Source organism: Thermobia domestica, chromosome 9 (assembly GCF_964235325.1).
Source record: "Thermobia domestica chromosome 9, izTheDome1.hap1.1, whole genome shotgun sequence".
Lineage (NCBI taxonomy): Eukaryota > Metazoa > Arthropoda > Insecta > Zygentoma > Lepismatidae > Thermobia > Thermobia domestica.
The window spans coordinates 261,101,868-261,246,046 of NC_137462.1; the positions used below are offsets into that span (position 1 = coordinate 261,101,868).

The 144,179-nt window shown below is 36.1% G+C and overlaps 3 protein-coding genes across 5 annotated transcripts; 1 reads left to right on the top strand and 2 right to left on the bottom strand.

Annotated features, from left to right (window-relative positions):
- Positions 1–22,664: 22,664 nt before the first annotated feature.
- Positions 22,665–40,871, bottom strand: LOC145660667 (KICSTOR complex protein ITFG2-like). The gene is made up of 3 exons (XM_081725989.1): positions 40,201–40,871; positions 31,181–31,372; positions 22,665–23,106 (listed from the first exon to the last, which is right to left on the bottom strand). Exons 1-3 carry the CDS (start codon positions 40,869–40,871, stop codon positions 22,683–22,685), a joined length of 1,287 nt encoding a protein of 428 aa, XP_081582115.1. The 3' UTR covers positions 22,665–22,682.
- A 14-nt stretch (positions 40,872–40,885) lies between these two features.
- Positions 40,886–51,386, bottom strand: LOC145660668 (mitochondrial inner membrane protease subunit 2). Of its 2 annotated transcripts, none has more exons than XM_081725990.1 (2): positions 51,176–51,386; positions 40,886–41,435 (listed from the first exon to the last, which is right to left on the bottom strand). In XM_081725990.1, the coding sequence occupies exon 2, from the start codon at positions 41,423–41,425 to the stop codon at positions 40,886–40,888; it is 540 nt and encodes a 179-aa protein (XP_081582116.1). In that variant the 5' UTR covers positions 41,426–41,435; positions 51,176–51,386. The 2 variants fall into 2 exon arrangements, with proteins under 2 accessions (XP_081582116.1, XP_081582117.1); XM_081725991.1 differs by having other exon boundaries at positions 40,886–41,432; positions 51,176–51,382.
- A 627-nt stretch (positions 51,387–52,013) lies between these two features.
- LOC145660669 (protein IMPACT-like) lies at positions 52,014–88,591 on the top strand. 2 transcript variants are annotated; one of them, XM_081725993.1, is made up of 5 exons: positions 52,014–52,219; positions 66,216–66,448; positions 69,755–69,991; positions 76,535–76,694; positions 88,371–88,591. In XM_081725993.1, exons 1-5 carry the CDS (start codon positions 52,196–52,198, stop codon positions 88,527–88,529), a joined length of 813 nt encoding a protein of 270 aa, XP_081582119.1. In that variant the 5' UTR covers positions 52,014–52,195; the 3' UTR covers positions 88,530–88,591. The 2 variants fall into 2 exon arrangements, with proteins under 2 accessions (XP_081582119.1, XP_081582118.1); XM_081725992.1 differs by having other exon boundaries at positions 52,015–52,219; positions 69,755–70,009.
- The last annotated feature ends 55,588 nt before the right edge of the window (positions 88,592–144,179 follow it).

Here is a 144,179-nt window from a genome sequence, read left to right on the forward strand (position 1 = left end):
CACGGGAGAACTCCAAGAAAACCCACGCACACGGTATTTGTTCACCACAAAGCCCACTTGGCGCGAGCTGTGATCGAGCCAGGGACCCCATGCACCACAGGTGAACGCTCTACCACTAAGTCACCGCGGCCCCTCAAGTGTCAAATTATATAATATAGTTCTCTGACAACCCAATACATGCATATGTATAACTCTCCATTTAATTTGAATTGATACTCCCGGAGATTATTGTTGAGAAAACTATTGATCAGGAATTTCATCCGAAATTAATGCTATTTGTTCAGGGTATCTATCAGTCACGAAATCAGAAAACGGTCATGAAAGTCAAGAAAAAGTCACGAAATTTAGTTTTTGGGTCACAATTTTTCTTACTTGTACAAATATAAGTAGAAACTGGAAAATATTGTTCTGTGAAAAGTCAAAATTCACAGCCAAAATGTCTATGGTCGGCTTCAGACGGTGTTAAATCGCAAGCAAAACACGCTTCTATCGCATCCATGAAAATTTGTTGAATTAGATAAAATTAAGGAAGGTTATTTATCATTGTGTGAAAAACCACATATTCAAGAAGTATGTAGGTAGTTGTATTTCTTATGAAAATTTTCAGTCATGATGAAAAACTTGTAGAATTTTGTGAAGGTATACTTAGTGTTCCATGGAAATAGTGCTGTAGATACAGAATTCTCTGTTAACAAAGAGTATTCAGTGAAGAACCTCTCTGAAGTTTCTTTGATTTTCCAACGTTCCGTATATTGTGCCGTATTATCATTCATTGGATGTTTACATAAGGTATCAGTAACAAAGTTGATGATCATGGATGTGAAAAATGCACGAATGGAAGCTTTAAGAAAGAAAGGGAAAAAAAAAGTGAGGAACACGAAAAACAAAACAAAAAATCAAGATGGAAACCAGAATACCGTAAAAAGCTGAAGGAGAAGAAAAGGAGATTGTTACAACAGACCGAAGAGGAAGCTCAAAAAAGGGTAAAACAATGTTAGCCAAGTTGAAAGAGAGAATCTATTAGTACAACTGTTTACAATCAGTATAACATTTTTAAACGATTGCTAAGGATTTGTCAATTTATGTATATTTAGATAGGTAATTTTAAGATTAGTTGATTTGTGAGTGTTTACTGTTGGTTAATTACCGAACAAAACAGACTATATACAGTGACTACACTGAAAGTGATGTGAGAAGACACCAAGTTTTTATCGCTCCAAAGAACAGCCTTTGAAAGTAGAGATTAAGATAAAGATAAGTGTTAAAGAATACTGTATAGTACTGTATAGTTTTTGAATGTTACGAAATTTTATGGTAAAGAAAAGGTCACGAAATTTCATTTTGGAATTTTAGTAGACACTCTGTTGTTCATTTTTACAATTGAATAGTGGTCGAAAGAACAATTGTAATCAACTTCTTCTAGAAAATACATATTACAGGTACTCAGCTGTTGTAATGTCATGGATTGTCTTTCTCTCAAAGTATATTTGCAGTACTATAGTTTGGTGTTTTGAGTGTGCCAAAGTATGAAAAATGAATGAAAGGTAATTTTTGTCTAACAGTTGAAACTTATCTCCAGTCTGACTTTATGAAGCAACATGAAAGATGAAATATCAGTCAGTTCATCATAATTACTACCAATTTTGAGATTAATGAACATTAACACAATATTGTGATATAAATATAATTATGTACAACTGCCAACCAATGTATTCTCTTCGCCATATATGTTATTTTGTTTGTAAGTAACTGTTGTAAGTGTTTTATGTCAGAAATTAGTGTTTAAAAAGAGAATTTTTATTATTTAATATGTTGGAAGGTTATAACAAGTTGAGTTTCAAAATGGTGTTTAAATAAATAAGAGAAGCCGTTGGGATATTAAATGTATGAGTAAAACAGAATGAAGTATTAAATTGTTGTCTTAACATCAAATAATATACCAGTGATTCTAGTATTTTGCTAAAGTAAGTTAGATAAGTTAAATATCGTAGTAGTGGAAGCCTTTGGCTCTACGTTACCCTTTGGTTTTATACTATAATGTTACTAAAATCGAAAGAACCTTTAATGATTAGTTTAACATGTAAAAAACTACAAATACAGTTTAATTTGAATACCGAGCCTGTAGTAGAGACAGAATCTTGCAGCCCTTTTCTGACAAATTGAGAAATGCGAGTGGTTCGCATATTGTCATTAAAGGCCAAAATTGAACGGAGGTATGCCTCAAACACAAAGTTTGATCATGACAATCGTTGCCCGAAGGAAACATTTGTAAAATCCCATTTTAGAATTACTGTTGAATGCTGTTATAGCAGGACCAATAAGAGATGGTCTCTGCCTTCCGTAGCACATGCGAAGGGACAATGCAGCCCCTGCTTCGATACTAGTGTTACCAACCACGGTCACTCTGTCTTACACCATTAATTAAATTGCCACTATAGATACATCGAAAAAAGCTTTGCCACGTGAGTCACTGCGAGCTGTCAGATGCCTTCTTTTGCTGCTCCTGTATAGTCTTGTGTGGGGATATACACTAATATCCAAAATGATTGTCGCATATCTATAACTGTCTTCTAAGAAGATAATTTGATAATGATTTTGCAGGGCGCTTTTAATACTGATACTATGTGTATAATGAGGAAATGTATATTTGTGGTAAATTTCATAGGAAAATAATTATAAAGGCGAAAATTAGAATGAGTAAAACAAAATGTTGCTAAATGGACAAGAAAGTTTTATTTTCTTTTATTGTTATTTACTGCTCTTTTGACATGAAATTTGCCACATACATGTCTTTGCCGATTATACACATACTAACATTATAAGAAATACCGGACGAATTAATTATCAAATTATAATCCTACAAAAACATATTTATAAACATGCGACAATAATTTTGGACATGAGTGTACGTATTTTAGGGTATCTTGAGAAGGTCAGATTGTAAGTTGAGTACATCTAAAGATGTCGGCATAAAAAACAATATATATTAGACACATCTACTGTTTAAAGTTCTTGCAATGCAACGCCCATATATACATTGCCTCGATTAGGGCAGTCCATTTTAAAGGGTCCAGGGTGGACTGCACGGCTGAGCCTATCATACGATCTAATAAGGACCAGACCCTGTTACAAATCACATCCCAACTGAATGAAGATTCCATCCGAAGTGTTTATTGCACAGACAATTCAACGTTCTCTGCATTGTCTTGGTTTCAGGAGCCGCAGACAAACGTGAATCTCCTTGCTCACAAACAACCGCCATCGGACTGAATGCCTTGCATGGACTCGAAGCCACAGGTATTGGACAATGGAACAGTAGAAATGAGTAGCTTGGAGCGATGAATCCCTATTCTGGTTGCATCGCGCAGATGGGAGAGTCCGAAGCTGGCGTCAACAGCATGAAACTACAGGTCCCGCATGTCAGATTGATACAGCGCAAGGTGGTGGGGCTCTGTTATGGTCTGGGGTGTCTTCAGTTGGGCTTCATTGGAACCGTTTCCTCGTGACTGGTTCATGGTAGTGAAACAGTAATTTCAAGCAAGACTATTGTCCATCCCATAGGCTCCGGATTGTTTAGACATAGTTGAGTGGTTCGAGAAACATTCTACTTACGTCCAGTTAATGCAGGCCTCCGCTTGCAGTGCAGGTTTGAGCCCAGCGGAACATATGTGGGATGTCTTGAAAGAACTATACGGAGCAGACAGCCCCAACCAGTGAACATGGACGAGCTGTGGGCCGCTGTGAAGACGTATGGCGTTCAATATCTTCAGACGACATTCAGAAGCTGGCGGAGTTGTTACTTCGCCTTCTCGCTGCAGTTCTTAAGGACAGAGGGGAGTTAGCACGGTACTAGATTGGTGTGCCTAATTCAGTGGCAGTTCAGTGTATGTATATATCCCTTCCGTTTAGTCAGTGTACACACACACACACACACACATATATATATATATATATATATATATATGAAGGGTCATGGGGAAGAACGCTTTCAGTCCATTTAATGAAATTTTTCGGGAGAGGAAAAAAACAAATTATTCATTAAATAACTATTGTAATTACATTGTTAGAAAAAATAGTTTTAAGTTTATATCATGGTAAATATTGTATATATGTAAAGAAAAACGCATTTTTACAGCAAATTAGAAAATTGGTGTTGCAGATATCGATTTTTTTGGACTGGAAGCGTTCTTCCCCCTGGCCCTTCATATATACAGGGTGTTTCAGATAAAACGTCCAGTGCTTATAAATCTGAAATGGCTGAGAATAAAAAGATAAAACAAAAACTGAGATAGGAAAATGTCATAGGGCGCATCACATGGTGTTGTTGTGGTGACTCCCAGGACCCTCCTTCAAGGGGGCCCAAGGGCCAACTTCAAATTTTCAAATGGGAACATGTATTGAATCATACCTCATTCAATAGTCCTTGAAATACGAAACAACTTTTGTAGGAAACAATTTTTGATTTGGGGCACCGTTTTCAAAATGCCCGCAAAAAGTCCTGTATCAGTTTGAAGTTGGCACCTAGGCCCCCTTCACTGAGGGTCACCACAACACCACCACTTGATATGCTTTATCATCGTTTCTATCTCAGTTTTTGTTTCATCTCTCTATTATCAGCCGTTTCTGATTTAGGCCTATAAGCACTGGACGTTTTATCTGATACAGAACCCACTTTTTGCGGCCATTTTGAAAACGGTGGCCCAAATCGAAAATGGTTTCCTACAAAAGTTGTTTCGTTTTTCAGGTACTATTGAATGAAGTATGATTCAATACGTGTTCCCATTTGAAAATTTGAAGTTGGCCCCTGGGCCCCCTTGAAGGAGGGCCCTGGGGGTCTCCACAACAACACCATGTGATGTGCCCTATGACATTTTCCTATCTCAGTTTTTCTGTCATCTTTTTATTCACAACCATTTCGGATTTATAAGCACTGGACGTTTTATCTGACATAGGACCCACTTTTTGCGGCCATTTAAAAACGGTGGCCCAAATCGAAAATTGTTTCCTACAAAAGTTGTTTCGTTTTTCAAGTACTATTGAATGAGGCATGAATCAATACATGTTCCTATTCGAAAATTTGAAGTTGGCCCCTGGGCCCCCTTGAAGGAGGGCCCTGGGAGTCACCACAACAACACCATGTGATGCGCCCTATGACATTTTCCTATCTCAGTTTTTGTTTCATCTTTTTATTCTCAGCCGTTTGGGATTTATAAGCACTGGACGTTTTATCTGAAACACCCTGGATAGATAGATAGATATCAACAACACACAAAGTTAATATTCCATACATCCAAATGGTCCAGAAAAAATTAATTGGTTGCTCGACCATTTTTGAAAATTATGAAACACTCAGCTGTTTGCTTCATGTTTTAAGACTTTAAAACTGTGTTTACAGTATGTTTATCTGAAGTGGTTTGCCAGTGGCGGCCATATTTGTTTCGTGGCGCGCGCCCACTTTCACGATTGTAAGGGTTAACAAAAACGTTCATTATGTAAACAATACTTGGTCTAGAAGGATAAAACAAAAATCATTTGAATGGTAATGGATTGAAGTAAAAACTAGGCCTATAGGTATTTACCTATGTTTCTCCTTTCTATGAGAAACTTACTAGTAAAAGTAAACATCAACATCGGTGAAATTTCACTTTTTGCAATGTTTTGTAAGTAGGAAGAAGCGGTATACACAGTTTGATTTTGTTTGTGATATGAAGAAATATGTCAATAGTTTTACCAGAAAAAATATCGATTGTGATATACTTACCCTTATGTTTTTATGGTTATGTTAAAATCACGGTTTTGTCGAAAAAAAAAAAAACGAAGTTTGGGTTCAAATAACTCTGATGGGGCTAGTGATAAAAATCTCAAATTAGCACAGGATGTAGTACTGTTGTGTATGTTTATGGCAAATAAAAATATTCTTGTGTATTTTACTACTACAAAAGTTATAGCCTCTCAGAAATGAAACACTCCGTTGTAGAGATACCGTTTTGGCACACTAAAGAAGGGCTATATAGGGGGTTACTTGTCTTCAGAGCACGTTGATATACTGTATACTTGTCCTATATGTTGTGTATTGTTTCAATATTGGCCACTGACAAACCGCTTCAGATAAACATATTGTAAACACAGTTTTAAAGTCTTAAAACATGAAGCAAACAGCTGTGTTTCATAATTTTCAAAAATGGTTGAGCAACCACCACTGGATCACTTCAGATAGATTGACCCAAATACAACTTCCATCTTTCGAAAGGCATATGACATTTCGTACTGTACGAAATCATATTAAGAAATTGATTTAAATTTTGTACGATTGAGCGCGTTGAAAAAAAAATGTATATTATTACTTCCATGGTAACGTTTAGAAGCAAAGTGTTTCCTTCCGTTCGGTACCTAGTACGGAAGACTTACTAAGAAAGTTGGATGAAACCGCTTAGTATGTTTTGTTGGGTCTTCTGCAGGCCTAATTTACAGGTGAAAAAATTAAGATATCAGAAATACAGTATGTATTTAGTAGCTAACAGGGCTGGTAGTTTACAGACAATAGTTTGTTTGCAAGACTGTTACGAAAGAGCAATTAAGGGGTAGAATGAGGGAATTTATTGAACACATACACTGTACATAGCGTTTTTTTTTTTTTTTTTTTGTTTTTTTGTTTTTTTTTTTTTATGCGTCAAGTATTTTGATTACAGCATAACTAAAGAAGAGATATCGCTAGCACAAGATAAATTGCAACCAATTTTAAGCGCTAAATCTTCACAAGTTCAGTCAGTCATAAGGATTATCACATTCATCTTCCGTCGTTATCACTGAACTATCCTTGTTATGTCCCTTGTGTAAGGTCAGTAGATGTGATTGGACACAGGTTCATCCGCAAGTGTGATATAGTGAAAGTACTTATTTTGCAGACAGAGGTATTACATAAATCTTGCGATATAATGTAAGCTGTCGTCTCTAATATAATTAGAGGGGAATTGTAGATTGTGTTGCGTGTCGGCTTCATAGTCAGTGGCAGAGAGAATGGTTCCCAATTCGAACGAACAGAATTGGCACTTCATTTTACGATACGAAAATTTAAGTTTCTATTTAGTAAAAATTGTAATTGATTCACAATCAGCCAAATGTACACCGTATCTTCGGAGTGAGGTCATTTCATACCTTGGATGTCACAATGGCTCCAAATAAATAAAATAAATAAATGTCCATTGGATGCCACAATGACTCTTCGTTAACTTTTGCCCACCTATGGCTACAAAATTATGTATACGAAACAGGTGCCAATTGCTAATATTTTATAACACTTTCTACTGGGTAGTAAAACAAATTAAGAATCAACTTCGCAGGATTGTGTTAGTGAGCGGTTTTCCACAGTGTTGTCAAAAGATGTCGAGAACCCAAGATTTGGTTTAGTAAGGTGGAAGATTAGTTGCTAGAAGGCTGACGAAATGTACTCATTTATTTATGTAACTTAAAATTAGTGAATGGAACTATTTTTCTGGAAAGCATGTTTAGTGCTTCCTTGTAAGCTAAGGCAGTTTTATTTACAGAGGGTGCATTTATTTATTTCCTTCTAATGGATCTTCATGTCGGTAACAGGGCATGGTCAGCAACATATGTAGGTACAGCAGATGATGCATAAGTGTAGTATTTGAAATACTGTAGCCAAAAATGTGTCCAAGACATGTTACAATACTTGGTAGAAATCTCACAAACTATGGCACAGAATTCATTTGGATTACTACTTGATATTTGATTTTTTCATATTTTTATTATTGTAGGCACTTACCTTTGGATCAGAGCTTGAAGAGTAATTCAACTAATTGCAACGAAACGTTAACAAACTATCAGTTGATTTCCGTAGGTAATAATCTGGACAATGTGCTACCCAAGCGAAGCCAAACATATAGCTCATTGTTTCTCATTGTCGTATTTCTCCATAAAACAATAAGAACACTAAAGGAATAATTGAGTTCGTAAATACCACTTAAAAAGTTATATTTAGATAATGGAGGTCATATACCTAGCAGCACTGAGATGAATGTTTACCTGAAATTACGCTGTTTCACACACATTAAGTATCATTATTTTCCGAGTTGTGTTTTTATTGTGTAGTTCATTGTGTTGCAAAGAAGATGTAGGGAAAGCTGTAATCGTCAAAAAGCAAGGTACAGACCCGATCCACTTAAAACTTGCTAGAGCAGTCCAGGGATTCTCTACGGGTAAAGAATTATGGTGTGTTAGTTCCCAAATTTATCAAGGGACCCTTAGTGAGAAAAATTGGCACTAACTTATTTGAGGTGGTTGTAAATTGAGTGGTGTATTGATATCGCAATCACATGAGATTTAAAGTTAACCAAAATATTAATACTAGCTATAGGAAAAGTATTTAACAATGAGTTAGATTCTTTGTGTGTTGATAGGTGGATACACCAATTAGATTCTATTCTGAGGGCAATAAGACAATTTTTGGATTACCATAAGAGAACAAAGATGATCGTAGACCAGTTGGGAAAAAAAAAGCAGCCTATTGATTTTGTGTGTTTATTTATTTCATAAGGGAGGACATGTTACTGCTATAAGTGTTTTTGTTTGTCACATGTCAACATTGGAAAAGAGAATATTAGTTTATTATAATATTATGTTGAAAGATTGTAACAATTTAATTCTCCAACGACAAAAGAAGGAAACAGTTCCAGGGATTTAAGGTATTCTCTCTACACACTTGCGCTATCTTGAAACGTTTTAACAACTTATATTTAATAGATTCGTATAGTTTGTTGAATATCATATTTTTTCTTCCAAGCATTGTGAACTTCAGAAAAGGAACTTTTCCATACCACAGGCTGTTAGCTTATTAATTCTGGAGACATGGTCCGCTTTTCAACATAACCACTCATTAGTAGCAATATGTCTCGTATTTTTACAAATGCCTCTGAAAGAACCGGTTACCGAGTAGGAGCTACAAGGTACTGGGTGTATCAAAAGTCCGCGGCCATAGGCCAACTTCGTTATGAAGAAAAATGAAATAATTCAGTGTAATGTCCCACGGTTATGGTCTTTAGGCGAAGAGAGACGGATGATTAAAACAAATGAATGATGCAAGAAACGAGAGTGCACCGAGGAAACCCACGGACACAATATTGTCCACCACAAACCAGGAATCGAACCAGGGATCCCATGCACCGGAGGTAAGCGCTTTACCACTGAGTCACTGTGCCTCTATTCCAACATTCCAGATTGAAAAGCACTTATTTCTAACAACTTTTCTCTCTTTCCATATTTTCGTATCTTTGTTCATAACGGGGGCCACGGTGGCTCATTGGTAGAGCGTTTACTGACTTATCTGGTTGCATCTACATGAAATTCCGCATTGACGGTGTAAAGGCTGTTTTTTGGAGTGAAGTATCCTATCGGTAGAAAATAAAAATAGAGAATCGATATTTTATGGAAATAATGCCTAGTAAACGTATTTAAAAAAAATCACTTTACAAATTGATGCTTTGTTCGAACTGATATGCTTGCCGGCAATTTATATGAAATACAATTTAACAGTCTTCCGGTGCAGCATGAGATATTGTAAGTTAAGCTATACCAGTAAGTGCTGACAAAATACGACAAATAAAATAAATTAAAAAAAAAAAGATTAGGGGTACGTTAATTTGTTGATTGCTCCGAGAAGGATTTGAGTTAAGATAGTTCTCTTGCAGTAAGAAAACTCAAAACCCCAATCCATTTACCAAGCGCGTTCCTTTATGGTATTTTTTTCTTTCCTTTTTTTTTTTTACCTTAGTATCTGACTTTCTTTTATCTACCACCAATATTATTTCTTCTTTTTACAATAATTTTTATATCATTGTGAGATTTCATTATCACGGCATGCCATTTGCATTTACAAATTACTTAGATGAGCCACGTTAGGTGATGGATAAGATTTCTCAGGAAGTATGAATGAAGTATTGTGTGTTGCCGTTAATTTCCTAATCACAGTAATTTATGTACCATCATATGGTTTCAAGCACTCTCCGATCTTTGGGAATCATGACAGAGATCCATTTCTAAATTCTACACTTTCCGAACGTGTCATCAATTGAAGATCATTAGTACTTGCTTGTTAATATCAGATGGCACAAAGAGCACCTAAAATCCAATTTTGATTCTTCGTTCATTTGTATTCTTGAAGGATATACTTTTGTCCTCTCGAGACATAGTTACATGTTCTCGGACGGTAGAAGAAATAGCTGCCTGCTTATCTCATTATTGGAGGGTATTCTGTCGCTTATCTGTGCAAGTCTACCTATCATGTATTTTTCCGCATATACCGACTGCTCTGAACAGTTCGCGATATATGAATGAATCAGATGGCTTCGAGTTTAATAAAACGAGCATCATTTCTAAAAACTTTATTATGGTTTTTCAAACTTTGTTCGGGATTCCTCACTATCTGTCATCAATAGTAGTAGTTGGCGGCGGCACTCGCGACACGTCGTACTGGACAGAACAATGAAGTGGACATGACAGGTACATTAGGTGGTCAAAATGGTGAATGGGTTGTGGACAACAGACTAATAGACACGGGACAGAGTATAAGAACTAACTGCTGGGGATTCAACGTCAATGACGCGGGATTCGTTGATAATCGAGATTCCCACGCTCACAGCACCGGTTTTCCCTCTACCCTCAGCTAGAATTAGCTCTTTTCCCCCTGGCTTGCAGCCAAAATTTTGTTACCCTGGTCGCCAGGTGGTGCCTTCTGATTGGCCGAGGGGATAGTATCACTATCACTTGAATCACTTGCATCTCAAAATCATGTTGTGTGTATTGCTCTCAGTGTGCATCAGTGAGCCTTTCTATACGCTACAACGATGTAACTGTTTCGATAGCTCAATAGCTCTGACAGTTAACTGTTTTTCAAAACGTAAATATAGAGGATTAAGAGTTAGAGAAAATGTGGATAAAAAGACCAAAAACCGTATTCATGTATAAAATTACCAATTTAATACTACTAAGCATTATGCAAAATATTTTTCAGAATAAAACACACTTATTTTGTTTTCGTTCAACTTATTCTAGGACAAAATAAACTATGTACGCATAGGTTCGTAAATTAATTTACGGGAATATAATCTATGATACAAAAATAAATTAAATAGGCCAAGTAATACGAAAATTAACATATTCGTAAACGTAGTTATGATAATTTAAAAAGGAAGTTTACTGTTTATATATTATATTTATAATACTCTTTGTATGTTAGTACAAAATCCTATTGATTACTCATATTAGAAAAACAGAGAAAAGAAAGAGTTGAGTTGAGTTTTAGTTTAGCGTCCCTTTCAGCAGCGAGGCTATATGAGGCGTGGACCTACTGATTAACGTGGAATCCGAACCACATGAGCTCCCGCCGGGAATCGAACCCGGGTCTCCCGCGCCAAAGGCGCAGAGAAAAGAAAAGACCATGATTGTACACATACAATCCCCATTGCCTTTTAATTTGTAAACAATTAAAATTGATTGCTATGTAGCTATTTCTCGCATAATTTCCTTTCAAAAGTGTTAAACTAACTTACTGGACTAATAACAATATCAAGGGATTTAATTAACATCTCCGATAAAGAAGATAGTAGTTTCATCTGAAACGACCACAAATAAAAAGGTAATTAGCAATGAATCGTTAGACTAATCAGTATCCAACAAAGCAATTTTCATGTTGGCAAGATCACAGTTAAAACTAGTTCGGGAAAAAGTGGAGAAAGAAACAATTAAAATAGTATCTCATCTCATAATATTCGCTACAAACTCAGGATATGAGTGAAAAACATTTATATCTACACCTCTTAAAAACAGGTGTAGAAGAAGTGTTAGCGAAAAATGCTTGCTGCCGTTCTGTTATCTCGCTTTCTCTACCTCAAGATATAACGAATGAAGAATCTAATGGAAAGACTTTGCTTCATTATTGTAGTAACTGCTGGCACTAAAATTCACTAAATTACAGGAAGATTAAGTGATCGACACCTTGGAACAAATCCTACTGCGAAAATATAGGTAGCGACGCACTGCTCAATATCTAAGAATGGAACATATGCACTGAATTTATTGTGAATCCATATAGAAATGCAACGAAGACACTGATTCAACTTTTTTTTTTTTTTTTTTTTTTTTTTTTTTTTTTTTTTTTTTTTTTTTTTTTTTTTTTTTTTTTTTAGGAAGTGTATATATTTCCATGGTTTAGGACACAATTGAAGCAACACCCAGGAAGATTCAATTGTGATAAAACAGGTTGAAAAATCCACCTCCATGAGAATCAATGTCCGACCATTCACGACCTTGCTTAAGAGTTTACAATTTATTGTGCAACACTTCAACGGTTTCTGCTTAGTGAATTCGATGCATTTCACTTTCAAAATGTGCATCTAGATCTGACAGCTGGTGGTCAAACTTAAAAGCTATCGCCCATTACTTAGCTTACTCTCCTGATTTGGCTCATTGCAACTTCTCCTTGCCAAAGTTAAAAGGAATCTGTTGTTCGTTTTCCATATCCATTGTGGAAATTGCCGCATGCCATGCACGCGATTCAAAGCAAGTGAAGATAATTAAATAGCATGTCCACTCAACTGTATCGAACTTGATATGGTGACTTCTCTCATTATCAACATACTGCATTGCGCCATTACGACTGAAATGTAGATGGCAACCCAGTGTACAAAATTCTGTACAGCGTCTAGTACATAATGGTAAAACATTTTTGGTTACTCAGTTTTGAAATAACACAAATCCTTACAATTGATAAATATATAATAACTTTCGCAATGCTGCTTACTTTTGAATTTACATTGGTTAATGGATCATCGCTATACAACGGGACTACGTTCTTAAACTTCCCAGTCTTCGGTGAGTTTCTTCAGATTTTTTCTTCCAGTAGTTCTAGAAAATGCGACGCACAACTAACCGCACTAACTAAACTAACTCTATGGCCTATGCAACCCGGAGGTTCAATGCCGCGTTCACAAAAGCTCTCCACTGACTTCTATCCTCAGCTAATTGGATCCAGTTTCTACTTTGTATTCCTATCTCTGCGAGATCCATCTCCCATCCGCGCCTAGGGATATATTGTCCTCCCATCTGCGCCTAGGTCTTCCTAATGGTCGTTTTCCGATGGGTCTTCCAGTCAAGACTTTGAAAGCGTTTCTACTTTCTTCCATTCTAGCTACATGACCTGCCCACCTAAGCCTCCTAGACTTGACGACCCTAACAATGTTGGGTAATTCGTATAAATTATGTAGTTCCTCGTTATGAAATTTCCGCCATTCCCCATTCCCGTTCCTCTTGGGTCCGAATATTCGTCTGAGGATCTTGTTCTCAAATACTTTCAGTCTATGTTCTTCCCACAGAGTAAGCGACCATATTTCGCAACCATACAGAACAACAGGCACGATTATCGTTTTACATATTTTAAGCTTCAAATTCTTCGACAGAATTCGCGACAACAAGAGATTTTGAACCGAATAGTATCCGACAACTAACCGCACTTCAAGTAATAATGTGTGAAGACTGAAACTACACTATTGCTTAAAACAGATCTCTCCATGTTTCCTTCTCTCTTCACTTTTACTTTTTTATTTTTATTTTTTGGTTTTTGATGGCGTGACGTACACCTAATCATGTGTGAATATAATTCTCACCAAGGAGTCTACTAAGCCAAAATCTCAAATTATGTAGAAGTGAGTGAGGTGGTGACAATTCAAAAATAACAATGTGTATTCAATGGAAACGCTACCCATTAAATCGCTGTTTCAAGTGAGAACTTGAAGAAGAAAAAAAAGCGCTGCGAAAGAACAGAAAACGGAGAACACAAACAATTTTTTTTTAAATTAATTTTTTGAATAAAGCGTTGTAAGTCTACACTTTCATTAGTGATACACTGCATTACGCTCTCTGAGCGTCAGGAGTTACAATGCAGTCATGGTTGCTTACCAGAGTCATGCCTTAGTTATATTTCATCTAACTCAATTAAAGGAAAGGAAAACTAAGTAATCACGAAAAGAAGAAAGAGCACAGTAGCTCAGTAATATAACGTTTCCCTGGTGAAGCGTTCTGCTTCAATTCTACACCATGAATGTAATCGGTACGTGGAATTTCTCAATGTGTTACAGTTTCCTTTATCTTCATTTACATTTACCACCACCACCTTCAGCTTAAAGAACACACTAACGAAATGCTTAAGATTTCATTATATTAAGGAGACGTTCAGAGCAAATAAATATGATGATGATGTGAACAAAATGGTGTTAGTGTAACATACAATGATGAGATCAAGAATGTCCGAATTGCGCCCATATTGCAGTGGTAGGTTGCGCAGATCCCATCCTCTTGATATTAAATACTTTTGACTTTGAAATTTACATTCAGAATGATTATAAAGTTTCGATCAATGTCTGTGAAAAACAGAAGAATCAAACCAATAATGATAATATAACACATAGCAACACAGAATCCATCCAAATTAATACAGATAACTTAAACCCTAATTAAAAGTAACATATAATCCATCAAAGTTTGCACGGAGTTTTCTTCTACATGGTTACCCCGTTTTCCACACACAATTCACAGAAACCGTGTGGAAGATAATTCTCCACTACAACTTCAAAAAATAAATAAATAAAATAAAATAAAATAAAAATAAATAAATAAAAAAGTCACACCAGCTTCAAATCTGACATAAGCTGGAAAGGAAGGACTAAGCTGGTCGCGAAGCAAGTACACCGTATTGGAAGGACTTCAAGGAAATAATGTGCTTAAGGTCATAATTGTACAAAGTCAAAATAATCTCCACTGACCATCTAAAGAAGCGTATGTAGTGCTCAGCATTACACATACAGTGCTAGAAAGGTGTTTGATGCAGCTGTATAACACTGGAAGTTCAGTAGAACTAGAGGATAGTAATTACATTGAGTAGAACTGGAGGACATTAATGTAGAATAAGGCTAAGTGGAAACTTGGATGGATTGCGTTACTTTGAGTTAGGGTTTATTTTATCTGTATTGGTTTGGGTGGATTCTGTGTTACTGTATTAAGAGTTACATTATAATTATTGGTTTGATTCTAACATATATCTTTCACAGAAATGGATCGAAACTTTATAATCACCCTGTATAAGCATCTGCAAATGGCGTCCCACATTCTCAGTAATTGTGTTATGCTGAGGAAACGTATTATTACGTCTGAAACGCTGCTCTATATTCTTTCTTTCTGTGTGTGGAATACAACAATACACAGATCCATTTGACTAACAACTACATTTTACTGTGAAAGGGGCAGGGCTTGAAAAATCCACTTCCCTGCTCGCCAGTAGTAAGTACTTTTTTACATTTGGCGAGTAAAGCCCAATCAATCAAAAACGTGTTTTATTCCACACAACCAATGAAAAAATGTAATATTGCAATACACCACCATCGTGAACCATCTTTTCTATTCGACTCTCAGCTTCTTTATACAGCTAAATGGATTCGTTGGTGCTCATAAATCTAAATGGATATCCCCTTGAACTATTTGACGCAAAGCAGTCTATCGATCACTGGTATTTCAAAAGCAGTGGCCGTCATACAGCTGGACATATCCACAAGAAATTCAAGAATAAAGAGCAGATGTCACTTTTTTTTTTAAGTTTGTGAGAGACATGCGAATAAACAAAATAAAATACTATTGATATGTTTATTATGTCACAAAGTGACTTTTGTTTATTTGTGTAAACACTGTGACTGCAAAATGGTCTGGCTAGTACTTCCAAGCAAGATTTTTCAACCCCTCGACAGGGGCTTCCCTATTATTCCGGAAGCGCTGTTTTCCATGTTACAAAATTGCCTTAATTTGTGTGGAATGCGATGATATGCATACGAATCTAATAGAATGAATCACTTTTTACGGAACAAGTTTATATCAATATTATAATGTTTTAGCATTTGTTTACTGGTTCCTATCATCTGACTCGCAAAATAAACATGTGCACGTAAAATACCACTACTAAACTGACAATCCAAATACCAAAGTAGAAATATTACTCGTCAATAGAATATTACGAAAATAATGTAATACTGTTCCGTGGACATATATTTTAATGACATTTTTGAAACATCACAGAATAGATTTTGTAAAGTTTCAGATTAAATTATTGATAAAAACTAAAATGTGCATGTTGAGATCTTTTTGGCAAACACCCTTTTAGCTATCGGTATATGCATGAGACATTCGCTTTAGATTATTTATTTTCTTTCTTTATTTAGAAGTCCCATTAAATAAGTAAATTATAGCGCCTCTTACCAGGAAAAATACGATATGCTTACCCTATGTGTTAATATTTATGTTTGTGGCCCCGCGCTAACGCTCTCGCATATGTTGCAAGCCGTCTCGGATTCGATTCCCGGTGGAGATACCTGATGGAAAAGTTGGGGATACTGCAAGTGTCACTTGGGTCACTTGCTGGATTATATTGTGTAAAATGTTAAAATAATATAATTGTGAGCTCATCCGTGGCTAAGCGGTTAGCGTACGCGCCTTTGGCGCGGGAGACCCGGGTTCGAATCCCGGCGGGAGCTCATGTGGTTCGGATTCCACGTTAATCAGTAGGTCCACGTCTCACATAGCCTCGCTGCTGAAAGGGACGCTAAACTGAAATTCAACTCAATATAATTGTATTACTATGTAAAATTTCTATATTATATAAGTGGGGGAAATTGGCCAGATCTAGTTAATATTATTTATTCTTAGTTTAATATTATATGTTAGGTGTATTTACAATTTGATTATTTATGTATTATTTGTGTAATATTATGTATCTAATGTAGCATATATCATATATTCTAAAAAACATTTTTTGCCTCTATAAAATTTCAGTTAAGTAGATGGAAACACTTACGTTAGCAAGTCTTTTTTTTAAAAAACTTCGTTTGGGAGTTCTTTGTCCCATAGTTTCTTTAACTTTTTTTAAAAATTCTCTCAACAGTATATAAGAGCGAGTGAATTTGGTTTGAGAGGGGAGTAATGCAGAGGTCTTTCTAGGACACATTAAGTTCTCCGGTTATAGGGGTTCCTCGGTAGAAGGCTGAGCCATATTAGGTTCTACCTTCTTGTAGGTTTTCAATTTTAAAGGGACTTCTTACTTGAACTAAAATGAGCTGCTGTGAGAAGAAGGGACTTAGAGAGTAATTCCTGTACAGATTCAAGAAATAAATTATGCTAGGGAATTAGGCCCTATAGAATAGGGACAGGATTTGATCCCTGAAGTGCTACATTCCATATTTAGGTGGATATGGCATTAGATTAGTAACTCCCTGATTTTAGGATATTAGAATACGTATTCAAAACTGAAGCTGTATACGGTTTTGGTCTGTTTTAAAAGTATTTTGTTCCTCTTGCATTAGGTTGCTATGAATACTCTAAACTCAGTTCCTGGGTTCGATCCCTTGATATATCCTGGGTTCGATCCCTTGATGTAAACTCGTGAGAGACTACTGATATGAGTTTTTACTTTTCTTTTCTTTTTTAATCACGTCTATTTAAGGGAGTATAGCTCTGATCTAACCTTCACCTGTCAGATTTATTTAAGGATGTTTCGCTAATTTAAGGCGAACTCTTTATTTCTTTCTTATCTATCCTTATAAATTATTTAGATAATTATCCTTCTAGTGCATCTCCTATTTAAAGGAGTACACGAAATAGGGTAACAGGCCAGAACTTTTGATGTAGTGAGACAATGTCCTTTATAAGTTAAGGTAAACAGAGAACGCTTTTAATGAGGTCTAACTCTTCTGTCAGTCACAGGCATATAATTAGAGAAAACCTCAGCTTAATAGAGAATTCTAAAACTAAAGAAGATTTTAGAGATTAGAGAAGAGAATACGCAACAGGTATCTCTCCATTACTTTTAACTAAGGAGAAATTCTTATTCATATCTTAATATTTATTGAATAAAATATATTAGAGGTGACTCGAGTGTTATGATTTCATATGTAGATAAGATCCTGAGATCTAAGGCTAGATTATTAATTAATTACCCTAGACATTACTTATTTTGTTTTAAGATACGAGCTTGAATATAAATTTACTATATTGTATTTTTTTTTTCTAAAAGTTTGTCGAAAACTTTGTCCATTGGGGACAGGAAGAGTCTTAGAGCACTGACAGACAGATGTCTGTATTACATACAATAATATAAGTAACGTTCTTTTTTTATTTTTCGACAAACAATATTTGGTGGCAGCTCCGATCCGATCATAAGATTATATGTCTCTAATCGTATAGACATATTTTTACAAATGAGAGGATCTATCCGCAACATAAGATGGCCTCTTAATATCAAAAAGCTCAATCAGATAAAAGCTTAACTTGAAAAGGAAAAAATTTGAAAATTGAAGCAAGCTAAAGGTCATTCATGGGCGTCCAAACCACCCAAAAAATTGCGTACTGTTCATAGTATTCTTCTTGAAACCCCGTTGAAGCATTTGGTAAGTTTTAGTTTCCGATTTTCCAAGTAGGAAGCAAAATTTCAAACACACTCTTTGCTCCTTTGAATCTGCCATAACCTTTTCGCGGATGGCAAACGAGAACAGTTGAGAAAAACAATAATACAATCAAATGTATATCTTTAACCTAAGCTCAGAAACAGGTGTATTTCCTGATGATTTTAAGACTGCTGTAATAAAACCTATATATAAAAAAGGATCAAAGGCTGATCCTAATAACTATAGACCTATATCAATCCTCAGTAACTGTGCTAAACTGTTAAAAAAATGTATGAAGAGAAGATTAGTTAATTTTCTTGAACAAAATAAATTCTTTTCTTCAAATCAATATGGATTTCAAAAAGGTAAAAGTACATCAGATGCAGTATACAATTTAACAGAGATTGTTTGTAAAAATGTTGATAAAGCTGAAAAAGTAATTGCAGTTTTCCTAGACCTAGCTAAAGCATTCGACACAATATCACACAAAATTCTCTTAAATAAACTAGAAAGATGTGGAATAAGGGGTATATCGCTATCTTGGTTTAACAGTTATTTTAAAGACAGAAAACAGGCCGTCCAAATAGGTAATTTTCAAAGCAATTATTTATATGTAAAACAAGGAGTCCCTCAAGGAACTGTATTAGGCCCAATATTATTTTTAATTTATATAAATGATTTGTGTAATTTAAAAATGGACGGGCATATACAATCATTTGCTGATGACACCTCACTTATATTTACTGGTAAAACATGGACAGATGTATTTTAAAAAACTGAAGCAGAAATGAAGAAAGTAAAACAATGGCTTGATAATAATCAGTTAGTATTAAATGCTGAAAAAACCAGGTATATAACTTTTTCACCAACTTTAACAGGACAGCCAGAAAACATGTCACTTAAATTGCATCATTGTCAAAATATTGAAAAATGTAACTGTAGTCCTCTTATTAGTGAAAATAAAGTCAAATACTTAGGTATATTTATTGACAAGCATCTAAAATGGTCTTCTCATATTACACATATCGCCACGATACTAAGAAAATTATTATATAAATTTGTTCAATTACGAAACATTGTAAGCATAAAAATATTACGAACTGTATATTATGCTCTTGTAAATAGTATACTTACATATGGTATATTAATTTGGGGAGCTGCTTACCCGACTCATTTAAAACCTCTGATTGTTCAGCAAAATAATATTGTAAGAATATGTTTAAAAAAGGGACTTGAGAGTAGACTAGATAGAATCTATGACCAATTCTCAGTATTACCACTTTCAAAATTATATTTGCAGAAGGTATTAATATATGTTAAAAAGAACAGAAACAATTGGGAAGTAATAAAACATGCGTATATAACCAGAAATGTGGCAAACAAAAATTTAGAAATTAGAGCAACGACTAAATCTATAACTCAACACCAAACATATTACAGAGCATCGAAGATCTATAATGAACTCCCACTCCGAATCAAAGAAGAAAGTAATTTCAAAACATATAAAAGGTTAATTTTACAATGGTTAAAAGAATTAAAAAGTGTTTAAAAAAACTATTGTTAGTTAAAAGTAAGAATAAACCTCATATGTTACGATAAGAAAATAAATAAAACACGAGAATCAGGCTCACACACAAGCATTTGCTTATGTGAGCCATTTTCTTTTTTATTCTTTGCATAAAAAATACAAAAAATAATCGCAATATTGAAATAAGTGCATTGAATTAAGTTATCCGACACTGTGAGATAGACATGACTTCTGGAAGTCCGAAGTCCTGTCATCTCTGAATACCGGGTACGTTAAACTCTACCAATAAAGGGAATCAGGAAGTCCGATTTCCTTTAGAGAAGTAATAGCACTTATAAGTAGAAAATTTACTTGTTAATTTCTGTAGCAGTTATTTTTCTTATTCTTTTATTTTATTTCATTAATATTTTGTATATTGTTATTTTATAATTTAATATGCTTATGTATTTTTTATGTATATTCTTTAATATATTGGATACATCCAATATATTAATTTTCTTCTTTAAATAAATAAATAAAAATAAATAAAAAAAAAATTAAAAAAATGTTAATCTCCTACGCAAACGCCGCTTGCACAACTCTCTACTAAATTGGGGAAACTCTCTACTAGACCCACCTAGCGGGAGAACTCTCTACTACGCCTAGGAACGGCGGTGCTCTGTCAATCCTTTTTTTTGGGGGGGAGGGGGTCCCTCGTATGTTTTTTGAATTTTTTTTTTTTGTTCGTTCAATATTTGATGCTTTTTATTGAATTTCTATTGTAAATTTTCAAAACCTGAATTTTTCAGGAAAAACTTAATGAAAACGTTGTCTTAGCCAAATGCCTCGTCATTTAATTAGTGACGCCCATGAATGAATTAAAGAGATTCCCATTGTATCTATGTACTAAATAGTGAAACCACACCCAAGGGAACTGGCTTGGAAAAATTAGCGGGGAAAGAAGACCCTTTTAAGCTTAACTCTAGTCTGATAGTGTTCACGCTATATAGCCCTGCCCATTGATCTAGCTGCTAGCGCATGTGCCTCTGATGAACATGATTCATGGTTCAATTTACATCATCACTTTCATTAATCCTACATCTTCTTTAGCTTAAAGGCCACAAACGTGGGAGGTTAAACTAAAAAAAAGAAATGTGTCATTTCTGAACACCTATATAGTCCATCAGTTTTTATGTCGGTGCTCAACCACTTAAGTCACAGTTCTTCACTTTTCGTACACAATTGAATTTACACGTATAGAGGAACTGATATAATACTTGCACAAAACCAGTTATTTCTTCCATTCATCGTATATATGATGACCTTATATTTTAAAAAAATAATACACCAGATACCTTAATGAAAACTGAATATCGTGAAGCATTTCCAAACACTTCTAAGATGGTATTGAATCAGACTGTCTAGCTTGCCACACTGTACGAGGTCAATTAAAAAAATAAAATAAAATAAAAAAAAAATCCAATATTACATTACGTTTCAACGTATTCACTATTCAAATTGAGGCACCTATCATTACGTTTCATAATAAGATTTGAAATTCCTTCTGCAAACAGATCTCCCGCCTTGGAACGAAGTAACCCGCTAACAGCATTGTTGAAGCGCAATGTCATTGTCGAAATGGTCCGACGCAAGGTACTGTTTCATGTACCTGAAGAGGTAGTTGCTCGGCGCCAAATCTGGGCTATAGGGAAGGTGATCAAAAACATCAGTGGAACTGCTTCAAAAGGTTTTGAGTACGTCCAGCGGTGCTTGCGAGACATTCACATGCGACACCTTCACTCATCACGTTTGGTCTGTAAATACAGCACAGTTCGCGATGAATCGCAGCTGCTAAAAGTTTTTTTCGCACTCACATTTAGCATGTTTTTCTATTGGAGCGTTTATTTTCAATTGTTATAGCGGACGTGTGAACTGTAACGCAACCTTCTTTTTCCACTGCTCACTGTCTACTGAAGTACTGCTCACCGTCGACTGACGTCGCTCTTCCCGGCCATTTCTCGCACATGCCCAAACGGAGTTTTTTTTTTTTTAAGTTCTTGAATTGCCCTCGTATGTACACATTCACTCTGCCTGTTTGCATCCCATAACCACTTTCTTCAGTGACTGAATAATCTTAAAGAACCCACAGCGTATCCGATCATCTTATAGGGCCCCTTAAAGGCTATAATGTATAGAAACCGTGCAGTAACGCTGATAGACTGCGCGAAATATTAAGAATTACATTAACATTACTGTTTACACACTTTAGCAACCATCGCAGAATATGGTGGGACCGGTTTTTGTTTTGTTTTGTTGTTCGTAAGTTTGTTGCAGCTTAGCGCCCCTCGGCGCCAAGGCTATATAAGATGTGATCTTCCAGTTTAAGCGGAATCCGGACCACTGTAATGCGTTCAAATTTTAGCCCTCTTCCGGCGGGAATAGAACCTTTGACCACGTGCTGCAAAGGCAGACGCGCTAGCCACAAGACCAGCAAGAAGAGTGAAGGTGGAAGACATTTCAACACTTGCTGTGACAAAATGATTTCTTCCACACTTACTATGTACTTCAGAAGCAACTGCACATGTTTGTCATGGTCTGTTTAAATGTTATATATGAACAAAATGGTAAAGGATTATCCTGTATATAAAGATACATTAATTACAGCATTTTTAGGAAACCATTTATTATACACTTGGAAATTTCTTCTCAAATTTACCATACAAGCACCAACTTGAAAACTGCTGGAATTGTTCTCTATTCATTTTACACACAGGGATGTTCTTCAGTTCATTCAGTTTTATGTGGTTTGAGATGCCCTTTTTAAAGCTTTTTGTATATAAACTTGGCAGTTGAACATCATAATATAGATAAATTTTGTTGGTAAATGTTGTATACACAAAACATGGTACACTGTTGGCAGGAGAAAGATTGTAATAACCTGAGCAAAATGATGCAACCGACTCTTCGAACTGGAATCTTACTGCTTGCTTTTCTAAGTTTAAAATGTATGTGTGTCCGTCCCACGAACAGGCGATAACTTCATCTCGGCCATCTCCCGTTACATCCAACTTTGTTAAGGAAAATAGCTGATGATCTACTTGAATTGACCTGAAAAAAGAACAAAATTTATACTTCATTTATCCATTCAAAGTTTATGCTGTAACTGTGATAGTTCTTTCACGCGAAAAGAGGTAGTTTTTTTTTTTATTTATTTTTTTTAATATGTAGAAATTCTAAAGTTCTTAACAAAATTAGGAAATATATATCTGTATAAAATATTTTTTCTTCTGATTATTCTTTACCATCAATAATACTTGTACTAATGCGAAGTTAGTTGCTGAAGTAAAAGATTTTTTTTTCCCCTGATATGCTAAAGAATTTCTAAACTTCAATATACAATATGTCCTAGAGCTTAATTTTAAATGTTAACGGTACGGAGAGGGGAGCTTGGACAAATGTTATCCTGACGCGAGAAAATGGCTTAAATCATGTAATTACTGACATTAATAAATTAAATATTAAGTGAACATTATATGTATTGAACACACGGAAGGTGACAAACAGAAGTAAGCAACCAATACCAAACATATTATTCACATCTCTTAAATGTTTGTCTTATTGAACATCTTCCGAACTTCATAATCAAATGGTACTAACCATTGCAAATCTTTACATATATCAAGTCAATTGAAAATAAGTAATAAATTTTATGTTGAATATTATGTACTTTTTATTATTATTACTCTTTTACATTCTTCTTTCTTATCTCAACTATAGGTTGGTGGGCAACATGGAAATCTAAGTTTTCTTTTCCTTGGGAGACCTGTTTTTTATTTGATAAGGTCTCTTCTTCATAACTGCATCTAGACATTCTATCCTTGGTCTTCCTCTTCCTGGTTTTCCTTCTGCCTTTTCCTCTATCAACACGGTGATCAATTGGAATGCCGAATAAGATGGCCAAGCATGTTGTTTCTTCTTTTTCATATTACCTTCATGATCTGTCGTCTTTCATTAGCTTCTTTTAGTGCGTCTTAGTTCCTTTCCCTTTCGGTCCATGATATGCGCAGCATTCTGCGCCAACACCACATTTCAAATGCTTTTCAGTTTGGATGTTTCAGCTTTTCCCAATGTCCACGTCTCCGATCCGTAAAGCACCACGCTCCATACCAGGGTCTTAATAAATTGTTTTCGAGCGTTCAACGACACATTTCTTGATGTTAGTAGTCCTCTTTTCTTATTGAATGCTCGTTTAGCCGTTCTTGAACTTCTTTAGCCTTCCGTCTTTTTCCCTTCTTCCGAGAATATTAGACTTTCTAAATAGAGGAACGTCTTAACGTCTTCGATTTTCTCTCCATTTAGCCATACATTTGCCCCTTCCTGCCCTGCTCTTGTGCACTTTATCACTTTGGTTTTCTTCTTATTTATCTTCATTTTTTTTTTTCAGTTTGTGGTTCAAGTTTGAAAGTACTTCCTGCACATCTCTTCGTTCTCCGCTATCAGCGTTATGTCATCAGCAAACCTTATTGTGCTGAAAACCTGGCCATTTACTTTTACGCTTTTTTCGTTTCTATGAAACAATTCTTTCATAGCCTCTTATATATAGAGGTTGAACAGGAAAGGTGAAAGTCCACATCCTTGCCTCACTCCTTTATTTATTCTTACTTCCTTCTGATCTCTTCCTATAACAACTGTCTGATTCCTATAAAGTTGGTATATTATTCTTCTGTCTCTGAAATCCACCTTCAGATTCTTCAACGCTCTGAACATGATATTCAATCTACGTTATCAAAAACTTTCTCTGTATCTACAAATGCTATCACAATTGGTTTGTTTATTCTGAAGTGCTGTTCCATGATCAACCGTAGACTCAGTATTGCTTCCCTTGTTCCCCTTTCTCTCCTGAATCCAAACTGACCTATCGACAGCCTCTCTTCGATTTTCCCTTCCATTCGTTATATGATAATTTTGCACAGTATTTTTGATGCATGGGAAAGCAAACTTAACGTTCTGTGTTCTTCGCATTTCCGTGCCTTTTCTCTTCGGGATAGGGACCAATATGCTTTTACATTATGTAATAAATTTCACTCACTTCTTTCAAAATGGTTATATAGTTATAAAAACAGTGAAACTGCCAAATAATAATAAACTCCAGTGCAGCAATAAAGTTGCCGGATTGAATTTTTTTGCAACCAGAAGAAGCGGTCAATCACAGGAACAACAGCAGCACTGCGAATGCACATGCCTGTAGAGTGTCTGGAGCAAGTTTCAACATGTCTCGACCTGCAGTCGAGCAACAGTTTAATATTGCTGCTCATAATGGAGTTCAACACAACTACTACATGTTGGCAGTAACTCGACGTGTTCTCAGTATGGGGCAGAGGACTGCAATCATGTTTTGTATAAACTGGGAAAAATCACTCATGGAAATCCATAGCTTTCTACAGAGTTCTCACGAGAATGAAGCATTAACTGGAACATCAATCTGAGTGGCACAAATCTTTCACGAGCATAGTAAGCCTCTCATGAGGACTAGAGAACAGGACAGCCAAACACACGAAAAGATGGCAAAACTGTAAACTCTGTGAAGAACCTTCTTGCTAACAACAATAATCTAAGCCTCAGAGAAATCAGAAGTATTTTCGACTTCAATAAAGATACCATTACGCGTATAATCCTTAAAGATTCGGGGAAAACGAAACTGTGCGCTTTGCACCCTGAAAGTTGAAAAGACGAGACACCTAGTGTCAAGTTGCAAAGCTTTCATCGTGACGGTAGATTTCCCGCTAGATTTCTTCAAAATCATTTTCACTGGAGAAGACATGATATTTCAAGTATGGTTCTATTACCGAACAACAATTGTGCGCTAGGCACAAGGCACGACTAACCCAAGTTTCTATGCTTAAGTCACGATTCAGTTCCCTTTTCTGATGGTAAAGGTTTCATTCAGCGTGAATTTGTTCCAGAAGACCAGACAATCAATGGCAGCTTTTGTTTAAAGGTCATGAAGAGAGTTCTCTACCGTATGACCCGCGTGTCCAGTCACAATTAACCAGTTCCGACAAACTGGAGACCTGTCCACGACAATGTCTTCTCACACAACTGTAACATTTTCAGGTGGTGTTCGGCCAAGAAACAGGCCTGTCATCGATTATCCACTGTACTTATCAGACTTAGCCCGACAAAAAAATAAGTTCCTGTTCCCGAAGTTGAAACTCTACCTGAAGAGCACCATACATGAGTTCATCAAGAAGGCAGTTACGAGGGAACCCAAGAGCATCGAAGAAGATGGCTTTTCCAAAAGCTTTTAGTCACTATGCTGAAGAGTTAAGTTGTGCATCCAGAGAGATTGCTACTTAGAAAGCTGACGGAACATTCCTTTTCTCCTGCAGGTAATATTTTCAATTTTATGAAATTATCCCAGGACTTTTATTGCCACAATATATATACAGGGTGTTAATGAACTATACCGACAAACTTTAAGAGGTGATTCCTTACATCAAAATAAGAGAAAAAGTTCATATGGACCTATGCCCAAAAGTGCATAGTTTCAGAGCTAGGGCTGTCCAAAATTGCGAAAAAGCCGAATTTTAAGAGGTCCAATTTTTGAATTCGAGAGACTTTTGATGGTGGTCCTTACCAGCATAAAAGAAATCACGCATACGCAATCCAAAAACGCATATTTCATTAATGTTTAATGGGTGTACAGATGTTTTCCTGCAGGGTGAAGTTCCCAGATATGCCATTTGAATACACTGAAAACAACGCAATGTTCGTACTTCATCATGTCAAATAGGTTCTCAACGTGACCTGTGACCTTGATCTGACAGTGACCTATGACCATGGCACTTGACTGACGCATATTTGGTCGGTTTGCGACATAGAATCGTACCATACAGCTTTTTCTTTGTTATAACTTCGATTTACGTTTTTTCAGACTCTTTCAGAATTTACCATTGCAATCCCATAAGGAAAAAAAAAAATAATCGAAATTTGATCTTTGACCCTATATCTCTTCAATCTTTAGTACAGCGGTGGACACTTCTAAATGGTACAGCTATATGGAGATTTACGGCTAAGGTGTACCATTTAGAAGTGTCCACCGCTGTACAAGTGACATGCTTCTATGCCGAAACAAAACTTATGTCCTTCGTCTAAAGTTACACCAAATTGCACGGCTTTACCTCATACTACTTTTGCACAGTGAACAAATGAAATTGACACACGAATTAATCAACCCTTTGTATATATATATTTATATGAGGCAGGGTTGGCTGGTTTAAACCAAGTTGATTTAAACCATGGTTTAAACCAGCTGGTTTTTTCAAAAAAACCAACTGGTTTAAACCAAAAAACGAGAAATGTTCGTAAAAGTGTAAGTGTTTGTAAAATCTTGATGAACACACATTTGTGGGTTATCACGTTTCACTCCCATATATTATTCGTATTATATTCAGACCTAAATTCACCATTCATTACTCAAAAAGATTATGCTACAAAAGCAACTTTTTTTTTTTTTTGTATTAGTTTATAAATGTTTGTTTTGTAATTTTTTTGTAGTTGTTATTATTGTTATGTAATTGCAATCAAAGAAAAATTCTAAACATTGTTTCGTTTCAATGTTTACTATTGATAAAATACATCGAAATGCCGTACTTTTTGTGTGTGTGTGGGAGGGGGGTCATACAGACCCCACGAGAGGCATTTAGTGAAATGAGAAGTATCTTTGGTATCTATTTTATGTATAAATGAGTCTGAGCCAAAGTGGACTCAAATAATTCGTATCTTTATTCACTTTTCTTACTGATATGCAAATTAAGTCGTTGTATTTCTCTAATTTGGACCAATAAAAGTCGTTGTTAACTAACTTGAACTAAATTAGTTCTTCTGTATAATGGTTTCACTTGTGCAACTGTTTATCTTTTTGTCCTTCTGAAATGACTCTTGACAGTTATATTAAGAAGCATGTAAAGATCAGTACAACGTATTTTTATCAGGATTCCTTCGTGAGTGAGTCGGCAGACATATCGCATTTGTAACCAATTAGTCCTGGTTCCGAGTTCAAATGGAGGACAATTTCTCTCGGATGTAACTCGAGAAGCAGTTTTTTATTCCGCTTTAAGCTTATGTGACCCCTTCCAGCATAGCCCGGCTGTTGCATAATAACATCAAGGCGAAACAAACTTATTTCTGTCCATATATGATATGAATATATAAAGCAAATTATTTAAACCAAATAAACCTGGTTTAAACCAAAAAAAACCTGGTTTAAACCAAAAAAACGGTTTTATTGGTATTTTTAATAAAAACCATGGTTTTTGCCAACCCTGATATGAGGCATTCCTGGTAGCTTCAACAAAAGTTACACAATCTGAACGCTCGGAAACTGCTCTGCGGAATGCGCTCTGCACGCATTACTATTTTAGATGTTCGAATAGTACTAGCAAACTGCTCTCTGGCAGCCAGTACTCGTGCCTATATGCATAGTAGTTGTGTTTTCTCTTATATGTGATTATAAAAGAGAACGTACAAATCCTTTGTTCCCTCATCACGCTAATACGGCTGAACCAATTTCTTTTATTTTTGGGGGGTTATTAGGATTTGGACCCTAGATGGTTTTTATCATATCACTTTAATTTTTAATTACCAGTGTCTTGAGATAATTGACCATTCAAGTGTCCATAACGTACAAATCCTTTGTTATTAGTTCATCATAGGTAAAAATAAACGTATTTATATGCAACCCGCATGACCGTGTCACTCGGCGGGTTAACATAAATGACAGGCGCTATAATGTTAACATTTACTGCAATTTGAAAGCGAAAAAGTAAAAATTATCTAAGTAACAAAGTTTATTGCGTTCCGGGGTGACCGCAGCGAAGCGGGGCGGGTTAACATAAATGACAGGCGATATAATGTTAACATTTACTGCAATCTACTATGGTTTTTATCATATCACTTGAAAGCGAAAAAGTAAAAATTATCTAAGTAACAAAGTTTATTGCGTTCCGGGGTGACCGCAGCGAAGCGGGGTGAACGCTGCTAGTATGTGATAATATACACATATCCCTAATGGAAATACTGGTACGAACTGTAAGAATCTATCATATACATCTTCCAACTGGAACTAAATTTATACTTGAGTTGATTTTCAGTTTAACGTCCTTTTCAGCAACGAGGCTATATGAGACGGGACCTACTGATTAACGTGGAATCCGAACCACATGAGCTCTCGCAGGGAATCGAACCCGGGTCTCTCACGCCAAAGGCGCGTACGCTAACCGCTTAGCTACGAAACAGCTCAAACTAAATTTATAGCACAGAACGTAATTCTCTAGAGTGAATGCTAGTCTTAGTTGAATATTCTCAGCCTACCGGTCACAGCAAAGGACAGGTTTATTGTAGTGCTTGTAGCTGACAATACTGCTAATTGTTTTAAGGTGACCGGATAATACAACAAATAGTAGCATGTAGAGCATTATCTGTATAAGCTATCAGAATGGTTCTATCGAAGAATGCCTATTGTACAACTGACATTGTGCAGGGTTCGTATAGTCACGCAAGTGTCAATAGTTCATCTTTGCTGTGTACAATTATAGGGGCAGTCTTCCTAAAGCACATGTGTCCGCCAGTCACTAACTTACAAGACAGCAACGTGCCATTGCAATAAGAGACACCGTGGTCCTTTATGAGCGCACCAACACTAAACACAAAAGAGCAACGTTCCCACGTTTCTCTTGCACGATTACTCCTAACACCTGCTCATCGGTAATGATTGGAGAGTCTGTAGTTGCGAGAGAATGGAGAGTGATGGTAATCGGCGATGGGAGTTGGTTCTGCTCGGAGAATGACACCTGTATGTGTTCATAGGCGTGCAAGTAGGAATAAATATATAGTGTGCGTTCGCATTCGCCATACTCACACGTGACATTCTGGTATGGCGGGCAATAAGCTACATTTTCCGCTCGCCTCTGTTGTTCGTTCAGGAAAGTGACTACTGTGTCGTACATTCATGATGTCGTTGAACTTGTGCTTCGTTCTTATCTAGAAGCTTTGTTGGAAATGAAAATGAAATGAAATCTTTGAGTTTTACGTCCCACGGTTATGCCGGTTAGGCTAAAGGAGACGGTGATGATGAGTAATGGATGAAATGGTGGAATGAAGAAAGTGGGAGGAAACGGGAGAACCCCGACCCACGCACACGGTGTTTGTCCACCACAAAGTTCACTTGGCGGGGGCTGGGATCGAACCCGGAACCCCAAGCACCAGAGGTGAACGCTCTAACACTGAGCCACCGCGGCCCCAAGCTTTGTTGGAATCCATCTTCCAGCAGGATAATACTTGTTTCCATACCATCAGGACAATCTAGCGTACTCTACTGATTACATGTTTTCTTTCTATCTTGGTCTTCTAGAACTCACTACCTAAACGTTATCAAAAACATGTGAGACATACTGGTCGCCAACTGAGATTCGTCAACTACTATTGTCCAGCTACGCTAAAATCTACAGCAAGTATGCAAATCTAAATGCAAAAAGACTTTAACATCTATACGACGGCTACGTGGTCGAACAGCTGCTTTTGCAGCCATTTGGGGCGCATACGTGGTATTAAGGCGAGTACTGAATAAATTCGAACACCCTATATAACATGTTCAAGATGTCTCACAAGCACCATGTTAGGACCTCCACCACCATCATCTTCCTTTTGAGTAGCAATTTTGGTCAGATTTTGAATTCCCATTGTGTGTTCTTAAATGCATTTGAAGCATGAATCGATTACCAGAAAAAGTGAAAACATCATTACACACAGTAAAAAACGTTGCTACATACCAAAGTGGGGGCGCTCACCTTGACACTTTAACAGATGCGTTTGTGTTCTTTGTTTCCTGGTTCTTCCCCTCACGCTCTAATGAAGTGATTAGAGAAAGAGCTTACAGCGTGCCTTTTCTCACTGTATATAATTATGTTTCCACGACTTTCTGTACTTCATTTTCAGGATTCGTTTGTTCCAAATATACATTCGGCCATCAGCGACTGAACTATCAGGCGTTAAATGCAATTGCAGTCCAATCCTTCAAAATAACTGTATTTACATTCTAGTTTAATATTAAAATAAATTTTCGAAAATCTAAAATAATACGATTCATAATTTATTAGGTTCTCTCATTATAAATAACCCTTACCAGAGAATCTCCTCTTCCTGAACTAGCATAAGAGTTCCATCTAAAGTGGCTACAGCATATGGACAAGCCTTCCCATCTTCTTTGCCTGGTCCTTGCTCGATGTCCCCCAGGATTTCAGTTGAGACATTAGGATTCCGCATTCGTGACGATGATAGTGGATGGTATTCAACTGACATTGTCGACAATAATTCACTGAAAAAAAAAAAAAAAAAAAAAAAAAAATTGAAGCGAATCGTAAATTATTTATTGTAGCTTTGGAAAATTCAAGATTACTAATAAAACTCCAACTGACCAAAGCAGTATATATTTTAAAATTATATATTTGTGTTATAGTTTCGGCTATGTAGCATAGCCTTCCTCAGACAAATTATGACAGACTCAGGCACATTATGTAACACAAATATATCATCTTAAAATATATATACTGCTTTGGTCAGTTGAAGTTTTATTAGTAAGCGAATCATACATACAATGTATACATATTTTGTACAACGATAACGTGCATTTACGTCGTTTATTTTCTATAATATTTAGGACCAGAAGTGCCTTAATGTAGGTACTAGCTACATAATAGAGGAAGAAATGTTACACTGAATGTCATGAATAATCTTGTTTTGTAAATCTTTATTTTTCAGTCGCTAGGTGGATATTTTTGTTTACTACTTATCATGACAGTGTTCCGGTTGCTAAAGTAACAGTTCCGTTGCCATGTACCTGTTTATTTATGATTATTAAGATATAATTCAATAAGACGCCATATAAAATGGAACTATTGCATTAAGAGATTGAAAAATAGTGTGTAACCATTGAATACTCATCATAGTACGGAACAACAAATTTTGTATATGAGTTATACTACGAGAAATCTAAACAACAATTCGAACTGAGGTGAGGTGTTGGCGTTCGTTATATTTGGTAGTTGTTAAGGTTCTCTCGAGGCTATGATTAGCTAATGCTCCTTAAGCATGGAAGGTCGGATTCGAATCCCGGTGTGAGCTCATATAGTTCCAATCCAGGTTCACTGCTGATTGTTCTGATGGTAGTATTCCCGGATTATTACGGTAATTTTCAAGTGTCATATATTGAAAGTAACTGATGCCTGTGAAAAGCACGTACTACACTAACTCCTGTACTTTACTAACAATCAAATATATATTAGTAATACTTGTATAACGGTTTCGGTGGTATAACATCGCTTCATCAGACACGTTATGCAACATATTTCTGAAACTGTGACACAAGTGTTATTAATATAATACTAGAGTACGTTTGTTTTATTTTGGCACACTTGCCCCCAGTGCACTTGGTTGGTCTTTAAAGTATTTTCTGCTAGCACTCACGTCACGAACGTTTTAATCCCATAGATGTCTTATTGGTTTTGTCATGTAGGTGACGTTAGTTGTCAGCCAATCTATCAAATGAAGTCATTGCTATTTGGCGGGTAGTTGAAGTGCTTAGTTGCCACACAAGTGTATTACAGTGATTTGTGAATAGTCTGGCGTTTTGCTGTGTTTCCTAGCGTATTTTAACTCTCGATTTAATTGTCGCATGGCAACAACGAGTAGCAGACAGATCCATCCTTTAGGCGGGAAGCGTGCCAAGAAAAAACAAATGTACTCTAATAACCACAAATTATCAATATATTTCATACATCATATTCTTGTACCCCACATTATGAAGGGGAAAGTAAAATAATTGAAGAAACATAACAAAAAAGATAAAAGGGAGTATGGTTGAGAGGATACTACACTTAATGTTATTAATGTCATTTTACATCTATGAATAAATGAATATAATGGTGTACTGAAATGAACACTACCTGCTTTAAAGTCTTTCCTTCGAATATAACGCTCAGTTTGCACAACCCGCATACCGTATTTATGCGTGTTTAATACGCATCTTGTTTTTGATAGGGAAATACGACAAAAGTTATGCCTCGCATACAAGAAGCATCATACTAAATTTAACGCAGATAGTCCAGGAATTTGAAAATAAGAATTACGTATAAATCCTGACTCAGAAAGAAAAATATCTCTAACCTAAATTGTCGTATTTACTCACAGATATTGCGAGTCTTATTAAAATACCATAAAATTCAGATTTCCGCAATGAGTACTTTGCTCCTACTGGGAGCTTCGTGTTATAAAAAGATATACAATCAATTCCACACAACTTTTCGTAATCAGTGAACTACATCTAGTGAATTAGCGCGTGTTATTATTTTTTACTGTGTTTGTTGTGCGGCTTAGTCTAATAAAGATACATTATGTACCTCTATTTGATAAGTTCTGACATCCTTTATTATTCAGTTATGTATTTAATTTACGATAAACCCCATTTTTTCGGTAATTTTGCTGAGACGCAGAAGTGGGAAATTACTGTGTATTTGCTTAGAATAGATAAATTACGAAGAAGCACTTATTATACTTACTGCTTCTATATTCGAACCATTTTGTCGCGAAATCTACAAAGTTGAGATTTAATGAAAACGTGCACGGTTTAATAAAGCTGTCGGAAATATTCTGTGTATACTCCGCACTCTATTTTTAGGTCTAACATTTTGAAGGAAAAAGGTGCGCATTTACACGCCTAGTACTGTATTATCAAGAGCCTTGGAATCAGTTTTCCAGAGGTATTTTGGTTTTAATAAAACAGTTCTAAAGCTTTCCTATGAACGTATTAGATCATAATACTGAATTAAATTTTATTTCTTCGTTTTCATGAAAATCTGAAAAGCTTTTTTTCGCTTTCATCAAGTCAATCACGGTTTTTGATAAGGTGTCTGACGAAAGTGTTACCAATTGTTTCTTTCAATTGCTGTGTTTTGTTCACTTTCATTTATCTAATTACAAATGCCAATCACAGTTAAAACGTCAATTTTCAACTTCAAATATGTGTACTACCCAATAAAAGATAAGTATATATTGGTCAAACCAATACATTATCAAAACCACTATATAGACAGCAGTTTTCAAGCCACGAACATCGCTTCGTCAGTGAAGAGAAGGAAGAAAAGAATGAATACTAGGACAAAGGATTTTAAAGCAATAGGTTCGGTCATATGTCACTGTACAAAAGTGAATATTTTGACGGAAAGTGAATAGATAGATATAAGTCGAGAAGGAATTTAATGGGAGAAAGAAAAACTAGGACGAGGTTAACTATACAAGAATCCAACAAAGTAACAGTTAAATGAGTTACGACATTATAGAAGTGTCAATCCATCTGAAGTGGTACAAAGATGGCGAAAATGGTTGCTCGACCATCTCTGAAAATTATAGAAATTGGATTGTGATGAACTTTGTGTATGACAAAGTCAAGAACATAATTCCCGTTGTCGTACGTACAAGTGTTCCTGAATGGCGGCCATCTTTGTTGTCGGTAGAGTGCCATGTTTTGCATTTGCAAGTGTTTACGAAAACTACGGTTGCTGAGAACGTACGAATCAGACGAACTCCAAACAAAAACGAATGTTTAGAGGAGAGACTGAGGTACATGGAGAATATATACTCTTACTTTTTAAATAAATATACAAGGTTGCAAACCAATACATGAAATCACTAGAAAAAGTACAGAAAATTACACTTTTAAAGGGGCTGTAATTTGGAATGGCATAAAGTGTGGGCTTCGTAAGTTTTGTGTGAATACTATTACATGTAAAGAGTCTGCGCAAATATCCATACTTATGATACTACTAGCACCTTAGATTTATGAGGGTCCGAAAGTTGAAGTTTGTGATTTTGATGCCATTTTTTGGGGCGTAATATCTCAGGAGGGCTAGGTGCTAAAAACTGCTGCTAAGGCCACAAAGTGGTTCTGTATGTGAATAAACTATTGCAAAAAAAAAAAAAAAAAAAAATCATGACTGATATTACATGGAGAAAAAAGTAAGGACATGATAAAAACGCGAAGAAAGCAGGTGCGTGACGATGGTCACATCCCGGAAAAATTTAAATGTTTTGATATGTTTCATGCTACATCTGAAACAATACGTATGATTCAGCAATTAGGCCCGCTTTTGTTTGTGTTCAGTTATGCAAAAGCTTTTGAGTAGCGTTTCTTCCGTCTTTCTAGCTCCATGATCATTGTCACGTCCATATGGTAAGGGGGTTAGCTCCCCCTTGCACTCACGGCACCCATCGTCGAACTGGACCGCGGTATTAAGGCACTTAATGTATCAGCATAGTATCATTGAAATCCAATCCCACTTATGGAAATTAAACTGTACACAAGGTTGCGTTACACTTGCTGAAAGTGGCGTATTTGTGGAAAATATGTAAAGTTATTGTTGTTTACCTTCTCCTCTATAGCATAACAGAAATAGCTTTTAGCATCTGTAATTACAACGAGCTTTCGCATTACACAATTTAAACAGTGTTGCAAACGGTTTATCATATCTCCGGAACGGTTTGAGATATCGAAGTGCTGTAAACGGCAAAATAATTTACACATCAATTACAAACCATACAAGAAACTAGATATGATACTTAACTAACCATTTTTTTCGAAATAAAGGTTTTTTAAAAAAATTAAAATTTTCAAGCCCTGGTAATTTCATTTGTATTCATTCGAAACAAGTCATACCATGATCATGGTATCCAACACTAAAGTACTTTCGATGTGCATTATCCTGTGCATCTCCGTTATGCTGTATTTGCATTAAAGGCTTTCGAACTTTGGATGTTTGTGATACTATAACGTCCTTAGCTTGCAACACTGAATAATAAAAGTGATATTTTAAGTTTACGTTTGAAACGTTGATTTGAAATATGTAACAATCTGATGTAAAACCATCTGAAAAATATAAGTTTATATTGGGTTGGCAACATTGTTTATTGGGTCTTTCTGTTTAATACATAAAATGATATTCCCCTCCTTACAATTGCTTCGTACAAAGTTTCGCTTTTCTCTCTCTTTTGGTTTGTCCGTTATAGCGGATGGTCATGATAAACTATCCACCCTGTAGACGTGGCAATGATCATGGCTAGAAAGATGGAACAAACCCCACTCGCAAGCTCTTGCACAACTGAACACAAACAAAAGCGGGCCTAATTGCTGAATCATACGTAGTTTTTGAGATCTAGCATGAAACATCAAAAAATTAAATTTTTTCCGGGTTACGACCATCCTCACGCACCTGCTTTCTTCGCGTTTTTACCTGCTTTCTTCGCGTTTTTACAATGTCCTTACTTTCTTCTCCATGTAATACATGATTTTTTTTTCAATAGTTTATTCCCATACAGAACTACTTTGTGGCCTAAGCAACAATTTTTAGCACCTTCCCTCCTGAGATATTACCCCCCCCCCCCCAAATATGACATCAAAATCACAAACTTCAACTTTCGGACCCCAATAAATCTATGGTGCCAGTGGTATAATAGGTGTAGATATTTCGGCAGACTCCATACATGCAATAGTATTCAGCACAAAACTTATGAACTCGCCACTTGATGCCATTTCAAAATACAGCCCCTTTGAAGTGTAATTTTCTGTACTTTTTCTAGTGATTTCATGTATTGGTTTGCAACCTTGTATATTTATTTAAAAGGTAGAGTATATGTACTCCACGTACCTCAGTCTCTCCTCTAAACATCTGTTTTTGTTTGGTGTTCGTCTGATACGTACGTCCTCAGCAACTGTAGTTTTCGTAAACGCTTGCAAATGCAAAAAATGCCACTCTACCGATAACAAAGATGTCCGTCATTCAGGAAAACTTGTACATACGACACCGTGAATAGTGTTATTGTCCTTCTCATATACAAGGGTCGTCACACTCAAATGTTTATATTTTTTGGAGATGGTCGAGCAATCACCTCTGGACCACTTCGTATGGATTGACCCAGAACTAATAAAAGGTATATAGGAAATTCCAAAACACCTGAGCCTTCTCTCACACCACTACCAAAAGGGCAACCCACCCCTTGTTAGGTCGATGGTTGGTGGTTATTGTCAGATGTCCGATGTCATTAGGTACAAGAAGAAACAAGAAAGAAAAAAGGAAGGAAAACAAGTGAAAAATAAAAACATATTATTACTTTTTGTGATAGATTTAACATAGCATTATTGTTGTAATTATTATTATTATTCAGGAATGTCCACAGGCTGGTTTTAGGTGATGGTTGTATCCATAAGATTATTAGTAGTAGTAGCAGTAGTATTATTGAAAGAAAATATTTCATTGAAAGTAGCACAGTCGGTTTAATTATACCTTAATCATGCCTTTAAGAACGTTACCTATAAAGGAGAACTTTTAAAATAATTAATTGCCATAGCCAAGAATGCATTCTCTTTTAATTGAAAGTGCAAAATTGTGGAGGGAGGCACAAGGAAATCTAGATTGATTTTGTATAGATAGAAATTAGCACTGGCTGCCACATTAAATAGCGACCTATTATTTGGGATATAAATTAGTATGGGTACTCTTATCCTTATGTTTCCTTTTTCTGGGGGTGGGGAATCCTCTACTACTTATTTTGGGTGTAATGGGAAATTTGGGGAATGATTGCGCCCAAGCACTTGAAGGATGGGTACCACTATTATTATTATTAGTATTAGTGGCTGAAAGTTACTACAAACTCCCTGAAGATACAGATTATGAATGTGTATGCCTAGCTAGCCAACTTTTAGTGGGTGATGTCAGTAGGTGACTTCCATCGCCTTTATTTCTGGATCTCTAGACCAGGCTCACTATCTTTTAATTTAAAAATAAAAGAAATTCACTTCACTTGTCTCAAAATGTGAAGTGAATAATGAAAATTGTGCCTGCAAAGTCAGAACCACGAATATGATAAGCGTGTGCAATAGCCATTTTACTGATGCTACTAATATGATTGTGATCAAAATGTAGTAAACTCTTACCTTTCTTGTTTATGAACTATCATCATCACTCTCATCTTCTGAAGAATCTGTTACTTGTACACAGACTTCAATCGTTTCATCAAAAATAGATTGAAAGTTTTCGTAACTTCTTTCAATGCTTTCTAAATGTTTGATATGATTTACCCACTTTTCGGGCGTCACATGAATGCACGACTCGTATTACTGGCCTCACTGGTCGTTTCCTTAAATTTTGAGACGAAACCCTACCCTTCAGTTCTGACCACACCATTTTGATGGGGCTGAGGACGCAATGGTAAGGTGGTAAACATAGTACAATATGCCCAAATTTTGCGGCTCTTTCGTCCACCGCATATTTCTTTTTCCTGTCGGTAACAGAAGTGTTCTCTTCTATAACTTCAAGGGGAACGGTAATTATAGGAACAGGATTACGAATGGGGATATTATACAAGGTCATATAGCTAAGAGTTTGACTTTTCTTCCAGGAAGAGGTTGATTTTGGGTTGAGAACACGACTGTGATACGGGGCATTGTCCATAACAATTACAGATGGTGTCTCAAGGCGTTTCAATAGTGTCTCCTCAAACCAATTCTCAAAGATACCTGCATTCATGCTACCATGGTAATCTGCTGGAGCATCAGCCATTGTTTTGTGAGTTATTAGAAGCGCATCGCCAATAAAACCTGAACACCCCCCGCAATGTAGAATAACAATTCTATCACCTTTATTCCCAGGACTCGTTACAGCACAATTGTCCGAATCGTCTGTCCAGTTCTTCATATGACAGGAGTTATTATCAAACCACTTTTCGTCGAAGTACACATTTGCATAACACTGAGCACGAAGATCATTGATACTATGCAGGTATCTATATCGCCATTCAATTACATGTGGTGTTTCACTACTAATACTTTTTTCACCGAGGTTTTATATTTCAAAGTCATACTTCGTAGCAGGCGATAAACTGTAGTGCGTTGGTATGGAAACTTGTATTCGGTATCAGCTGTCTTAAGTCTCATTGCTTCAATTAGCGCTTCCGGTGTGGGAGATTTGCCTTCCTTATAAAATTCAAAAACTGTGCGTCGCAATAAATCACGAGTGAAATCGTCAATTTTGTCGAATTGAAGCTTTTGTTTTACAACTTTCTTTTTTTCTTGGTGTCGAATAGTTTTTCATATCAATTTTCCCACAAATTCTTTTTATAGTACTAATGCTAACACCAGTCGCCTGCGTTAATAACTTATTTAAGTTTTTGGAAGTTAGGACACCACCATTATCGATGACACTTCGTATTATTTAAAAAAAAAAAAAAAAAAAAAAAAAAAACACTAACATCACCGTTTGCTTACGCAACTTAGCTCCCCTCCCAACTACAACATTATCTTCTTTCGTCGAAGTTCTTGGCGAAGAAGGCTCGGGCTCCGGAATTCCGTCCAAATATTGCTCGATACGAGTGTTATTGTTTAATGACCGAACACACTACCACAAAGAGTGATTCATGACTGAAAGAAATCTTGAGAAAAGGGGACATTTGGCAATCTCTTTTTCTGTTTCTAACCGAGGGTCGCTTCTTGTTTTCTTAAATTTATGGCCAGTTGACAAGGGTCAGAGCCATGTGGTGATCTGTGAATTCCTGCAACCAGGGTTCTCTTGGTATGAAATCATGTATAATGTAAAATATAATACAAAATTTAATATTGCAAAAGAGAATTACTATAAAAATACGTATTCGTCATTATGTACCGGTATTTCTCTGTTACTTACCACTGAAACTAATACTGAAAAGGTGCAGAAAAACAGAATATACGCTATAAGTAGTATTTAGTAGCCTCCAGTAAAGCAATGACAGTGAAAGTACTTTACTGGCATTGTTTTACTGGGGCTACTAGTATTCAACTTCGGTATAGCTCTAACTGTGGGACGTTAAACTGAAAGCTTTCATTTCTTTGATAATTTCTAAATCGGAGAATTTTTGGTATTACCAACGATTCTCTCAGTTAAAGATTGAATACTAACTACACTGAATCGTTGGATTTTTTAATTTATTCTCTTAAAAAAATCGAACAGTGAATTATAGTTGTGACATCAGCCCAATGATATACAGTTTCAGCATGAGTTCGATCTTTTTACGATTTTTTTTTTCCTAAACATGATCGTGCATGAAATAAAAAGAAATCCTTACCTCGTAGGAGTTCCCGCGCTCTCCTCTTTGTCTTCTTGATGGAATTTAATTCGAATGACAGTTCCACCTGGCTGTGCAACTAGAAGAGATGCAGAACCATCACCTAAGTGATTTATTGTCACTGTTCCAAGCTGGTTGGCACACTCCCATTTATTTATTCCAATAAGTTTTCCACAAGGTTCATCCTGTGTTCCTGCGCTACCCTGTTCCCATCGATACGAACGCACGACACGATCAGTTAACCCAAGCACAAGTTCAATAATGCCGTCATTATTTATGTCCCCGATCACTACTACTTTGGTATTTGCTGGAATTCGTTGAGCATGAATTGGCTGAATTTTTATTACATCAGAACTATCAGAATTTTGCACATCATTTGTGGGTTTTATATAAAATATATAGCACCACCCATCTCCACAAACTACAACCAAAGCTTTAGTTCCGTTATTGAAAATATCACCAATGGCAACAGCGGTGATCATACCAAGCTCACTGGCTTTTCGCCAAGGCTTAGATTCCGTGCCTTTAAACACGACTAACTCTCCTTCCATGTTGCCAACTACAAGTTCGTTTTCATTATCATTATTAACATCTCCTATAGTTATAGCATTTGGAAATATATTTCCACTAAAATCAAATTCTAGTCTTTTCACAAAACACACTGCACGCATTATTGTAAATTAATTTATTTCTCAGAATCTAAATTCTGATCCATTAAGTCTTTGGGTTCAATATTTACGGGCCACCTACTACATGGTAAATCACACTTGACTCTCTGCCATCGCTTCGGAGGCCATACGATGTGAGATGCTTTAGCTTGTACGAGGCCAAGTGACACAGGCCCAAAGGAGTTAGAGTCCATGGAATGTCCAGTGTGGTCACCTTCCACCCAGCAATGGCCTTCTGGAATTTTCACATACTGCCGTTTGTACCCCAACGTTTGTACGACGTCTCCCTCAAGCCCCACAACCCGCTTTATGATTTTCTGGTCGGGATCTTTAGGTGACACAAGTGAAATCACATCTCCTCGAGATATTTTGTACTGGCGAGTAGACCATCTATTTAGGTAGATGTAGTCGGGCGTCTCAGAGTCTGGGTTGAACGCAGGCTGCATAGATACTCCTTCCACCCTAGCGATGTACCCCACGGAGTCGAAGAAAGTGACTCCGATGGGGATTCCAACAAGCACAGACTTCAAAAGCACCGGCAGTTTCATATGAAACATTAAACATCTGCTGAAAAACAGAAAATTATATTAACATTGCTCACAATCAGCAGAAATTCTAGGTGTCGCTCTTTATTTCCACACATTTCGGTAAACAAATACCAGTAACGTTATTAACAATATTTTAGAGATATATACGGGGTTAACTATACAATTCCCCCTCCAGTTGGTATCCTTACGGAGAAACGAAATTACATTCAATTAATTTCAACAAAATTACTCCAAATTTTCCAATACTAAGCTAATCTGACTCTATCCTATCCTACTTATCCTACCTAACTCTACTCTACTATACCATTTTAAAGCGGCCCAACTTATCGATGCCCAGCTGCAGCGCGTATTGTACAGTTAACCCATATATAGAGATGCAAGGGCTCGGAAAAAACCGGCTTTTTTTAAAAAAAAAAAAAAAACTCGTTTTTTTTCTGCTTCGCTTTTTTGCTTAGGAAACTTTGATTTTTTCTTTTTTTTTTCAAAATTCTGCTTTAAATTGATACAGCAGACTCTCGCTTCTCTATAAACAAAAACTCATTTATTTAGTAGTTGATACAGATAATTATATAAAATCTCGAAAATAAACCATGAATTTTTTAACCTCTTATACACAAAAGTAAGAACCTCCTTTAAAAAAAACTAGCAAAATTGTATGTAGTATTTTTACTTTAAAATATTCCACACCCTCTTTTTGAAACAAAATTAAAATAAAATAAAACATAAGAGAAATACTTACATTTATATGATACGCTTAAAGGCTGCATATTTAGAGCTTTGTTTTGGGTGGTTCTGTATATTCTTAAAATTTTACAATTAAATTTTATATAACCACCACGACGGTTTACCCAGTCCTCAAGGTTTCTGAAGTTTTAACAAGAGGAATTCAACATATCATTGCGGAACTCCCCCCCTCCCCCAAAAAACTACAGAATACATTTAAGTCATGCACAACAAACATGACTGAGTGGTTAGTTTTTGCGCTTCCAGTGGGAAGTCCGCGGTTCAATCACGCATTCGACCATTCTGACAAAGTGTTTTTTTTTTTTTTTTTTTTTTTTTTTTTTTTTTTTTTTTTTTTTGCCATTTGTGAATGTAAAAATAGTGAGTGCACTGTGAGGCTTGGCCAACTTTCTTTCTTATTGTTTTTAAATCGTTGTTATTACTAATTGCCAGCAGTGACAGATTTGCGAAGAGGGTTAGGATAAGGAAGGGGGGGGGGGCTATTTCGGACTGAAGCCTGTTACCCGAAATTACGAAATGTCTAAAAATAACGAAATATTATTTATGCCTTTACTCAAACTTTAAATATAAACTTATTATTTGCTGAGCAAAACAATATATTTACTTTAAAAAACCTAAGTACTTGTAACAGTTTCGCTAACTTTTTGGCTTCATCAGACTCTATGATAGACAGGAGTAATGTACAATCTTTTCTTTCTTTCTTTAACCCAGAAGTAGGGTTTAGGTTTTATTTAGGCAGCTTCGAACTGTATTCCCTATTACACTTTATTAGCTTGCTTGGTATAAGTTATATATTCTGTCTTAAATAGTCCAAAATTTAAGTTAAAATTCTTTGTCAGTGCGTTCCGTATAATACTTGAAATCAAATTATTAGGTCTTCTATGAAATTGTTGATCTCTGTTGATATACATAAAATTACATTTTTAAAATTTTATCAGACTCGGATATAAAAATTATTATATTTTTTCCATTTGATTATACGGACTGGTCTTAAAAATAAATTTTAATTATAATCTTCTAAATATGCGTTTTCGCTAAATTACTTTATCAGATAATGTACTATCTTGTATACAAACAACCGCTGAGGCACCTTGCTTCTGATTGGCTCCTGGCATCAGTCAATCCCGTTCAAGGATACTGATTTTAAATTTCTATATGGAGGCTTTCTATTGTTGTCAACAACACAAAATGACAATCTTAACTATAATCTAAACTAACAATTAATTAATTTAAATAATTATCTATCTATCTATCTCCCTCTCTCTCTCTCTCTATACATATATATATATATATATATATATATATATATATATATATATATATATATAAATAAATGAATAAACATATATACACTTATACAACATGTACATCAATCAATACATATAAAACACAACCATAATAAATCTACATATTCAATTCTTATAATACTTTAAGCTTTTTTAATAATTTATTCCACTGTTGGTCGATGTTAAGTCCTGACTTCCAGTTCATTATTTTATTACCCTCCATTTCCATTTTCTGACTATGCTTCTATCATGTTGAACTAGAATTTTTACTTCATTCCATTTAACTGCATGTCCCGTGTCCCTTATGTGTTTGTAGACCGCACTTTTATATCTTTCTAACTTCACACACGTTTTCTTAGTCTCTCTCCAGTTTCTCCAACATAACACATGTCACACTCTCTGCACTGAATTTTGTAGATTACTCCGTTTCTCCTTCCAAACTTTCTATCCCCCACCACATTTTTCTGTGTTTTTTCTAATGTTCTCCTTCATCTCGCTGCTCTTCTCTTATTAAAAGAATGCTTAAGAAGATGGAAGACATATCAACATAAAGGAAAGGAAGCAAGAGACTATTGGAATTGATAAGGGAGAAAAGAAGAAAGAAGAGCAAGAAATATTGATTGAGAAAAAAGGGGTAAGGATAAATGATTTATATTTCAAGACTGTCATTGTCACAACTTGCAACAATTTTCTATTCACAGCTCTTTTGAAAAAAATGGGCGCCATTTTGACAGCTTAGATTGGATCGTCGAGAAAATCTATACACAAAATTTAGAATGTCTCTTAATTCTACCCTCAAAATTTCAAGTTAAAAGTCCGAAAGTTGTACCCTGTAGTGTGTGTAAGGTACAGACAGACAGACGAATAAATGTAGGTCGAGTAGTCCAATGAGCCTCAGTGACGTCCGCCAAATATGAATACCAAATATATTAATTTAAAACAAAGATACACCCAGTTTCTAAAAGAATATACGTATTACGAGGAATTATTTTGTCCAAACTATCGATCACTGCGCCTCGGCTCGGCTATTGGAGAAACGAATAAATAGTCTAGTTTATATTAACAGCCGCTAGATGTCAGTTGTCTTCTGTTTTGCTTGGTAACCCTCATATGCTTAAAATGGCTACTCCACAGCAGGTCATTTTGTGTTCCCCAATTTGCAAAGTGCAATTCCGTGATTACAGTGCAAAGACGTTTCAGGTTGAGGTACCAAATTGATCCTCCGAATGGGTGGAACATTCGCAGATGGTATCGACAGTTTGTAGATACAGGATGTGTATGTAAAGGAACAAGTCCTGGCCGCCCTCGTATTCCTGAAGAAAATGTTGCACGAATTCAAACTGCTTTTTAACGTAGTCCTTCAAAATCAACTCGTTGTGCCAGTCGGGAGTTACAAGTGCCGTCAACAACAATTTGGTGTGTTTTGAGACGTCAGTTGGTTATGAAGCCGTACAAGTTACAGCTGTTACAAGCTCTGCGTCCTGATGACAAACGCAAACGTGTGGCATTTTGTAACGAGATTCTGGATGCTATTGACAATGATAACACTTTTGCACAACGCATCGTGTTCAGTGGTGAAGCGACTTTCCGTGTTAGTGGTCAGGTAAACAAACAAAATGTTCGAATTTGGGGCCTACAGAATCCACATGCAGTCATTGAACATGTACGAAATTCACCCAAAGTCTATGTGTTTTGTGCAATATCCCGATCATCTGTTTACAACCCATTCTTCTTTAATGGAAACACGGTTAACAGTCAGCAGTATCTAGTTATGTTACAAAACTGGTTGTTTCCGAGGCTGCACGAAGACAACTTCATTTTTCAACAACACGGAGCACTCCCTCACTGGAGTCGCAAAGTGCGTGAACATCTTAATGAAACTCTACCGAACCGCTGGATTAGTCGTCAAGGAGCTGGCGAGTTAGCATGTCTCAGCTGGCCTCCACGGTCACCGGATTTGCCACCCTGTGACTTCTTCCTGTGGGGTTTCGTTAAAGACAACGTTTCCACCACTGTACCACCACTTCCACAGAACCTGGAAGAGTTGAAAAACCGGATCCGTACTGCCATAACATCAGTGACGCAGGACATGCTTGCCCGAATATGGGAGGAATTTAAGTATCGATTTGATATTGTTCGTGTCGCTGATGGAGGACATATTGAACATCTGTAATTTGAACTTTGAACTGTAATTTGAACTTGAGAGGTTTGTAAATACGTGTATAAAATTTCATATTCGTATGTCCTGAAGTTTAATAAATATATGAATTCGAAATACGTATATTCTTTTTGAAACAGGGTGTATAATTCATGTTTATAAAATAAATGTTTCAAAATGTCTTATATGAAATAAATATTTTCGAGTGTAAAATAAATGGTTTTATTGTTGAAGTTCACTTCCGATACACTGTGCATTCGATTACGGGAATTTCCCGGTCACTTGTTGCAAGACGGTACTCTCCCGGAAATTAATTTAAAATAATTAATGAAGATATAATTCGTATTTTGTAAAGCAAATATTTCAAAATATCTTAAATGAAATTAAATATCTTCCAGCATAAAATAAATAGTCTTATTGTTGAAGTATTCACTTCCGATGCTTTCTGCGTTCAATTACGGAAATTTCCCGAGCACTTCTTTCACGACTGCTTTTTCCGAAAATGTAGCTTTCTTTACTGTACATCGAACTTTCCACTAGTACACAAATTTGAATTCAGCACTTGAAATGGTAAGCGTTACGTAGTCTTCGGAACTCCGATCATTAAGCTTCTTAAAATTTGTCAAGAATTTTCACGCTATTGGTAGTGTTGATTCTACAGAATGCTTATTTGAAGAGTAGTAACAAAAGATTGAACTAAACTGCTGTTGTTGGAAAACAAAATTTTACTGAGGAATACTTGTCTTACCATCAAAGGTAAGTAATAATACTAATAGTTTTACTAATGTATTTACTGGTAGTATCGGAACCTATGGTCTTAAGTCATCAAACGTATGGTGGATAACATCCCTCGGCGTCGCCGAGCACATTATTCACGGGAAGTATTTTCTAAAATATAAAATTGCATATTTCACTTCAAATAAGCTATAAGCATAATCCATACATTAATTAGTTTTATAGTTATCTCAAGTTAAGTTTTTTATTCATTCAGTGCATTCAGAAATGTATAAAGGCCTTATGTTGAATGTTGCTGTATACCTTAACGTGAAAGTATCTAATTCGCACAAGGAAAGTCCGAAATCTCTTAAAAACCACCTTTAATGTGATCACCTTAGTTGTACCAATATTATACTAACAAAAGACTCAAAAATCCAGGTATTTTTTTTCTGGTGGGTCCAAACGGAAATATAACCGTGGAAGGATGAGACATCAGCAAAGGTGAATTGTTGGTGTGTGTAGGGAAAATGGTGAGATTTTTTTTTTTTTTAAGCGAATGTGAATATAATTCTCGATCTGCCGAAAGTTTATTTGAAATTATTTCTCTTTATGTGAATCTAGGATCCGTCGTACTCATCGATTGTTGGAAGGGTTATTCTTCTTTGGATAAAGAAAAATGGCAGCATTTAACAGTAATTCATTCGTTCAATTTAGATCCGAGTACTGGAGCTAATACACAATCAGTTGAAAATTTGTCGTCGCATTTAAAGCGTAATGTTGTATCTACTCATGGATCAGAAAACGTAATGTTACACTTCGCATGGTATTTATGGCGTCAGAGATTTTGTCATAGTTTGTCGATTCGAGATCAATATTTTTTTTATTTGTTCAGCATGCTGGTTTGCTGTATCATTAATGGTAAGTAATGTTTGATTATTTATTTATTTATTTTTTGTAATTTTTGGAGTGGTTACATCTAGCGGAGGATTTGGGGAGCGGCAGCCCCCGTAGATTAAAAATAATCGTAGAAAATGTATTATGAGTTACTTAATTTATTCTACTGACGTTTCTAGCGGGGGTTGGGGGTGCTGTACCCCTGTGTAAACTTGAAAATGATCGTCGTGGTTATTCTGTGTTTTTTGTTTAATTTTCCTAGTTAATAAATTAGATGTTATTGTGTAATATCGTGTGGATAGATTAAGTTTAGTTAGGTTATGTTTAGCTAGTTTAGAAGCTGCTTATTATTTTAACTGAAATGCCTGGGTTAACTGATTCATCTGTTATGATGATTAGTTTAGGAAGCCGCTCTTAAGTATGTTTTGATTCTTCGGAGTAGTCTGGCAGTAAGTTCCTTGTAACAGGTTATCTGTTTCGAGGAACTGGTTGCGAGAGTGCTCCAATGAATCGAATCGTCCTTGAGAACTGATTCATGAACTGTTCCGGAAGCCAGGTCAGACGAATCGTTTCCAGTCCCTGGTCGGCACAAAGTAAACCCTTGCCGTACAGTTTTATTATACGGATCCATAGTATAAGTAATAGTAGTAGTACAAGAGTAGGAGTAGCAGTAGTAGTACCAGGCACGTGTTAGAAGCTCCGCAGGGGTTCGTTAGGTTCTGTTCTCGACATAAAATGGGCAAATTAAAGACTTCTGCAAATTTTTCCGTACATTTTACAAACTGTGGATCCGTATAGTAAAACGGTACCTCATTATGGTCTAATCTGGGACCGCCATCTGCTCAAGATTACCTCTTGCAGCCACAATATAGTAGTTCGGGTACTACGAATCTCCACGAAAGAAGAGGAGAATTCACTTATTAATGGCTACTGAATTATGCAGTAACAGTGTATCCCAATATACACTAACCCCAGGGTGCGAAATCCCGGGGGGGACGGGAGGGATTTTCCCCCCACCAAATATTTATACTTGCGTTCCCCCCCACCACCAAAATGTGTAAGGGGGGACACCTTAATATGAAAATATAAGTAGATCTATAATGAAAATTTTCAAACAAACAATAAATTTAATGCATGCCTGTTTTTCAAAAACGTAGTTTAGTTGTAAAGGTATCAGGTGTTTAACTTTGTCGGCTGTTTCGTTGTGACGAGATGGAGACCTTTATTCTCTAGCGTACCAGTTGCGTGCAAAATTGGTAAAATTTCTTAAACAGTTGACGAATCTACAAACAGGTTTGCGGATAAGCACTTGCTTTTATATGTAACATATGTGGACGAAGAAAATAACCCTTGTTGTTGTTTTTATAAATTGTTGTTGTTGTTGTTTTTATCCACATCGAATGGATCTTGTATCTGAAAGAGTTTTTGATGTTGTGAATGCTGTTCACAACTTTGAATATTTGTTAGGTGAACTTCATACAGCTGCAAAACTTAAAAGTATCGTGACAGTCACAGATGCCGAAGGACTGCTAAAAATCAAAAGATTGTTTCACATACGTTGAATTTCAAATGAGGAGCATGTATTATTTGCAGTCTTTACATATTTTTCTTGTATAATGCAATTCCTACTTTTGGAGTATGAAAATGCTGACCATTTCAACAGAGATAGTTTTAAACTGAGTGGTATTTACACACACACACACACACACAAAAAAAAAAAAAAAAAAAAAAAAATGCTGGAGAAAAAGAACATTCTATTGCTCGGTTTTCTTCTGGATATTGCGTCCATTCTGTCTAATATTAGTAAAACGATGCAAAAGGAACCAGTTTCATACAATGAAATAGAGCAAGAATTGAATCTTTAATCCAAGCTTTGAGAGAAATGCGTATGAAAGATGATGTCTACCAAAGTCTTTGTATTAGTGCACTGCAGACAAGCGTCTGATACAGGGAGGGATGATAGTGAGTTTGATCAAATAAGGGGGCAGGTAATCCAGGGTTTAGTAGAAGAAGTGAAAAGAAGGTTAACTTCTAATGATGTCCTAAAGTGCTTTTCAGTGTTTGAAAATAAAGATCGTAATAACATGAGTGGTTTATACGGTAACGTAGACGTATATAAAGAAGCTCAACTGTTTGGATTAAATCCTGATACTGCAGTGTTAGAATGGCTTGGTTTGATTTAGTTTAACGTCCCACGATTATGCCTGCTAGGCTAAAGGAGACGTGGACCTACTGATTATAATGGAATTCGACCACTTTGGTCGTTCAACTGTACACCACCGGGAATCGAACCAGGGACCACGTTAACCGAAGTCAAGCGTGCTAGCCACTAGACCAAACGGGGGTTCTACAGTGTCAGAATGGAGAGAGTACAAGTCAAGTTCTAAGTCGGTAAATGATTTTCAAGTTCTTAAAGACTTAACGCGGAAAGTTCGTTCTGTGCCATTATCAACTGCTGCCTGTGAACGTGGATTCAGTGTTGTTCATGTCAAAAGTTTCGAAAGAACCCGTATGTTGGCGAGTACCTTTCAATCTTTATTAACAATTAAACTCAGTGGATCTCCTGTAAAATTATGGGATGCTGTTACTGTTGCTCATACGTGGGCTTCTTCTGGCCATCACATGTTCAACTCTCGTTACACACGGAAAGAAAGTGAAGTTTAATCTTAAATTTTTTCTCTATGGTAAGATACGTTATTGCAAACTATATTTTAGGTCTATAATTAAGTAACACAATCATTCAATACTCATATTATTGTGGCTCTCTTCGGTGGTCTACTGGCGCACCATCTTCGGTGCACGGGGTCCCGGGTTCGATTCCCGGTGGAAGCGCCTTACAAAAATTTGAACGATTACCGTGGTTCGGATTCCACCTTAAACTGTAAGTCCACATCTCATAGCTTCGCTGCTGAAAAGGGACACTAAATTTAAATAAGCAAATCAATCGTATTGTTGTATTTGTGTTTTCATTTTCTAAGGTTTAACGTCCTACGAATATTCAGTAAAACTTTGGATGACGGTCATGATGAGATAGATAATAATGGTGGATTAAGATAGTGGAAGGAGGCGGGAGCCAGGGATTCCACGCACCTGAGGTGAGCGCTCAACCACTGAGGCAGCACGGCTTTTTGTTGTCTATCAAGTATTTGTATTAAAATCATATTTGTTATTTATAATAATATATTCTTGCTAATAATACAATATAAATACATAGTATTATTTAGACTTACATAAGTGACCGGATATCTGAGCGACCAAACTGAAATACTAAATACTTAGCGAAGAAACGGGAATTTCATAAATAATAAAAACTATGCTCTGACTCTCTGCTCATGGGGATCTACGGTTGGCCAGGTGAAGCGCTTCCAGTTAGTAGTTCTAATGCTTGGTTAGGACATCGGTTCTCAGGGACTATTATTTCTGGCTCATAGATCTCTACCGCATTTTCGTGAATGCAGTCTTCAATATGATGGTAAACACAAGGGTACTGTGGTCCCACGGGACTCTAACCCTGGACCATACGCACCGAAGTGTATATTAAATGCAGTAGATATGTTATCAATTTTGGTTAAATGAATAAATAACATTAAAGTATTTTTAAATAATAATGTTGACTAGTTTGAACATTTATTATTATTATTAGTAGTAGTAGTAATAATAATAATAATAATCCATTAAAATCTCAACTTTTTGGAGGCTCCACGAAGCATTAGTGTGGATCGCTGAACTTCTTCCCCCCCCCCCCACCATTTTCAAATGATTTCGCACCCTGACTAACCCTGAACAAGAGCCTTCTCTTCTTACTTATAACACTATTATTCAAGACGAATTCCGGCCTTGTCTTTAGAGTTCTTAAGTGGAATTACTTCCAATTGGATGGTTAAATCATTACGTACTAACTTATAATTAAAATGTGTATCGATTACAAGATGATTAGACCCTGATTTTAAAATTATTTACCTTAAATTCTGTAAAACCTAAAACCAAACAAACTCACAACAGCTGATTCATAATGAACGATGTGGACCCATTGGTTTCAGCAACGTTGCCAGCGCAGACATTCACAATATCAGATTCAAGCACTCGAAAATTTCAGTAAAACATCAACGAAGCAACATAAACGCAACGCATATTCAGGCATTATTTGAGCTATTTAATTAAAGTAATTTGCATGATATTGTTTAAATCCACTTCACCCATTTATATTTTGTTCTAAGCAAGATCATTCATCTTTTCTCTTTGTCAGTGAATAATTAAGAGTTTAGAGTAAAATTTTCGGGATGATGGATTATCTTTTAAAAATTCATTTCACACCTTGCTCCCACTCATTACTATAGTCACCATTGTTGCCACTTGTTTAGCATACTTCTTCTCCCCTTTTCTACCTCAATGATATGCCGGTATATTGCAAGTTGTACTGTTTTAAAATTAAAATTTACTGGAAACGGAAAAATCTGCTTCTTACTGTACAGTAGTCCTAACGATGTATATATATTATATAGATAGATTCCACAAGCTCTTCTTTAAAATTAAAATAATAATAAATATTGCGACCAATGGCGTATTTAGGGGGGCTTCCGGGCTTAAGCCACCCCCCACCCCCGAAATCTTACTTACTAAATTAAAGTATATGAAATATCTTGCAGAATTTTCACATTTTCAGGCAAAGCCCCCCCCCCCCCCGAAAGTTAGCAAAGCCCTCCCCGAAACAAAATCGTAAATACGCCACTGATTGCGACCTCCAATGCTGTTAAAGAATTTTAAGTTGTTTCGCGGAAAGAAAAATCTAGTTGGCAACTCTAAACCTGTGAAAGAAGAAAATGAAAATAGTAAGAAAACTGTGGTTGTGCCGGGTTGTGCTAAGGAGAGAATATTAAAAGAGCCAAAATTTTGGAAGTAGGAGGATGGCCAGATGACGATTTAATTTAATGTTGATTTTAAAGGGAGAGCATTATTCCTAGTCTTTGAGAGATCACTAATATGGTAGATAACTTGTCAAGACAGGTGAGTTTAATTGTAACTTATTAGTGCAAGGATGAATTATTTAAAAAATATACTGTATCAACCAATAATACGTATTTTATGAGTAACTGAATTCACTGGGCAACAATTTGTGCCCAGTAAAGAGCAAATGTATTTCTGCACAACCCAAGTTTAATTGCGCGGACAGATATACTTATAAAATTTAAATTTAGTAGATTCTAACTTGCATTAAAAAGTTGACAACAAGAGCAAGTAGGTGAAGTTTAGTAAAGTATTCGGTCCATGTTCCGTTAAGGGGGTCCAAAACTAACCTAACCTAAAATAACGTTATATTATGTACTCAAACGAAAATCAGTGGAAAGAAGTGGAGAAATTGCAAATTTCGTGTGGAAGAAAAGTATAGGTAGGGAGGAAAGTGCAAGATTACGGAGAAATACACTGCAGTTGTCTTATAAACGTAGCGGCAAATTTTTATTTTGAGCCAAACAGTGACTTCAACCGATTCATGTGATCCGATTACGGATATAGTATACGTAAAGCCGCGTCAGTTCCCGAAGGAGCTGGACGCTCATACTTTTAGGGATTATTCATTGAGTATCTACGAACTTACCAAGGGGGTAACAAAGCGACTTTGATTTACTTATCGACTGATACGAAAATAAAAAAGAACGTACCTGTACTTTATATCTGCATGTGTAGTGCCCTTGTACTTTATCTATGACTATGTGTGTGTGGGGGGGGGTATTTAACGCATATCGCATGTCTTGTGCAGATGGATACTTCTTATTATTGCACTACGTAGAAAATTTATGGTATTTCATGTAGAAGTGGTAATAGAACACAGAAGAAACGCAGATCACGACGTTCTCATGTATACTATTACCCCGATTACAATTACTAACACAGTGAAAGTAATGTACGATGTTAAGAATTATACTATAAGTACAAGGGCCACAATGTTACTAAACATCAATTTAGGTGAAGCGGTGACTATGAATTTTCAGATCTAAATGGGGGCTACCGCCCCCCAAACCCCCCTCTCAAGTACCATAAAAACATCAAAAATAATAATAAATAATCACACCACTACTATAAAGCTAAGATAAGAAGGGAAAAATTAAAAAAAAAAACACTAGTCTCTAATCATAAATCAGTGCATGACAAAGAAAAAAAAAATACATCTCTACAAGACAATAGGACAAGCAGCAGCAAACCAAGTACTTTGCCTAATACTCAAATGCAAAACAAATCAAGAATAAAAATAATATGAATTAAAAAAAGAAAACACTCACCATTTCGCCATAGGAGAACACTCATGAATAATGAACTCATAACTGCTGATTCCATACACGAAAAAATAAGATACCAAGAACACATGCGCAATACTCAACATTACTGAAAAATGTTCCTTTCCGCACACGCGTCGTTTTATTAAACCGAGCACACTTGCTATTATTACAAACAAGAACCCAATAAACGTCCACTTTTACAATACGTCGAAAATATCTTCAGCTTTAGACCACAACTATGATACGTTTTGGTAAGTCTTTACTTTGACTCCAACTGTGACTTTAATCGGTTGTTATAGGTTCAGTTACTTCCTGGAACTGTTTGTGCGTGAGTCACTTGTTGGAACTGTTCGTGCCTTTGGTGTGACGTCTTAGTTCATATTTTTTTCCACTAGGTGTCTGTGTAGTCATGTCACATGTGGTGTTTGTTAGTGTGATGTCACATGTTCTGTGTGCATGTATGTGTGTGCTGCTGTTTGTGGCATGCGGGAAGCGCGTAATTGAATTGGTTGAATTGAGTTAGAGAAAACCTAGGCAATTATAGTTTGTAGCGCATGCAGTTCAATGTTCTGAATCACTCCTCGGATTACAAGTGGTTCAAGTAGGTAAAAAGTTACGTGAACATATCACAGTAATCGTGTCGCATGCCATTGTGTCTTATAAGTTGTAATACATATAGATCTATGAAACTAGTCATTTTATATAACAGAACAAAACTACAAACAAGTCCAGCAACCAGTGCAGAGCTCATACAGAGATACAGTGACTAGCAGAATTATTCGGACACTGTAGTGTTTGACAAAAGATGGAATTTATTTCAAAGGAAAAGCAAATGTAAATAATATGTTATTTTCTCTGACATTCAACAAACATAAACAATTTTATACTTCGAAAATAAAATAACTTAACGATGAATGTGTAGTAGTGAGATTAAAACAAACTCAATACAAATTCGGGTGTTGCCAAATTATTCGGACACCTGATCGGAAATCAGTTATCGAGTAAAAAATATAAAACTCAATATCTAGTAGGTAGTCCTTTCTGCTTAAGAACTGCGTGTAGTCTATGTGACATACCGTTCACAAGTTTTCGAGTGTATGCAACAATAATGTTGGCCCATTCTTGACGAACCACGTCCTTCAGATGCGCCTTTAAGGTTATGGATGTTTTTCGAATTTGTTTCTCTAGTTTATCCCACAAATGTTGAGTCGGGTTCATATCTGGAGACTGAAGAGGTGGATGGAATGTCTTTGGGCAAGTGTATAGTAACCACAGTTTTACAATATGAGCTGTGTTTCGGGTTGTTGTCTTCGTAGAATTTGAATATATCTAATATACCCATTTATGTGCGTTCTCCTTTAAATTATCTTTGAGAATTTGCAGGCAGAGGTGTTTGTTCATTGACTGTTCGATGAACACCAGCTCACCTACTCCAGACGCTGACATGCAGGCCCATAGCATGGACGCTTATTGACGGCTGCAGATTTTGTTCCTCTTCTCTGTATTGGGTCTTCTCCACACCATTATCTTCCCATCAGAACAAAAGATATTGAACTTGCTTTCATGAAAAAAATCACCCCAATACCAATTGGCACCCATATACTGGTATTATTTCGCAAAACTAGTCTTTTCCTCCGGTTTTTTCTTTTTTGATATGAGGCTTTCTGAATGCTACGTGGCCATGAAAATCAGTTCTTCTTAGGACTCTTCTAATTTATCAGGATTTACGTCGATCCCCATTTATTCTCCAACCTCGGCAGCGATTTTTGGAGCACTTATTCGTTGATCCATTTTTCCTTTCCGGACTATTGCGGATTTCCGTCTCTCCGAAAATGTATTTGGATGTCTCGTGCCAGGGGCAAGTGGTTCATCGGTACGGGCGAGTATTTAACATCATACCGAAGGTAAGTAAATGATTTGTATTGTGTGATATGGGCTAGTAGCCTTTTTCTTGGGTGAGTAAAATTTTGTTGCTTATTTGCATCCCTGAAATAAATGCTTTGTAATATAGTATTGGATAGTTGGGAAACGGTGGTAGAGCGCTCACTTTTGGTGCATGGGTTCATCCTTTTCTTTCCATTTTTTTCCTTTTACCATTATCACGCATCTCACCATCATCGTTTTCTTTAGCATCGGAGCATAAGCCTGGGACGTTAAACTTAAAAGAAGTAATAGATACTGTAGAAAGTAAAGAACTGATTTTTTAACACAAAAATTCATGTTCTATGTTTTTCACTTTCATTCTTTATAAGTTTTTGATTATATTAAAATGCTCGCAAACTTTCCTAAGTTGGATAAATTCTGTGATTTATTCCACTTCATCTTTACACAAAAGAGCATATTTTGAAAGATCTTTGTCTCTATTTTGTGCACATTTAGGGCACATCATCATTTGCATGAAAGAACAACTAACTCTGTACTTTGAAAATAATAATCTCATTAACTGTGCACAATATGGGTTTCGGAAAGGTATGTCCACAATTAAAGCCAGGGTGGAAAAAATCATGATTTTTTTAAAAAAAATCATTTTTGATAATTTTCTTGATTTAAATCGATTTTTTTGATTTAAATCAAATCTTTCTCCTCGTATAATACAAGTCGCGAACTGAAGAAAAAGCACAACGAATTAGCATTAAATGCCAATTATACCATTTAAGTGAAAGTATTGGAGTTGAATTTTGAATTAATCCCCAATCGTTAACCTGTATCAATCTTAAACAATGTTTCTTAACATTTTTTTTTTTTTTTTAATTATAGACTTTCAGTCAAGCATCATCCCTATTTACCCTAGGATCATGATTCATACCTCATTCTCTTCAGAATAGAACAGCTTTTAAAACGGTAACATTCACATTTTCCCTGTCATGTCCTTGATGCGGAAAATTTTGAGCGAAATCGGTATTTTTCTGATTTTTTTTCAAATTTTGATCCCCTCTGGACTCCCCTATGTTAACGCACAGATCTCAAAAACAACTGGGAAATACTAACAGTGTACTAAATGTGTGTACAAAATTTCAAGCTTCTATCTAGAATAGTAAGAGCGGGAAAAATATTTAACAATGAGCTAAGAACATCCCCGCAATACCCCAGATGACCAGGATGTAATATAAAAATTTCCTCAGACATCCCTATTTACCCTAAAATCATGATTTGTACATTATTCTCTTCAGAATAAAACAGAGTTTCAAACGGTACCATTTAAATGTCTCCATCGTGTAGGCCAGTGGTTCTCAAACTTGTTGTGACTAGGGATGGCCAAAAATTTTTGGATTCGGATATCCCGGATCCGGATCTTGCCGGATCCGGACCTAGATCCAGATCTCGGATTCGAACCTCAGATCTTGATTCGTATCCAAACCTACATCTGAAATTGCGATGATAAAATTGTATATCTAAAATTCATTAAAACTTTTTTAGGGTTTACTGATATAGTAGGTTGCTGTGCTTTTAAATTTTTCCACAACACGTTTGTGCTACCTTTTTCTTTATTTTATTTTAACCTTGCAATATTTACATGTTGCACTTTCTGTCGAAGTCTCTTTAGTAAAATGTTTCCAAGTTTGATTTCTTCCCATTTCAGAGTATAGTGAACTGTCTGAAAACTGATGTAAATGGTAAAAAATTCTTCTGTTTAGTTTCTCTTCGAAACTAAATGTTAGCTTCACATTGAAAATATTTATTTTATTCTTAGAAAATAAACTTTCTTCTTTTCTCATATACAAATGAAATATCTTTTAGCTAAGGCCCTTCTAATCGCAGGAATACTAGACAAAACAAACTCTTTATTAATAGTAGTTTCTGACTCACTAGAGTCCAACCATCAACAAGTGTAATAATGAATATCTTTCACTTCGAAGGTATATACAACAAAAAATATAGACTGGTTGGCGTGAGAATTTCAGGAGAGCGATATGGTTGTGTTCGTTGTATGACTTTATTACCTAACTTATGGCTTGCCCTTCTGAGGTCGGGAGTTTGTTGAAGGAGTAAATATAAAAGAGATTTCTATTATTTTTTCTTCACCCTCCAGGTTTCTTTAATCATACATTGCAGGACGTAATCAAAACATATCCATGCATCGTATCATTGAAGCGTTTTGTGTTTTGTATATTAAAGTGTTCAAAAATATTTAACATATTCGCATTTGTTCATGTAATCTCAGGTTCAATTCTCGGTGGGAACATACATGAGAAAAATGAAAGTTGAAACAATATGAAAATAGTATTTAAAAGTCAGGAAATAGATATTAAAACTTTAGCTATCTATTGGGACTGTAAGGCTGTAGTTAAATTAACCCACACGTTTCGTGAAGATATATTATGTCGTTATTGTTTATTTACTATAAGCTACCAGATACATCGTCAGAGGTCACTTTACACTGTAGTAATCAACAAATGAAAACAAACGGAAAAGGAATGGAGTAGAGATGCAAAAAAGCCGGCTTTTTTGAATCGATGGTTTTTTCCACATAAAAAGCCGGCTTTTTTGGGAAAAAAACGAGAATTTTGGAAATTTTGGCTTTTTTCAACTTCATGATTTTTCTATCTAAATAGCTTTCTTATAGTATATTTTATAGTTAGATAAAAATTCCATGACCTGAATGTGATATTTCGCTCTGAAATTCACCATCAAGATGGATGGAGCACATATTTTACGAATTAAAGCTAACATGAAGAATGTAGTATTTGAGGGTAATTTTAGAGGCTATTTAACTTTATTTTAACTTTTGAGTTATCGACATCTTTTTTCTTCTCTAGTTTGTCATCCGTGTTTCATTTCTAAGAGCTTTCAGTACTCTAGCTTCTAGCGCAAAAGTTAAACTTGCCCGTTTTTCTATTTATCCGTCAAAGCGTACGTTTTTCAATATATCCGTCAAACCGTACTTCCACATTTCTCTTATACTGTACCTGTGAAGTGATTTAGCAATAATTTTCCGGACACAACCTTGAATACCAATTTATACAAATAATCAGTAGCGGATTTAGAAAAGTACTTTAGGAGGTTTTTTTCTGATTGTTTCGTTTCCTAAAAAGTCCTAATTTTATTTGGGAAGTGCTTGAAGTTTATGAGTACAGGCATAAATAATATTTCGTTTCGTTTATATGTTTAGCAATAATCTTCCGGATACAACTTTAAAAAATCATTTTATACTGAGAATCAGTGGCGGATTTAGAAAAGTATTTTGGGAAGGGTTTCTTACTAATGTTTAGTTGTTTTTTTTTAACATTCGTAATTTTTATTTGACGGGAGCTTAAAGTTTATGAGTAAAGGCATAAATAATAGATATTTCGTTTGTTGCAGACATTCCGTAACTTTGGGGAACAGGCTTCAGTCCGAAAGACCGCTCCCCTAACCTTCGCAAAACCGTCACTGCTGGTAATTAGTAATAATAACGATTTAAAAACAATAAAAAAGGAAGTCGCCCAACTCACAGTACATGCACTATTTCTACATTCACAGATGGAATGAAGAAAAGCTTTGTCAGAATGGTCGAATGCTGGTTGAATCCCGGATTTCCCGATAGAAGCGCAAAAGCTAATCACTCAGTCATGTTTGTTGTGCAGTTGTATTTAGCTTAACTTAAATATATTCCGTAGTCTTTTTTTTTTTTTTTTTTTTTGGGGGGGGGGGTCCGTAATGATATGTTGAATCCCTCTTGTTAAAAATTCAGAAAACTTGAGGATTGGGTAAACTGTGATGGTGGTTCTATAAAACTTAACTGTAGAATTTCAAGAATATACAGAACCAAAAGCTCTAGATGTGCAGCCTTTAAGTGTATCATATAAATCTAAGTATTTCTCTTATGTTTTATTTTAATTTTATTTTGTTTCAAAAAGAGGGTATGGACTATTTTGAAGTAAAAATACTACATACTATTTTGCTAGTTATTTGTGTATTCTTTAAAAAGAAGTGTTTACTTTTAGGGTTGGCTGATTTACACAAACTTTCTTTTTAATAACTGGTTTAAACCACAAAAATAAAAAGAATGAAAAATGCGAATCGTGTGAACTTCATGGTAACGTTTCCAGATATCAAACCACCTGCAATAGTTTTATTTCCCTTTCACCTTTTAATCAAGGTGTCCCATGTTCAATTCTCGGTCGAACCACAATCCTTTTTTCATGCGTAACCCAAGTAGCGGTTCGGATGTCAGTTTAAGCGAAAGTCTTCTCCTTGATAACCTCGGTATTTCGTAAGGATGTTAAGCCTAAATATACGAAACAAACCAAATTGTATATTTCTACATGCCTAAATGCGTGTTGTTTTATAAAGAAGCCAATATTGCTTAAATATATTGATAGAAATTGGCAAAATTTATCGATTGCCTACGTAGCTTCCAACATTAGCTTGGATTGGACTTTCAATGATATCTACGTACCGGTACTAAATTTGTAATTTAATACCTCAGTTTTAGCGTACTGATTATGGTACGTTGACCTTTAAATTTTACATGCAAAGCAATAACAGGATTTTCCCGTTATTGTCTTACATTTCAAGTAATGACGGGATTTTCCCAGTAGCTAGGGCGGGAGATTCTCAACTTAAGAAATTTACTGACCGCACTTCTTTAAGCTTGTGGGAGTTCTTCCGGCATAACCCCGCTGTTGCATAATAACATCAAGGCGAAACAAACAGGCTATTTCTGTGAATATGTAATATAAATACATAAAGCAAAAATTCTAAGTCAAAAAAGCCTGGTTTAAACCAAAAAAGCCTGGTTTAAACATCCCCAAAAAAAACGGGTTTTTGGCATATTCAAAAACAACCACGGTTCTTGCCAACTCTGCTTACTTTTGTATATAGAAGTTTAAAAATTTCTTATTATATACATTGGTTAATCCTGTGGAATTCATAATGTAAATATGTTGAAGAAAAATTGTTTGAAATATTTTTTCGAAATTCATAGTTTATTTTCGATGTTTTATATTATTATCAGCATCAACCACTAATTAAATGATTTTTTGTGTTATAGAGAAGCGATACAAAGTCTGTTTTATCAATTTAAAGCAGTATTTTGAAAAAAGCCCAAAATTTCCGAAGCAAAAAAGCAAAGCAGAAAAAACCGAGTTTTTTTCCAAAAAAGCCGGTTTTTTTCCGAGCCCTTGCATCTCTAGAATGGAGGGAAGGTCTCCAGAGCCTTAAATCAAGGTACTAACCTAGCATTTGCCCAGTATAACCCTGGAAAATCCTCAGGCAGGATGGCTGGTCTCCGAATTCGAACCCGGTATTATCCAATTGCGAAGCAAGAATCCTAACAAGTAGCCTGAGCTCGCTCCGTATTATTATTATTATTATTATTATTATTATTATTATTATTATTATTATTATTATTATTATTATTTAATTAACGTAATGTTTTAAAATTAGTGCAAATTAAACCGTACTTTCTTTATTGTTGATGTTACAGTTAATAAGCCTACATGAGACATCAGTCCCCCATCAAGAAAGAATACTAGAACTGGAATTCAGGAAGCGGGGGTGAAGAGATTAATGAGGATGAGGAAACTATGTACGATGCAAAAACTGAGTAATGTTGACTTCATCACAGATATATTCACTTACATACATAAATTAACCCTTTGGGAAGCGCATGGTACAATTTGTACCACACGGGTGTTTCATGGTACATTGCGTTATAACTCTCCTATTTGAGCTTTTTCGTCCGTTTTTATTTTTTCCAAGTCCAGAGGCATTGTAGAAGACCTTACGTATGGTTTCACACCTTCCTGCATCGGAGGTGATGACATCATAATTCTAAATATATATTTTCATTTATTAAGCCTATGTTCATTATTTTTTGGCGGGCTTATTTTTGCACGGAGAAAATTGAAATTTTGCACAAACATTCAATCCACCGAGTAGTATTTACCAGATTTTTTTTCAGATTTCTGCGTTAAAACAGGGGGGATCCAGAGAGGTAAATAGTTGAAAAAAGGGATATTTTTACCCAAAAAACCCCTTTCTTCGGGATTTTCCCGCCTTAGATACATGATGGAGACACACGTGAGTCATACCGTCTGAAAGGCAGTTTTATTCTGAAAAGAATGATGGGCGAAACATGACCCTAGGGTAATTAGGGATGCCTCGGGGAATTTTTACAAAATATCCTTTTGTATACGGGAATTTGGTACATTGTCTTTATATGTATTTTTTTTGGCGGGCTTACTTTTGCACCTAGAAGATTGAAATTGTGCATAAACATTCACCCTACCTAGAAGTATTTATCATATTTTTTCAGATCTCTGCGTTAAAACAGGGGGGTCCAGAGGGGCTCAAAGTTGAAAAAGGGATATTTAGACCAAAAAATCCCTTTGTTCCGGATTTTCCCGCCTCAGATACATGATGGAGACACGTGAGTCATACCGTCTGAAAGGCAGTTCTATTCTGAAGAGAATGATTGGCGGATTATAGTCTTAGGGTAATTAGGGATGTGTCAGGGATTTTTTATCAAAATATACTTCTGTATAGGGGAATATGGGACATTGTCGGTATATATATATATTTTTGGCGGGGTTATTTTTGCACCTAGAAGATTGAAATTGTGCACAAACATTCAGTCCACCGAGTTGTATTTAACAGATTTTTTTTCAGATTTCTGCGTTAAAACAGGGGGGTCCAGAGGGGCTGAAAGTTGAAAAAAGGGATTTTTAGACCAAAAATTTCCCCCTTTTCGGGAATTTCTCGCCTTAAATACATGATGGAGACATGTGAATGGTACCGCCTGAAAGGCAATTCTATTCTGTAGAGAATGATTGGCGGATTATAGTTCTAGGGTAAATAGAGATGTGTCAGGAAATTTTTTACCTGAGATCATGGTGTTTTGCTGTAATTTTGGGCATTGTGGGAATTCTTGATAAAATTTCTCCCGCCCTTAGTATTCAAGATAGAAACTTGAAATTTTCATTTGTTCCCGAGTTATTGACAAAAGAAAATTTGTCAACTGTCAAATACTTTCTTTCCCATGTATACAACAAGGCAGGGCTCTGAGCAATCACTTACTCTTCACCTCATTAACAAACGCTTCGAATTTTCATTTCCTGAATGGTATTTACTTTATAACATATGTTTCTGAATCAAAATACAATTTTCATACTTAATTTCTCGCAACCCACAAAAGCACGGCCCGCGACCCACACTTTGAGAAACACGTGTAGGCTATTTGGGGCTGGAAAATCACGAAAAAAGGGATTTTCTGTTAAGAAATATCCCCTTTTTTACTTTTTACCCCTCTGTACCGCCTCTGTTTAAAGACAAAGATCTTAAACAAATCTGAAAGATACTAAGGGGTGCAGCGAATGAGTGTCCAAAATTTCAAACTTCTAGATGCAAAAGTAAGCCCACGAAAAATACTATACCCAAATACCCCAGATTCCCGTATAAAACAGGATCTCAGGTAACAGTTTCCTGAGACATCCTATTTATCCTGAGATCATGGTTCGTACAGAAAGAATAGAACAGCCTTTCAGATGGTACCATTCGTATGTCTCCATCTCAGGCGGGAAAATCGCGAAGAAAGCTATTTTTTGTTAAAAATATCCATTTTTTTAAATTTTTGCCCCTCTCGACCCTCCTGCTTTCACGCAGAGATCTGAGATCATCTGAAAAATACTAAGGGTGCACTGGTCGAGTGTGCAGAATTTCAGTCTACTGAATGCAAAATGTAGGCTCGCCAAAAAATAATAAAAATAGGCACAACAAAAAATATCTTTTTTTTTTTAATTTATGACGCCATCATATCCTATGTCTCGAGGCAGAGAGGCGTAAAAGCATATGTAACGTGCTCTACGATGCCTTCAGTTCTGAAAAAAAAACGAAGTAAAAAGCTTTATTGGTACTTTTTTTAATCGAATAATGAAGATAAGATTTTATCCTATCACCTAAAAATAGGTGATATAATTTAAAAGGTTAAGCGTTAAGGAAAAAGTACAGCAACGCTTATCACTTTTTTCCACAAAAATTACTGGTATTTGACAGGAGCATATTTTAAAGGAAATTGTTACTAGCTTGCGGCACGAAATAAATAAGTTTTGTTTAAAGTTATAAAATCTTAAAAAATCGGAGAGGGGATAGGACACTTCTAAATACGTCCTATTATCTGGGAACAAATGTATAGACGCGCACACAAAGGAATCTTCGTCTTAAATGTCGATGGTGATTTCCCCGTTGGAATAGTTAACGATTTACAATATAAGCCCTTTGTTACGAAGAGAAGAAAACAGGATTATCCTGTTACCCGTTCAAAACGGGATTTTCTCTAACCATCCTCTGCATGACACTTGTTTTCATGCTATGCTGTACATATTGTACATTTGAGTCTCATTGTATTATGATTATCATCTTCCATAATCGAAATAACAGAACAGAAACAGGACTTTACTTAGTATTTTCACTTTAAATTATTACGGAATTTGATTTAAATCAGCGATTTTTATTTTAAAAAATCAAATGATTTAAACCGTGATTTAAATCAGACTGATTTAAATCAATCCACCCTGATTAAAGCTGTTGAAAAAGTTGTATCTGAGATAATTGATGCCTTTGAAAACAGTTCATTCGCTTGCGCAACATTATTAGATTTAAGTAAGGCTTTTGATACTGTTTTGTAGAAAGACAAAAGCCATGGTGATTGGAACGAAGGGGTCTGTGTCAAATATAAAAGTAGGAGGGGAGAAAGTAGAACAAGTGAATAGTTTTCGATATCTGGGTAGTATTCTTAGTAATAACATGAAGTGCGAACGTGAAATAAAAGCAAGGATAGGAATGGCGAAAGAAGCCTTTAGGAGGAAGAAAAGTCTGTTTTGTGGGGCCTTGAATAAAGAGTTGAGAAAAAGACTCATAAAATGCTTCGTGTGGAGTGTTGTACTGTATGGGGCGAAACGTGGACATTACGTAAAGGTGACGAAAATTGGCTGGAAGCCTTCGAAATATGGGTGTGGAGAAGAATGGAAAGAATTAGTTGGGTCGAGCGAAAAACGAATGAGAGTATGTTAGAAATGGTGGGTGAGAAAAGAACACTTTTAGATTTTATTAGGAAGAGGAAGAGAAACTGGTTGGGACATTGCCTAAGAAGAGATTGTATCATGAGGGACGTCCTAGAGGGTATGGTGGCGGGAAAGAGAGGGGGGGGCGAAGGAGACTACAATTAATGGATGATATTAAAACAGAAAGATCATACGCGAAGACGAAGAAGTTAGCGGAGGACCGTGGAGCATTGAAGCTTCTCAGCTGCGGCAAGTGACCTGCCAATAAAGGCAGAATACTTATGATGATGATGATGATTTGATACTGTTTCACATGAAATATTGATTCAGAAATTACAGTATTATGGGATCAGAGGAACTGAGCTCATATTGATCAGGTCTTATCTAGAAAGTAGAAAACAAGTTGTGTGTGTACAAAATAAACAGTCAAACGTACTTGAAATATTGACAGGAGTGCCACAGGGAAGTGTCATTGGACCTTTTCTATTTCTGGTACATATTAACGATTTACCTGTCTACTTATTAGAAACCAATGTTATGTATGCCGATGACACTACATTTATAACGAAAGAAGATAATATCAACGCAATACACACGAAAAATAATAAAGCAATAGATAAATCTACTACTTGGCTGTTCCACAATAAATTACATTTGAATCATAATATAACAGAGAAGTTATACTTTCATCTCAGCAGCTCCACAACTGGTACAAAAGAATGCTCAGTTAATCTATTAGGGATATACTTAGATACGAAATTAAACTGGAATGTGCATACTATGCAATTGCAACTTTGTAAAAAATTAACAAGGGCAGTATGTGTGTTACGTAAATTAAAAATATTTGTAAGTAAAAGTCTATTAATCACTGAATATTATTGTTTCTTTCACTCTCATCTGTCGTATGGCATACTAATTATTATGGGGTAATTCTTCCGGGGCACAAACAGTATTTAAGTGGCAAAAAACGATAACAGGAATTCCAGAGAGAGAATCTTGTAGACATTTTTTCAAAGATTTTGAAATAATTACCATCCCGTCTTTATACATATTATCGTGCCTTATGTATATCAAAGAAAACTACAAATTATGTTACTCGAAGTAGCGTTCGCTCACACAATACAAGGCGCAAAAATGAAATAAATATTCCCCATGTGCGGCTTTGCAAAACTCAAAATAGTTATAAATATATAGGGATGAAATTGTATAATCTATTGCCACTTAGAGTGAGAGAAATGGAGATTAAAAATTTTAAATGGTTTTGTAAAAAGTGGCTCTTAGAAAAGTGTATATATAGTATTTCAGAATTTCAGGATTAGAATAGAAAAGTAGTACTAGGTAAAATATAAAATATTGTATTGATTAATTAAAATTGTAAATATTACATGTACGCAAACTTAAATTTTGACGTTGTCTATTACAACATCTTGTTGTTTAACGACAATAAATAATTCTTATTCTTATTCTTAATATAGATAAGTAAGTGCTTAAACGTATACCTACTTTTATTTCACAGTATTTCGAAATTTCAGTAATTCAGGATTTTAATCACAACCTCTGTATTGACGGTGCATTTAATACAAAAGACACTCGTTTTGCATAGAAATTATTATTTTTACTTTTCTTTAAGATAGTGATCTTAAAATTATCGAAATGTTCGAAACGAACTGATTTTATTATTATTCTAGTAGAAATAGATGTAATTGAAGAGTTTCGTGAATTTCAAATAATCAACGTATTTCGCAGGTGGAGGAAATTGAGGCACTTTCTTCTATCTACGGAAGTGATTGGAAAGTCGAAGATGAAACAACCAGATCTTACAGCATCAAAGTTAACGAAGGATCGTTGAGTATGACCCTCTATATTACACTTCCCTTAGAATATCCGTCAGAATCGCCTCCTATATATCAGTTGTCTGCTCCATGGTTGAAAGGGTTGGAAAAACAGGAAATCTGTGGCCAACTTGAAGAATTATATTTGTACGTATTATTTATTTTTAAATTGCATGCGTGTCGTCTTCTCGGTTTTTTTTTTTCAATAATAATAATAATAATAAGGCAACTGGGCATTTCTTTTGTTTCTAAAGGATCTATTCTCGCAATCACAGAGACGATAATTCAGTATTTTTGCTTGAAATAAAGGTCGTATCTTAACGTAAATATACTTTATTTTTTATATAACTTTGAAAGATTCCACTGATGTTGAAGCACAAAGCATGTGGAAATCTTACTACGTAAGTAATTTAAGCCGCATTGATGTAGCCTTGAAAAATATATATTCGCTAATAGTATCCGAAATATGTAAAATTATTTCAATCGATTAGGAATTCTAAATGAAGTTAGTAGTAGTACCATTTTTATCTTGTAAAATGTATTAGGTACATCCTATTAGTAATTAATTTTAATTTATTGAAATTATCTTGTAACCTTTTAAAAACAATCAAAGCTAGGGTGAAGTGTATGTTACTTTTTTGGCACAAAAATGCATACCACCTCCAAGTTAACTGCGAAATCGCGGTAAAGCATACCAAATCATGTGTTTTATTAATACGCTCTTTTAGACAATACTGAGCTCGATGGAACTGTGGTATTGCAGTTCGCCGCAGAACCAAAACTTATTTTCTGTTTTCACCGTGTTAAAAAAGCGGATTTTTTTTTAAATACTTCTATTCAACGGTGTAGACTCAAAAAACTCGAAAATCAAAACAAAGCAAGATGAGAATCGACCATTTTATCCTCTGGAGGGCAAGTTTTCATGGAATTTAAGTTTTAAACATATATTTTCACTGTCTTTTCACTGTGTCCAGATATGCTTATTGTGTTTTGGAATTATTCACGGCAAAGTACTAAAAGTAATAGAGCATTATGACAATTATTTTAAAATACATTAATGTTAGTTTAGAGGAGAAGAAAATAGAAAAAAAAAATCTTAATCATTAAAACCGTTTCCAGCCTTTAAACAGATGTCACTACTCTCTATCGAATGCCACTTTGTGTTTGAAGTATGCAGAAGACAACTTGCCATGCAGTTTAACTTATTTTGGGAGGTGTGAAACTGTTACATGTGGACCCATAATACAGTATGTCCTGATGAAAATATACCAATGGAGCCAATAGTGATAGAATCGTGAGACTCAACTCGCCCCTTTTGTTTCTCGGCAAATATCAAGGCGGTAGTCAACCTTCTTCCAGGTGGTGCACAACATTTGAAATGTCACGGGTCCAAAAGCATCGATAATTCGTTGTCTTAGATCTTCCAATTCTTGAACTTGGGTCTCGTACACCAAAGAATAACGTCCAGGGGTCAGTCGGGCGATCTTGGGCACCTTTCAATGGAACCTCCACCCACTGCCTTTCTTCTTCAACACAGAACCAGTTTCCAGCAATTTTTGTGCCATATAACAACGCAATGACGTTCTGGTGATTCCAGTCCGTATTATCTAAATCTTGTGTATACGGTTACAGGGGACTTGAATTCTGCGAACTGAAAACAGCACTCCACTTTTTGACGAACAGTAAAGGACACCACTTTGCTCACGAGTAATGCGCATCGCAATGACAGGTTGTGGTGAGTTATGAATCATTAGTCATTGGGACATAGAAAACATGGTAGAAGAAAGTAACTAAATTTGACTGCAAAATTTCCTTAAAACTGTACATAACGCATATGGTCAAGGAGTTGGACCACATACCGTGAGTCTGGCAATACTGCTTCTAATGAACATAGTTTAGTTCTTATATTTACTCCAATTGTATAAATAATTTTGTAAGTGGCGAGAGAAGACATCCTTAAAAAGAAAAAGGAATTTTTTTTCGACGATATTCTTAAGGATAATTGGGCACGAGAGGCGGCCAGAAAATTCGTACCCTCACCATGATAGAGATGTGTAAGTAATGTTAAAATTTGTGCGATGATAGATTGGCAACCTACTAATATGTGTGCTAATTTTTATCTTTACTGGTCCTTTTGAATAGAAAGACGTTAACAGGCAGAAAATTAGGCGGCTGCAGCATGTTGGATAATATCGAAAACCGAATTGTGATTAGATTCGTCTATCTTCAAGGAAAGTCAGCACAAACGATATATGAAGAGGTGGCAACTGCGTACGATGAGTAATGCCTATCTTATGACGCAATGGAACCCTGGAAGAGATAATTCAAATGTGGTCGCACAAGTCTACACATAGGGGGTCTCTTGGGGAATCCAAAGAAGGTCGTCCTTCATAAACTAAAAACCCATGCTTAGTGGCTAAAGTTAAACAGCTACTGCCTGAACAAGATCGTGTGACTATTAATGTTTAGCTAGAGAGGTGTCAACATTAATAGGAGGACATTCTTTGTATGGGTAAAGTGGCAGCAAGGTGGGTTCCCACATTGTAGCCAACTTTTCGGAAACAACGGGTTCAATATGAACAAAGTATTTTGGACCCATATTACAAGGACAGGTTGCTTTTGTAAACAGACAAAAGATTATGGATGAATGTTGGGTGTATCTATATTTGACCATGAAATCAAAATAATGAGTGAACCGTGGAAATATACATCGTCTCCCACTCTGAAAGGCTAAAGTGCAACTTTCATGTTCAGCAATTATCGTGTTGTTCTTGTTTGGGGAGGGGAGGTACTGTTGACAGGTTACTTCTGATTACTCAGAAGAAAGAGGCTCAATGACAGGAATTTATGACAGCAGTCTGTTTCAAAAGTTAGGAGGTGCTATCAAAACAAAAAGCCGTAGTTTATCTCATGCACCGGCACCCCGAGCAGAAAAAACTAACTTTTGTGACTGAAATGTGTCTGTTAACCTTTGTTCCATATACCATATTCACCCATCTGGCTCCGTCCGATTACTTCCGCTTCCCAAATGTGAAAAGATGTTTGCGGGATAGGCGTTTTTCGGATAATAAATAGGTCATTACTAATCCAATGGGAACCTGGTTTGCCTCTTAACACCTCAGATTTTTGTGCAGATGTTATTAACGGATTGATCCATGGCTGTAAGAAATGCAAGGCAGTACGAGGGGAATATGTATAGAAAGATGCGTCCGTGGACTAAATTGCAGATCCCTGGCTCATCTGTCATGGTAATGGTAAGAACGTCCTGTGGTCTCTCGTATTTTTTTAACGCATTAAATGTACAGTGTGTTTTTATCCCTAAGCTGTTGCAAGTATTTTTCTGTACAAAACATTTTTTTTATTTTTTAAAGTTTCTCCGCTGTACATGTCTAAGATTAAAATTCAGTTAATATATTTCTGTTATATGTATTGATTGTGATTTTATTATTTCAGACAGAACATTGGAGAAAATCTGATATTTCAGTGGGTAGAAAAGCTTCGTGAAATACTTCAAAATAGGTCGCCCAATGTTGAGCAAGAAACTGAACATAATGAAGACGAAGAAGAATTGTCTCCACTGCATTCTGCTGACGTTTCAACTAGTGAAGTTGATGAAATACCAGACATAATTCATGGCGAAGTAATATGTGACCGAAAGAGCTATTTTCAAGGTCATGCTGCTAAAGTTGTGTGCGTTCAACAAGTAAAGTAAGATTCTGTATCTTAGAGTTTACTAGTATACAGGGTGGCCCAAAAGTAGGTATACAGTCCCGTACTGATCGGTCATGACATTTTATATCATTTACTTATTGTTATCCATGCAGGTATTGACTTAGTTTCTTCCTTATCTATTTTTAATTTATTTTCACTTATGCCTTAAGCTCGGAACAAACCAAAGCAAATAAATTAATTATATTAGTAAATTAAAATGTCACATGATCGATGTTGATCTGTATACCTACTTTTGGGCCACCCTGTATGTGTACGGGTAAAGTGATTGAAGTATATGTTTTATTTTTGACAAGAAGGAAATCTTAAGTTCAGTAACCTAAATGAGACTGATTTGTTTCGTCAAGAATTAAATCTTAAGTTCTGTATCCTAAATGAAACTGATTTATTTTGTCAAGCAGGAAATCTTAAGTTCTGTAACCTAAATGAAACTGATTTATTTTGTCAAGAAGGAAATCTTAAGTTCTGTATCCTAAATGAAACTGATTTATTTTGTGAAGAAGGAAATCTTAAGTTCTATAGCCTAAATGAGACTGATTTATTTTGTTAAGAAGGAAATCTTAAGTTCTGTAACCTTAATGAGACTGTGATTAATGTTGCAAATATATAATGAAGATGGAATATTCAGTGAAATTGACTTTCCATAGGCTTCAATTTAAATGAAGTCGACCATTTCCAGGTCAAAGGTTGCTGACAAAATTTTATTTATTTTGTAATTTTTTACTGAAGATTATACCATATTCTTGGACTTGAAAACGCGTATTCATTTATTTTTTTAGCCGTGCAGGTTTGTTTGTAGCGGCCGTTTTGTGTAGGCGCGTGTGCGTATTTTGCACTTTTCAGAGGATTCCGTTAAACGCTGTAACTTTTTAGGTTTTAAAGATAATGAGTTCAAACCAAACCATATAAAAGATAATGGAATGGACATTTTATGTTCTGTGCAGATTGAGACCTACTTTAGTACGTCGTAATAAAAACTCTGAACATTGAGGTTGGAAACCTAGAAATAGCCATTTTGGAATGTACATTTTCAAACGAAATAAATGAGACTCACCTTCAATTTTTTGTCTACATAGAGACTAGATAGTAAACAACTTCCCAAACAAGTTTCAGATCTGAGAAACGTATACTTGATTTTTTGGAAATTTTTAAACATTGCAAATTTTCGAAAATTGAGCATTTTCATCATCAAATATCCCAGGAAGGACACAAGTAAAAAATCCCAAATTTACACAAAATAGACGATAGTTGTGCAATAACAAGTGGGTAAAATCATATCACTGGAACTTTAGTAGTTTCCCGTTTCATTAAAGTTGTTGCAATGATGTGAAATTTCGCGATTTTAACAGCTGAACAGATGTACAGGTTTTGTGTTGATAGTATATCAGGCATACAATTTATCTATGTTTCATCAGAAGTAGTGCAGTCAAACAGCAAGAAATTCGAGATTTGCTACTTGTAAAAGAATTATTAATACCAGATCATATCATAGATGTGTGCCTACTACGCAAACACAAATCAGATGTTATGAATACGCACAATCAGATGAATTTACTGATGGCAGTACTTCAGTACTTCCAGAACATATCATGTTGTCACTTGCACCTGATGATACCGTAGCCTGTATTTACAACGAGTAGTGAATTGTAGCTTTGAAGACATCAGTCAGGAAAAAAAAAAACGATCTTTTTGTTCCCTTTTTCCATCCCCATGGCCCGAAAACCTCTTTTAAGCCATCTACGAATAAGAAAGTGTGTGTGTCAATCAGTGAGGTTCTCCGGAAACTCACACTCACAGAGTTCATAACTCCTGTAGATCGTACTTTCAATATCCGTACCATACTCTGTACACAGAGTAGTCATCTATTTACCTCACTGCTGTCTTAACAGCAGCGCTATAGGCGCAAAAGAAATAACACGCATTTCGTTTTTTGTACAAGATATGATTCATAAATTATGCACACTTTACCCATTTAACATTACTGTCCTGTTATTTTGACTTTTGCTACAAAGTTTATATCCACTCCTCATGGCGCTTCATGATATTAAGTCCCAGTGAAGATAAAACTTATAACTCAGAAACTACTCAAGTCTCAGTGATGCAATTTTATCCACTTGTTAGTGCACAACTATTATCTATTATGTACAAATTTGAGATTTTTCAGTTGTGTCCTTCCTGAGATATTTGATAGTGAGAATACACGATTTTGAAAATTCGCATGTTTAAAAATTTCCCAAAAATCAAGTATATTGTTCTTAGATCTGAAACTTGTTTGGAACGTTGTCTGTTACCTAATATCTATGTAGACAAAAAATTGAAGGTGAGTCTCATTTATTTCGTTTGAAAATATACATTCCAAAATGGCCATTTCTAGGTTTCCAAGTTCAATGTTAACAGCTTTTTTTTCGACGTTCTAAAGTAGGTCTCAATGTGCACAGAACATAGAATGTTGTCCATTCCATTATCTTTTATATGGTTTGGTTTGAACTCATTATCTTTAAATCCTAAAAAGTTACAGCGTTTAACGGAATCACCTGAAAAGTTCAAAATACTCTCAGGCGCCTACACAAAATGGTCGCTACGACAAAACCTGCGTAACAAAAAAATAAATGAATACCCGTTTTTAACTCCCTGAATGTGGTACAAACTTAGGTAAAAAAATAATAAAAAACTAAATTTTGTCATAACCATCATTGGTTGATTTTATTTGGATTGCCCCATAGGCAAATTAATGTTGCTAATGAAGTATAAGACCAACTTGGTATAATTAGAAGTTGAGTCTGGTACCCTGCGCTTCAGCAGTTCTATTACTGAGCCTCTTCTTTCGAAAAGGTAAATGGCACGGAATAATCGAATCTGTTATTAGCAAAGTATCTAAAGTGCTGAAAACAAAATGTCAATCACCTTTTTCGTAAGGACTTGTTCATAGTCTTTCGGTGTGCGTTTATAAGTTAAAATCTTGTAAGCAGTATCACATTTCAGATAAAACCCCTAAATCAACAATCACCCATCATAGTTTTCTATTTACTTTTGTGCATGTTAACTTCAAAACTCTAATCGCAGTTCGTAATAATTTACTTAATACGAAAAGATATAATACTAACCGTTGTGCTTTCTTTGTTTGATAAATAAAGGATATTGTCTGGTTATAGCGTAGCGTTGGATAAGTATTTGATTTGGATAATTTTAGAAATTTTGTATGGTCTAGCGATATACTTTTCTATTTTTTTTTCTTTCTCCTTCTTTCTTGCTTTAGTGTTGTTCTCTACTCTTTCTAAAATGTACTCACATTGTTTGCTACAAATATTCATTAGTAGTTTGTATAATAAGCAGGGTTGGCAAAAACCATTTTCTTTGTTTTTTTGGCTTAAACCCTTTTTTTTGGGGGGGGGGGGATTAAATAATTTGTTCTGTGTATTTAAATTATATGTGGTCAAAAATAAGTTTGTTTCGCCTTTGTGTTATGCAACAACTGGGTTATGCTGGAAGGGGTCAATAAGCTTAACCCTTAACTGTGCTAGTAAAATAGTCTACTGGTGAGATATCAGATAACCCCACGTTAAAATTACACGATACATTTTGTAGTAATAGTTATATTGCACGCAATAGTTACAGATATGGTTACACATAAGCAGGACAAACGTACAAATGATGTTCCCTGTAAATACTTTCCTTGGAATTACATTGAAAAACAAATGTATCTGCCTACAACGAGAAAATGTACGTTGCTAAAGAGAGGTTGTGAGGCATTTAAATACCCCACCCGCAAAGTTACGGGTTAAAGCGGAATCCAAACCGCTTCTCGGCTTACGTCCCAGAGAAATTGTTCTCCTTTTGGACTTGGAACAACAGAACGGAAGTCCCACTCACTTCACTCGAACACCAATACTATATTCGCTTATTCGGAAAGCAGGACTATCCCGTTTCATTATAAAGTTGGGTGGTCCGGTCAGTAAATTTCTTAAATCGGGAAACTTCCACCTTAGTCACTGGGAAAATCCTCTTATTAATGTAAATGCAAAACAATAACGGGAAAATCCCGTTATTGCTTTGCATGTAAAATTTTACAGTCAACGTATCATAATCAATACGCTAAAACTAAGGTATTAATTTACAAATTTAGTATGTAAATATCATTGAATAAAATTAAAACTGGAAGTCCGATCCAAGCTAATGTTGGAAGCTACGTAGGCAGTCGATAAATTTTGCCAATTTCTATCGATATGTTTAAGCAACCTTGGCTTCTTTATAAAACAACAGGCATTCAGACAAACAAAAACAACAGCAATCAGATATACAATTTGGTTTAGTTTCGTATGTTTAGGCTTAACATCCTTATGTAATACCGAGGTTATCAAGGAGAAGACTTTTGCTTAAAGTGACATCCGAACCGCTACTTGCTTTACACTTGAAAGAAGGGTTGTGGTTCGACCGAGAATTGAACATGAGACGCCTTGATTAAAAGGTGAAAAGGAGGTAAACCTAATGGAGACGGTTTGATATGTGGGAACGTCTTCATGCAGGTCATACGATTTAAAGTTTTTTTTTTTTTTTTTTCAGCTGGTTTAAACCAGCCAACCGTGAGAGTAAGGAACTTCATTTTGTTGGTTAGGCATTGACGTTTTCATCTTACGTGCGGAGGACTCGGGTTCTCTTCTTGGTAAGATCTCATGTGATTCGAATCCTACTTAAGTTATAGGTCTCATCTCACATTTGATATTGGTTCTGAAAAATAACAGTAAATCCCGAAACACTCAACCAACCAGTAACTGATTTGCGCGGAACATCATTAAAAATAAATCTTTTCGCATTGAATCGCCTATTATTAAATTTATATATAGCTTGTGCATAATGCAAGTTCTGGTTCTTAGTTTGATGACGGTTTACGCCTCTCGGGAATTACTCTTCGGTAAAATGATGTGGTATGCAAAGTATTTATTCATTTGCTTAGTATAATGCTCTGCTTAATTAGACTTCCCTAATTGCGTCATCAGTTTTTAATATATTGGGAGTTTTCGAAGTGGAAATGTCAGCGAATTTATGTCATCATATTTATAGATTTAATCCTAAGGTTTGCGGTTTTATAGGGAAACATCAAACCAATCGAAGTTAGGCTTAGTGGCAATTTTGGAAAAACCAAGATTTAAAATAATAATAATAATAATAATCAAAGCAGGTACATCCTTGAATATTAGTAATCTTCTCTGAATCATTTCTGTTTTCTGAGAATATTTAAACACCGAGTATTCAATATTAGAAAAATGTATCTACGTCAGATCGAATCTGGAAATATACCGTACTTTTAGTAGGTCAATACTGTCAAATATTTTTCAATCCTGAATAAAAAGTGACGTCTATATATATTTATTGAGTTAAAAATTGAAAATCATTATTGCTCTTATTCTGAGTGAAGGAGATCGTTATACATTTATATGAACCCGAGACAGTATGCGCTGGGGCTATAAAACCCCAGGAAACTTTTACTAGACGGCACATGCGCTCCCGTGAAGGTAGAGCGTTATGCACTTATGACTTTTCATTTCTCTCTGAGTTGTTGGTGGCAGACACACTGGTTTATCGTCCGCCGGAGGACATGCTGGGATCTTGTAGATCCCACGCATACTATTTAGTCTTAAGATTTTTTTCTCTTTCTTTTTTTTCCCTCCATCTAGATTTAATCATTTTAAATTTTGGCTTTTTTAAAGGTAAATTATAGACCTTGTCAACCAGCATCATCCCTATTTATCCAAGGATCATGGTTCATACCTCATTCTCTTTAGAATAGAACAACCTTTTAAACGGTACCATTCACATATCTCCATCATGTATCTGAGGCGGGAAAATCGCAAAAAAAAGGGACTTTTTGTTTTTAAAAAAAGTCTTTACCTTTTTGCCTTTCTGAAGCCCCTGCGTTAACGCAAAGATCTGAAACAAATCTGAAAAGTAGTAACGGGTGGACTGAATGTGTGTGCAAAATTTCAGTCTTCTAGATGCAAAAGTAAGCCCACCAAAAGTAATAAAAATAGGCCTAACATTTTTTTTATTTATTTTTTTATTTTATTTATTTATTTATTTTAGTTATGAAATCGTCATCCCCTATGTCTCGACGCAGGAAGACGTGAAACCATACTTAACGTCTTCTACAATGCCTCCAGGCTTGAAAAAAACAGTAAACAGCTTTATGAATAATGGACTTTTTTAATATAATAATGAAGATACTACCCTCTCGATGTAATTTAAAAGAGTTAAATCATATTGGAGTTTCGTTCATATTCCTTTTGATTGACTTTGAAAATAGTTAAGACCAAACAATTAACTGCTTGATAATGTACGGTAGATTATTACATGTCACACAAATAAAAACATAACCCTATGTTCTTTAATTTAAGAGCTTGAAACCGTTGAATTCACAATGGCGTCTCAAGTAGGTGGCAACAAAGACAGAATATAAGATTTGTGAAGAGAAGCAAGGACGTTTTCTTGATATATACTTTCTCTTTACAGACAGGTGTTGCGCAGACTATATGAAAATAAGAAAATAGCAAATGCCACCCACAATATTTATGCCTATCGAATATTCAAAGAGGATACCAAAACATTCATTCAGGATTGTAATGACGATGGTGAGACGCATGCTGGAGGCAGAGTTCTTCATTTGTTGCAGGTAAGGATACATGAGTTAAGCATTTCTAATTGAAAACTGTAAGTAATAATTTTCTACACAAACAACTGGATTAAGTAACATCAGGGAACCGATAGAACAAATACTAGATAACACCAGTGATTAAAAGAAAGTGCTGAAAACTTGTACATGAAACATGTATTTACCTCTTAAAAGTTGTGTGTATTTACTTGCATAATCTCACTTGGCTCTAATACACTTCGTCCAACGAGGGAGGTCAATTGTCCTCCCTCCGTAAGTGTATGTATTTCAAACGTATTATATCTCTTGCATACGTCTTTCTCACATATATTTTTAACCAATTGTACACTTAATATATGTTAGCACAAACTTAAAGCTTTTATGTCGTTACGTAATCTTGCCCCTCTGAAGCCATCGTCCTTGTAGACGCCACACATATGTTCTTTGCAGCTTGATAATCAGAGGTTTCCATTATTTCGACTGGTGCTGTTTTATGTCTAGAGTGTAGTAGTGTTTCATCGTTGCTTATGAATTGATGCATAAAAGTAGCTGAATTTTTCCTAAAACGGGTTATGTTGTCCTTATGTATTGTGATTAATTTTTGATCTGATAAGAACGTCGCGGCACCCATCTTGTACATTGTTTCTTCATCCACAAGTCTTCAATCAAAATGTGAAATATTTCTCCGTCTGAAGTGCTTAAAGCTTTTGCAATATCATCCACATTTGATCAGTAATTCTGTAATACCATATTATGTGTTTCTGCAATGATTAGTATAGTGGCAAATTTTGGTCGTCTGTTTTACGAATCATCTTTCAGACTTCCACAACCACGTTTAATCAATCTCAAGTGTTGCTGAGTGAAGGATGCTTTCTTCTGAACAATATAACTACTTGAGTCAAATGTTTTTTGTTTTCCACGCTTTTAGCGATAGAGATTGCTACGCTTGTCCGAAATATTTAACGACAAGTGATCGAAGGTTTCTTCAAAGAAATAAAAATAATAAATTTCGAATATATATATATATATATATATATATATATATATATATATACAGCGTGATTCAAAATGATGTGAACGATTACAACTCGTTATAACTTTTTATTAATCATCCAAATAGCTTCAAATCTTACAGTTAAATGCTAAAACTCTCCACGTTTTTGTGATAAACAAATGAAAATAGTACATCACAAATGTTTTATGTGAGTCCCCTTTGTTACCCTGCATACATCTATTCGGTATTCCAATTCCGCCCAGACCCGTTTCAACATGTTTGCATCAACAGTTTGCACTGCAGCAGTGATGCGCTCTTTCAGTTCAGTCACATCTTGGAGTAGAGGGGGTTTGTAGACAACGTCATTTAGATGTCCCCACAGAAAAAAATCGCAGGGGTTTAAGTCCGGTGATCTTGGTGGCCAACGTAGAAGCTGATGATCATTTTTACCTGATCGCCCAATCCAGCGTTGTGGCAGTCTGTTGTTGAGGAAATTTCTGACATTATGATGACAGTGACATCGAGCTCCATCCAATTGATAGATGAAGTTTGCAATGTCATGGTCGAGCTGTGGCATAAGCCACGTAGTATGCATTTGTAGAAATGTTTGTCCAGTCACAGTTCCTTCGTCAAAGAAGTACGGACCATAAACTTTTGAAGATGAAATTGCACAAAACACATTCGTCTTTGGTGAATCACGCACAATTTTACAGATTTGGTGAGGCTTCTCAGTTCCCCAAATGCGAACATTTTGTTTATTCACTCTTCCCGTCACATGGAACGTAGCCTCATCAGTCATCACTGAAACAAAGTTTGCCCAAAAAATCATCATCAACACTGCAAAACTTGAAATGACTCTCAAAAAGTCTTGCGACACGTTTGATCATTAGGTGTTAAGTGTTATAACAACGGCACTCGATACGGATACATCTTTAAATGTTTACACACAACACGCCAAACAGTTGTGTGAGGCATTTGAAGCTCTTTGCTAACTCTCCTTGTTGACTTATGTAGGCTGCGTTCAAAACTGGTTCGAATCCTTTCGACATCTGTCTCAGAAGTGGATGGCCTACCGATCGATTTTTCTTTACAAATGCATCCCGTTGTGCTGAATTTGTCATACCACTTACGTATGGAGTTCTTTGAAGGTGGATCTTTATGAAATTTTGTGCGGAACTCGCGTTGAACAGTAACAACAGACCGACAAACGTGAAACTGTAAAACGCAAAATGCTGTGTCTACACCACAGGCAACCATCTTGGAACTAATCACTCTGCCACCTAGCGGATAAATTTTAAACTACTACGCTCGTTCCAAACAAAACTTGAGGATAATATTGAAAGTATTTCCATAGAGATTTCATTGTTGTTAGAGTATTATCACTTATAGAACGTTTCCTTATCGTTCGCATCATTTTGAATCACGTTATATATATATATATATATATATATATATACAGGATGGTAAGAAACTATTTGAACAAGCTTCGGGAGCTGATTGCTGACACCGAAACAAGCAAAAAAAAAGAAAATTCCTGTGCAACTTTGGTCAGTGAGGGATAGTTTCGGTGTAGTAGTTGGAGTAATAGTCTGAAGAAGGAAGTGATATACTTTCGAAACTGTAACATTTCTAGTTAATTTATAATAAAGATTATAGACAGCCTTGTAAGAAAGTGTGTTTAGTTTGTGTTTATAAGATGGACACAAGGCCTTTTTTATCATAATATCCAAGTTTTTCCATACGTTATTGGAATCAAAATGCCTATGTTATATATTCATTATCTCTTTTACTTGAACATTAATGGAAAATGTGTGACTGTAAGTGTATTCTAAGTTGAAGGAATGAAATGTGAATCACTCGGAACAAATTCAGAAGAGTACGGTGGATAAGGGAAAGATTCTCATACGATGTGCTTCAATTAGTTTATTGATTTCTTGGCCACGATATACATCAACGTCGGATCGAGATTGAATGGATATACAACTTTCCGTAAACAGTGCAAATTATTCAAACTTTTCTTTCTTTCTTTTTTTTCTGTGGTGGTTAATTCTTGCTTCGGAAAGATTATATACATATATAAAAGCACATTTCTCAATCAGACACACTGAAGAGTGTACCTCAATAACTGAACTCAGGGGAACAAGGTATCGCTGAAGCACAGCTCTTACAGTGTTGCTTCTTCGATATCGTTTTTTAGAGGAGACAAAACAAAAAGTTTATTGTATGAAGCTGATATGGTAAATGAACCCTTTTTAATTACCTTTTTTTTCCTTCCTTTTAAGTAAGGAAAGAAAGGTTCTACATTAGCCATTTCCAAATGGCCAATATGTAACGTAAGAGCATGTTCTTACGATTAGAGCAAAGACACAAGGTACTGGTTGAGCAAAGAAGAGGGAACAAGGGTGTAGTGGAAATAAAACAAATGTTGACAGTGTAGGGTTAGACATGAATCCATGATTAGTGCATCTGCAAAATCCCGACTAAGCCTGTTTTCCTGTTACTATTATCCTCTACCAACGCTAGGTTTGCTGTCGCTCTCTCTGTATGATTTAATGAGAACACGATCAACAAACTGTGACGTCACACAGCTCCTAGTTGAAAATGACTTGTCTACACAATGCTTTTGTTGTTGTTACATTCCTGTTTAAGGCGGCGATTATATTCTTTCGCTATTTGCTTTACGTTTAGGTTGGTCCAGATGAAATATCCGCTCTGAAGTCTGATGAAAAACCCACCTCAGCAGCCAACAGACTGATGGACTAAGGTCACAAACTCTATGCACGTCTGGCAAACAGGCCAGAGTACCCAGCGCGTTGTTGAACAGACTTGTGTGAAAGTGCACCATGTGGACAACACACAGCTATGAATTCAAACTTAGACATCCGCACATCAAGCCACAGACCAGGAGTGACAACTGAACGCACCATTTGATGTTTGTTAAATTTCGTTCCGGTGACACCATTTGAAAATGAGAAGGTGGGCACCAACTAATCTCATGTTCGGATGAACAGGAACACCGTGAAAGCAAACCCCTTGGAAAAGTGTTGGTGCCATTACAGGCAATAAAGGCATACATTCGGCAGCTCCGTGCAATCGATAGGGTGAAAAAGTTGGACGCATGGGTACCACGTGAGTTGACACTGTTCGAGAAGAATCTCATCTCTATGTGTGAAGTTCTTTGAGTATAAGGAATAAATGAGAGTGTTTGCTGCAATAGATTGTCATTCCAGATGAAATTGGGCCTGCTGTAACACTCGTAAAGGGTGAGGACAATGATTGGATGATGATTAACATCCAAGACTATTTCCTAAGCCACCCCTCCGCCCACAGTTGTTGTTGCGAGTATGGTGGTCTATGCTGGAAGCGATCCATCATGTGTTTTTCTTCAGATGAGGTGAAACCATCAATGCAGATGTTAGAGTGATGAATTCCGTGAAATGCACAGCAAACTTCTGTCGTGCTGTTCTTACTTTGTACGACAATGCTTCTCGTAAAATCAGTGCAGCCTCTCCATGAGCTACAGTATAAAACCCTTTTTCACCCACCGTGTTACTTTCATATCCTTTCACTGACTACCACCTCTTCTGGCATCTTGACTTCTTGGCATGATAAGGCGGTAAAAGTACGGTTGAAAACTCTGCGTTGCACACTTCAGACTCCTTTTGCCTGGAAATCCAATTGCTGGCTGGCCATCGCACACTTCAGACTACTTCCACCTCGAAATCCAAGTGCTGGCTAAGCTACGTATCGCAGACTTCAGACTTCTTTCGCTACAAAACCCAATTGCTGGCTGAACTTCGCATCACAGACTTCAGACTACTTCCGCCTCGAAATGAAAATGTTGGCTGAGCTTCGTATCAAATTTTAGCCTTATTTCGCCACGAAATCCAATTGCTGACTCAGCGATGACAAAAGTGCATGGTTGTAGACAACGACTATATTGATTACGTCAGTGTTGTAGTTTTCAATTTTCTAACCTTTGCAAATGATGCATGTGAAAAAAAAAATGAAATGAAATCTTTGAGTTTTACGTCCCACGGTTATGCCGGTTAGGCTAAAGGAGACGGTGATGATGAGTAATGAATAAAACGGTGGAATGAAGAAAGTGGGAGGAAACGGGCGAACCCCGAGAAAACCCACGCACACGGTGTTTGCCCACCACAAAGTTCACTTGGCGGGGGCTGGGATCGAACCCGGGACCCCAAGCACCAGAGGTGAACGCTCTACCACTGAGCCACCGCGGCCCCATGATGCATGTGGGACGGACATTTCGTTTACATCAACGTAATAGTGTGCATGATATATTTAGGTTTGTTTTTGGCCATCAAATGTGTACTAAACTAGATTTTTCTTGTCTGTCTGTCTTTTTTTCTTTTCTTTTCTTTTTTTTTAATTCAGTAAACAAATTTCATAAATTTTCAAGAGAAAAGATGAAGATCTAGTGGAACTCAATCTACGCGAGTTTTATCGTGTATTTAACGGCCGTACACTTACATGAGCTAGTCTTGAGCCCCCTCCCCCCGCAAAAAAAAGAAGGAAAAAGAAATTGTACTATATTATAGGAATTTTTAGTTCAGTTATGGGTATATGTATCAAATACATTTCTAATATTTTGTCTTAACGCTGACCATTTGATTCCTTGCAAATATCGAAGCTTATCGGGTATTGAAAAGCAGCTTGCAGGAGACAAGTTTGGATTTAATTACGGACATTATTTGAGACGTTATCAATAAATGTTTTCTCTGACACACGTAGCACAGGCTGTTGCCATGTAAGTTGTAATAATTTATTAGTACCTCTGTACATAGCTCCCACTCACACACTTCTCTCGCTCTTTTATGGAGCTATGAATACCTGTTTCGTGTTAATCTACTTGTGAGTGCAAGCGATTATCCTGATAGTTCCTTGTTTCAAGGATAATTTCCTAGAGGAAAAGAGATTAAAATTTGAGGACAATTTTTTATTTATTATTTATTTATTAAAAGAAAGAAAAAAAATTGTAATATACACACTATAAACTACAATAGTATATTGGAAACCCGATATGTAAAGTATATTTCCATACCGAATTAGACAGAATATTGTTTCTACTCGGTATTCCAAGGATGATAGAGCTTCGAATTGCAGAAGTCTTATCTTCCAGTCCCAGGCATTATAATCCGCCACACGTTGATTCCAATATTTGATTTCCTGTATGAAATAAGGCTTATATAAGCAAATGTTTGTGTGAACCAATTTCTGATAATGTTTCAGATGAATAGTTGTGAACAGAAGCATCTTACAAGACACGAACACCATTGGAAAGCATTCCATACTCTTTTTTGTTTTTTGTTTTTTTATTTTTATTTATTTTATCGCCTACAGTGATTCAATTAGTCATGAAGTATTATAGGTCTAGTTATTGTGACACATTTTCCAACTACGCTTAACTATGCTTTTCTGGTCCCCAAAGTAACTGAGAATCGCCTGGTCAACCATCTGTTGGACACATTTGGCCTTTGTAGTAAAGAGAAAGTGGAGTCATAGTGCTTACAGTGTTTAAGAGAGCTTTAATCTCTGGGTTTAAGGCGATAAACTCACTTTTCAAACTGTGTAATAAGTCTTATGTTAAACAAAGAAGGGAGAAGGAAGCATCTGGCTAGATATATAGGTGCAGGTACGTTGGTCCTTCTGAAAGATGAGAACAAATACGAAATTCACTGCATCTTGATTCCAACGTATGTAAAAATTATTGTTATACTTCGTGTTAAAAAGTCTTGTTTTATATTACAAATTGTGAAGAAATTTGCAAATTTTTAGTACGTATATTTTACCTATATAGTAAACTTTTAGTTTAGGTTGAGTCTGAAATTGTTAAAACTTGTCAACAACAGTACATCTTTATTTCATCTGGGGGTAGCCATACCCCGTGGTTACTTTTTACACTAGTTTATGTTTTACCTAATTGTTACTCGATTTCTTCTAATATGGTAAGCTACATATATCAGTACTCAATGGTATATCATTCCATTGTAGATAAATAACTGCAGCAACGATCAGCAGAACAATAAATACGCCGTCATTAAATATAAAGTAAACTTACCCTTTCTTGGCAATATTGTGAGCGAATAGAATGTGCCACTATCATGTAAATGGCATATATTTTATCTGGGCGAGTCGGTTAATGGGAAACAAAAGCAAGCTCAAGGGGAAAATATCGGCAGGTACTTTTGCCACCTGTTGTCACTAACCAGTGTAAAACCAACAGAAGAAACAAGCACATGAATGAAATTTATGCTGATCTAAATTTGTCTGGTAGAGAGAGTTTAATACATCTTGCTGCCGACATAAAATGCACATTGATACCCTCAACACGGAAATGCATCCATAGAGAAAGAATTCTCCATTAACTCTGAATGCATCATCGACAGTCGAAAAGCGAAGAGCTTATAGTTATCATGTAGATGTATGATGGGAATATAGTGTATGGATTGAATATTTGATAATATCGAAAATTGGATCATGCGGCTAGAAATACATCCACGTTAAGTTGGTCGTATGAAGAAAAGGGAAGCTGGATGGAAAGAAATAAGAACTTGTAGTACAAGGGCGATACCGAAAGTTAAATTATAATAAAAAATTTACATAAAATAATAAAATAAAGTTATATCTGAGGCAGAAAAGATAAAATCCTTTTTGGACGAAATAAAAACTAGGCAGGAGACAGATAAGACGACCCAACTTATTGTAAAGAAGTGACAGGGACGGTGGCTCAGTGGTAGAGCACCCTGGCCAAGTAAGTTTGTGGTGGACAACACCGTGTCTGTGAGTTTCCTCAGTGTACGCTTCCATATTGTCATTCCATCTTGCTTTGATCATCGTCTTCCTCACTCAAAAGGGCATAATCGTTGGACGTTAAACGGGAAGGTTTCATTCCATTTTTCATTGTTAAAAAAAAAAGAAAGAAAAACTTTATATAAGATAATTAAAACATGAGTTGCACCAAGAGAGAATCAGTAAACGTGCTTACTTATATATAAAAATTCAATTAGTTTTGTCATTTTAGAAAAAAAAAAGGTAAATATATGAAATGATTTGCTTATATGTCCGACCAATTTGCTAGCGCTGCTGTGTACTTGCGCCCGAAACATGAAACCGACGTCGTTATCAGTGTGATATCTCAGTTTGCAGTTCCCCGAGGGCCATTTTGTAGTCGAATGTGAACCGCTATTGGAAAGGGTAAATCATGGCTCTTTTTTCATGCATATTTTTTTTTGTAAAACCGAATAATAAAACAGTGTCGGGAAAATGTTTAGCTATAGGAGCGACGAGAACTAAAGATATCGTGACCCATGCAGAAACTTTCGCTAACAAAAGGGGCTGTTCAAGGCTACCAGCAAAAGTATCGCTTGAAGTGTTTCGTGGAACTCGCTTAGTGGCAGGCCAAGACAATCCATCACCGCGACGTGGACTAGAAATTAAATCGGGTGCAGTCCACTGTCAACCACGTCTTTACCTGCGTTGCATATATACGGTCCAGGTTTACAACTTCCTTTCGCATCACACTGATGAACGTAATGCAGAATAGCAGAGTACAAATGTCTCATGATGGTGTCAGTTCATAAGTCTGTCAATGTCACATCACAGGCATAAACCATTAAAAACACTTTCTGGTATGTAATTCACGTTGTTCTCAATGATAGGCAAGACTTATTACCCGATCTCTGCCTTCACCATTTTCTAAACAAAGTTTAATTATAAGGAATTAGGCTTATTGGCTTTACAATACTTTTAAACTTGACCGTATAATATTGCATAAGTCTATATATTACATGCCTCTGTGTGGAGTTTTCATTTAATTGTAGTATTTTTTATGATGTGTTGAATTGTAACATTTAATCTGTTAAGGTGTGCGTTTCTCCGATATTACTTGTATTAACACTCGTTCTTAATATTCCTGTAGAAACCCATTTGATATTCTTAAAAATAATGTACAAGGGTGATAGGAATATGTGCAACAATTTTGATTGTGTGGTAAAACTTGCATCCGCGAGCTGCTGCGAAATGCTGTATGTAAGGTGTTATTACAGAAAACTAAATGAAGTTCCTGTAGCAGTGAAATAACTTCAAAATCCAACCACTATTAGGAAGAGTATATAATGTTCCTTTCTCATGCATAGTTCAGCTATGAAAGAGTTACAAAGCAGTGTCTAGCGGTGGTTTCAGACGTATGTACCTAACGTCGTGACCCGTAAAACACTCAATTTCATTAAATACTTTCCTCGCAGACTTATTCTAAATAGAAATTAAAGTAATTAAATATGCGCTGCACATCGTTTGTTAGATGGTTAATTAGAATAATCCACTCATAATACAAATGATTATTAGAAAGGACAAAGTGGCTTGGTCGACTGTCAACACTGTCAATCGTCAACGTCTTTCAGACAATATGCACGTTACTAGACAATATGCACGTTACTATCGGAGCTTACCTGGCAGTAAGTTACACGACAAAGCCAACGTCCTTCTCATCACTCTCAGTGGTGTCCTGAAATAAGTACTTCCAAAGGCTAGGTAAAGTTAAGCTTTGTTTTCAGAATTAAAACTCAAGGTTAAATTTGGGAAAAGCGCGACAACTAACAGTTAGAGCTGTCAAAAGGAGTTATATGACTAAATCTTTTATTTTAAACAACTTTCTAAGATGAGAAGAGATAGTGTTACAAAAAGTCTGTTCTTTGCGTAGGAACAAATCAGAGTTAATCTTGATACAAATATCTCTGGTCAGAGGATTACTAGTCAAAATGTCAGTTTTTAATCTTTCCAGTCAGATATAGTCAATCTTGGGTGAAGATTACATTGATTTTTACTTAACGACACTGAAAGTTTGTAACCACTTGAATACGCAAAGCACTGACTTCCTATCTTGCTAAGTGTTAAAAAGCCCGTTCAAAAGGAATGATAATTACCTGAGAACTGTCGTCATCGTCTCTAGACTGCATTGATGAGACAGACTGACTACGGTCGTCTGGTCTGAATGCTCTTGGTTTGCATCTCTCTGTCGTCACTAATGTAGTATCCAGATAGCTGTCTTGCAAAACAGACGAAATAGAGATTTATGCAGCATCAAAACTACTACTCTCCATATTAGTTTGATAATAAAGATAAACTGTCCTATCAAAATAATTTGGAACGTCCGTGCAAACACAGTTTACACGAAGGTCTTCGAACGGTAATATTCAATTTGACGTAAAACATGGCCTGTCAAACAGTTTTGTTTGGCATCGATACCGTCGATTTAAAATCTCCAGATGTTCAAATCAGGCAATTAATGAGCGTTGCTATCCTAAACAAGCTTTCTCTTTCGATCGATGGAAAGGAATTGCCAATGGTTCTTTTTTAAAACAGCTGAAGTGGTATAAATCAAGTCAACATAATGGTTTCACTCTTGAGAACAAAGTTCGCGATGGTTAGCAGGTTGGTTTGTTACGTAGTTCATCTTTATTCTTTAATAAAGAAAGATTTAAAGTGAGAATTGAAATCGAAATCATTCATGGGAATTGTAAATAAAATTGTATAATTTGATTCAACAACGACTGAATAACTTTCTTTATATGAAAATAATAATCCTTAAAGATAATTAATAAAATTGAATACAATTTCCTTTTCAGAAAATCTCTTATATTCCAATAACGTTACGATGCAGTCATAAGGCCTGTCGACGTAGTCTTAAATAACGCAAATTAAAGTGCGAAAGATAAACTTCTAAATTTTATAAGCACTACCCATCAGGCGACAAGAGAAAATCTGTAGCGACAATGAATAAGGTAAAATTCAGGCCTGGTAGACTGACGATTAAATTCATTCCATTGTTTCGGCGATGCAAATGATGGGATTTTCTTTCGCACTTAATGGTGTTTCTGAAGGATGCAGATATAATTATGATGGAAATTGTCCACTTGTAGAGTTCCAACAAATTTAAAATAACGCATTATACTTCCAAACTAACATTATCTTCCATTTTTCTAAGAGGATATACCATATTTGTACAGACAAGACACCCTGTTCGTTTACATTTACATGAATAAGGGTTCGGCCACACAGTAAGATTATTCTTTAGTCAGGTTTGTTCACCAAATAGAATAGAAAATAGGGAACCGTGTTTATCGTTTCATAAATAACAGATTTTGTTCTGTGGGACTCTTTAAACTCCTTGTCAAACATTACCATGTATGAACTGAAACAGTGTCCAGAAAATTTTCAGAGAAATTGTGAGGGGATTCCCATGCCCCATCTCTTACTGATTCTTCTGTAATTGCCAAAAATGTACCTATTCTAATAGCACAAAACCGAAGATCTCGTCATGCATTTCTTGATGTATCACTTCACTCAATTTTTTTTTGCATATATCCCGATTAGCAATCTCTATTCATTGAACTATTACTTTTAACTTTGCTATATTATTAAATTTGTATAATGTGTCACGTAAAAGTAATTGATCAGTGTATGGAACTGTATTCGTCCTAATTGTAACTTCCTTCTAAATAACAAAATGTTTGTTTCTTATCTGAGACTTTTGATATAAATTAAGTCTACAATAATAGAATAAACTCAACGTACATACATTACCATGATATCTATTTTAAAGATGGTTAGGCAATCTTATAAGATTTACTCGATTGGAATATTCTGTTTGAATAATTGTTTTAATTTTCATTAATCCACAGATACTGAACGCCACAGATATACTGGTTGTAGTTTCTCGTTGGTATGGAGGAATTCTTCTGGGACCAGATCGATTTCGCTACATAAATAATGCTGCTCGTCAAGTGTTACTGCAGGGTGGTTTTGTGAGTACAGATACTTCACCGCGAAAGAAAAAATGATTGCTGCCAAATGTTACCAGTTTAAATTTGTATAAATAAATAAATAAATCTATTTTTATAAGGATCTGTGTTTTCATTTTAGATTATCATTGTAAATTTGAACTAGCTTCGAACTGATAAGTAAAATATGAATATGTAAAGAAAGACGCTATTTCTTTCAAGGCCTATTGGCATATCTCCTCCTAAAGTCAGTCCCACCTTTAAATTTACGCAGTGGTTTTGACCTTCAACCCCCCGCCTCCTTAGTCACGGCAGGGTGTTGATAATTTTTTTCCCTAGAAAACTTCGACAGTTTTTATACAAGTTTTTAAAGTTTCTAATTCGTTAAAATATTTCTACTAATTTTCTTCGATTCCGTGTGCGTCATTATATCTCTCTTTTTTCTGGGTATTCCTGCATAAAATTACAACTTTACTGGGCAAAGTCCAAAATCAATATTATAATACAAGTTCTTGCCGTTCCAGAGCAATGATAAACAAAAAGCAATGCAGTGAGCGGTACGTATCTTTTAGGTTTCGAAGTAATCTCCATCAGCATCCTACTCCTGCAGCTGCACAATACCTTGGTGATAAAACTCGACGGTCATGGATGCGGAGAAGTCCGTAAGTGCGCTCCGCAGGTTTCCCTTACTTGCGAAGAATCTCCCATGGAAGTGGTTGTCGACGGAATGAAACAAGTTGGCGCAATGTCCGGTGACTATGATGTCACAGTGTCTCCCAACCAGGTTACTGAAGGGTCTTTCAGGTCCTCTGTGCCACTTGTGGCTTAGCATTGTCCTGCAGGAACAGCAGGGTGTCGTGCAGCACACCCTTGCTATCCACCAATGCCTGTTCCAACCGCAATGCGTGGTGCACCCTTTGCAGTTGTTGAGAGTAGAGATCAGTAGTGATGGTCTGACCAGGTAGAAGGAGCTCGTAATGCACCATTTGTTAACAATTCCACCTTGCAGAAGTGATCTTGAGGTGTGAGAAACAGGGTCACGTGGCAACAACCATGTCTGGTACACTTGAGAGTGTTGTGGAGGACGCACTTGTCGTCACCAGTGAGCAAATGACCAAAGATGGGTGTGTTCAAGTGCCGTGTGAGCAAGGACAAACAAGCTGTGACACGTTGTTTCTTATTGGCTGCCGACAATGTGTTGGGGTACCCAATTGCTTAACTTGCATGTGTTCCCTATTCCATGCAGGTGCAGTCTGGTTGTTCACCGAAAATTTTCAGGACCTCGTTATCCAACATACGTGGTCGTCCACTGCGAGGTGTATGCGAAAGGCTCACATCCTCCGAACGGAATTTCTGGAACCAATGTCTGGTGGTGCATTCGTTCCCGGCATTTTCCTCAAATGCCTGGCATATGCGGCGACTTGGTGCTTCAGCTGACAGGCCCATTAAAGTCATACAACAAGACACACGTGATCAATGTGCTTTGATACCTCCATTTCTCTTCGACAATAAAGAGCTATGACTGCTGTATGTGCGCAATATGCCTGTATTAATGATCAGACTAACTCCCGATCGCTTGGCGGGCACGTGTGTCGTTTCGTTTCCTTTATGTGAGCGCATAATTAATGGGTCATCAAAACCGTCAAGAACTTTTTTAGTTACCTTGTATTAGTAGACACATTAAATGCGTTCCGAAATATTTAATGACAGATAAAACAATCTACTCCTGAAGTCCTTTGCAGTAATTTTGTATTTTTATACAAAAATGTCATGAGAGTTCATTTCTCCAATACATCTATTGTATTTTACCACATGCTTCATCATCAGTGGCAGGTTGTATTTTTGCTGGTGCGGCCATGATTAAAGTTGGTGATAACGAAAATGGATTGTTGCGATTTGTTGTAATAGGGGTTCGTTTATGCCATACTAAAAATATTACCACAGAAATACTAAAAAGATGGTACATGTTGTAAATATAGGTGTACTACTAAAGTAGTTAATAATAGACTACTAAAGTACTTAATAATAGAGACTAATACGAAAGTACTTGTAGTTAGTAATAGAGATACACAATTGGATGCACCAAATGGCAGGTTACTTACACAAGAGTTGAGCACGCCTATTCACACGGCAAACATTTGAATGACTGTTTTTGAAGTTGGAAATTTCACTAATTTCCTTCTTATGAATTGAACAAACAACCAGTGAATTTAGCCTGTTTTGACCCATACTATTCACGAGGAAAGTTTTAATTATTTTTCAAGTACTGAAACTTTAGAAAGACTGAAGTAGTCAGTGCAATTTGTAGAACTTCGTATACTTCAGAAAACTATTCTTCGAAGGAATGCTTCATGCAGAAAGTGAACAGATGACAAACTGAAGGAATATCTTTAAAGGTATCATTGAGATAAATCACAGTTCAGTTTTCAGTTTATCTAGAGAAATAATCGGATTATAAGTTGATAAAAGGAAAAAAAATGTATTGATTAAGTTGGCTGGGAAATTTTTCTGAACGAAGCAAACTTTATCGGGTCAGTAATTTCGAAACTAGTTAATAATTATATGAGTGTGTTTTGAACGTCCTTTCAGTTCGTTGACACTGTCACACACTTCTTTGGCATCTGCTATCAAAGTTATTTCAGAGCTATGTTTAGATCTTGAGGGAGCAGAACATTTATCTTCCTAAATTTGATACCTTCCAGTGTTCTCTCTTACTTCACAGACAGCTGACTCACACTAAATTGGCATTCTGTATCAGAATTGTGTTGTGCAAAATGTCAAGATGGTCCATAAGCGCAGAAAATATTTAGAAATGGTTCGATCCCTGGGCAAGTAAGTTTGTGGTGGACCGTCGTATCCGTGGGTTTTCTCGGTGTATTCCCGTTTCCTCCCACTCTCTCATTCCTCAATTATATCATTCAGTTGCTTTAATTGTCTCTCTCAGCCTCAAGTGCATAATCGTGGGACGTTAAAATGAAAGATTCCGTTTCATTTCAAAACTTAAAAAAAAAAAAAAACTATTCAGGACTTTTGAAAGCAGAAGACTCCATTATTGTTAGAGCATCTGAACTATCCTCTTCCTCGATCTTCACAAAACACTTCAATAAATGTGGTTTACTTTCATGAACACTACTGACAACCCCAGATTGAAAGTTCCATCATTGTTGAAGAAGCTGTAGGAATCGTCTTATTGCAGACTGATCGCAACAAATCACGTTGTTTAGGTTATGAAGAAAGAAAAACATGAATTCAGCAAAATTTGTGAAGAATAACTTTAGGTAATCAAGAGAGAAACATTGTGAATTAAACAATATTTGCGAAGAACAAGCTAACAGATTTTATGATTCACAACAAACATTTTATACAACCAAATTTAGTTGGTTCTAGTAACAGTAAACGTACTTGGCGTACGTTCATTTTTTATCATGGCAAGGAAATTTTCTTCAATTGATTGAAAACCAACGATTGATAAAGCTTAATAATTGGCGAACCCTTTCTCCATAGTTCCCGATAATCCTTCAGGACCGATTGTTGCTTTATTTAAATGCCCTAACACACTGGTTCCCAACCTTTTCTGACTGACAGCACACTTTGCTGAACATCCACAGCATAGTGATTACGCATGTTTGATATAATAGAGCTCTATAAATTAGTGACTTTTGTAGTACTGAACATTCTTGCTACTGCTAGAAGTGTTGATTGGTAAAGGTTGTCTCAAAGTTGATTGTCACTATTATTAAAGGCCTTATGCAGAGTCGTTCTGACGCGTGATTAGCGTCATACTAAAGAGTTCGACTAACATGTTTCATGCAGTAGTCAGGCTTTTAGTATGACGCTAATCAAACGTCAAAACGACTCTGCCCATAAGGCCCTAAATGTTTAATGATTTTAAAATTATGAGCATTTGCGACATACGTTATGGGACTATGTGACACACCAATAGGACTGTATGTTACCACTGCTCTAACATATCTCTTAGCTTAAGTTTGTTAGGAGTAAAGTTGTCATATCACCCATTACAAACTTCCAAATTCTTTCTGGAGTAAATAAATCACACTCCCAATATTTCCAGTATTCATAACAGTAGTCACATGTAATCACTATGGGCCTTATGCAGAGTCGTTTTGAGGTATGATTAGCGTCATACTAAAGGTCTGACTACTGCAGGAAACATATGTTAGTCGAACTCTTTAATTATGGCACTAATCACGCGTCAGAACGACTGTGCATACGGCCCTATATGTCTATGCTTTAATTAGTCGGAGAATCCCAGCTAGCTTCCGTGTCTGTGCTGTAGACGTTGGTGAAATGAATAGGTGCTGATTGCCACGGGTGCTGACTGCCACAGCCAATTATTGGTGCTGACTGCCACGACTGTCGCTGATTGCAAATATGAAGGTGCTGACTGCCACGAACCTGGGAGAAACTATATTTGGAAAGAGAGGAATTAATCCCTCATACTAAATTTATGATTATTAATTAATTTAGTAATCATCACAGCAAATCTATGTGGCATCCTATAAGTTACAAATAGTGCTCTCAAACGGGTCGGGTCAGGTCAACTCGGGTCGGGTCAGTTCGGGTCGGGTCGGGTTAGTCGGGTCAGTTCACTTTGGTCAACTGAGTTTATGTTGAGTTTAAACTCGGCTGGAGTCGAAAGCTGCTGTTTTTCACTAGCTGCCTAATTAAAAGTAGCAATTTTTAATTGATTTTATAGAAACCATAAATCTATTTTGAACACTTGCAGCTAGTGTTTTTATGATAAATGCTTATTTTTGTACTTGTGTGTACTTTAATTTTTAAATGTGGAAGATTGATTTTACCAATCGACTGTAATATTAATATCTACGCCAATATGGAGTCTGGATTTAGAAGAAAACTAGAAGTTGTTTAAGCAACGCCAAAAGAGATATTGGATATGGACGACCAAGCCCAAGCAGGGCCACGGTGGCTCAGTGGTAGAGAATTCATCTCTGGTGCATGATGTCCAGTAGCGTAGCTAGAGTTTTTTTCAGGGGGGGGGGCAATGAAGGGCCCAAGAGGATTTTGAGGGGGACATCTCCAATATATATATATATATATAAAGATATATATATATATATATATATATATATATATATATATATATATATATATATATATATATATATATATATATGTGTGTGTGTGTGTGTGTGTGTGTGTGTGTATTCAAGGTGAATGTTTCCATCTTTATTGTTCATGATTTTACTCTTTGGAAAACAGTGAAAATATAAGAATTTAGTACCTCAAACAACTAGGATTCATTAATGCAATTGATTTCTAATATAAGTAAATAGTTATTTAATCATGGCGTTTAAAATATGTGTAGCTGGTTGACTTAAGTGGAAGCAAATACACTTTTACAGGTAAAGAAAATAACATAGGTTCATGCCTCTACTTGAAGAGGATCTTTCTATTCGTGTGGGCAGCAGCAAACATATCCACAACTTGTTAAAGATCTAACGATTTAGCAATTTTTTTCTCAAAATAAAGTAACACTAAGTTTTTGAACCTATCATGAGTCATTGAATTGCGTATACAAGTCTTTAATCTTTTCAAAGAAGAGAATGACCTTTCACATGTAGCACTAGAAACTGATATAGTCACAGAGATGATACCTAGCTTGTAGGTTTCTAGGAATGCGTTTTTGTAGACACAAAGAAGATCAACGAAATTCGTTAAGGAACCAGCTTTCGTTTTCTTCTCGTCTTCATACAACTTAATTGTTAGAGCAACCCACATTATGCTTTATTTCTTGTTTAATTATGCTTTTTTTAAAATTATGCGTTATTGTTAATTTCAATGATTATTTTACATTAATCGTGTATAATGTATATTTATTATACATTAAATATTCTAAATATCTTGATCTATTTATTGATATTTTTTTGCAACTAGTTTCTCTCATATTTAATGAACTTTCTACTTAATTCATTGTAAAGAGATGTGCTTTGCTCGAATAAATTTTTTCTATCATTTGTGTGCGCCTTACAGGTACATATATACAGAAAGGGAAAGTAAAAGATGCCACCAAAAAGTGCAGAAAGTGCTTAAGTTCAAAAAGTAAACATAACAATACAGTGACGACGCCAGAGGGGGGCAAGGGGGGCGAGCGCCCCCCTAGTAGCTACTTTTGCCCCCCTGACTGCCACTTAGACTGCCCCTCCAGACTCGTACAATCTTTAAACATTCTTCACGTAGTATTTTATATCAGTATCATAACCAATCTCATTGACAAATTGTAGTCTACTTTCCATGAATTTACTATGTGGCAGATTAATCCTCAAGCTTTCTTCTTTTAGCGTCTGGGTATGCACGCATATTTCTGTTTTCTAATTTAGCCCCTTTTGAGGTAAATTTTAGTTATACTTCTTTCTTATGATTTTTAATAATTGTGCCTAGCGAACAATAGTAGATTTGGTCGACTTGTTTTCTTCTCATTGGATCAACTTCGATTGGAAACAAAAGAAAGGTAAAATCAGTTACGTAACTTGTTTGTATTTATCCAGGTTTGAAGTTTTCAGTTTCATATTTTGTTTTATTTAAAACTTCTTTTTTCTGAAACATTATTCTCGGCTTCCAATATTCAGAGGATGTGCTTATAACAGCTTAGTTTGCAACTACCAGGGCTTATTTTTTTGAAGGAGATAAAAAGAGTTGTGTTTTCCCTTCCTGCAAATGATAATAATAAAATTAAGGAAGAAATTGATTCCCAATAAAATGTATTGTCAGAGTGCTGATCTTTAGTTAGTAATTGGTTTATACTAGTGCTCCTTTACTTATTTTGTTTCAAAGTACTGACGTGACGTCTACCATATTGACTAGGAACTGCTGAAAAATTCGTAGCCCAACCCAGAAGGAGTGCACGTGGATTGGTGAAGTTTTACTTCTTCTTCTCTTCCCCCGAGAGTCAATATACTACCTTGTACAGTGCTCCAGCTTTTACAGAAAAGTTAAAAAAATCTAGATTTCCTCGCACCACTGTTCGTAGCACTACCCCTATCAGATCTAAAATGGCGTCTTTCAAGTGTTATTTAAGTTTGGGAAATAAGTACACGTAATAGTTAGACGGAGCTAAATCTGCGGAATAAGAATGATGATCTAGATTATGCAATGTCAGTTATGTTCGCAGGGGCTTGATGGACAGGTGTATTCTCCTGAAGGAACAGAATTCCTTTCTTTTCATTTTCCGCAGCGTTGAACTTTGAATTTTTCTTTCAGTTTTGTAAGTAATGTATAGATTCTGGATTAAATATCTGACCATTGAGGAGGTAGTCTACCACTCCATACTTATACCAGAAGAATGTTCCAAACGGTTTCTCAACCTACTTCTGTGTCTTGAACTTTTTGGAGCGATGGAGAAATGAGTGCTACTACTCCATTGACTGTTGTTCCAATTCAGGATCATAGTGGTACAACCATATTTCATCTATGGTTACTATTCGTCAGCGAAATTGATCAGCATTACGGTCAAACTGGAAGATGACTTCTCTTAATGCCGTTACCCTTTTATTCTCCTGACATATATTTTGGGAACCCATTATGCCGAAAACTTGCGCATACCCAAGCCATTCTGAATTATGCTACCGACGAGTTCCAAAGAAATGCCCAGAATCTCTGACACAAGTTTTGCTGAGAAGGTAAAAACTGAGAAAGCAGGGTGCAGACCTCAGACTATAATAAATATATCGTGAGTTTACTATATACTTTAACTATATAAATAATAGCTTAAATTATTTTTGTCACACAAAAACTGGGGTGGCCTAGGCCCTCCGGCCCCGGGCTATATCCACCACTGGCTGAAATGCTGCAATTTTCAAGAATAATGTCACAAATTGCATGCATGATTCCAGGAAGAGTCATTGCTTTTAATCATCCTGGATGTAAAGCATAATTTGTTGAGAAATTGCTACGTTTATACTAAGCCACTTACTTCTTCACCACCATATATAACGGAGGAGAGTCCCGTGGTGTTTCACTGATTTCCTAATTAATTTACTTCGGTAACTTTCCATGGTGGAACAAAAATGTTATAACAGTAAGGATCTGGATGTTCATGAAATTATCTGTTTGGGCACACATAATCACTTCAGAGGCCTGAGAAACAATAAGAATTTCATTATTAATATGAAAATTTATATTTGTATATACAGAGAGATGTTTTTCTAAACTACGGTTTCATTTTTCTACCTAGTACCTACACTCCTTCTGGATACGACATTTTCAGCAGCTCCTCGTAAATTCTCTCTCTGGCTATATTATATATATATATATATATATATATATATATATATATATATATATATATATATATATATATATATATATATATATATATATATATATATATATATATATATATATATATCTATAGAGAGAGAGAGAGAGATACGTAGCATATAGACGAATGTGTTACTTGTAGCATACGCGAAAGTAATTCAATTTATGTTTAGGCTTCAAAAGTTTCTTTGAAAAATATTTCATGTGCAGACGTTACTTATTTGTTAGTTACAAATTTTATTTGAAATAAGTTTAATTTATAATCATATAGATCTAACATAAAAACAGCAACGAAATACACAATGTAATGTAAAATAAGTCAAACGTAATAAATATGTCATTTTTGGTATGGCAAATAGCCCCCCCCCCCCGAAAATGTATCTGCCCCTCCTTTGCCCCCCTAAGAACTTAAAGCTGGCGTCGTCAGTGTAACAATATAGTATGGAGTTCTTACATACTATTCATTGTTGGTAGAAAAATTTCTTCTTTTACTTTTTTCTTTTCTCCACATCAAAGGATTTCACCGAAAAGCTTACAGAAATGAAAATAAGCTTTTCATTGTTGCATTGTTATGTTCTCAATGATTTTGCATTGTAAATATTGGCTTTAAAAAATATTAACACAGTATGTTAAACTTTCAGTTAAAGAGAATTTTCCAAGAATTGTGCTATATATTTTAAATTATGCTTTATGCTTTATTTTCTGAAATTATGCTTTTAAAACTAGTTTCCCTATGTGAGTGCATTTTGGCGTTCACCCAGTGTCGTGACCATAGTGCTCTCAAACGGGTCGGGTCAACTCGGGTCGGGTCAGTTCGGGTCGGGTTGTCGGGTCAGGCTATTCGGGTCGGGTTGTCGGGTCGGGTCAGTCGGGTCAGCTCGGGTCGGGTTGTCGGGTCAGGTTATTCGGGTCGGGTCAGCTCGGGTCGGGTTGTCGGGTCGGGTTATTCGGGTCGGGTCAATCGGGTCAGCTCGGGTCGGGTCAACCGGGTCAGCTCGGGTCGGGTTATCGGGTCAGGTCAATCAGATCGGATCACGGTTCGGGTCAGTTGGGTCGGGTCGGGTCAGTCAATTCGGGTCACGGGTCGGGTCGGGTCGGTCTTCAACCCGACCCGACCCGACCCGTTGAGAGCACTAGACTTACAAAGTTGCTCACTAAGTGGAACGACATACACTTGGATGTTTATAAAGGGATTGCCTTTTCTGTTATATGTACAATTTGCACATTTCATTGTTTATATTAATTGTTTATTGTATTATTTAATGGATATGACGGTCTGAAGCCAGCTGACAAGGGAAGTTTGGGAGAAGCACTCGCCTGCAGAGAAATAAGCATGTCATTTGAAGGACCAATTCATGCTGATTACAACAGGTAATAAAACTCCTGTACGTTGAGAACTGTTAGAGATATTCAGCTTGGAAATTTATATGAGAAAATGAGTGGATGCACGTTTCAATGCGTTAAGTATTCTCACCCATGGCGAAGCCTGATGGTTTGAACTTGCTATTGCTTGATCACTGGGGTCCATTCGCAGGCAAATTGTCCATTACAAGTTGCATGACGGACGGCAAAGACCTAATGGTTGAGAAGATACCAAAGAATTGCACACGATTTGTGCAACCATTTGATGTGTTTTGATTCCGATCAATCAAAGATTATGGCAGGAGGTTTGTACATAGTATGAATCTTCTTCATCTGGACGTTATAATGTACCAACGAAATAATCAAATAAAGTTCGTGTCCATACGAATCACTTCCGATCACCGCGATACATTGGATTGTTTGTTTGCGTTCTGCATACGAACAAATTATAGACCTATAACTTTTGAATCACTTGTCGAATTTGCTTTTTGCTTTGGTTCTGCGAACTGTTCTCTTGATGCAACACAATTGCACATATAAAATGTTCATGGCGCAAGGGAGTCTTTTGCCTGCGTCATTTATTCATAAAACAGAAGAACAACAGTGATCAATTTTCATCTCTAACCTATGATTATTGTGAACAATGTAATGACTAATTGTATCTAACAAACCAGTTAGTTATTGCGATACACTTTTTTCTGTTACTTCCGATAGCTTTCAATTCGTATGTCAATATTCGTTACTAATTATGTTGTACTTAACACGTATAAATGCGTATATCCTCATTTTCTCATATAAACTTCCAAGTTGAATATCTCGAACCGTTCTCAACCGTACAGGAATTTTATTAGCTTGTTATAATCAGCATGAATTGGGGCTTCAAATGGCATGCTTAGATTCTCTGCAGGCGAGTGCTTTCTCCTGAACTTCCCTTGTGAGGTACAGACAGCAGTGCTTTTTGATGGAACTTTCAAGAGCTGCTCGAAACAATTTGCACAGCTGTACACAGTTCATGCTGACATAGGGAGTTCACGTGAGAATACATAAATCGTACCAATTTTGTACGCACCGCTCCCTAACAAAACTGAAAGTACACTCGTGTCCAAAATTATTGTCGCATATCTATAACTGCCTTCTTGTAAGAATATAATTTGATAATTTTGCAGAGTACTTTTAATACTTATGTTATGTGTATAATCAGGAAATTTATATTTGTGATAAATTTCATAGGAAAAGAATTATAAATACGAAAATCATAATGAGTAAAATAAAATGTAACTAAATGGACAAGAAAATTTTATTTTCGTTTTATTGTTCTTATTTACTGCTCTTTTGACATGAAATTTACCACATACTTGTCTTTGCCGATTATAAACATACTAATATTATAAGAAATACCGGGCGAATTCGTTATCAAATTATATTACTAGAACAACATATTTATAATCATGTGGTAATACTTTTGGACATGAGTGTACATACAGAGACCTGTTTACCTTTGTTAGGTGTTGGTCTGAACAACACGATCCTAAGGATCTAGTTTCTTTCATGCTTCTTGGTGTCCGGTAATGTTACGTCTAGCAACTTTCTCTCAGGCTCGTGGCAGTCAGCACGCCATCGTGGCAGTCAGCACCTTCATATTTGCAATCAGCGACAGTCGTGGCAGTCAGCACCAATAATTAGCTGTGGCAGTCAGCACCCGTGGCAGTCAGCACCCCACCGGTGAAATATGTCTCAAGCACACGGCTTGAGATTCCTGAATGATTTTTTTTTTTTTTTTTTTTTGACTTTACACGTGTGCGTCTTCTCCGTGATCAAGGCAGGAATTAATTTCAGGGATCGAAAGCTTTTTGAGGGGTTCAAAGTCAATATGAGGACATACTGTATTAAAATGTCTAACATCATCTCTAAAATTAGGTAAAATTTACAGAAAAGTAGTGATTTCGGTGGGAGGGGCTACTCTGGATCGTCAAGATCTAGATCATGTGTATGTCCCTGTAGCTCTGAATTGTCATAAGTTTCTGTTCAAATCTATAAGACAAAATGTAAATAATAAATGTATAACATAGAATACAATGTAAATAGAAAATAATTTAAGTAAGAAGTCGAAAATAATTAAAACATAAAGTTGAAAGACAAGTTTTTTAAACAATCATACTTGAAAGGAAAAAATATATAATTTTAAAACCATTTTTCGTTTACGTATGTATGGCTAAAAAAAAAAAAAAAAAAAAAAAAAGTGAGGAGGCTCCTCTGGCATGCCACTTTTCATTTCTTCAAACCCGAAAACTGTGAATTCGACATCAATATCTTTCGCATTCTATTACTTTTACATGTTACATCTTCCCCTCCATTGTCGTAACTAGGGAGGAGCAAACGGGGCTTGTACCCCGGACGCCGGATAGGGAGGGCGCAAAACAAGGCAAATATTTATTTTCACTAAAACTAGAAAAAGAGTTTTAGCAAACTAAATATAATAAAAATTACTTAAAAACTTAACAGGACAACAACGACTCACTCTTACCATCATAACGATAGAGCTTAAGTTAGCTTCAAAGGTATCTTTTGGGGTCATTGTAAAAACCTTTGCAGCCAAAAGAGCCCGCAAAGTAAAATTTTAGCTCCAGCTTTTTGTGTTTTCAATTAACTTACATCGATTTAAGAGATTTGTATAATGTCTGAGTATAATACTCAAGACAAAGGTTGACTATTATAATTAAATATTCTATTCTAAAGCAACAGATTATTGATTCATTCTGCACATATACACATCCTGATATAATTCAAGAAACCTTTTGATTTGCACTTATTATTATGAGACTGAAAGATTATATCAAGCATGCTACTCTCAGATTATTTGGCAATCAAACACTAATTAGTTGCCGCCTTATGCAGAGTCGTTTCGACTAATGATTAGCGTCATACTAAAATACTGACTACTGCAGGAGACTTATGTTAGTCGAACTCTTTAGTATGGCACTAATCGCACTTCAAAACGACTCTGCATAAGGCCCTTGGTGTTTTATCTTGCACTAAAGATTAAATTATGTACTGCAATTTTGAAATCATGCTTTACTACTAGAAGAAAAATGGAATAGGAGAATTACTGTATCATGCCAATATCTCATGTAGTCGGGGAGCGTTTTGGTTTGGTTGGTCGGGGGGCGCTAAGGCGAGTTCTTGCCCCGGGCGACAACTATTCTAGTTACGTCACTGTACCCCTCCGAGGAATGGTTTCAGTGTCTTACCCTCCCTCATCAGTATATAGTTCAGATGGTAATTTATGCGTACACTAAATTCGTTTGAAATTCCTCCAGGGGTCCGTGTTCCATCGTAGGTCCACTGAACGGTCAAAAATGTTTAAATATAAACGTGTTCAAATTATTAGACTCACGCTCGAAAAATGCAAAGTTGATGTTGCAGTCCTAATTTCGGAGTTCTAGAACATGTAATTTAATGGTTAAACCACTAATATAGGATCCTTCGTTTGTTTATTGTACAGTTGAAGTGGAGATATTATCGTTGAACAGCAGCTGGCAATATTGAGGGGAGTTCTGAAAGTGGTGTTTCAGTTGTAGACTGCTATTGGGGTTTCTATCAACAAGTTACAGTCTGAAGTGTTGTGGTTGCAGTCATAAGCAGTTACAACATTCAAAGCGTTCAACAGTTCGAATTGGCCAGTTTAAAGTGATCGTGACGTGCTTTGTGTATTAATCATTTAATCTATGAAGTCCTGTAATTGTGGCACAATGGAAAAAGCCAGAGACCTTTTTCCGCGTAAAGTGGGAATTATCAAAACACTTCTTGTGGAAGGAAGATATACACAACGACAAATTGCTAGTAGAGTTGGGGTAGGGCATAAATATGTGAATAGAATCTCTCTTGCAAGAGCAAGAAGCAAATGTACCAGCACGCTAAGAAGTATCAGAAAACTAAAAGGACTGTCTGGGAAACAGAAACACAACTTCTAGACACTTAAGCATAAAAATGGCTGAGTATGGTACAGACATTTCGCCTGAAAGTGTTCGAAGGATTCTTTGTGTTGAGGTAATAAAAGCACACAGACCAAGAAAGGAAACAAAAATTACTCCAATCATGGCAAAGAAGTACCTCGAATGGCCATGAGGACTAGAGCACTGGACTGCTGATGATTGGAGAACAATGTGTTTCAGTGATGAATCATGTATCTTCGTGTCTGATAAATGTTCACAATATGTACGACGTCGACCTGGGCAGGAATTCAAGTTGGAATGTCTTCAACAAACCGTGAAGCATCCTACTTCCGTCATGATCTGGGGTGTGATGTCTGTCTTTGGGCCTGGGAGACTGTATATACTAGAGAGGACAATGAAGCACGACCAATACCTACAAGTTCTTCAAGAATAACTGGTCCTCAGACTGCAGTCTGGTTTGATGACGCACACTTCATCTTTATGCATGATGGAGCCCCACGCCGCCGAGTCAAAGCTGTGTAATGTAACTTTCAACACATCGATGTATAGTAAAAACTTTTGAAATTAAAAATAAAAAGGAAAAGGCTGAGGTTCCATAAACAGATTCGCTTTCAAGGAAGTGAAATCTAAAAATAAAAGTAAAAATGACAAAATACAAAAACAAAATAAGGAAGTTATACAGGTGAAAAGCAAAAACCAAGGGTATTTAAACTAAACAAATAGTAAACAAAGAGGGTTATTTGGTCAGCCATTGAATTAGTCATTGATCAGTCACAACGGGCATCGTGAGTCGACTTTTAGGTTGGAACCTTGTCAGTATGGACCTCAGTCTATACCATCAAACTTTCATGTAAGTACTTCATTAATTATGCTAAAAAGCAACACATAAAAAGTTCGTGCATGGAGGTCTTCCTCCATAACAGACGTAAAATGTTAAAATTTATAATTTCTATATTTATTATTTTGTAACCTTCTTCTCTGTGCAACGTGTTTCAATAATAATAAAAATGCATCTAAAGTAGTATTGTCTTTCTACCAAAAATAAACAATATCCTATAACCATTAATTCAAATTAGCAACAAATATCTCTTATTTTAAAGTAATAAAACAGCTGTGACAAAATTCTTGGAAGACAACGAAATTAGTGTTCTTCCGTAGCCGGGCAATAGTCCTGATATGAACCCGATTAAAAACCTTTGGAGTTGCATGAAGAGAAAGCTAAAGAAGAAGCACATTACAATCAAACATGAAATCATCGAAGATATCAACAATCATTGGTATCATGAGCTGAATTGAAGACAAAATGTGCTAAACTCGTACACAGCACACCACAAAGGATAAAAGACTTAAAGAATAAGGGATTTCATACAAAATATTAATCTTTGTGCAATAGATAATTTTCTTGTGAGTATTCCATTTCATTTTTTGTTTCCAATTTGGATATACACACTGTATAGTAAGTATATTTGAATGTCACGTACGCATTTGTTTTATTAGCATTGAAAAACATGTGCCACACTCACTAGAAATTAGGACATACTGACAAAACAGTGCTTTGGGCTAAGTGCAAACGTGTTTTCTCACGTAATATTGTAAGAACAGTAAAACATTCAGAAACTGAATGTTGAGTAATAACACTGTTTTACAAGGGTTGTATTTCTGAAATGAAATTTTGTACGATGAAAGGAATGTGACATGGAAGTTTAAATGAGACATCCGATTTGACCCGTCAGGGATAGTTTACGAATAATTCAAGCATTCGTGTACTACCTATATTCATATACATGCTAAACATAGTATATGGTGACATAAGGGAACTTGGAAAGTAAGACCTTGCAACATTGACAGCTTTCATTTTTCAGAGGTTGGCAAATCTTGCCCGACAGTGTTTTGTTGTTGCAATATGATGTTGGGAGTAGTTTGTGAGTTAATCTGAGCGTGTGAATCTGGCATTTTATCGGGCGTTAGTATTACTATATGTAAACTGAATACTGTGGATTCATTTTGTTTGTGTTTATTTATTTATTTATTTTGCCTGTTTTGACTTACAATATGGACAGTATCTCCTATAAGTTCTACAGTTGTCATGAATATAATTCAAATTGTAATTACAGCTTATTACACCATTTGAAGTACAAAATTATAACAAACATCACATGTTAAATTTGTTACATAATTACATCATATTCATACATCGTTATCATTTGCAAATTCCTTTTGACTTACAATATGGACAGTATCTCCTATAAGTTCTACAGTTGCCATGCATATAATTCAAATTGTAATTACAGCTTATTACACCATTTGAAGTACAAAATTATAACAAACATCACATGTTAAATTTGTTTCATAATTACATCATATTCATACATCGTTATCATTTGCAAATTCCTGAACTGAATAATATGCTTTAGAAAGTAACAGAGTACGAATTTTGTTTTGAGTATTAAAATTTACCTCTTTATAATGTGATGGTAACATATTATAAAGTCTCGTACAATTTAAATAAACATTTTTTTTGTACTTGGAGTAATTTTGTTGTACTACGTAAATGTCGTTTAATTGCCGCGTGTTGTATGCATGAATATCTCTTGTTTGTATAAACATATGTTTGTTTTGTTTCACGAAGTGTATAGATTTATATATGTATAGGCTTGGAAGGGTTAAAATTTTTTGTGATCTAAATATTTGTTTACATGATGTTCTTTTATTTAGTCTGAACATTATTCGTAGTATTTTCTTTTGTATCCGAAATGTTTCCTGACTGCATGCGGCTGACCCCCAAGAAATAATTCCAAAACTGAGGAGTGATTGGACTTCTGCATAGTATATCGATAATAAGCTATTTCGTGAAACTGTATCTCGTAACCTAAAGAACACAAAACATAAAGTAGTCAATTTTTTATTTAATGTTTTAACTTGGGTTTGCCAAGACAAATCATCATCGATGTAAACACCAAGTAATTTTGTTGCATTAGAATACTCAATTTGTTTTCCATTAATGTTTAGCGAAGGGAAGGATGGATTATTTCCTGGAAAACGAAAGTTTATTGCGACTGTTTTATCTGTATTTAGGAGAAGGTTATTTGCATTCAACCAAGTAACTATTTTGCTTATAACCTTTTCTGTCTTGACCAATACTAAATTTGGGTCTTGTTGAGTAATAACTATATTTATATCATCAGCATACAACATGTATTTTGTGGGGTGTAAAGTTTTTATTAGATCATTTATGTAAATTATGAATAGAACAGGGCCTAAAATAGAGCCCTGAGGGACACCTCTGGTAATTTTTGTTTGTTTTGAGAAGAAAGTGCAGAATCGATTTGATTCAACCTTTGTAATTTGAACAGTTTGGCATCTATTTGTTAGGTAGGATGAAAACCACTGGTTTGCTACGCCACGTATGCCATATTGAGACAATTTATTTAGCATAATATTGTGATCAATTTTGTCAAATGCCTTTGATAGATCGATGAATAAACCTATAACATAATTCTTATTGTCGAGTGATTTCAGAACATCTGTAAAAAATCAAATAAAGCTGTATCAATACTTTTATTCTTCTGAAATCCGTGCTGAAAACTCGAGATAATATTATGATTTATTAAAAATTTGCTAAGACGTTTTGCCATGACTGACTCAAATATTTTTGAAAATATCGATAGCACTGAAATAGGTCGATAATTTGTCATGACATTTCCATCACTCTTTTTAAAAATTGGAAGAACCTTAGCATTTTTAAGTAGTGTGGGAAATATACCGTTTTCTAACGAGAAATTTATAAGGTAACAAAGTTGATATGTGATATGTTTCGCACATTTTTAATTACAATGGAAGGAACTTCATCCATACCTGAAGAACTGCTGTTTGACAAGGATTTAATTATTCCTATTAACTCATCTACAGAAACTGGATATAAGAACATAGACTTTGTGTTTATTTCTCCTTGATTTGGGAGTTTCTGCATTATTTTTGAGTGATCAGTATTTTTCGTTTGATCAGCTGAATTCACAAAATGATCGTTAAATTTATCTGCAATTTGCTGTGGATTGCTTATAACTTTACCATTTAGTTTAAGATATTCTACACTCTTAGGCCTGCTTGTGCCAAGAGTTTTATTGATTATTTGCCACATTGCTTTAGTCTTATTTCGGGCATTTAAAATCAAGCTATTGTTTTGCATTAATTTTGCTGCCCTTATGACCTTCTTATAGGTTTTCCTATGAAGTTGTATGTATTTCTTTAAATCATCAGATTTAAAGTTACCAAATTTAAGGATCTTATTAAATCTTATCAAATTGGTACTGGATTTTCTAGTTCCATTTGTAATCCAACTTTTATCAATGCGTTTCGAAATAGTGCGACTTTTTAGGGGAAAAGCAATATGAAAATAATATAAAAATGTGTCCATAAAAGCTTTAAACTTTTCATCCATGGAACTATATTTATATATCTCCTCCCATGTTTCTTGACTTATTAAGTAACACATATATTGAATATTCGACTCTGAAAAGGATCTCTTTAAGGCTGTATAGTTTTTATTTTTAACTAATTTATCTACCAATGGTAATTGTACGTATATAGCGTCATGATCTGAAAAACCAGGATTGAAAACGCGTGATACATTTATTGGTTGATTTTTCATAATTATGAACTGATCTAAAGCTGTTTTTCCAAATCGCGTGGGTTCATTTATAACGGCATGTATATTAAATATGTTCAGCAAACCTTCTAACTGAGACTTATTCTTCGAGTCAATTAACCAATTAATATTTACATCACCACAAATAATTACATTTCGAGGCTTAACAAACAAATGATTCAGCATGGATTCTAATTTATTAAAGAAGATAGACATATCGCCAGCATAAGGTCTATATAGACATATTATGTAAGCATTAGACTCATTTAGTTTCAGGGCCGTTGCTTCAATGTGCATTTCACAGACGAACTGACTTATATCTAACTCAGTATAGTTTACATTATCATTTGTAAAAATACAGACTATAAGTGAAGTAAAAAAAATGCCTCGCACTCGTGGTTGTAAGTACGCAGCTAACAACTTCTGTTATGTTTGTGGCGAGTTCATTTTCGTGAGGAACAGGAAGAAAATCACACCCATCAAGAGAGAGCATATAAGCAGTACTTGGGCGTCGGAGCTGGTGATTTTGATAAGAAGTGGTCGCCTAATATGTGTTGTGCTACATGTTATTGTAAATTAATTAAGTGGTGGCAAGTAAAAAATGTTTCATTATTTGTTGTACCGATGGTTTGGGGGAAACCAAGGGATCATTTGACAGACTGTTATTTCTGCTTAACCAAAATTCAGGGATTCACGAACAGCAAATCAAAGAAACATATTGTTTATCCGGATCTGCCGTCAACAAGACGACCTGTGGCACATTCTGAAGCTTTACCAGTTCCTTCAAGGCCCACAGATATAGCAGAGATGAGTGATAGAGAAGAAAGTAGCACTACAGGAGTAACATCTTCTCCGGAAAAAAAGAAGGGATCGCCGTATCAAGGCACGAGTACGCCAACGCCACGTGTATTACAGCAGGATGATTTAAATGATTTAGTGCAAGACTTAGGACTCAGTAAACAGAAAGCAGAATTGTTAGGCTCCAGGTTGCAGGAATATAACCTTTTCCACGAAACAACCAACATAACCTTCAGGAACAGAGAACGTGCTTTTGTGTCTTATTTTGCCAGTGATAGTTACGTAACATTCTGCAATGATGTTCATGGATTAATGACAGCCTTGCACATAACATACGAACCTGGTGAATGGAGATTATTTTTGGATGCTTCGAAGAATAGCCTAAAAGGTGTATTGCTGCATATCGGGAATAAACTGCTTTCATCCCAGTTGCATATGCCACTTTTACCAAAGAGAGTTATGAAATTTTCAGAAAGATATTGACCTTAATTAAGTACAGTGAACATAAGTGGAAGTTGTGTTGTGACTTTAAGGATGCAACAAGGTTACACGAAGTATGCATGCTTTTTGTGTGAATGGGATAGTCGGGAAAGAACTTCCCACTATGTGAAAAAGGAGTGGCCTAAACGCAATTGGACAGTTGGTGAAAAGAATGTGCAACGGGACAGTCTTGTAGATCCCAGAAATGTTCTTGTTCCACCCCTACATATAAAACTTAGACTTATTAAACAGCTTGTGAAGGCAATGGATCCCAATGGGCCAGCTTTTGCATATCTTGCTGACAAATTTCCTCGACTGTCAGCTGCAAAAATAAGAGAGGGCGTTTTTGTAGGTCCGCAGATACGAGAACTGCAGAAAGATAGAGGCTTTAAGGCATGTCTTACAGAGAAAGAAAAGCGCGCATGGATGAGTTTTACGAAAGTAACCCAAAACTTCCTTGGGAAAAGACGGGACCCTAGATACAAGCAGGCGGTGGATGAAATGCTTGCAGCTTATCAGGATTTAGGGTTCAAAATGTCCTTGAAGGTGCATATCATGAACTCACATCTGGATTACTTCCCCAGTAATTGCTGTAACATTTCCGATGAACACGGAGAAAGATTTCATAAAGATATATCCACCATTGAAAAACGCTATGAAGGGAAGTGGATGCCCACCATGCTGGCAGACTATTGCTGGTGCATCATTAGAGACAAGAGAGACACACAGTACAAAAGAAAAAAGTAAACCATTATGTACGGTCGACAGCTGTTTCGCCTACAATTCTATGTAATATATAGTGTCAACAATATATAGTAATGCTTTACAAACACAAACATTACGTGCTGATTACTCCAAAACTATCCCTGATGCAGAAAAACTAAAATCAGATTTGAATTCAGGAGTGAAAATCCTTTCAGAATCACTACTTTGTTACCCAGAAATAGAACTTTTTCTTAATTGTTTTTGTAGAACAGTGTAATTTGAACACTTCTGTATATAGTAACAATGGAATATTGTATTACCGCACGACTGTTATCGTTGTGCTAAAATTAGGGAATGTGAGTAGGGAATTGGATTAAGGTAAGGTTGTAGGATTTAATATCAAACTTAAAACATCTCAAGTTAAAGAAAAGTGTGTAATAACAAATCACATATTTGAAATAAAATTCCGGCTTAAACTAGCAGGAATTAAATTAGTTGCGTGTTGCCAACGTTTGAAGGTAGTCCTATATGAGTTTCTATATGAAGTTTTGTCTTATGTTTGATACTATTCTGATTTTCCACTTGGGCAACTGCTTCGACACTGTGCTTCGTCCCTTATTTTCGTAACTCAGTGATTATATTCGTGTTTGTGGTCTCATATTTTGGTTTTAACCAGGCCCGTATCCACGGGGGGCTGGAGTGGGCCGGGGTCCCCTAAATTGTCACGCCCCCCTAAACTTTTCACGGTACGCTTGCAAATGAACTATAATATGATTGGGTCGAGGACCCCTACATTTTGAGCTGGCTACCGGCCTGGTTTTAACTAGTTCGAATCGTGTACTTTATGTAGTCTTCTACATCCAAGATTCATAAAGGAATTCACATGACCTATCCTTAAACGTTGGCAACACTGTACATCAAGATGTCATAGGTATGGTTCTACTTATAACTAGATTTGCTAGATGGTATAATTTGTTTTCTGGGTAATTAAACAAAATTTCATTTTGTGCTCAGTTGGCAACACTGCATTACATATGACGTTATTGAGTATGTCTGTGGGTACAACGTTTGCTTACTATACGGTTGTGTAAATGTCATTTTGATTACTTTAATCATTTTTAAGTTCTTTCTGTGTCAGTGTATCCTTTCCATTGCTATCTTCACATGATTCTCGATCCTTCTTTCCTCTGTATCTCCTGTGTTACTTGGTGTCGGTCCGTAAAACTTTGGACTTCTTACTTTTTTTCACTCCTCTATCGATTGCACATTGTTTGATTGGGCAGTGCTACTATCAATATAAGATGTTCCCTTGTGACTATTTGGCAATACTTTATCAGACGGTTCTACCAAATATAATTCAATTAGGCTAACACACTAGTAACACACTTTTATTGCCTTTAAAGAGTTCCTTAACAAGGGGAAGTTCATTATGGACCCTGTAATTAAGCTATATGAATTACTGCATAGAGGTCTCGGTGACTGAATGGATAAAGTCATTGTTTGATATAGGTTCATGGTTCGAAACCCGTCTCGGAAGCTAAAGATTTTTCAAATTCTTAATTCCCCAGATCTTAAGATCCTTCTCTCCCATCGCAATCATCTGATTTCCCCCTCCCAAAACAATGTTCTCCATCTTAATTCGACAACTGTCTAATGTGATCCTCGCAGTTCGGAACCTTTTCCTTCTTCTGTATAACAAAATCACAATTTTCATCATAATACAGACGCTCTCTGATAATTTTTCTTCAACTTACATATGTAATTCATTCCCTCTTCGTCTCCATATTTGAATCTCTCTTTCTCAATATCATCCGTTATGAACTCATATGGCTTGAGATCAAACCTTCGACTCTTGAAACCAAATATAAGCGCTCTAGCAATGTGCTATGGTAACTCTTTAGGTTTATTGTTAAAAGCAGTGTCATTTTACAATAGATTTTGTCCAGGGGTGGCAGGCGGAAATTCTCCACCGACATAAGAGTTTCACTTTTTTTATTAGTGTATTACTATACATTTGATCAAAAAATATGTATATATCAAACTCAAAGGAGTGAGGAATTACACCCTCATGTCCTGCCAAAATGACGCCCCTGAAACATTTGCTTCCAATTACTGACAAGAAATGAAATTAACCATTAAATAACACTCATTTTTGTCTGTAGTTTTTAGAGCTGTGCGCATACATTGCAGACTTTCTGAAGCACAAAACTTATTGCCGTGATTAACAATTTCCATAGATTTCACAAGGACCATCTTCCTAGCATGCAGTCTTTGAAGAAAGAAAAGAATGCCAATAAAGTCGTTTATGAAGCTACGGGAACATTTTTTGACATTTTTATAAAATCAAGTTCTAAAGAGGCATTTCAGAAGCAACGAATGAAAGAGACTGTTTTAGAAGTATAAACCTTGTAAACCTGTTTCCTGTTTTTTCAGTCTGAATGGAAAGAGTATATTACGTCACACAATGCTTTAGACAAGGAGAGGTAGAGTGCGGTGAGTTGGATTAAATACGAGAAACAAACAATCGATCGAGACGTGTGTTTTTGAATACATAAGCAAACGGAGCAAGAGTTTGTTATTAATTTGGACTTAAAATATCTGTAACGATTTCTAAGCCACGAACTGTACCGGAAGTATTTAATACGGCCGTACAACTGATACCTTGTGAGACATTTTAATAATTGATACTCTTAGAAGCTTTGACAAGGATGTCTTTTAAATGTGATTTCCAAGTGAGATGTGTGTGTGAAGTTAGGCCTAAATATTTAACAGATGTGCTGAGTTGAAGATGGGCATTGTCGACTGTGAGATGAAGGAGGTTGGAGTTTCTCTGGATCTTCGTTTTTTTTTTTGGGGGGGGGGGTACAAAAACAATAATTTTAGTTTCTTAGTTTTCAGAACATTAATCTTTAGGTGCCACTATTCATGCCATTTAACGAAGGAGTCGATGGCCGACTGGATTGAGATATTAAGTTAGTTATTAGGATCACAGTAGTGGGTCTTAAAAGATTGTAATAATAATATCACACTAAGTATTAGAAGAGTGTAGTATCAATAGGATCACGCTAGTGCGGTTTCTAAGATTCTAATACTATTAGGATCACGCTGGTGGATCTGATAAGATTGTAATAATATTATTATCACGCAATGTCTTAAGAGATTGTAAAGTTATTAGGGTCATGCTAGTGCGGTTTCTAAGATTCTAGTGTCATTATGATCACGCTGATGGATCTGAAAGATTGTAATAATCTTGATTTTACGCTAGTGGATCTTATGAGATTGTAATAATATTAATATCACGTTAGTAGGGCTTATAAGATTGTAATGTTATTAGGATCGTGTTAGTGAGTTTTATAAGATTGTAATAATATTATTACCACCAGGATCTTATAAGATTGTAATATTAGGATCACGCTGGTGGATCTGATAAGATTGTAATGATATTAATATCACGCTAGTGGATCTTATAAGATTGTATAAATATTAATATCACGCTAGTGGGCCTTATAAGATTGTAATGCTACTAGGACCAAGCTAGTGGGTCTTAAAAGATTGTAATAATATTAATATCACGCTAGTGGATCTTATAAGATTGTAAAAATATTAATATCACGCTAGTGGCCTTATAAGACTCTAATGTTACTAGGACCACGCTAATAGGTCTTAAAAGATTGAAATAATATTAATATCACGCTAGTGGATCTTATAAGGTTGTAAACATATTATTATCACGCTAGTGGGCCTTATAAGATTGTAATGTTACTAGGATCACGCTAGTGGATCTTAAAAGATTGTAATAATATTAATATCACGCTAGTAGACATTATAAGATTGTAAAAATATTAATATAACGCTAGTGGGCCTTACAAGATTGTAATGTTACTATTACCACGCTAGTGGATCTTAAAAGATTGTAATAATATTAATATCACGCAATTTCTTAAAAGATTCTAATGCTATTAGGATCACACTAGTAGGCTTTATAAGATAGTAATGTTATTAGGATCAGGCGAGGTGCCTTATAAAATTTTAATATTAGTTTCGGGATTACGCTGATGGGCTTTATAAGGTTGTTTTGTCGGTAAGTCCGTCTATCCGGTACTCCATATGATAGCTCTTAAAAGAAAGTGAATCTTCGAAGAGCGATTATCTCGGTCAAATTTGTTATTGGAGTCAATCCTTTAATATCTTTACTGATTGCGGTGACTTTAACGGTGGGCACCCATATCCCATGCATGGAAGTATCTACGTCATCCTCTTTACTGTCTCTGTATGAGATTATTAAACTTCACGTCATAAAGGTAACCAAGAAAATTCTGTCACTTTTGACCCATTACCTTCGAACATCGATATGTCACCTAAGACGTGCCTGAAAGATCAAGAATAGTCCCCATCAGCATCAAGGACCTTCTGCCAACTTTCTGGAAGGACATGAATTATATCGCGGTATAACTTGGTAGGCCGTAAAGCGAAGAAGGTATCAAGTACATTTTGCACCTTTACTAGGGATTTCAACTGTCGTCTTCTAAGGTGATAGTCCAAGGAATGGAACAGATGATAATCGGACGGTACAATGTTCGGAGTATGGCGAATGTAATAGTGTTTCCAATACGAGCCATAGAATGGTGTCCCGGGTAATCCTAGCCACGTGGGGCTTAGCACTGTCCTGTAACAGGAAGACCCCTTTGCGATTCAGAAGTGCTGGCTCCAGAGTTTTTAGTTTTTCTTAAATACAGCTCAACTGCTAACAGTACAAAGTTGCATTGATACTCTGACCAGCTGGTAGCAGTTCCCGATGCACGATGCCACGAGCACTCCACCAAACACACAGGAGGATCTCCTTCTCGTGCAGTGCTGTTTTCAGACTTTTTGGAACCGGTTCATGGAATGCTAACCAATGATGACGGCGCCGTGGAGCTTCGTACAAGACCCACTTCTCATCACATTGTCAACACTCTGTCTAGAAATGACTCTTCCCTTAGATGAGATAGCAAAGAAACACAGGTGTCTGCTCGCGTTGCCTTTTGGCCTGGAGTGAAATCATGTGGGACCCATCGACCCAACTTGTAGTGCTTCCGAAGTTGATGGACGTGCTGCCGAAAGGTTTCTCCCCTCACAATGAATTGTAGTCCCAGTTTCTCACATGTCTGGCCACTGTTTGCCTGAATTGCTGCCTGAAGATCTTCATTTTGTACATGTGTTGGTCTTCCGGTACGTGGTGCATCTTGCAGTGTTTCGTCACCGTTCTTAAACTTGTTAAACCACCGCACGTAGTCATGATACCGTCACCAAAAGTCTGACCTATCTTCCGCCCCACTGCAGCGGCGTTTGAACCCAGTTTGAACTTGTACAATAAACACACCCTTATGACGCTCTCTGGAGGTCCCATGTTCACTGTGTACTTACGCAAGTTCACGGTGTAACTGAAATGCCACAACCTGGTAGTATGTTGGATATATCCACACAACAACTGACCTTCGCCTTATCTCCATTCGTATTCAACTTACAGTGTGAGGGCCAATGGAACATAAACCTCCACAGAAAGCGACAGAACTTTCTTGGTTACCTTTATACTTTGAATTATGTTTGTGAGCGAGCTTTGGAAGAAAAGATGTTTAATCCAAACGAAATTTTAGCATAAACTTACATGTAAAATGTATATCACGCAAGCAAAGATTATGTGATTTTGTTTCAGATATGTTCTAGTTTGCCAAGACTAACTAGATTGCTATTGTAGATTGCTATTGAAGGAGGTAAATGCTTAAGATCTAAGTGTATAGCGTATACACGTGTTCTAATGATGTATTAATCTCCCATGGGATTTGCCATGCCTCGAGGTGTGGTTTATTACCTACAGCGTAGAAACAGTTAATCAACTCAAATTTCACAGCTTATTTTGAGTTTGTTCCGGAGAATTGAAGCATAGTCCTTTGATTAGAATATCCGACAGGGAGTTCCTCTTCTTTCCCCTTATGTTATCACCGTTTACATCGTTGGAGGTCTTTATTAGCTACCTTATACGAAGTTAGTCGTGAGTGTTGAAAGCATCTTATTGCCCCTGTCTAATTTGTCTTCATTGTTCTCGTCTTAATTCCTAATTATGAACTTAGTGATGGAGTTCCGCGCCAGAAAGACGAGAGTAACAAGATCTGAGTCTTAAGGATCTGTCCGGCTGATGAACGGAGCCTATAATGTTGTTTCCTCCTGCCTGCCAAGAAGATTAGCGTTACCGAAGCGTTGACGATGGTCCCGTACAGTCAATCTCAGTTAAGGAACTATCACTCTTAACATAACGGCATTGTCTAGTGTTGTAAGAGGAAATATATTTTTCGTCATTTTGTTTTAAAGATTAGGATGGTAGTTTATAAATTTAAATACAATGATTTTGACATAATTAACAAGCATTACATTTGCGTAGTTGAAACGCTGGAAAAGATGCATGAAAAGTTGTTCTTTATCTTTATTGAAGAAGCACAACGACAAAAATGTATGCTGGTATTTGTAATCAAATTGAAACTGATTGGATTTTCGTTGAAGCAATGGTTCAAATCACGTTCTGTACTATAAATGTATTCTTGGCCAGGCCCGTGCTGGCCCCGGGACATGTCCCGGTGCGCTCTCCGAAACATCATATTATAAATAAATGTACGAGTTTTTTGTATAATAAATTCTTACAGTTGTTATTGGTAAAGAACCTGTGATAAGTACACTGCGCCTCTTATATAAGGCGCCCTTGCGAAACCACATCAAAGATAAACGGTTTTATTTATTCTTCTGTAGGGCACAGTTCTGTACAACGAATACATACTTTTACTGTTAGTAAAGAACCTGTGAAAAGTACACTGCGCCCTTTATGTAAGGCACCCTTGCGAAACCACATCAAATATAAACGGTTTTATTTATTCTTCTATATGGCACAGTTTTGTACAATGAATACATACTTTTACTGTTGATTAAGACTTATTTGAAGGGTACACTGCGCCTTGCGCACAGAGCGCCCTGCGAAATATCACTTTATGAACCTGAAGAATGTTCAGTGTTGCCATCCATAGAAATTACAGTGTTGCCAGAAAAACAATTTCCCTAAAATCTAAGTTAAGGCAGCGAGTAGAGGAACAAACTCAACTGCATTTGGTTACGTATCATATTGTTTTGGTTTCCTGTGAACTACTTTTTAAATAATAGTTTATTTAGTTTGTAATAAACAAAATAGTTTTAACATACATTTATTTAAACTAAGTAATAATGTTAATTAAAAAGTAGTTCACAAGAAACCAAAACAACATGATACGTAATCAAATGCAGTTGAGTTCATTCCTCTACTCTTTGGCTTAACTTAGATTTTAGGGAAATTGTTTTTCTGGCAACACTGTAATTTCTATGGATTGCAACACTGAACAGTCTTCAGGTTCATATTTTCTGTTGTAGAATAGCATTATCTATGATTGTGGTGACTTGCATTTGATTATCTCCTTTCACTGATGAATAATCAAGCAAGAGAAAAATGGTAAATTTCGTATTATTTTTAGTAAGGCAGGCTCTTAACATGCAGGTCTATTTGATAAGATAATATAGGAGTTTTTCGTGCTGCTACTCATTTATTGACAAAAAAAAGTTTCAGAACTTAAGCGTAATCGATATAGCGCAGTTTAAAGAATCCAAGTTTATCTTAAGCTGTTTATTTACAAATTTGATTGTTCCTGTGTGTTTTAGAGCAGTGTTCGAACAATCAGTGCCCATTGTATTTCTAAAATATAACTATATCCATTTATTGATATATATTTAGCTTCATTTTGTTGGACAAAAAGTTATTAGAAGAAATAATAATGTCTCTCTAATAAAGACGTTTTCACGGTTTAGCCATTTATGTTACTAAATAAATTGGGTGAATTTAATACAAAAATGGAGCCCTACAGGGTGTAACTTAATTATTATAACAAACCTCGGGTGGTAATTCCTGACACCGAGAAAAAACGAAACATGAACCAAGGTGGGTGTAAAATGCCTCATTTCGGTACCTTGATCACCCAAAAATTTGTCGAAAAATGTAAAAACAACCAGAACTCAAGAACAAAACGTCGGATCAAAGTCAGATAAAAGAGAATGTTCATTAATTTTAGATTCAGTTATTGTAAAATGGGATATAGTGCAATGGAGGCGCAAGGGTGACTCCCAAAGAAAGTGGAGTATTCCTTTGAGTATTTTATCAAACGTTGAGTGAGGGAAATGAACAAAAAAAAATCAAATTCAAGATTTGATCAATCAGAAATAATAGGGAACAACTGGAATGCTCACATTCTAGATCCCACATTGCGCACAAATCTCTGTTGGCCTTTTTGAACACAGATTTTTGTTCAACATTGCCACAATGATAGCTTTAAAATCTGTGCGCAAACAGGGTTTTCCTTCAGACTAAGATAGAAACAGAAATTAGAAATAAAATGCAAATTATATTGAGACTTAATTAAATATAATTTGATTAGTAAATACAAGTCAAGGTATCTCCAAAACCAAGTTTTCATATTATACAATACACATGTTAAAATTTTCCTGGTTGCAATTTTAAGCTTACAATTTTTAGAAATTAAATTCTCCTTGTCTGATACTCTGAATATGTATCACCTTAAATCATCTCACACTGCTTCAATATGAAGTTATATCTCCTCAAATCTTGCTCTCTTTGTGTATTGGTATGTTCTTTCGTAATTGATCTTAATTTCAATTTTGTTTCTGGTTGTATCTTCAACAAAGATGAAATCACTTAATAAATATTTGGATCCGGTGAATAGACTTGTTCATTGTAATGTTTATGAAATGCTTCGGTCCCATTCGTCGATCGAAGTGCTACTGAGGGTTCTGAAGCCCATATTCTAGGTGGAAACCTAAATAAAACGAAGCAAACTATTACGATGACATTCTCAAAGTGATTATTATTAATAATAATAATATAGACGGCATAGGGGAGACCGGGGATGGTTGACACACTTTTTTATTTGTCGGCAATAACTGGTAAGGTAAATTTTCTAGAGAAGGAGAGGAAGTATTAGCAAACTACTTATACTTTCTCCTACTACTTAAAACAATTTGGAATATTATCTGTCGTATATTATGAGAGCTACATGTGTGAAAATAACATTAAATGAAATGTGTTAACTAGCCCCGAGTCTGGGTTGGTTGACACACTGCATGGGGTAAGTGGACACACTCATATATTGAAATGTTTTGCACTTATTTCTTTCATATTCAGTGCATTTCCAAATTATACATTCTAGTTGACAAGTACGAAAATGACTATTAGGACTATTACCTTAATCAATAGAATACAAATAATGCAAATGGAGTGTTAGATCTACTGTAGGCAATTAAAAACTTGTATATTATATAGGTTAACGTACACAATTTATTTAAAAGGAAATCAGTCCTATGATTTCTACCTAACAAAAGTATTGTCAAAACTGCATATTTATTCTTCCTACAACTAAAGAACTATAGATTGGAATAGGCCTATAACACTAGTTAACAAATTTAAACTTTTTGTTTGTTACATGAGAAAAATCACCTGATCTTAAAGGAACTTTTTGCGCTGAATTCGAATATGCACTCGGTTTCTCTCCATCACGTACAGTTTACCCGTAACAGAGGGATTTTCGGGAAATTCCCTCAAAAATTTCCCTTTTTCAGATATTTTATTCCCCTAGCTCCTGTCCCCTTACATATAGTAACATAGAAATTATACCTAAGTATACCTTGATTTATATTTAATAAACCCTAAAAGTTTCGTAAAAATAGCTTTGTTCTTTCTAGAGAAATAAATATATTTGTATGTATACTGTGTGCACTGTTTATTGCACCTGATAGTAATGCTTTCAGATCTCCTGAGTTGGGGTAAAAACGATTTGCTTTATTACTACAAACACAGACATAAAAATGAATATTTACAATAGTCAACAACACACTTGTATTGCTCTCTGTAAATTAGAAACGTGTATAAAAATAGAATGTACTTCCAACGTATATTTTTTTAAACGTACAGTATATGTATATCTTAATACATATATATACAATTCTCCAAGTTTTTTCGTTTTGTTCATGAAATGGTTATCAATATTTGTTATCAAATGTAACAGAATGCAAAAGAAAGAAAGAATGGAATACAGACTCATGACAACAATGAACTAATGCAGTCTGAATTTTCCACTACGGTATCGTTTCCCTCCTCCCCCCGCGCATTTCTTTCTTTCCATTATCTCAATGTTTCTTTCTTGTGTTCTTGACACCTGGTGAGGGAGTTTTGTACATTTTTATATTGACGTGTGGTTTAACACTACTTCACTTTCAAAGTTGTCTTTGCTGCTAAGAGTGCTTTCATGTTTGATCTTAACGGCATTATACCCAACTAAGACCAGAAGTTTAGTTTGTGATCAGTACAATGGCGTCAAGAGGACGGCGTTCGTGTGTTAACTCACCAAATAGTTTTTGTTATGTGTGTGGCCAGTTTGTAGTTAAAGGACAGTGTAGATCCATTACGCCATCGGTGAAACTAGCATATTATATATATTTCGGATGTCGTGTGGGAGATCAGGACAAAACTTGGGCACCCAACATAATTTGTGCGTCGTGCTACGTCACTTTACTTGCATGGGCCAAAGGGAAACGGAGGTTCATGAAATTTGCTGTACCAATGGTGTGGAGAGAACCCACCAACCATCTGGATTATTGTTATTTTTGTCTCACAGTAGTTAAGGGACATTCTAAAAAAAGCAAATACACAATAAGTTATCCCAACGTTAAATCCGCAATTAGACCTATTCCGCACGGGGATGAACTTCCACTTCCCGAGCCCCCTACCAACTGGGAAGAGATATGACCAAAAGACTCTGATGATGATCATGACCTTGATCTACCATCGACATCAACATGTACATCCAAGGATCCAACGTTCATCCCTGACTGTGTTCGCGAGCCACATTTCATCCGGCAATGTGAACTTAATGACCTAGTCCGTGATTTGCACCTGACAAAACAAGAGGCGGAACTTCTGGTATGAAGGCTCCAGCAGTGGAACTTATTGGATGCAGAAACGAACATATCAGTGTATAGGAAAAGGCATGTTCAATTTTCAAGCTATTTCTCAATGCAAGATAATGTGTGCGTATGTACGGATATAAATGGGTTGATGGCGGAGCTAGGAATTCCTTACGTTCCAGAAGAATGGAGGTTATTTATCGACGCGTCAAAGGTCAGCCTTAAAGCTGTCCTTTTACATAATGGAAATAAAAAACCTTCTATACCACTTGCGCACACAGTGAAGATTAAAGAATCCTATGACACCATGTCAACTTTGCTAAATCTTATAAATTACAAGGACCATTGTTGGCAAATATGTTGTGATCTCAAGGTAGTTGGTATTTTATTAGGACTGCAGTGCGGTTACACGAAGTACCAATGTTTTTTATGTTTATGGGATAGCCGAGCTGATGACAAACATTATGAAGTGAAGGAATGGGAACCTAGAGTGAATTACGTACCTGGAGAATGCAACGTCAAATATGCTCCTTTGGTAGATCCTAATAAGATATTACTACCGCCACTTCATATCAAGTTAGGACTTATGAAAAACTTTGTCAAAGCCATGGACACATCTGGTGAAGGTTTCAAGTATTTGCGACATAAGTTCCCTAACCTGAGTGATGCTAAGATTTCAGCGGGAGTGTTTATTGGTCCCCAAATTAGGAAATTAATGCTTGATGATAGCTTTGACAGCAAGTTAAACAGTGCTGAGCTAGCTGCCTGGACAGCATTTAAGTGTGTTGTGCGCAACTTTCTGGGCAATAACAAAGGTGAGAGTTACACAGAAATCGTACAGGACATGATACAGAAATACAAAGAGTTGGGTTATAGGATGTCTTTAAAAATCCACTTTTTGCACTCCCACCTCAGCTTCTTTCCTGCTAACCTAGGTGCTCTCAGCGACGAACAGGGGGAAAGATTCCACCAAGATATAATGGCAATGGAGAAAAGGTACCAGGGACGATGGGATCCTTCAATGATGGGGGACTATTGTTGGGGTCTTGTTAGAGAATGCAACATTTCTTACAAAAGAAGGAAGTAGTGTACGTTTTTGTAACCCAATGGAAGTTTCATATATTGTGATAGTTTTGATTGTCTTTTCATGACCTTTTGGTACATTTGTATTATTGTTTATTGTAAATTGTCACACTTGTAAATTATATTGTATTATATTTTATATATGTGTTTGTGGTAATAAAGCAAAACGTTTTACCTCAACTTAAGAGATCTGAAAGCATTACTATAAGGTGCAATAAACAGTACACACAGTATACATACAAACATATTTATTTCTCTAGAAAGAATAAAGCGATTATTACGAAACTTGGAGGGTTTGTTAAATATGAATCAAAGTATACCTAGGTATAATTTCTATGTTAGTATATGCAAGGGGACAAGATCTTGGGGTGTAAAATAAACGAAAAGGGAAATTTTTGAGGAATTTTCCCGAAAATCCCTCTGTTACGGGAAAATCGTACGTGATGGAGAAAAACCAAGTGCATATTCGAATTCAGCGCAAAAAGTTCCTTTATGAACAGGTATTTCCTTTTATGTAACAAAACCTTTGTTAACTAGTGTAATTGACCTTAGGCCTGAAGTTACAACTAATTCAGAATAAAACAGAACAAGACGCAAAATATTTTTAACTATACCTAACGTAGAACTACTAGCTATTTCACAACAAAGTAGGCCTAGCTACACTAAATCACAAAACGTTACATACCTGTGTTTTTCACACAGACATATCGTCCGTTAAGTCACAATTATGGCACAAATAGACTTCGCTTCTATCAGCACATGCCTCGTGAGCCCAGCTCTTGCAAAGCGAGCATAAGATGCATGATTCGTTTGGTTTACTATTCGTAAATACAATTTGTACTTCTTGTTGTAGCCTACTATAGACCTAATGAAGTAAACTAAAGAAAAGTTATTGTTTGAATATTTTTACTTCTCCCCTCCACATCCCATTTTACTTTCCCTCCTATTCATCATTGAGTATTTTTGAAAAACAACAGTAGGTCTCCGCCTATCTATATTACAATAGAAAAATCATTTCACCATTCCTGGCTCCATCATACCTTAAAAAATCATACTCTTCCGCTTGGCATTTATTTCTTTCAAACTCTTCTGCTGCTTTAGGAATGCAAGAAACATTGTCCTTTGTCTAAACGCTCAGAAATGCAAGACAAATAAATATGCAGCAAACACCCCTTCGAAGTTCCTCCCTCTCCTGTGTTATCATTACGTGCTTAGCCAATGAAATAAAGTGGAGAAAATAGTGTTCTCTTAGACAAGAAAAGAGACCTATTAATTCAGAAGCGTTTAGGAAGGGACGAGTTGGAGAACAGAGTAGGGAAGTGGTGGTTGACGTGAAGTTTTGATCAATATATATAGGTCTACAGTACTAAACTGAAAGAAGGCAATTAACAACATTCACCATAAGACAACAAAATACATTCAAAATATGTTTCAACACCACACGAGGTTGGTTGACACATGTGTCAATGTACCCCAAGCCTTTTGTGTCAATCAACCCCATCGCGCCATGTTAGCTTATTTACTTCCGCAAACAATGACTATAACCTCAATGCCTTTTGTAGGCAAAATAGTAACTTTTGAAATGTGTCGTTCGTTGTTTTCTTTACTAATAAATTACTACCTCAAATCACATAAAAACTGGAATTTAAAAATTTACTTGACCCCTCTAAGAAACGTTTTTTTTTCTTCCTAGCTCTTGAAACGCTCTTCTATATCCATGAAAGTTCAACAGTAACTGCACCGTACGTAGCCACTCCTATGACATGCGTATCGGAGGTACCAACCGCTGAACGTGGATTTAATTTGCAGTGTGTCAACCTACCCCTCTGCCAACCAGCCCCGGTCTCCCCTACTTCCCATTACTAGCCAAGGACGAAAATCTTAGCTTCTTCATTTGCAAATAAGAACTTTTTCTCTATCATGACTTAACTCAACAGCCTCTGTAATACTTCTCGGACGAACTGGTGTGTTTTTTTTTTTTTCGAATACAGTACAGAACTTCTCTGCAGTTCTTCATATGCTTGTGTTAATTCCTCTGTATTTTCAAAATTACACTTGTCAATAAAGTGACACACATATACAAACATGACAAAAGAGAAAATATTGTCCATCTGACAACGTTGCTTAATATTTTTGCGCGCAATCCTGTACATTATGATAGCTTGTCAACGGCTTATCAGATAAAACTGATAAAATCGGAAAAGTGTGCGCAATTTCATTCAGCCGAAATAATAGTATATCGTTCAAGTTAGAAGAATACTTATAATTCGAAAGGAAGAGAGAGAGAGAGATGTGTAATTGATATAATTTGTCTCAGCACAAAATAAACTCTCGGAAGAAAAATTTAAATGAAACGAAATCTTTAACGTATCACAGTCATGCCTTCTAGGCTAATAGTGACGGATGATAAATGAACGGCTTCCTGTCCAAGTTACGAGTGTGTGAAAATAAAAGAAATAACTTTGATTAAGATTAGGTTTAAAACGACTGTGCATAGGACAGTCAGGTGGCATGTAAATAAGCACATGTAGTCTCCAAAAATGCAAAGATCATAAGCGATGAACGAATGTACAATGGATTCTGCACATAACACAAGGATTCCTAAATATTTCCTGAATATATATTTGTCAAAAGTAAGCTGGATTGTGGATTAAAGGATTTCTTCTCGTAATATGTAATTCCGTGGTATATATTATTTCTGTGCAAAGAAGCAATAAAAATACACGAAACACGAGATGTTGTACACGTTACATATCGATACGAAGAAATGCACTGGGACAGTATACTTGATTTATCCGTTAGGTGAATATTCTTCCAGGGATACTTTCGAGAGGCTTTTCCCCTTCCTTGGAGTTGGCACATCGCCCCTTACCCATGAGCTACGAAAAACTACATTGCTATTGTGAATATACCAAAATCGCGTTCTAGTGTAGCTCACTTGCACTCTGATTTTGTCATTGTTGCAGAAAATTTCTAGAAGAAAGCTCGTTGGAATTATATCCAAAAATGGGGGAAAATCTTTTTTCTCCGTTCTAATGTACCTTGTAGCTCGATATAATACCTACATGAAAGAAAGAGAATGTGGTAGTTTTCCGTACATATAGCAGTACATACGTAGCTTATAGTACTTTCACTAAGGACATGATGCTTTGGTCGCACACTACGGAACTATCGTCCCTTGTGTGTCAATTGCGAGTGGCTCGCAGAAGACTGTCTTGCAGTTTTGTTGTGGAATAGCGTCAGTTAGCGTGGCTGTGTTATAGTAGGCATCTACGCAACTTTAATGATATACATAGTCCGATGGAATTGCTGTATAACAGAATAGGAAGTGACGCGTTCAACGTTAGAGGGCTGTGTCTAGGTATTCACGGTCAATTAAAAGTGTAGACGTTGGTGTTTAAGTAAAATTGATTGTGTTAATCTGTATGTGCCTGCGCAATGGCAGATTACCCTATCCATGAGCTGGCAGATATGCACCTCATTTATGGAGAGGCAAAAGAAATAGTCCAGAGTCGATTCGTTTATATCGTGAACGTCGCCCCCAAAAAAGGCTAATTTTCCTTGTATTTTTTCCACGCGTCCATATTCGCATTCGAGAGATAAGATCTCTTCAATTTCCCCTACGTGAAATCGGAATCGCACCATATGGGCAGTTGAATTTGAAGGCAGTGAACTTGGCATGATCAGAGACCGTCCTGAAACTAGCACTAGCCAAATGTAGGGCCTAGAAGTCCACGTGCAACTCTAGTAAAGGATCAGCAGCAGAGATTTAATGCGAGCGTGCTGTACAGTATGGTGGATAATTTTGAGGTAGGACCTTTACGGACCCACCTTGTGGGAAGACATATATATATATTTTTTTTAAATGAAACATTCCAGATCTTTGGACTGGGAAGAAGGACCTGTGTTATGACCACCTCGTTCATCCTACCTCAAGCCCCTTTGATTCCTTTCCTAAGGGGGTGATTGAAACGCGTTTTGTATGCAACACCAGCCACGACAGCCGAAGAACTTGTTGCTCGAATTAATATAGCTGCGGCAGTCATTTCTGAAATTCAGGTGTGGTTCACCGCATGCGGAAACATTTTCTTCGCCGATATCATCTTTGCAATACGGTCAATGGTCCACAATATCAGACTGTGAACTCTTATTATTCACAACTGTCTCGTACATATACTGCATTGCACAAATACTGTACAAGGTACCTCTGAGTATTTCATAGTTATCCTACTTTGTACGAAACATAATAAATCGGTAGTTTGAAACTGTATTTCTTTGTATCATTGTGCAACACACTTGTGTTTCGTCGAATTTCATTGCTTCTGTGCTCGAAATTATTATTTTCCACGGAATTACGTATTACGAGGAGGGAATCTTTTAGTTCAGCTTACTTTCGCCCAAATTGTGTTGACGTAATTTGTGACAATCACTGTTTTGATGTGAAGAATCCCATGTACTCTCGTTCATCATACATGATCTTTGCTGCCTGACTTCTTATGTACAGTCGTTATAATTTAAACCTAATCTGGATCAAAGTTATTTTTTTTTCCATTTTCACAGACTCTTACTTTGGACACGAAGCAGTTAATTTGTCATCCGTTACCATTAGTCTAGAAGATACAACTGCGATGCGTTAAAGACTTCTTTTCATTTAAACTCTTCTTCCGAGAGTTTATTTTATGCTGAGACAAATTAGATCAATCACACATGTGTATTTTTCTTTCGAATTCTAAGTGTTCTAATTTGAACTCTGTACTATTACTTTTGATTGTTGAAATCTTGTACTTGATTGTTATATATTTCCTCATTCAACGTTTGCTAAAATACTCGAAGGCATACTCCAGTTTCTTTGGGAGTCGCCATTGCACACGCCATTGCACTACACACGATTGTACACTAATGGAATCTAGAATTAAATATAATGGACATTCTCTTTTGCCCAGTTTCGATCCGACATTTTGTTCTCGAGTATGGCTGTTTTTGCATTTTTCCGAAAATTTTCGGGTGTTCATAGCTCCGATGGACCTCTACACCCAGGTTGGTCTATACTTTTCGTTTTATTTCGGGGACAGGAAACACCTCCGGATCTTTAAGACATTAATTAAGTTATACACACACACACACACACACACACACACACACACACACATATATATATATATATATATATATATATATATATATATATATATATATATATATATATATATATACATATATTCACGTTTGTATGGGCGCCCTTTTGGTAGACTTGTCCACCGCCCTCGTTAGTATCCCAGCACGTCCCTGTTCTTGGCGTTATCACACTGGTTTGTAAAAAGCCTCTTTTCATTCAACGAACACAAAATCTAATTAATAATGTACTATTTATTTTAGTTTTAGGTTCTTATTTTTTCTGGAAGAGGAGTTGTGGCTCAGTGATGCCGGTGTCACGTAGTCCAGCAGTCCGAGGCATCAGGCTGATAATCGTGAAGCAATAAGGCCCACTATACACTCTAGGATAGATCCTAGGAAATCTCTTACGATTTTTCCAAGATTCAAAATCTCAACGTGTATGGCATCAGGTCGCATGCCATTTCTTATGTTCTGAACGGTCCTATGAGATTTTTCTTGTTTAGAGCATGCTCTATTTCGGAAAGAAAATTCGTAAAATTTCCACTTAAGCGACATCAGGCGAGAGAAAGTGAAAACAAATTTGTGTTCTTCCCGCCCGCCAGCCAGGGTAGGTGAGAGAGGAAAATACTCGACAAAATGAAGATTGGTGCAGGGACTGATGAGGTATGTTTTGCTAATTTATATGCTGAATTTTATGCTTTGTTTAGAGGTGTGCAAGTTAACAATATAGCGCTTGGTATCAATATCAGTAGATGCGCAACGTCATTCGGTCAGACAGGACAACTCTTCACGTGTATGGCACAAAAGGGTAGGATTTCCTACGAGATTTGTCGTGACATTTTCCCGAAGATCCTGAGATATTTCCTAGGATTTATCTCATAGTGGATTGCAGGCCTAATTCTTGTAGGTTCAAGTCCAACTGAGGTCTAGAACACGAACATATTTTAATTACTATTGATGTTTCTGTGCTTGTGTCCCTGTCGGATCTCGTTGTAGTAATTCATAGTGTAATAAAGTGTTAATAAGAGCAAGATGAGAAACTGAAGTTTGTCCGACGAAACAAAAATTTAGAAGAACGCTCACCTCTGCTGTGAAGGACTATCGTGCGATCCGAGGCTTTTTTAGTTTGTAGACAATATCGTATCCGTAGATTTGTTTTATATTCTTCCGTTTCTTCCCACATTGTTGTTCCACCAAGTATTTGATTCACTTTCATCCACCATCCTCTTCCTTTCGCCTAAATGTCATAACTAAGAGACAATTAATTAAAATTTTAATTTCATTAAATCAACTGTTCTAGAATCAGATGACATATGGGTTTTATTATTATTATTATTATTATTATTATTATTATTATTATTATTATTATTATTATTATTATTATTATTATTATTATTATTATTATTATTATTGTAAGTTTAGGCCTGGAAATGTTTTCTCCACGTTTCTCAATCTTCAACTTCATCTTTTAACTCTCAATATTATCTTCTGTTTTTCAAATCATTAATCAGTTGTGTTCTTCCTATTCCTCGCTTTCCTTTCATCTTTCCTTCTCTAGCAGTATGAAGAAGACAATTTCTTCGCAAGATGTGTCAATTCCAGTTGGCCTTTCTACGAAGGATGGTAGCTGGATGCGTCCTCTTCTCTCCTATCCGTTTCCAAACATCTTCGTTTCTTATTCTTTCTGTCCATTTTATCTTCTCCATTTTCCTCCATCACCACATTTCGAAGCTCAGTAAAATTTCTTCTCTAACTTCCGTGATGTCCAAGTCTCTGAACCATAAAATCCAATGCTGCATTTATAGCTTTTGACCAATTTCTTCCTTAGTCCAATATTAAGGCTGCTATTTAAGAGTGACCCTTTATTGTTGAATGCTTCTTTGGCTATGGCAATTCCCGATCTGATCTATCTGGTGCAGTATGCATCTTTCGTCAAAATACTTTCGAGATATTTGAAATGGTCGACTTCTTCAAGTAGCTTACTCTTTGTTCTAGTCTGACTCGTAAGGTCACGTTTCCACGGGATATTGTTATCACTTTATGGTGCAATATCACCTTTTAATATTTCTTTAATTCCTTCAGTTTAGAAATTACAGAGTTCCATTCAAACGAATTTAATAGGACAGTTGGTGCTTCGGTTGAACGAAAATTTGGTTAATCATCTATAAACTGGCTGTACAATAATGCACTACCATCAATAAGAGGCACTTTTGTCCATTATTACTATTATTCTGGAATTTTTTCAACTATAAATACGCATTTTAGCATTTTTTTCTTCTGAAAACTTTAAGGGTAGGAAATGAATACAGCAGTTTCTGTTGTGTAGATGTCATTAGGTGGCTATACTGCAAGATAAATTCAGTAAGGGAAACGAAATCCGAGTATAAAGGGTAATAAAGCTTAGGGAAATATGTCTTTGGGAACATATCATGTCTTCTAAACTGAACATAAGAACTGATCATTGCTAAAATAAGGCCTTAGGGGAGACCGGGCACACTTGCTAACTTTTTTTAATTGCATGTGCGGTATTTTATCTGAAACCTATTTAGAGGTAAACAGGATATGATTTTCTTCCTTATACTTTTATGAACGAAGTGGAACAGGTATTTTTTCACGAAATGAATATTGAGTTTCACTACCAATGGATAAGTGTGATCATGTGACGTTGGAAAATGTGTCCCATACGTGGGGCAAGTTGGCCAACCTACTAAAACTATACAGGGGCAAGTGTTCCAACTACTTCACATGCTAAAACACAGGTAATAAATCGTTGTTTTCACTGAAAATGTACCTTTTGTTTATTACTTGAACAGTATAGAGAAGTGAGATTATGGTAGGACTAATCAACAAGTTAACAAAAGTCATCATTGTCTGAATCACAATGAATGCGAACAAAAAATACATCTTCCTTTGTACAGTTTTCGTGTGCCCAGTAGTTGCATTTTGTGCACCTCACCCACTTTTCCTTTGCCTGAGAGCTGGCAAAAAGTTCAAAGCAATAAATGCATAAACAATCTTCATCATCTTTATCACTCGAATTAAAGTTTTTTTCACACAATAGACTATATGGTCAATGGCAAGCACGTATTCAGTATTGTTTTTGGGGGGAGGGACAGGGCCACAGCCGCTTCGATATTTCGAGGGGGTTGTTCGGACGTCATTTTTGAAAAAAAAAAAGTCAGCATAGAATAACATTAACATTTTTTATGTCCCCCCTGGCTGCGTGCCTGGTCACGGGCTATGTATTTTGTACCATACGTTGTTATTTCGGAGATTTCTTTACATAGTAGGCACTACATGCATTTGTTATAGTCCTACTAAAATTAGAGAAACTGACTGAGATCGGAAAAATATTGGAATACGTGCCCCGCATGTTGTTGGTAAACCTCCCACATCGCCATTTTTGAACTTCAACATAACCTTGACAAGTAATGGTGTATATTATTTGCAAAACAAACACATCATTACGTAAAGGAAGAACACCATCTTTAGAACATGCAACGTCAAAACAGTACGTTTAACACTAGTACATTTATTTTAAGTTTTAATGCAGACCTGCTACTTTACTCATTTTCGAAAAAATGATTTCACAAGATCTTCTTCCTACGTCAACACAGCTACTCAACTGAAACTTGCGTAGATGGCGTGCCAAGCATTGCTGCTTCAGCCAGTCCACCAGCAGGAGCGATCTACCGGATCATCTCAGAACTAAAGCCAGTTGGAAAACATGCCCGTATAGAAAACATGCCCGGGTCTCCCCTGTAACTAAAACAACGAAGTTTAATTCAACATGTGAAAAAAGTTTTGTTTTTCCAATACAGTTAACGCTGAAAGTCATTTTCCCGGAATTCGGTTTAAAGAGACTGTAGTGTATAAAAGTCTACAACGTTTTTCTCGCTAGCCAAGTGGTCATCGTGTGCTACTTTGGTACACGGAGTCCCGGATAAAATTCTCTCTGAGGGAATCTTGATGCCTGAACGCATTACGGCGGTTCGGATTCCATGTCTCATGTAGCTTCGATTCTGGAAGAGACACGAAACCCCAATCCAACTTTTAAAAAGAATCACTCGCTTATTTTCCATGGAGAATAGTTATGAGACGCTAATGATAAAATGGGGGAACTCAGATAGAGACATGTCTCTCACACTTGTTCTACGTAGTGCATGGAATGTTGTCATCCTTACATCAATAGATGTGAAGTGATTTACTCGTATAAAACATACTACCTCCTTCGTTTATAACTCTTCCATGGAAGGAAGGGAAAATCCATTAATACGATGATCTAATAGTGTGAATCAGACAAATTGCTGTTAAATATTTTTAAAAATTGTAAAATAGTATTATACACCAGGAAAATGAACTATTTACGCAATGTGTATACTATTAATCAAACACCGATTGAAAGAGTGGATTATATAACTGATCTTGGAGTCACTCTGCAGTCAAACCTATCACTTGATATTCATGTCAACAGAGTAGTTGGTGAGGCCTTTAGGAACCTTGGCTTTGTGATGAGATTAGGAAGTGATTTTTCTAACAGCGATATCCTCAAATTACTATACATTGCCTATGTAAGGTCTAAGGTGGAATATGCAGCGATAATATGGGGTTCTGATAGTTAGAAATATATAAATAAAATCGAAAATATTCAAAATAAATTTGTGCGCTTTTTAACATATAAAGAAACAGGGATATATCCGAAATTTGAGAAGTATGAAGATCTTCGAACCAAATATTCATTACAATCACTTGAAAGCAGCAGGACTCACTTTATTTTATCTTTCTTACATGAAATAATTCATAGTACAGTAGATTCAGAATATTTATTATCAGAAATCAAACTTCACGTCCCACATAGAGCAACCAGACCCCATAATAGCATATTCCATCTCTCAGCGCGAAGGACTAATGCATTGGATGTATCGCCTGTCAGAAAAATGTGTTTATTGTATAATAAAATGTCAGAAAAGCACCCAGAGATAGACATTTTTAGCTATAGACAGAATTTTACTCTAAATAAATAAGATGTAGATCATGTTATATGTATTTTAAGGTATTTTATCGTATTATTATGTTATCATATGTGTATTGTAAATTATATTATCATGATGGAAACTGTAATTAGGCATCCGCCTGTTGTTTTCTGAAATAAATAAAATAAAATAAAATCTCAAGTAGCATGGATAGACGTATGGATCAATTTTCATCAAATGGCCTGGTTCGCCACCATATGGGTTCCAGGCCCAGGGTCAATGACCTAAGGGTATATAGAACCACCCTTTCTAAATTTTGGAAATAGGTACGTCTACCACCCCTTAATTTTGGGAGGCATCCGTAGGACTACCCTCTTAAATTTTCCATTTTATGGGTTAAAAAATTGCCGGAAAAATAAATTACGAATGTTTTTGACCTAATTTATTCTCATCGATAAAGCTTTATTACCTTATATGATTACTTGAATGAGTATAGGGATACATTTTCTTGTATATAAGACACCGGTACATTGACACACCCATATCAAAATTTTGAAGTTGTACATTGGCCGACGCCTTAAATTTGGGAATTGCCAAAAAAATAAAATTTCTGGGGTTCGAATACATAACTGTGTGGATTTGGTAGTCCTGCTTATCCCGTTCTGTGGATAAAAAACGGCCAAATATTAGTATTGCCAATATGTGATTGGTTATTGATCTAATATATCTTTTTGATGAGCCATTAACAGAGGCGGCGTTAGGTGGGCGCGAGGCCTAGTATTACCAATAATAACCCCGCGGAGAGAGAATACTGGTAAAAAATCGCCGAACGCCAACATGCTACTTCTAAATATGCCGCAGGGTCCCCTAAGCGCGGAGCTGGAGCGGTTGCTCCATTGCACCCCCAAACTCTGTTTCTAGCCCTTATCACAGTATGTGAATATAGTTGAGTACAAGAGTCCATTCTGTTTCATAGTACATGAATACATTGATGTTTCCTTCTGAAAATTTGAGAAGAGTACATTGAACCACCTCCTTAAATTTGGGGATTGTCAAAAAATAAAATTTGATAAATGTTCTCTAAGACTTTATAGATAACTTTGTAAATTTAGATAGTCCAGCTTGTCCCTCTCTATGGGTAAAAAATTACCAAAATAATTATGTTACCATGTTCTTACCATATGTTCGGTTATTGACCTACTATATATTTTTTCATGAGGCTTTACTACAACATAAGTACAAGGTATATTCATATATGATACGGTGCAAGGTAAATCAAAGTTAGAGCCACCCTAATTACTGTATACTCTGAAGTAAAAGGGTATAATTGTAAATTGGTTTAGGTGGGCGCGGGAAATTTCTAACAGTATAATGTGTTCTGTAAGCCATTTTGGAGGCAGCCATGTTGGATTTGTCTAAAAATAATCGTAATTGAAAATAGGAGCCAACCTCATTTTGTTCTAGTATTTCATGAGAACTTATTGAAAAAGTGAGTGTTTCATTATTACTGTTTATGTGACCAATTACATGTTGTTCCTAATTTCAGTATCATTTATAAAGTCATTGCTGAAAAGTAGGAGGGTACAAATGCTGAAAAACTGACTTCGTCTTTGAATTTCTATTGAAATCTAATCTTAAGATGATGCGTCACATGACCCGTGAGTTTTTTTAAAAATAGATTAAACCAATATTTCTATTTGTGGACAATAGACTCACGTTATCTCACCAGAAAGTTTTCCCGCGCGCTCACCTGTTTTATACAGAACTGTCACATTTTTACAACATTTACGTTAATCGATCGTGACTTTTAATGTTGACTGGGAAATGTTTAGATTACAAGCTATAATAGCAAATGTTGTTAAGTGTTGTAATTAGATATGTAGGCCCTACTGGTATTGACTGAGTCACCTTGTATTTATCAATAAAAGAGGTACAAAATGAAATGAAATCTTTGAGTTTTACGTTCCACGGTTATGCCGGCTGGGCTAAAGAAGACGGTGATGATGAAAAATGATTGAAATGGTGGAATGAAGAAAGTGGGAGGAAACGGGAAATCACCGAGAAAACCACGCACACAGTGTTTGTCCCCCACAAAGTTCACTTGGGGTTTCGGATCTAGGTCCAGAATCGGTTCTGAAAACCGGATCTCCGAGAACCGGTTCCGCTGGAACCGGAACTTTGTGGCCAACCCTATTTTGTAAATCTGAAATAGTGGGTACTGTATTTAGAGTATATAAATCAAACTGTCCTATATTTTTTCAATGTCCGGCTGGGAGGCCTGGTCATGATTTTCTTGAGAAGTGGAAACCATCTTAACCTAATGAATTTATCTTTTAAATTTGTCTGGTAAGAATAGGTGACTTTTTGTAGCAATTCTGTAGACGCCTTCATCATCATCGACCAAATCTGTCTTCAACATTGAGGGAGACGGGTAAGACTGTTCCCATATTATATATATATATATATATATATATATATATATATATATATATATATATATATATATATATATATATATATATATATACAGTGGTCGAAGTGAGACGGTATGCGGTGGTATGTAGGGATGCGCATGAGACGAGTCGAAACAGAATTTCCCTGACAAAATTCGAGTCGAGACACAGCTTTTCCAATAGAGAAGAATACATTTTTTGAGTCGGGACATCACTTTTACAGCACATTTTCGAGACGAGACAGCCTCAAATCTTGTCTCGTGCGCATCCCTAGTGGTATGCCATACCGCCTCTGGTTTTCCGGTGATCAAGACATACCGTTACTGGAGATTGTTAGATGCTAAATAGCTTTAATGAATCCATTTTTATATACTATAATTGGCGAATAAATTTGCACGAAAAATATTTTATTTCCTATGTATAAATAATTTCTAAGTTGACAACACCGACATTCTTCTTATCAATTTCCTATCTTTTGTATTTAAAATGAGATGTCTTTAAAGAAGCTCATCTAGTTTATATTTTAATGTGCCATATTGAATTATTTTTTCTTATGTATGTCTCTGTCTTGTTGCTTTAATGCATAGAAATGTATTGTTCTGAGTATGGGAGGAGTTAGGGATTCTCTGCTGTGGAGGCGAATCTTCCGGGGGTTTGGAATATCCCTCAGTCGAGTGGGGGTTCAGCAGTCTTCCCGCAGGAAATTATTAACATAAATACACTGTTTTTTAAGCATTTCTGTGTATAATTCTCTATAGTATAATATAAGGGGATATTTTTTTATTTTCTCAGAGAGTTGTTGCCGGGGGATCCAAATTTCTCCATGTTCCCTTCTCTCGTAACTACAGAGAAACTCCCCAATGGTTTTTAGACATGGAAATGGAAATGCAATTTTTTAAGACAACATACCCTCACTGAATTTCAACATTTAGATACCGGTATGTCTAGTCAAAATCAAGATAAAACATACAGCCTCTGCTTTTTTCCCCACTTCGAACACTGTATATATATATATATATATATATATATATATATATATATATATATATATGGCTAACCTCGTGGCTAAGCGGTTAGCGTACGCGCCTTTGGCGCGGGAGACCCCGGATCGACTCCCGACGGGAGCTCATGTGATTCGGATTCCATGTTAATAAGTAGGTCCACGTCTCGTATAGCCTCGCTGCTGAAAGGGACGCTAAACTAAAAATCAATCAATGAATCAATCAGAATATTTATGAAGTTGAAAAACAATACTGTGGAGGAACAGGAGAGCAGAATTGTCTTAAGTAGCGTATTTAAGGGGCTATCGGGCTCAAGCTCCCCCCGAAATAAATTTGTTAGCTTTTCGCATTCCACATACAACAATAATCCTCCTTACTATTTCTAAGAATGTCATTGACTTTTCATTTTCTTATGCTCTTTGTTCAGAAATAATACTGTATTTGTCAAATTTCATTCAATGTAAGAACTGCGTCCTTTTGTTCTTTCTTTCGTCCTTTCTACTTTTCTGTTTCTTTTTCTTGATGTTACTATCTTTCGTTTCGCCTATCATAGGCCTACCTTATCGACCGTTGTCAGTTGTGGTTCAAGTCGGCCGTCAACAGTAACACCTAAACTAAGATGAGTTGATAAGCGAAACTGGTGTTCACACCAACTTGCGCGGATATCAACATGACAGGACTTTAGCTATTGTAACAAAGGAAAAATTATATCGTTCAGTTATTTTTTTAAAAAAGGAAATGTTTGAATTAAAGAAAATCAAAACGGGGGAATAATTAGCCTGGGAAATTAGGAAGGCCAAGAGGATGCTTCCTTTTTCTTGTGTGAATAGAATAAAGAGTTAGATTCACTCGTAAATTTTTGTATCATATCATATAGGATTTATCGGTCTGCAATTCTTTCCATTATAACTTCAATTTATGCATAAATTGAAAATATATTTAATTCTCAAACTCAGGTGGGCAATTTCCAACTTCCTTCCCTGTGTTGGGCATAGCCTCTCGAAACAAAACCCTAAATAAGCCATTGGTTGTCTTCAACATTGGGAGGTGGGCAGATTTGAGGCTTATTCTACTGAAGGGAGATGAAACTTATATTACGGTAGATGAATTTGAGGTGAAGCTGTTGTAGAGTATATTATATATTAGGCGATGTAGATGAAGTGGCATAACATATCAGTATTACAAATCACTGCCGTGAACACATTCTGAAATCTGAATATATGCATATTTATAATTGATATATTTCTAATTAGGCATTCACAAAGATCCACGTTAAAATTGTTTCATAATAATATAAATAATGACTCCCCCAAAGAAAGAATATCAATTATGTATGACGCAACAATACTCTTTTGAGCAAAATGATAATTTCAATAGCATTACAGGAATCGTTACATAAATCTGACGCATGTCATATACTCTTTAGTTAAGAGTCTTCATCTCGACGAAATTAAAATACAGCTAATTTTACAGTGATATCTTCAAATAGATAAAAGATAATTGAAATATAAAACAAGAGCGCCCTAGACAATATTATTTTGCGTGAGGTACCGTTATCACAAGTCACCTAGTGACTTTCCGTTTTCCGCTGTTTAGAAAAGCGAAAATAAATGCCGATTTTCAAAATGGCTCAAAATCGATAGCAGATAAGCGAATCGTGATAACGTTTTCTCATGTAAAATAATGTTGTCTAGGGCGCTCTTGTTCCACATTTCGATTATCTTTTAATTATTTAAAGATATCACATAATTACTGTAAAATTAGAGGTATTTTAATTTCGCCGGGATGAAGACTCTTAACAGATGTAACCTTAAGATTATGGAAAAAAAATATTTTAGCAATTGAATTATTTTCTTTGTTTACGAAGCATCCTCTCTCAAAAGAAAAATTGGGACACGTAGAAATACGTAGGAACAAACCATGGTTCGACCAGGTATGCATTAAACTAACAGAGAAGAGAAAACGCAAAATTACGTTGGGTACAAAATCCCAATGAAATAATTACACAAAATTTCGTAAACATCAGGCGGGACACTTCCGAAACTTTTACAACAAAGAAATACAATTTTTTTGAAATCTAAAATTAAGAAACTTGAAGATAATAGTAAAAATAAAAACATTCGGGACATGTAAAAAAGGATCAACGAATTTAAGAAAGGCTATCAACCTCGTGCTTATATTAAAGAAAGCTGACGGAACAGTTCTCACTGATACAGACAGCATTTTAAATAGAGGGAAAGATTTCTTTGACGATTTGCTTAACACGCAGCCAAAAACTAATGTGCGTGGAGAGAAGGAGATACACACCGCAGAACCGTATATTCCAGAACCCAACCGAATAGAAGTAGAAATCGCTATAAAGAAATTAAAGAAACACAAATCTCCGGGTGTATACGAAATTCTGACTGAGTTAATTTTAGCTGGAAGCGAAAAATTGTGGAACAAGATACACAAACTCTTTCTCCTTATCTGGAACAAGAAAGAATTGCCACAAGAGTGGAAAGAATCAATAATTGTTGCAATCCACAAGAAAGGCGACAAAACTGACTGTAATAATTATCGAGGTATCTCTCTTCTCTCAACATCCTATAAAAACCCTTCCAAATATTCCATTAGCAAGATTGACCCCATACGCAGATGAAATTATTGGGGATTATCAGCGTGGATTTAGACGAAATCGATCAAATATCGACTAAATATTTACGTACCATTCGCCAAATACCCGAAAAGAAGTGGCAATACAATACCCCGGTACATCAACTATTTATTGATTTTGGAAAGGCTTATACGACTCGGTGAGGAGAGAAACATTGTACAACGTTTTTAGAGAATTTGGAATACGGAAAAAGCTAATTAGATTAATTAAGATATGTTTAAATGAATCCCAAAGTAAAGTCCGGGTAGGAAAATTTTTGTCCACGAGCTTTCAGGTAGAAAATGGCCTGAAACAAGGAGATGCGTTGTCGCCATTATTATTCAACTTTGACCTGGAATACGCTATACGGAAAATCAAAGATAGCAACCAGGTCCTAGAGTTGAACGGTGTTCACCAGGTTATGGCCTACGCTGATGATAGGCTCTGGCGTCTCTGAAATGTAAAACTTGGGGGGACCTCAAAGAAAGTTATTTAAATGGTACTACCTAGCCCAACCTATTTATTATCTTCGTTTCCATTTGTTACCTTTCTGCTTACCTTCACAGACCCCCTAAGGTATATCAAGAACTTGATTACAATCGTTTCACAGCCTGAATATTATATTCCAAATAAATATAATAATTATTATTTGAATGTTCGTTAGTAAAAAGTTAAATTAGAATAAAATATTGAATATTTTGTACTTAAAAAAAATATTAGGGGGGGGGGGCACCAGAGACGTCCGTGATGATAGGAGAATAATAGAAAGAAATACAGAGGTCTTATTAAACGCTTGCAGGGACATGGGTTTATAAGTAAATGCAGAGAAAACTAAATACATGGAAGTGCGTCGGGACCGTAATACGGCAAATGATGAATGCGTTAAAATAATAAATAATACTGTTGACAAAGTGGATACTTTCAAATATCTAGGATCAATATTAACAGATGAAAATCATATTCACGAAGGAATTAAATGTCGACTAAAAATAGGGAATTCGTGTTATTATTCAGTTCAAAATCTCTTGTCGTCGCGAATTCTGTCGAGGAATTTAAAGCTTAAAATATATAAAATGATTATCATGCCTGTTGTCCTGTATGGCTCCGAAACATGGTCGCTTACTCTGAGAGAAGAACATAGACTGAAAGTATTTGAGAACAAGATTACCAAACATTGTTAGGGTCATCAAGTCTAGGAGGCTTAGGTGGGCAGGTCATGTAGCCAGGATGGAAGAAAGTAGAAACGCTTTCAAAGTCTTGACTGAAAGATCAATCGGAAAAGACCATTAGGAAGATCTAGGCACAGATGGGAGGACAATATTAAGATGGATCTTGCAGAAATAGGAATACAAAGTAGAAACTGGATCCAGTTGGCTAAGGATAGAAGTCAGTGGAGAGCTTTTGTGAACGCGGCATTGAACCTCGCTGTTCCATAGGCCATAGAGTTAGTTAGCTTACGAAGCATGAGTAGATGCCTAGGCTGATACTACAAATAGATGAAATGCGCATTTACTGATAAGATGGGTTCTACTGACATTGGGTCGTCTATATACTCTTCGTGTGTTAAGGCCTAGAGGAGAAGACAAGATTTCACATCAGGTTACGTCATGCACAGTCGCACACCTTCATTTTCATTAAAAATGGAAAAGCCAAGAGAAACCAACCACATCTCACTTCCCTGTGAAGCAGTCGGACACAAATCAGCACACTTATCTGCAAAAAGCACTTTTCAAATCGGATTATTGGGAGAGCCTCCAGTTCCAATGTTGGGGGGACATGTCTCCGCATTTCCCCGGAATATGTGCCCGCACCTACGGCTGAGACAACTTTCCAGCATGAGGAGAGGGGCATAATCTTCTCTGGCATTTATTGCAATTTGTGCCCAAGTAGCGGATGTGGAATTAATACATATTGATGAGACTACTAAACTCACTACAGCACGACGTTCAGTTTGAAATACTAGAGAATACGATTATTAAAAAAAAAAAAAGAAAAAGAAAAAAAGAAAAAAAGAAAAGGAAAAGGCAAGAGAAATCAATTTCATCTTACATTCCTTTGTGGCAGTCGGACACAAATCATCACACTTATCCCAAAAAGCACTTTTCACGTCAGATTATTAGGGGGGACAGTCCCCTCCAGGTACAAGATTGGGGGACAAGTGCCCATCATCCCCCCCGGGATTTGCGCCAGTGGCCTTGACAATAGAGATGCACACTCCACACTGTTAGTTTGAGCCGAAATCGGAAAGTATTTATGTAAACTTAATTTCCTTCAATTTTGTTCAGAGGAAGATTTTTCGTCGGACGCGAAATTTTGCTGTAAAGTATACATAAATGCAGAATATACAGACTAACAGGACGGTCATGTTGGAATCCTAGTTGGAGGCGCCTACAGACTACATCCAAGAATATGACTAATATTTTTTTTTATAAAGAAGTGGATTGCCTAAAACATGAATCAGAAGTCAAACAGAGGGGAGCTTTCGGTGTAAACGGGACCAGAGCAGGCTTGCTCTATGATCTTCATGACCTAAGTTTATTATCGTCAAACTGATTTTAAGATTTTAGTTGTGGCCACTAGATAGCTGTTGTGCGACATTTAGAATTGTAATGCAATACCATTATTGCATAGACATATTCAGTAATGTCTGTACGTAAGAATAATCACTAAAAATTAATTATTTTGAATTTAGACATTTCTGTTTATAAAGTGTCTCTGATGTAAATCATGAAAGGGATCTGAAATAAAATCTCAGTGACATATTGTTTCCTTCAAGGAAATAGGGGTAATCAAATAATTTAATTAATGAACCTAGCAGTGTTAGTAGTTATTTAACAGTTGTATTTCTGGAAGAGTTCTTGTGTAATAATGGGCAAAATAGGCCTATTTCATTTGAACAAGTCAGGTCTCGCTTACCTTTCACAATCGGGAGAGAGTATCTGAGTTACATAACTAAAATAGTACAATCAAATTAAATGCGTTCTTACATTAAGGTGGATCACTAGGTGTCCTCGGTGCTATGCTAAACGCTGCTTGAATAGTACGGCGTTGCCAGATAGTGTCGAGTGTTTACTGATGTCAGATAATAAAGAAGTAATGATGGAATTCTGTTTGGATATTTATTGGAGAAATTTGTTTTCGACCCTTACCACAATTCACAGCTAAGTTCCGCTTCTCGAACTGTAACGCTAGAATCCAGGAATCTTATTGTGACTGCGACAGTAAACTTCTAAATTTGGCAACAACGCATTATGGCGTTCGGCGCAAGTTTCTTCTCAAAATCTATTTCCTTACATGTAAATTAAAATTTAAATAAAATGTGAAACATAACACGAAAAACGGTCAAACAATATATCTATTTCGTGATAAGATCGTTACTCCAAAATACTTTCCACACACAAATGAGCATTTCATAAAACTGAGCACTTCTAGTAAGATCTAACAGCAAGTGCCATCTTGTGTGCTCATTGTAAAACGAATCAAATATTTTTCTTTTATTTGTTATCCTTTTTGATATCAGAAGACGCAACCAAACGAATCAATGTCTTGTGTTGTAGCTGAAACATAACTCTATCTTATAGTACAATATTTATAATATGTAACGTTTCATTGCGCAGTAGTTAAGGCAATGAGCTAAAATATGTATTGACTTCCGGGTGGGGATCCACCTTAAAAAATACAATTTTAGAGTACATAAATCAATGCATTAGACAAGATAGAAGCCTAACATGTATTTATTACTATTAACCGTCTCAATGTGCTGTGACTTATAAAGCACTTTCATCTCATCAATCATGCTAAATTAATCAACACAATTACAAGCATATTCTGCATTTACTCTTTTATGTTCTTCTTCACTATACTTTCATTGTTTTCTCTTTTACTCCTTGTTCGTACTTTTCTCATGATACTTCTTTTCCACAGTTCAATATCTTACAGCGTTTATTATATATGTTTATGCATATTGATCTACTTAAGCACTTTTGGATGCACTTGTTCTATTTTGCACGAATGATTTTGTTTATGTCATATTGTAAGGCACTTGTTGCAGAATCTGAAGAGAAAATCAATAATATGTCAGAAAACTTGACGAAGGGCTATGAAGAATATGGGATGAAAACAAAATGTTAGAAAGACAAAAACCAACAAAGACAATCGTGTTGGAACTAATCGGTCGTATCAAATTATAAGTAGGAAGGGAGAAACAGAACAGATGACTAATTTTCGACACTTGAGTAGTGTTATAAAGATAACCAAGAAAGTCCTGTCGCTTTTATGGAGATCTGTGTTCCATTTGCTCTCACACTGTGAGTTGAATGCGAACGGAGATAAGGCGAAGGTCAGTTGTTGGTTTGGGTATATGCAACATACTACTTGGTTGTGACAGTTCAATTACATCGTGTACTTGCGTAAGGATAGAGTGAACATGGGACCTCCACAGAGGGTCGTAAGGGCGTGTATGTTGTACGAGTTCAAACTGGGGTCAAACGCCGCTGCAGCGAGGCGGAAGATACGCCAAGCCTTTGGTGAGGTTGTCGTGACTGCGTGAATAGTGCAGCGGTGGTTTAACAAATTTAAGGACGGTGGCCAAACACTCGAATACGCACCACGCGCAGGAAGACCAACACGTACAAAATGAAGATCTTCATGCAGTAATTGAGGCGAACAGTGGCCAGACATGTGAGGAACTGGAACTACAATTCAGTTTGAGTGGAGAAACTATTCAGCAGCACCTCCATCAACTTAGGAAGCACTACAACTTGGGTCGATAGGTCCCATATGATTCGACTGTGGGTCAGAAGACAACGCGAGCAGACACCTGTGTTTCTTTGCTATCTCGTCTGAGGAAGGAGCCATTTCTGGACAGGTGTTGACATGTGATGGGAAGTAGGTTCTGTACGAAGTTCCAAGGCGCCGTCATCATTGGTTACACTTCCCATGAACCGGTTCTAAAACAGCCGAAACCAGCACTGCACCAGAAGAAGGTCCTCCTGTGTGTTTGGTGGACTGCTCGTGGCATCGCGCATCGGGAACTGCTACCAGCTGGTCAGAGTATCAATGCAACTTTGTACTGTCAGCAGTAGAGCCGTGTTCAAGGAAAATTCAAAACTCTGGAGCCAGTACTTCTGAATCACAAAGGGGTTCTCTTGTTACAGAACAACATGGCTATGACCCGGGACACAATTCTACGCCTTGGTTGTGAAATATTATTGCATCCACCATATTTTCCGGACATTTTACCGTCTGGTTATCACCTGTTCCATTCCTTGGACAATCAACTCAGCGGACGCTAGTTCGAATCCTTATTAGAGGTGCAAAATGTACTTGATACCTTGTTCGCATGACGGCTCACCAAATTCTACCGCGATGGAATCCATAGCCTTCCAGAACGTTGACAGAAACTGGTGGGAACTATTTTTGATATTCCAGGTACGTCTTAGGTGACATATCTTTGTTCAAAAGTGGTAGGTGAAAAAGCGACAGAATTTTTTTGGTTATATTTATAGTAATGGTGAGTGGTGCGATCAAAAGACCTATTTCTCCTATTTGTATTCTAGATATTAAAAGCAACTAATTTTTGTAAATATATATACAGTACGGTATATAATTTGTGAGATGGATCAAATTTACACATCTTAGAGGAAATAATTTAGGAAGAATTCATTTCGAAGAACACAGAACAAGCTATGAACTACTGAAAACAACTTCTTAAATTGTAAGGAAAAATCCAAGTCCTTTCGAGATAAAAAAGAATAATGAATAATAAAGATTATTGCGTGACATACATGGATGGAGTAAGAGTGTTTATGTGACCATTATACAGCCATTTCAAAGCATCTTCAGTACAAGTATCTCGGATGATGGCTATCGAAGAGCGCCTTATGAATAATGTATAGAAGCAATACAAAGTTCACAACTGAATTGTTAGTTTACAAGGAAGGCTTTGAGAATTAACTCTCTGAAAAAAATAGAGAGAGACAAAGAAAAGAAATCGGAACCATATGCACAATATTACAGAAAGATTGCAATATTCTATAGGATGGACAAAAAGCCAACATTAATGTTGTTGGTCAAGCATTATATTTTGTCCATCAGAGCTACTAAAAACATTTTTCTCCAGGAAAATTCATGAAAGCATGAAGTGGAAGTTATATCTAAAGATCAAACAAGTATATAAGCTCGGACGTTATGGTATTCTGCTTTGTAGAAATATTTAGATAGGACATTGACTATATACATAAAAACTCAGTGCACAACATCAAAGTCAAAGTTTCCAACAATAATATTAAGAATTTTAAAATGGAAAAGAGAGGGCTTTTATGAAACGCAAAGGAGTACTTTAAGTAAAGATACACAATCGCTATAAATAAAGATTATAGAAAGACTATTAAAATGTTGGAAAATAAAATATATTATTGTAGAAGAATATATTACTGTAGTTTGAGTTGAGCATGTACAGTATCTCAAAACATAACCATAGTACTCCATTGTTTTTATGTTACTCAAACATGGCGTTATAAAATTAAAGTTCAAACTTAACGATCTTATTTCGATAACTTATGAAATGAAAAGGAGACTTTCGTTGTTGCATTGCAGTAACCAAACTAAAAGCAGCAAGTGACAATTTTTGTATAACATTCATTCATGCAGTGTGACCACTGGCGTCTCTGGCATGTAAAATTTGGGGGGACATCAAAGAAAGTGATTTAAATGGTACTACATAGCCTGGTATAATTGTTATACAGCCTGAATATTATATTCCAAATAAATGTAATTATTATTTTTTATTATTCTGTCGTAATTATTATTCTGTCATTAGTAAATAAATTAGCCTAAGTTAGAATAAATAATTGAATATTTTGTACTTCAAAATATTGGGGGGACATGTCCTCCCGCCCACCGCCATAGACCCCCGTGAGTGTGACCACCGCTTAGTCCTCTTGCTTACTATAGAAATCAGGCCGTACTAGATCTAGTACCTTTTATAATATTTTAGTGTTCTAGTACGTTCACCAACAAATCTAGTACTTTTTTCCTTTTCTTCTTTCCTCATAAATACATTTGGGAGAGAAAAAGGAATCTTATGAACATTTGGGAATGTACGAAAATTTCACTGTTCCTGGTAATTTTTTCTGCCTGTTTTTTTTTCAACAGTGGTATTTAGGCCTACAAGAGCGGAA

Excerpts from the sequence above, each read along its gene's own strand:
- LOC145660667 (XM_081725989.1), bottom strand. The coding sequence starts at position 40,871 with ATGCGTGCAGTGTGTTTTGTGAAAAGACTAGAATTTGATTTTAGTGGA. Across the intron at positions 31,373-40,200 it reads AGCGCGGGAACTCCTACGAG|TGAATTATTGTCGACAATGT; the intron begins GTAAGGATTTCT and ends TTTTTTTTTCAG. Across the intron at positions 23,107-31,180 it reads CAGGAAGAGGAGATTCTCTG|GTCAATTCAAGTAGATCATC; the intron begins GTAAGGGTTATT and ends TTCTTTTTTCAG.
- LOC145660668 (XM_081725990.1), bottom strand. The coding sequence starts at position 41,425 with ATGTTTCATATGAAACTGCCGGTGCTTTTGAAGTCTGTGCTTGTTGGA.
- LOC145660669 (XM_081725992.1), top strand. The coding sequence starts at position 52,196 with ATGGTAGATAACTTGTCAAGACAG. Across the intron at positions 52,220-66,215 it reads TAGATAACTTGTCAAGACAG|GTGGAGGAAATTGAGGCACT; the intron begins GTGAGTTTAATT and ends CGTATTTCGCAG. Across the intron at positions 76,695-88,370 it reads GAGTTCTTCATTTGTTGCAG|ATACTGAACGCCACAGATAT; the intron begins GTAAGGATACAT and ends ATTAATCCACAG.